Source organism: Acanthochromis polyacanthus, chromosome 4, assembly GCF_021347895.1.
Source record: "Acanthochromis polyacanthus isolate Apoly-LR-REF ecotype Palm Island chromosome 4, KAUST_Apoly_ChrSc, whole genome shotgun sequence".
Lineage (NCBI taxonomy): Eukaryota > Metazoa > Chordata > Actinopteri > Pomacentridae > Acanthochromis > Acanthochromis polyacanthus.
The window spans coordinates 33610553-33735136 of record NC_067116.1 but is presented as its reverse complement, the minus strand read 5'-3'; the positions used below and the strand labels follow the sequence as shown (position 1 = coordinate 33735136).

The following is a 124584-nucleotide window of genomic DNA, read 5'->3' as shown; positions in this document are numbered from 1 at the left end:
GAGGAGGAATCCCATCAGCTCGCATGGTGACATAAATGTCTTGACAACATTCGGAAGAGGAGTTATTCTATCTCAATCAGATTTTTAGAACTATTTCTGCTCAACCATCTTTGATTTCCTACATTTTTATAGAATAAAATGTGGATATTTATAAGGCGTCTGTGAAATTTTAGCTTCATACATCAAGCTAAAAACTGCCAATTGGCCCACTTTAAAAACATTTTCACAAATTGAAGTTTAAGAAATGTTTGATCAGCAGTATCAGAGGAACTGTTGAAAAATGACTGAAATTTTTGCCGTCATTATCGATCATGCCATTGATTCAGAATCTGCAATATTGGACAAGTAGTTATAACAGTTTCTGATTACTTGTGAGTTGAAATGTGAAAAAAATGACCCCTCTTTTAGCACATGTTACCAAAAAACTGCTAACATGATAACAAGGAAAACATGCAAACTCCATGCAGAAAGATCCCAGGAAGGCCAGGACACGAACCAGGGATCTTTTCTCAAAATGTGGCTTTTTAAATAGGGTTTGTTTTTGTTATGTTTTGTTCTGTTTTTTAATCTCGGAAAGTATCTGATCTATTAAGCTAAAATTTCACAGATACAAACACAAATCGGAGATGGTAGAGCATAAGGCCAGTGATGATTTGAGATGTTATAACCCAGAAAGATACATGTTTCCTTGAGGACAAATGTTAGCATAGTAGCACAATTACTGCAAATCAATAATAAATATTACTCCTAATACACATTAAACCTGTTTAATATGAGAATGCAGTCATGTTGACATTAGCATTTAGCTGAAATTATTGTTGATTTCTTGTTGAAACCTTAATTATCTACTTAAAATCATTGATAACTGTATTGATTGCTACTTTTAACATCCATCCATCCATTCTCTATACACCGCTTCATCCTCACTAGGGTCACTGGAGCCTATCCCAGCTGACTCGGGCGAAGGCAGGTGACACCCTGGACAGGTCGGCAGCCTGTCACAGGGCTACATATACAGACAAACAATCACACTCACATTCACACCCACAGGCAATTTAGAGTTATCAATTAACCTCAGCATGTTTTTTGGACTGTGGGAGTGCCCGGAGAAAACCCACACATGCACAGGGAGAACATGCAAACTCCATGCAGAAAGATCCCAGGCCCATTTGAACAGGGGATCTTCTTGCTGCAAGGCGAAAGTGCTAACCACTACGACACTGTGCAGCCTACTTTTAACATTTTAACTGTTATTTTAGAATCCCTGCAAACACCATGCGCAGTATAACTGGCAACACTGTATGCCACGACTGTGTTTTCTGAAAAAATATGTATCCATTTCATTGCTTCTTACAACATTCAGGGACTGCATTGTTTTGATTTTATGGTAAAATTATTAAAACCGTATAAACAGGGTGAAAGCTGCTTCATATCCGTATCTGAAGAAATTCACAGGAGGCATAAAACAGGAAAACAATTATACTTCTTGAGGAGTTTGTTGTCAAGTTTTTACCTTAGAAATACTAGAAACAAGTCAAATTTGAAGGCTTAGAAAAAAAAATCTGTTGCAAGCTGTTTACTGTGAAGGCACCACATTTCAAAAAGACTTTGTCTCGCTGAGAAATGCTGCTCCAAGGCAGAAAACACTGTGTGGAAAAAGAGCAGCATTTGACTGCATTTCAGGATGTTAAGCATCCTCCAAGATTAAAATGAGCTCAGCAGAGAACCCACATTTTTTAATAAAGAGCAACGTGAAACCCATTCTTAATTGAGGGAAAGCTGATGAGGGTGTTTGTGCCTGTCTGAAGGCCTTCTGCTGCTGCCACATCTGAGAGAACAAACAGAGAAAAATGAATGAGCCACACTGTGAATGAGTTCAGGCTGGGAAACAGACGCGGGATGCCAGACAACAACAAGGCGCTTGTAATTCCTCAGTGCCATAACCGATATTTGGCACAGGGCTGCGTGTCACTACCTGCCTCATCAACTTACAGCATCTCCTCCCACACTGTAGGTTTTATTTCATCGTATACATCAGGAGGAGTGTGTGTGTACGCGTTAAATCAGACAGCTTAACAGCCATTCTCACTGAACTATAAATACCACTTAAAAGTGTTTGGTTTGCATTTCAAGATGACAGCTGCACGTGATCAGGAAACTATATGTGTCAGCCATGTGTTGCCTCTAAGTATACGCCTGTTTGATATAATTGCCATCTAGCTATCTCCCTCTTAGCAACTGGCTTATTATTATGGACACGGCCATTACTATTAATGATTCATGTCACCAGAGAGTGATATTTAGTGCTTGAAGACAGAAATCCGGCAGTGACATATCAGTTCTTGTCATTAAAACCACACGGAAATGACCAAATCTAGAAAGAAGCAACTCAGACATGATTAAATGAAGTGAACTATATACAGAATGCAACAGACATAAGGGCAAAGTCTCTTAAATGTCAAATGACTCCAACGGTCAATAATTGCAGAATGTCTAAGTGGACAGGTAGAGCATTCCTTGTTATGAACAATCAAAAACAATTATTTAAAAAGATGATATTGTAAATTCAGAAGCACAGAAAGAAGTGAATACACCTGTGATCACTCACACACAAATTGGAAACTTTGTGGTAATTCAAGCAAAAACGAGAACGCCTGGTATTTCAAAGTAGCACAATTGTAAGAACTTGGTTAAAAAATGACCTGAGAACACCAGGTCTTTCTCGAATTGGTCAAAAGACATCTACAGCAGTAATCAACAGGTAAAAAAATGAGCCATTAATACCACCGATCAGAGCTCCAGTGGCCAAGCTCCTAAAAATGATGCCATGGAAGGTGCACTACTTTCACCATCAGCTTCTGAAAAACAGATGGATAAATGCTTCAGATTTTATATTTGCAGTTATCAAGCAGTTTAGACATTGTGAAGGACACTGCATAATGTTGACCTCTTTTAATGACATCCATGACTAAAACCCCTGCGTTTTCTTAGGCGTAAAACTGAACGATTAAGCTTTGCCAAAGACATCAAAAGATGCCTGATGGATATTAGGACCACATGCTCTGGTCGAATGAGACCGCGTTAAATTTGTTCGGCTCAGATGCAGTCCAGCATGTTTGGCATGAAGCTGATTATCACAGTGAATGCATAGACCTGAAGCATGTGGTGGGAATGAATGGAAAAGATGGTGGTGTGATGACCAATATAGATGGTATCATGGATGCCTGAGGATATACCAAAAATACTGGCTGACAAGACGACTTCCAGTCTGCAGAAGCTTTGCAGAAGAGGAATATTCCAGCATGACGTCAATTCAAAACAAAAAATCACACAGAGTTTCTGAAGAGGGAAAAGGTGAGAACTGTGGCATGGCCTGACTTGAAACCAATAAAACAGCTGAAAAAATGACTCTAAATAATTGAAGGACGTCTCTCCAGATATGTAAGCACCACTGGTGTCCCGCATGCAGAGGAGAATGGAGTCTGTCATCAAAAATAAAAAAGTGACCGTATAAAGTATTGAAAAAATATTCACTAATGAATGGTGCACTGATTTTTGTTATAGTGAGTTTCTACTGTGAGATTATTATTATAGTAAATCTAAACTTTCAGTTTTTTAAATTTTTTATAAGAGAAATTACCCCGCTGTCCAGCTTAGAAGTACTGCAGTTACTGTAAGGTGATACTGTTTGGTGGAACGAGTTGTCAAATTCTATTAGATCTGCAGTCTCTCTCAGTCTTTAACCCTCCTGTTGTCCTCATTTACGAGCACCAAAAAAATATTGTTTCCTTGTCTGAAAAAATCCAAACATTTAGCAAAAAAAATTCCCCCAAATTTCTGAAAATTTGCAAAACTTTCAGGAAGAAAATTCTAATAATTCCTTAAAAGTTTCCCTTAATAGTTTTATCTTTTTTTTAAAAAAAAAAAATCCCCCAAATTTGGCAAGAAAATTCTTGGGAATATTTTCAAAAAAATGAGCAAAAATCTTCTAAAAAAATCCTAAAAATATCTAAAGTGATTACATGTATATCAGTAAAACTGCTAATATTTTCTTTGAGAACATTCACAAAAAAAATCAACCAAAATCCAGCAAATGTCGCTGGATTTTGGTTGGTTTTTTGTGTGAATGTTCTTAAGAAACATTTTTAACATTTCTTTTTTTACACCAAAAAATGTCCAAAGATTTCCCTAAAATGTTGAAAATGTGGACATCAGAAGTTTCACTGTGAAAATATGTATGTTTTTCCCACATTTTCAAACTTTAAAACGGGTCAATTTTGACCTGCAGGGTTAAGACAATACAAAAAACCCAGCTCTTCAGCGAACACCTTTGCACTTGACAGACTGCAAATAATAATTTAAAAAAAAATCCTACTGCCTGTAGACACCACAGTCCTGTTATGATTTTATGTCACTTATCCAGGCTGTTTTCTCCTGACTAGATCCTTGTTTGTTTTTATATCTACTCTCAGATGTACGTCGCTTTGGATAAAAGTGTCTGCTAAATGAAATTGTAGAATTATAGAACTGTAATACAGTTCTGAATTATTTGGCATTTAGTTGAAGTAGCACGTGATGTTATATATCATGTTGACTGCAAAAGTCACAGAGCACTTATTTTAAGTTCCATGTAAACAAACTGTTTCCATATCACCCCTGGTGGCAGCAAGTTAAAGCTGACTCTTCTCACAACAAAGATTACCAGCTTTTGTCCGTTCAAGTTAGCCCTTTTGTTCCGACATCATTACTCAAAGATGACGACATACGCCGCTGCTCTCGTCCCTCCTTTGTCTGAAGCCGGGCTTTGCAAAGGTTGCACTTCTGGTGTGGACATTAGTTAGGCCACAGGAAGGGCTCTGAGGCTGTCACCTCTGTCGATTCTGGCCCCGTCAGCTGCTGGGATTTAGCTAAACACTCATTCAGCAAATGTGAATGAAGCTGGGTCCGGCCTGTCAGGTCCACACACTGAGGTGAAAGCAAAGATTAACATACACAGGGATGTGAAAAAGTAAAAGAGGAATTCTTGTAGTTTCAAGAAAATGCTGAATGTATGTGTTGGACGTACGTTTTTAGTGATATGGTTGTGGTTATTTGGACTTCCTCATACCTCATGTTGTACTGCAGAAGTAGTTCAAACTTTTTTGAGTGTTCTGCACTGGGTCAAGAATATTAAAGATGGACGTTTAAAAGTGAAGAAAAAACACCAGGTGCTCTTCCAGGATGGAGCCAGTACTCAGTAAAGATGAAAAAATAATGACTGTCCCATTTCTTATTGATGGAAGTCCTAAGCGTTGGTCCACAGTCCAAAGAGTATCTGAGGCTTCCTAATTTTAAATATAAAACCTCTTTATTAATACATAAACCAACGTGTTTCCACTCTGACAGTCGTCATCAGGAGTTTTATATTTTCATCAGAAAGCCTCGGACACTCTGAACAGTCTACTGACGACTAGTGCAAAAGACTTCCATTCATAAGAAATGGGACGGTCATTACTTTTTCAGCTTTCTTTTATTCTTTACTTAGATCTGCATTTGCTGCCACTGAGGTAGGAGATGCTCTTCCTGGGACAGAACAAACATACAAATCAATACATACAACGCATCTAATCACAGCAGGGTCAAGAGCCAAGCAAAAAACTCAACATCACAACAGATCAAACTGCGTTCCACCGTAGATATTTCAGTAGGTTTTTAGTTTCAAACTGATCTTACTTGGTTCTCCAGTGATCATAGTTGGTAAGTTCTTCTACACTGTGATAACTGCAACATTTACAGATGTGCACACTGCATCTGTCCTGGGTTTCTTTAGATAGATAACTCCTAGTAACCTGCTTGTTCATGTGACAGTGTTGATCTTTTACATAATTAATTTGTGAGTGCAGACAGTTTGGTTTGTTCCACTCATTAGAAATGTAACATTCCTTATTAGTGACAAACAATTGTCACCTTCAAAACAAAGCAAATTTTAAACTTTTTAACCGAGAAAATGTGAGACTTGTATACAATAAAACTGTCTCTGTTGCCATCCCTGAATATAAATTTAATGTTAAAATCTGGACCATGACAGCATTATTTTCATTATTGATACACATTTAGTCAATTGATTCATCTTATGTCAGACAATAGTGATGATAGCGTAACAGTATAACTTCTTTTAACTTCAGTTCTTCAAACTTTTACATTTATCATCGTGAAATGCAAAGAAAATCTGAATATCTTCACATTTTAAGCAGAAAGCAGAGAATTTCTGGACAAAAAATGACTTTAAAATAGTTGCAGATTAATACTTTGTCATCTATTAATCAGCTAATTGTTTGAATTCCAGTTAAGAGTGATAAAGAAATTGAGGAAAATACACTGAATGATGTGCCAGTGTGTATACAGCAAGCTGCAATAAGCAGTCAGCAAATAAGTAAAGAATCCTACTTTATGCACACATGGGCACAGTAGGATGTTTTCATGCTTGAACTAAACGGGGGAAAAACTAAAAAGCGATTAAAAAATTATCAGAATAATATTTTTTTACCCTTTGATTTGAGGCCATTTTTAATAATTAATGGTCCCCTCTTTGTGTTCTGTGGTGTATAAAGCGTGTTGTGTTTACAGTCTCATCTCATCATCATTGGTTTCTGTCATTTCCTCCTGCTGACTGTGGAGCCTGAGAATCCTCATCCACAGATCCTTCAGACTCCACTCCAGATTTTGCCGCCGCCTCTTTTTTTAAAAACCACCTCGAGTTGGGAGCAGTGAAAAACACACCAGCGCTGGGGCAGCAGATGACCCGGCGCAGCAGCGAGGAGCACAACAGTCCTCAGTGACAAATGAAAGGATGGGGGGCATCAGCAGCAGCAGCAGCTGAGTTTACACCGACCGGATCAGGGGCCGAGGCCAGAGCACCGCTTTCTGCTCGCTCTTGGGTGACTTTTGTCGGATTTATTCAGCGGTCCACAACAACATGCCATTTGCCAAAAGAGTCGTGGAACCTCAGTTACTGTGCAGGTATCAAATCCCCAACGAGGAGGGTTTGGTTTTCGAGGATCTGGTCTCCATCAGTAATGTGGCTCTGTCTCGGACCCTGCGGCAGCTGTCGGACCTGGCCAAACATGCCTGCTCCATATTCCAGGAGCTGGAAAACGACCTCACGTCCACCAACCAGCGGGTCAGAGGGCTGCAGACTAAGATCAGCCAACTCCAGCAGACCTGCTCCGAGCTGGACCCCAAACAGGAGGCAGTGCGTAAGTATCAGTCCGTTTTATTCTGGAGCTGCGTCTCCTGCGTGCGTCCTGGAGGGAAAACTGCATGAGGAGGAAAAGTTTTCCATCAGTGGCTTTATACGCAGATAGATTGATATAAAGTTAGCAGCTCGTTGTGAAATCGCTACAGAAATGCGCTTCAAAAACACTTAAGTGGCAGTAAAGCCACGTTTGTGCGCCACCGAGGTTTGGTAATCCATTTTTCAAGGTCCGACACTTTCTATTTCATTTTTCATATTTTCTGTCTCATTACCTAAGTTAACTTTAGTCGTAAATTCGTATTTTCTTCGCAGTTTTGGTGCACATGAGTCAGTGCTGGAAGACTTGCGCTCATGTTTCCATGTCTTCCCACGCTGAGGGGCGTGTGACAGTCTGGCTGTCCCGACCTTATGCCAGCACCCACTTAACGCCACCTAGTACTTCACTACAACTCACCCAGGGACAGTCTTTCACCATGTAGTAGCTCTAACGTTAAAGGTTTAGAAACTGCAGTGAAGTTTGACATAACTTACGCACGGATTCTTCCACTGGGCAGGCTGCCTATTCGAGTATTTCTCCCCGTAATTTTGCCAAAACAGACTTTTTGACACGTTTAAACTGCAATGAGCGCCCTTATGTTGGTATTTGTAAAAGCACACGGACCTCTGCTGGGGGCTGATGCTCACTAATCTGACTTTGGAGTGTCTCTGGAACGTTTGAAAGTTGTATTGAACTTTTCTTAACCACCATAAGAATTCATTACCCTGGTAACACAGCATGCAGCCATCCCCTGGTTCTTTTAATCTGACACCCTCTCCCCACCACGAACACACACACACAGGCACACACATACACACACACACGCATATCTCCACTAAGCACTCAGGAAAACTTCTCCTCCCCACCTCCCAGAATTATCCATCTCCGGAACAAGTTTGTGCCACAGCGTGGACATTTACTCCCCTGTTTTTTTTAGTTGAGGTTCAGCAAGTCTTTGCATGTCCCCCAGACCCTTTGCTTCCTGTGGTCTGTGAATGGGTTACATTGCCTTGAGGTATTTATGTGTGAGGATTGATAGCTCCAGACCCTTCTTAAGCCCAATTTAAACCTGGAGACGTCTGCAGAGATTTGTTTTTCATCTGCAAATGCCTGTCTCAGCTGTTGTTTGGAGCAGAACTGGTGGCTTGTTTTTGCTGCCGTGCGTGGTGGTAAATGCAGTGGAATAAGATGCAAAATGATCAATATGTCTGTTGTGAGTGATCCTGGTTGTTGGTTGTCGTGAAGCTGTAAATGAAAGGCAGGTAAATGTGCAGTTTTGTCTTTAAGACACTTCATGTTATCAGTTCCACTTTGAACTAGAGTGGATGAATGTATGTGATCCACTGATTGTCCAACTCTTTCAGTTTAACAAAACTCCATTAAAGTTTTAGACAAAATTAGAATTACACTGTTGCTGTGATCAAAGCAACTCTTTTAAATGAATTCCTCATAGGTAAGTTTGTCATTTGAGCTTCTTGTGTGGATTTTACCCCGAACAGCCGCATTACATTAAAATGTTTCAGCTTCTCGTTCATCAATGGAGACTGTAATATTACAAGATGAAAGGATATCAAATCCCTTCGTACCACATGTTGCTGTGCAGTAGATCTAGCGTGCTGGGTTTCCAGATAACCCCTTTTTTTTTGCCTGAAAAAGCCTAATTACTCTTAATTGTGCTTTTCATATTAATGGTGTCAGGGGTAGCCTTAAACAACAGTGACCCCCCCCCCCCCCCTCTCATCTGAATGACAATAAGTGTAAATGGAGCAGGTCAGGGCAGGGGGAGCTCAGGGGGGTGGGCCTTCATGATGTGGCTGCTGGAGGAGCCCACAGCTGCAGATTCATATTGAATTATGTGTCCGATGACGAGAATCAGATGTGGGGAAGGTGTCGCTCGTGCTGTCTGCCATTAACACCCTGCTGGTTACGAGGAGTTCATCTGGTGGTGATTCAGATAAACATCATTTGAGTTGTTGTTCAGCGTTGCGACTCCCTCTGTGTTATTATTCTGCATGCAGGCAGGCTTTCATATGCCGGGTGAGACACATTTGGGTCAAAGGACTTGCAAGGAGTGCAGCATTTCTCTTTCGCTTTTGCTTCGTCTCGTGTCGAGCTCTTTACTCGCCATCAGCCACAGAGGTCTGCCTTGTGCTCTCGGAAGTCTTAAGTGATTTATCGACACGACTATTTATACAAGAGAATCCTGCTAAACAATTCAAGATACACTCAAAAATAGCTCAGCGAAGATGAAAACTAAAAGCCAGCTCTTTCTCTTAGGTAACCTAATGATCCAAATCCATGCCAAAATATTCCTTCTTCCTCTTTTATCCTCCGTCTCACAAACACACCAGGCGCCTGGCATATATCCCTCAGCCCGGTGTTTGGACAGCTCTCCTGTGACACCCCATCAATGTCTGCGTTGGACTACCATCAGAGCTCCTCGGGCAGGCCAGTCGCTGCAGTGCCGTCCCATGTTAGAGCACTCTGCTGGGTTTTAAGTTACACAGAGCGGAGGGGGAGCTGTAATACTTGTGGCGGCAAGTGGCCCTCTGGCTTTTCTGGTACACGAGCACATGGCTGGCAGTTTACCACATTCCTCGTACAGACCGAGCCAGAGACGGCCTCACAATACCAAATAGAGGAAAACAGTAGTCGCACAGCACCACAGAGCAAATCTGAGTAGAACTAAACACAGTGAGGATTCTGTGTGTCTCTGTATGGATACCAGAGCAGGATGTCATTGAATCTGCGGTGCTGCAAACTTGTTTTCGATGCACATTTTACATGTTTCTTTTTCTCACATTCTGCTTCTTTTGTGTCAACATGTTCAAAATCTCCTCACAACAAGTTTTGCTGAAGATTTGGATTTGTTTTTTCCTGTTAAGCCAATTTTGAAACTACTAAGACAAATCCCCCCCATCACTATTATTAGGGGAACTGTTGCTGCATCCTGGGCTTAGCACAACACAAGACATTATGATTGGTTTAAAGAAAAGCGTTTTCTTTCATCCCAGAATGATGATTAGGTACAGCCAGACGTTATTACGCACAGTGCTGTAGAGATAAGTCTGACAATGTGAGGCTAGGAAGTGATAAGATACGTTATCGGTTGTGGTCGTACAACATCAACCTTCAGTAAACAGTGAAATGATGAAGAAGTGCAGCTAAAGAGGGGTGGGGTTTATTTTACACTCATGCATAGTTAGTGTTGTGATGTGCAGGAAATTTGCTTTATTTCAAAGCAATTTACCCATAAAAATAGTTTGCCAGTAAGTCACCAAACTTACAAGAGCAGCCAGTATCGGTATCTTATCTTTCAGATAAGCGCACTGCATTGATACGGCCGCTAGCAAGTATTCACAATTATGCCGCACACTGGGGAATTTCCTCTGAAATAATAAATTAATTAACCTGATTCTTCTGAAATTACTCATGACTGCATTTCTCTCGAACGCAGTCATCTAGAATGTCTGAACTCGAAGAAATCAGGTCATGCAGCACCTTGATTCATCCACAGTTCATGTTATACAACTTGTAAGACAGCAGCCTGCAGTAGATACAGTTTCTCACTCGTGATTGGAGCTGCTTCAGGCTTTAATCTGTGCTGTTTTTCCTTCTGCTTTAACAGCTCACAGCTAAACATCGTGCATTTATACTCCGCAGCTACCGTCCCCCCCGTCTCTTAATTTCACTCCAGTCTTCTTTCGCTTCATGCAGCTTCTGGAATTAAGAATTTCAGAGGACGGCAGCGGCAGCTCCTTTAAACTCCACTGGAGCAGCGTAGAGCAGGAAGCCACATTAGCCGGCTGACAGCTCTTCGCTTCTGCATTTCATTGACCCACTCTGGCCATTATTGCGACTTTGATTCGCTAAGTGAGGCTGCATCGACGAGTCAATGCTCACTCCGTCCGAGGTCGTTACTGGTCAATGCTGGGGTTCACGACTGAGCTTCAGATAATGCAGGAATGAAAATGTTTTGTCAGTGAGTGAAATCAGATTCTATGAGTAATTTCCTCACTTTTATTTGAGTTAAATATATGTTTTAGAACAGAAGGGCCCAGAGAAAGGACAAATGTCAGTGCATCTTGAATCAGGAGTATCTGCTTTTCTTTTCTCTTTCATTAACAGAGCTATAAGCATATTTGTGCAGGTCCAGACAACCTGCCATTGATGTAATACTCCTGCTAATTATAGAGCAGGTTTCAAAGACTTTGCTCACTCATTCCTGCACCAACCCCCTCTTTCTTCCTGCTCCTCCTCCTCCTCCTCGTACTCCGCCCCCCAGGCAGACAAAGCCTGGACAGCCTTGATGCTGAGGCTTGTTGTTATCATTCAACTGTCATATAGCTGATGTCATTACTTTCTGCTTCCTTGTGGCTCATATCCAGCACTCTGAGTCTGCATTTTTTAGGACCAGAGCATGAAGGCAGTATCAAGCTACAAGCAAACCAAGATTGAGGTTTTTCTCAGACTTCTGCATTAGCCGGGTCTCCATTATGCATTTTTGAGAATCGCACCAGAGAAAGTTTGTGAATAAGGCAGAATGCAAAGTAAATGTCCTCCCTTAAGGTAGTTTTTGACTTTTTGAAAAGTGTTAATACATTTAATGTGATATTTTTAGCTTTTTTGAATAATTTCTGACAGAGAGAACATTTAACACTGAACTGATTCTGCTTTGTTTGTCGTTCTCTGTTTATTCCAGCCATGTACCTTCTGAAGCTTTCACTAGTTTCTTTCAAATTAACTTGTCACATATGGAAACCCATCTATTGACAACCAACCTGAAGGTCTTCCATCCACCAGGCTCCATTAACTCGTGTGCACCTCCGCCCCCCGGCCTGCGATTGAAGTGGTTTTCTGCTGAACCGTTCTGTCAAGTCAAGCATTCCAAAAAGCCAGTGACCAGGAAACCACGGTGCTCGCCTGCACTTCTGGGACCTCACACCCCCACCACCACACACACTTCCTAAAATTGACTTGGTGTCATTAGGGGGGTCTGGAGGGAAAAACCAGAGGCTGAGTTTGTTTATGAACGGAGACGTTTTGTTAAAATTGGGCTTTCTCATTGCTTTGCTAGAGGGAAATGTGTGAGTTATTACACTTGGCATTCCTGCGGTGGGACCCTCCACGAGAGCAAGTGCTCCTGAGTCAGTCGCCTGAAACTCCTTCGCTGGTCTTTTTGTATATTTTCAGGTGTAAAGGCTAACATTTGTGCTAAGGGCCTCTCTAGCGGAGCTGGAAAAACTCCTGTTTGTGTAATGTCAGGTTCCTCGTGAGGAAGTTGAGCTTTAGTTTGTTGTTGGCAAGAGTTGATTGTTTTTCTCCTGCAGAAATCAGGAGCTGTGATAAGATACAGTATCTCCCTGCTCACACAAGCACATTTATTAAATTCCCCCGCAGTCATTCCTCTTTATGGACTTCTGACAATGGTGTCGAGGGCCACAATTCAAGCAAGAAGTAGAGGTGGGGGGGCAAAGTCCTCTACCCCTCTGACCTCCAAAAGCCTGCTGACCTCCCAACCAGCCCCCTCTACACACCCCATCAAAACACAAAAGAACAAACACAGCCGCCTCCATCTTGCTTATCACTTGCCCTCTAAAGACTTGACCGGCCAATTAGAGCGGATTTAACGTTTGACATGATACTGAATAGCCACAGGTCAGCAGAGCAGTAAAAGCCGGTGCAGGGCCACGTCTGATTAAAGTGTCAGAGCCGACTCAATAAGGTAAACAAAGACTTTCAACCTGGTTGTCACTCTTGGCCACAGACGGACTGAGCCATGAACAGCTGCATGGCTACTTTTGATCTTTACTTCCTCTAGTTTCTGTGAGTTGAGTCATTTACATTTTTAAAAATTTAACTTCTGCTGTGCTGTTAATTAGACTTTTAATTATTGTTAGACTATTAGTCAAGGGTCCACACCACTACGCTCCCTAAAACTGAGACTTTTGGAAACACCGCTGACCCCGTTTTAGTTTGAAAACCTTAGAGTTGCATTTCAGTCTGGATGAGCAGAAACAGAAATTTGGGAAACAGTTACACAGGATGTAATGCTTGCTTTGATTAGGTTTTATGTGTCACTGTGTTTCATGTCCTGACTGATGAACCAAAGTCATCACCCCTGACCACCAGTGATTAATTCATTGCTCACATTGTCATCTAGCAGTTAGATCTGCGCAATGTAACATCGACACTACAATGTGAACCTGAAACACATTGTGCTACAGCTTTTCTTGCTGCTTGATGCATAGACAAAGCTCACACTATTCTCATTTCCCATGACTGATCTACAGAAGAAGTTTGACAGCACATGTTTGGTTTCCTGATTCCAGAGTTATTTGTTAAGAAAATTTTGTACACAAAAGTTTGTTGATGTGCTGGCTCCACACGTGCACATCAAAATCTGACTGCCAAATAAAAGCACAAGGTCAGTTGTATGGGTATATTTTGGCTACAGAAAGGATGACGCAGACCAAGAACGGGAACTCTGTCAGCAGTGTGTTGGCACCACATGAAGCAACACAGCTAATTTGTTTGACCATTAAATCAACACCACAAAGCTACGTGTGATGACTGCAAAGACAGATCTGAAGATCTGAATGCTAGCCAAAGTAAATAACTATTTTTGGATGGCTTTGCTGCTGTTATACCTTGTAAGAAGGTTTCCAAATGGCTTTTTCCAGTATTATTTCTATTTAATGCAGATACACTCCTCTATGTATTATCCTAGTTGTTTTACATTTGTTTCCAAATCAAGTTATTCAAGTCTGGCAACGATTCTTGTATTTTTTAATATTGGGATACAGTTATTGCTGAATTTTCCAATATGGTGCAGCCCTACTAGCAGCTGTTGAGTTACAATCTCTGGTTGTATTTTTCATCCTTTTTTTCTACAACTAAGCAGCTGATCCTCTGTTTCCTGTTTCCATCCACAAGCGCATTCCCAGATTACATGAATAATTATGTAATTAGTGTTTACAGTCAGGTCACTATGCACTGAGATTATTTCTGAAATCATGCTAAACGCTCATCTGGACAGAGATTGTGTTCGTGTGAATGTAGCCTCACATTTAAACCATCCTTTGAGCTGCACCAACACTAACTCATGGAAAATGCCTGTTGTTTTGTGCTAAGTATCACCTGTGGAAGGTGTGTCAATCACCAAGAAAGCAGCTCTCTTTTCTCTCTTGGTTCTTTTAACATCTGTCCAACCTTCTGTCTGAACACACGTCTCTGTAACTCTGTACTGCAGCTGAAACTACACAGATCAAGTAAATACACGTCTGACTTCAGATTAAACTAACTTTACTGCAGCATGCGATTTACAACGCTTCACTGCATTCTTTTCCGTGGCGACCTGGAGAAATATTGACAGCTCAGAGGGCTATAAAACCATTGTCGGCTGGTCTTTGTCTCGCTGTTAGCCTCCAGCCCGGAGCGTTTCATGCCACCTGTGTTGGTTTCCTCTCCTCACTCATTGTGCCTTTAAATGATGATATCCCACCCAGCTTTTGTGCTCCTTTCTCCCAGACCACCTGCGTCACAAAGACCTATTTAAATATTATGCAACGGAATTACTCGCAAGACGCATCTCTGAATCTGTGCAAGAAGAGAAGATAAGTTCCCACAAACTGTCCTGTTAGTCCATGTGAATAGCTGGCTCGCTATCTGGTGAGAGAGATTAGTAGGAAGCAGGAGATAAAGGATCTTAGAGGCCGATGGTGAGTCACAGCTGTAAAAAAAAAAAAAAAAAGGAGCTTTATATTAAATAAATCCCCTCATGCTATTTGAAAGACTTTTCCTTTATCAATAAAAAGCTTTATGCTGCAGTGAACTACAGAATATCACTGACCTGTGTCTGCTGTATAAATGTCATGATGCAAGTTTGGAAACAACAGTCTCATGCGATGTTACCTGAAGTCTGAAAAGCTTGGATTATGGAGAAAATGTGTGAGAAAATCGAGCTGATGTTTTAACAGGAAGGAAACACGTGAATTTGCAGTGGTTGAATGCAGGTGTTTAGACTGGGATCTGACTGGAATGTGAACTCTCGTCTGCATGCGAGCGCACGGATCAGCCAGGTTGAGTCTTTAAAGTTGAAAGAGCCTTTTCATCCGTCATCTTACCATCACACGACCGATGCATAAATAGAAAGCACCTGTTGGATATGCAGGTGTGTGTGAATGGAAACCTCGTCGGTTAAATCTAAGACCATTTTATCTGCTTGATTTGTCTTTACATGCAGAACCTGTGGTGTTTTTTTTTCAGCTCAAATTGACCGTTCACTAAAACGAAATGATAGCTGAGCAATAACAACCAGCACAGCAGGTCTATCCAGCTTTTCTCCATATGTTGAGCTGCAGTAAAGAGTTATACTCAGCATTTACAATGTGTGGAGGGTGATGCATTTTTATAGCTATTCCAAATTAAAAATGCAACCAAAACATTCGTCGGTGCATTTATCTGCTCCAGTGTAAGCTGCTACCCAGATTACTGCCTTCAGAATTAACAAGCAATACGTGCAAAGCCAAGGATTGCATCATTAACTGCCTCTGTTTGTGAGGCGAAAGCTAAAAGTTTAAAAAAGACCAGAACATGTAATGTGAAGTATTTTCCCACAGTGTGCAAAGAAGTCCTGGATGCTCCTGAAATTGAGCCTGTGATATTGTGTCTGTTGCAGTCATGTGTACATTTAAGGCCTTGTCCACTCTAATATAGGTACTTTTTTTAGATAGGCATGTTCTGATGTGACATGATCTGTTTTTGAAAGAATTCTATCCATATTACCAACATTTTACAAAATATTTCCACTAATGGGAATGGAAAAATGTGCTCAAACACTCTATCAAGCTTGCCAGACCAGTCTGCATCAAGAATACATCAGAAACCAGTGAAGAAAATTCTCTTTTCATTGTTTGAGATGGACTTTAAACCACTGGTGCTGTGGCCCAGCAGACACAGAGGCCTTTGGTTGTTGTTGAAGTGGTGCAGCAATGGCAAGTTAAGTTGTAAACTTGTACCTGCTAGGTAAAGAAGATATAAAAAATGGTATATATCTGCCATTGTTGATGTTTTTCAGGCACGTGGTCATTTCACAAGGCAACAATGGGCATGTGTGAATTGAGAAGTTTTGCCATTTTGAACATCCACATGGTTGCACATGAGCCTGAGTTTTAGCAAATCCTTACGCTTTGATACACAGTTTGCATTTAGATAAAAGGCCAAAACTTTTTGGAAAATGTTCACTTTGCAAAATATGTGTATTAGTGTGGACAAGCCCTAAAACCTCCTTTGCAAGACAGAAAGAAACCACATTAATGGAGCTTATGTTGGCTTAACTAAATGTCTGGCTACAACAGGTTTGATAGTCTGTCATGTCCCTGTTGTCTCATGTAACTTGACTGATTAGTAATTACATGAACAATAAACTCCTCCACCAACAGAGCAGACGTTACTATTGAGGAAGCCTCATTCAGAAAGAATCTTGTGCCATTTTAAAACCGTCTTTTCCCTGACAAACGGTCTTCTAATCTCCACGTCCTTCCTCTGCTCACTTCTGTCACTGCAGGCCCTTTTCATGGAATTATCTGCTCCCTGCTGTGTTTGTAGCCTCCTTTTCTCTCATTTGCACTTTTACTGCCAGTGGTAGAAGACTAGTGGATGTTGGTGAATGAGCATCGCTGACCTGGATGCAGAGGTTTTGACACAGAAAGTTTCTTTTAGTATTACTTGTCTTGAGAGCCAGGAAAATAAGTGTTTGATAGTGAAGATTTAATGTACTTTAATGCCTCAGATCACACTATCTGAGGATGACCTCCACGCAGGTTTTTCCTGGACAGGTCAGCGTTTGAGGTCAACTCTTTCTCTGAAACATGCGCTTCAAGTTCACCCTCCTTTGGCTTTTGTTCGTCCCTCCTTTGCATCCTCCTCCTCTGGGACTTTTCCTCACCATCCGGATTCATCGTTTATTCTTGCCAGTAATTTCTGTGCCTTGCCGCTCCCCCAGGCTTCTCTATCTCTCTCACTCATCTCACTATCCCAGTTTCTTATTTTGGGCTTCAGCCAGTCCCGCTCCCAGCAGCCCCACTGGGGAGAGACCATCCTGCTATAGCAGCAAAAAAAGTGCTGTACCATAAAAATGGATGACCTGCTCTCCATTATGTTCTGCTTTTCAGCTCGCAGCTCTGAATTAAACATTCACTGGCCACCAATCAACCCTTAGAAACTAATCATTTTTACGCTGAGTAAATCTTTTGGTTTAATATTTGATCCAGTTTCTAAGCGCTCTAGTATAAATCACTACAGAGGGAGTTTTTCTAAATGTGAGCACAGATTTTGTAAAACAGGCTCAGTGTTGTGTGAGTTTGCAGAACTTTACTGCAGTTAAATTAGTAATCAGATGTCCTCGTGGCTCAGAGTTCATTTGATTTCTCAGTTAATCCTTTCGGTTTCATTTTGACCACTGTTACTGATCTCATGACAAATCAAACTTCCTCAGCAGCTTTTACTGTAGGGCTTTTAATTGGTAGACGACAGGAAAATTCTGTCATCGTCGGTCGATAAAACATGTTTCCAAGAAATGAATTCTCACCCTGAACAAAGATCCGGTTACTAATGTAAAGGTCACACCCTCAGTGCACACTTGGGAGTTGTGACTTGAGGGAACTTCCACTGACATCTGAGTACTGAAAACATGTATTGAATGAGACGGCGTATTGTTGCTTCTTCACAATGTGAGCACAGAAATAGTTAAATTCTCAGATTCCACCTGTTTAGATTCGAACATACTGTGTCATTATGCCTCTCCAGAGCTGCTCTACGGTGAGAGTGGTGTAATCCCACCATAACAAACTGCAGCCGTGTTTACTGTACACTGGAGAAGCCAAGGAATAGTACAGTTCATTAATAGTGAAGTGGGGGATAATACTCATGTGTTGAGTAGCTTTGTATTGCTGGGAATAAGGCTGGAGGAATGGAGTGAAAATGATATTTGGGACAAACCCACTTTATGTCCTCCATCAAAGCTGCTGTAGGCTTTTGTGATGATTTGCCCAGTCTGTGTTGGCAGGAACTCTACAACCAGCCACTTACTGTAAGAGTTAATGTTTAATTTTTAGCTATACAAAGTTAGATAAATCAAAATTTCCTCTGGTTTTCTACTCTTGCTGAAAGAGTAACAATAACAAAAAAAAACTACTGGCATGCTTTTTAAAAATCTCATTAGCTTTGTGCTCTGTGGAGGATAAAGTGATCACACTGAAGGGACTGTCCTTTAAAAAGCAGCGTAACGAATGGAATCAGCAGTACGAGATGGAAAGAAAGCTGCCTGGAAAGCCACACGAATGTGGTGGTCATTAGTGAAAAGAGTACACTGTAAAAAATATAGTTTAAAAAAATAGTTTTGATCTTAATTTACAAATGTTCCTTGTTTTGTTTAATTATTTATTATATCTAGTAAAATCAAAGAAAAAAAACCATTAATTTACATTTTAACTGTAAAAAAACCTGTCAAACGTAAAAGAAAAATAAATCATGTAAAAATGATGTAAATTAAATAGGATGGCAAATGATAGGATCATTTATTATGTTATGTTGAATAATGTATTATATGTTTAGAATATTAATTTACACATTAGACAGATTGTCAATTTTCTTAAAATGCAGAAAAATAAAATCACGGAAAGATGTTTAAAGATAGATGTCAAATGATATTAATTTACAAGGTAACTGTAAAAAAAATCAACAATAATAAAAGCAGGAAAATGAGGCCAAAGCTTTACATGTTGTTCACCTCAAAATTCAGTGTTTTCCGTTTTTTTTCTATATTTTTTCAACATTTGGCCATAAAATGACTCACTTCTTACCAGCTATGTTAAAGACAAAAAAAAAGTTGTTAGTTATTTTTAACTGCTGTTCTTTTTTGTTGAATTGCAGATAATATAAAGTAAAAGAAATTGGAAAAGGCATTCATTTACATGTACATTACCAAAAGTGAGGCCAAAATGTTACATGTTGTCATCAAAGTCAGTGGCTATAAAATTACACATTTTTATTGTATTTTAAATCAGCTGAACAAATCAGTATTTTGTTGATATATATTTATATGTATATATATATATAAATTACCATTTTTCCAGTTTTTGAAAATTACAGTAGTTGATCCTTCTAAACATGTCTTTTCTTTTTCACCCAGGCAGCCTGATTTTCATTAGTTTTTTTACATGATTATTTTTTACAGTGTATTCAATAGAGAATAAAATCTGAATGCAGCCAAAACCAACAAAGGTAACTTAAAGCAGGTGGCAGGATTTGAATAGTCTTTTGATGCCAGTGTGACAGGTGTATAACAATGATGCCAGCGGTCATCAGAGCTCACAAAGAGTTCAGGTTTGTTTCTATATGAAACATGACTCTTCATGAATAATTCTGCTGACTTTTGTTACCTCGTACAAGTAGATGAATAACATTTTTGATTGGCTGAAACAAGATTTCAGTCACTACAGTTGTGGTTTTGGCTTGTTTTTGCCGTCCGACCCTGGAGAAAAGTTCCTGGAAATAGCTTTTAATGGCGAGTCATTTATGGGAAATGCGAGGGCTGGTGACCGCTGTTGCATCACAGGACTAATGGAGGGTCAGTGCGCTCCGGATTGTCGCTGTATCTGAAGACAGAGTATTTTCTGCCTCAGGCTAAATCTGAATTGGTGCGCTGGGGGAAAGTGCCTAAAGGTGCTGCTGTGTTGTTGCCGGCTGAAAAGCCCCATCTGTTGGCCGGCAGCCCGGCGCTCAGAGCCCCATGGAAGGTGTCTTTCATTAGAAGCACGGACTTTCATTTCTACTCCATCCTCCTCCAGGAATACTGCTAAACTGTAACCAGACATCAGGGTTTGTTTGTGGGTTTCTGTGTGTTTGTAATATTTTCCTTTTATTGTGTGGGAAACTGAGATACTTTGTGAGAGGCGTTCGCTTTCCAGCTCACCAACGTTATTGCTTGGCCAAACGTCTCCAAACAGTTCCCCACAGTGCGAAGTTTGTTTCTTTTTACAAGACTGATTATATGCATCTTATAATAAAAGTGATGTGTGGCAAACCCTGCCTCTGAGGGAGGACTTTGACTGTCAGCGTGGTTGCATGGCTGCTTCACAGAAAATTTGATCAAGCTTATCTGTGGGAAGAAGCTGCATTATAAAGATGTTTACGTTTTCTCTCAGTCATATTATTAGAGAGGTGGATTTATGAGGTACTTTTAGCTCAGGTAGAAGTTTCAAAACCATTTCTGAATATTTAAATCTACAACTTGGCCCCATCCATCATGTTTCAGAGGTTTGTCCTGCTATTTGCACTCTACAAATTTCCCTAGGTCGTATTTCAAAGCAGCCCTGAATACATTTGCATTCAAACTATGCTACATTTGTGATCTAATGTATCTGTGACTGTGTCTGAATGCACGTTTACCTTTGATGGGTTACTGCTCCAGGGCTTCTGTTTGAAGTCATGCTTCACATTTCTCGATGACAAGTCAATCACAACAACCACATAGTGATGAAGAATAACTCAAAACAGCTACAAAAAGTAGCAAAACTACAACAAAAAGAGGCAAACAACTATAAAGGGAATCAAAAAGACCAGAAAGAGAACAATTCAGTGAAAAACAGATGCCAGATGGACACAAATGAAAGTGAAATAACTGCAAAGACAAACAAAATGACCAGAAATAGGTCAAGATTTACTAATAAAGATGCAAAATGAACACGTACAGATGCATAGCCAATGTAAATGCAAATAGAAACAATTATAAAGCGTGACAAAACGGTAACAAAAAAGGCAAACGACTACAAAGAAAACCAAAAAGAACCGGAAATGATGTAAACCAATAAAAAAGACATGCAAAGTCAACACAAATAGATTCTAATTCAGTGAAAACAGATATGAAAAAAATGACCAAATTACATGCAAAATGTCTGCAAAGAGACTCCAAATGACTACAGAGACCCAAGCAATGCAAAATTAACTGCAAATACACACAAACTGACCAGAAAAAAGCTAAAACTGAATAAAAGAACCACAAAGAGATACAAAACCAGTGTAGACACAGTCAAAATAAACAGCAGAGGCAGAAAAGCCTCAAATAGAGGTTAGAATTTATTTAAAAAGATGCATAATTAGCACAAACAGATGCAAAACAACTGCAAAATTGCCCAAAATAACAAGAAAAAGGTTAACATCGTGTAGAGAAAGAGGCAAAATGAACACAAATAAATGTAAAATCACCGCACACACAAAAAATGACCCAAAACAGATACATTAACTGAAAGAGATGAAAATGAACACTAACAGAAGGTAAACCAATGTAAATAGACACAAAGAGATGCAAAAGAGCCACAAAGACTCAAAACACATCAACTTTTATTGTCATTTTGTGTTCCTTTCAGTTTGGGTAGGGGGCCTTTCAAAGCTCGTGCCCAGAGGCCCTTTATTTGCTGATCTTTCTTTGAGCTTGACTATCCGCATCTCAGTGCATCGTCAATGTATTTACAGCTGTATATTTGTACCACACAGGTTGGCATGAAGGAAACCCACTCCTCAGAGTCCCCGACAGCTGGTACATGACTTGTGTTAAATGATCCCTCTACAGACAGATAAAGACACATAGAAACACATCTGACTGAGATGCGGACATAAAAGCAGCCGTGCAAAAGAAATGGAAAGCAGGTCTTGACTGGCTGCCATCCTGAAACAGAGCGGCATTGGGGCAAAGGCCTACCCTCGCTGGTCTCTTTGTGCAGGAGAGCTGCATGCCAGCTGGCCGGCTGCTGGGGAGTTTTGTGTGACTCATTACCTCTCCTTGGAGGGACACAAAGACGAAGCGCACTCGCCCATCGGAGGTTGGAGTCTCCCCAGCCTCCCGTCTTCACCTCAACGTGGGGTCAAGGTCAGGGCTCCCATGCTGAGACGATGCCTGGCAACTTCTTCGGCCAGCAGCCAATCAGATGCGGAGATCTTGGTCGCGTGATTAGTTTGAATGAGGCTTTCAGTTGGGAGTCCCTCCATTCACTTAATGTCTGGACTGTTACCTTGGCAGCGTGTTGTCTAAAGAAAGAAATGTCCCTTTGGGCAGGACCCAGTGATGACCATTGATTCGAATTCTTTCACTACATGTGTCCAAAGAGTGTGCCCTTGTCTGTTTTATTGCCCCGCTGTTTGTTCGCTACCTGACTAAATTGCCACGATGGCACCAGGCTGTGACACAAATGCCTCATTTACCTCCTTGATGATGTCTGTCCTCTCCTGTCATAAAACTGTTGTTTTTTCAATGTTTAGCCAATGAGCCTTCTAGTTAGTTTGAGCAGGGTGGAGGAGCTGCTCTTTGTGTGTTTTCAGAGGTGTAGCAAGAAAAGGGAGTGGATCAAAGACAGCTTCACTCTGACAGAATAACACGCTGTAATCAAAAGCATATGCTGCGTGTTTCAGGAGATCCGTGTTATAGACGGAGAGCCGGGATGAAGGCGCAGGTACGGTGTGAAAAATCACTGCCGTGTTATCCTGAGCTTAAAAACATAATAAATACCCAACTGCATACCCGGGCAGATTAGGACAACTTACCAAAAGCAACAACAGTTTCTCTGTTGTTCTTTGCCCTCATTCACTCTCTCTGTGTGTGTGAGCGTGGGGTTGGTTGTGTGGATTTTTCATTTCAGTAAACCAGCTCATATCAGGTTAACCCTGGCTCTGAATGTGGGAACCTGTAAGACACTGCCAGAGCCATCTGTGACTCTGCAGATGGCCCTGCTTGTTAAAGTGGGCCACGGTAGGACCCTGTCGTCTATCCTGGACGGGACAATGGAGATTATGGGTGTCTGATCTCTTGGTTTAAACGCAGTCTGAGGACTGCAGGACACGGGGAGGGGCTCAGTGCACTGATCTTTGAATCAGATTTTTATCCACGTCAAGGAATTAGAAGACAGAAAGTCACTGAGAGGCACCGAACACAAGCTACCTGACATTTAAGAGTTGGAGGCCAGTTGTTTCTCAGTGACACTTGTGCTGCCTTTTGTTGTCCTGGTCTTTTTATGGAGCCTTTTTGTTTGTGTGTATTCAAGAAGATAGTAATCATTTACAGAGGCCAAACCTGGAAAACAGAGGTCAAAGAATCTTCTTTTCTTGCATCAAGCAATGCTCTTGTCTATACTCCATGAAGCACATTCCCACACCCTATTTGGTTCTGTGTTTCTTGATTGTTGTTGATGTTGGTCTTCTGCCAGAGAATGATCTGTGTGCTCAACCTGTAGCGGTGCCAGACTGAAACATAGTACTCAGGCAAATGGGAAAGTGTGCAGAAGATCCAGTGCCGTCTTGGCAGAGGAAGGAAGGGATTACCTTTGCTTCACACCGAGAAAATACAATTTCTTTCTTACTTGGTGGGCTTCTGGCACCGTGACAATCAATCTACATTCCATTCTACTGTTTCTTGCTACTACAGGGATTTGATCCAAATATTTTTTAATAACGAAGAAGAGATGCAAAATGAACTCAAATACACAACAGAAAAAAGCTGTCAAAGTACTACAAAGAGATGCAAAACAGCATTAGCATTTCTTCTTTCAACCACCAAGACGGAAAATGACCAGTAAGAGGTGCAAACCAGAGAACCAAAGGCAGAATGAACACAAATGAATACTAATCCAGTGTCAAAATGTCTGTAAAAATTCCAAAACAACCACTTAGAGACGTAGAATGACTGCAGAGACCCCAACAAATTCAAACAACATGCAGAATGACCACAAGCAAATGCAAAATAACTGCTGACTTCAAATGACCAAAAAAAAATTTGAACCCAGAAATTTAGATGCAGATTAAACACAAAGACAGAGTCTCCTCCAAGGATCGCTACTGGATGCAAAATGTCTTTCACATTGCTGCAAATAGACCCAAACCAACAAAAAAGAGATTCAAAATGCACCCAAGTAAATGCAAAATGCACACAAAGATAGAGAAAATGACCAGAAAGGGGTTAAAGCTGAATAAAGGAGACCAAAATGAACACAGACAGATGGAAAACAAGAAGCAGGGATGCAAACACACAATGTTTTGTCTTTTTGCACTTGTAACTATAACAAGACAACCAAAAGGACCAGATGCAAAACAACAGCAAAGAGTCAAAAAATGACTAGAGAGATATGGAAGCCAATGTAAGAGTTGCAGAAAGCACACAAATGGCTGCTAATTTAACGCAAAGAGAGATGAAGCTGCCTTTAAGGACCACTGCTAGATGCAAAGGGTCTGCAAAAAGATGCAAAACAACCATGTAAAGACTAAGCAGCTACAAAAAGATTCAAAACAATAAAAACAAGGTGCAAAATGAACACAAGTACCTGCATAATAACTGCAAGAGCACAAAAATAACCAGAAAGGGGTTCAAACTAAATAAAAAGGAACACATGCAAATGTAAACACAGTCAAAACAACAGCAGTGAGACACAGAAGGACCACAAAGAGACGCAAAACAACCATAAAGACTCAAAACACACCAGTTTGGGTGTTGCTTCTCAGTTTGACAATTTGAAGTTGTTACAAGTGCCAAGGGGCCTGTTGTCTTTTAACCTGGAATCATAACGGAAGACTTGATGTAGTGCTTGTTTCATTCTGAAAGTAACACCAGTGGTTGCACAACCAATGAGAATTTGATCAGATGAGAGCGAATCGACCAGCCAGTCTACCCTTTGACCTTGTAACTGCAGCCCTATTAGTGACATATGTAGACATGAACATACAGACAATATTCACCTCCTTTTCTTGATCCCTGAGGGTCTGTTGGTTGAAAGAGCTGATCCTGATCTTATTAGGAAAGTGTAGTGAGAGTTTAAAGTCACAAGTTGACTCTTGTTTGACTCATTCAACATGAATATCAGATGTGCAGGGCTTCGTATCAGGTTTATTATCAGCTTGGAATGATAAAACAATATTAGTCCGTCAGATGAATCTCTGTTAATATGATCACAAAGTGCAGACGCAGTTTTTTTGAACTGTGTGTCTTGGAGTTACTCTGAGTTATTGCACAACAATCACTTGACTGGTTCTTCTTCCCACCGCTTTTGTTTTCATGACCTTTGCCATAAGAATACCTAAGAAATAGGAGACGTTGGGAAGGATCCCAGGCTGAGGTATCCTGAGTGATTTACTCCTCTGTTCGAACCCTCCTCATCTGTGAAACACCTTGTAATTTATGACTTCATCTGAGGGAGTGAAACGGCTCCGGAAAATGTGCTGAGTGACTTCTGAATCCAGACGATAGAGGCTACTTCACATAAATGCTGTATACCGTAAATCTTATGCTATTATTGTCGCATTTTACCTAATTTTGCACCAGCTTGAGTCGCTGATTTATGACATTCCTGTTTCTGATCTACGTTTTCGCCCACAGAACAAGATCTTTGTAATAACAACCAATGAAGATTTAACTGTAAAATATGGTTGGATGTAATTTTTCCAATATGTTGTGAGATACTTTAAATACTTGCCTGAAGCATTTAATGCCTTTTGGTCGTATCATATTGCACCACATGCAAAGCCAAATCAGATTTCATGCAGTGTAATTGTGACAGTGAAAGACCACTCGAACATAATTCACACTTTAACAGCCAGTAACACTTCAGAGTTAATTCAGGGTTCAGTCCGTCATTCATCGTTCCAGACAAATACAACTTCCATGTCAGTGGCTCCATTATGTTTCAGGCTCGAGGCATCACACTCTTCGCTACAAACAACAGTACACTTCCAATGGCAAAACACAGGAATACATGCCTTTCCAGTGATGTCATGTGCACCCAGTCGTGCCAATAAGTAGGAACTATGCCGAGCTTCTTGTCTGAAAGGCGCCGGGCAGCTGCTTCGTCGTTCTCCATCTGTGAAATGTATATGCTGAACGCAGGCCTTTGTTGCTCAGCGGCGATGGCACTGACCCGAGGTCAGGGGTGCGAATCCCACTGTGGCTACCCATTGTGAAAAAAAAAAATCACATTTGTGGTATTTTAATGCAGTTTAATTTGCACCAGGTGTCATTGTCTTTCAGCAGCGTCGGTAGAGATTTAAAGGGAAATAGAGATTTGAGGTGCAAGCGGAAATATGCAGAGAATAAGAAGTTGTATCAACACAGCCATCTGTCTGTTTGAGTTTGGGCAGAGAGAATGTGAGGCAGGCTGTCTGTGTTTTCACCCTGTCTGTCATCCTCTGTCACAACAGTGTGTTGGTTATTTTCCACCCTCAAGGACAAGTTGTTGTTTGCAGCCTGTAGAGCAGATTGTTATTTGCTTTGTGAGAACTACCTGTGGTCCCGCCAGAACTTTTGATCGAAGCAAACCGAAGCCGACTGAGCGAGTTGGAATATGCAGTGATGACTAATTTACAGCTGAAAAAACATAGAAGTCTCAATATGCAAAGCAGAAATCGATGTGGTTTATCAACCCTCTGAAACTCTAAACAGTTTCTGGGACTTTTGTTTGCTCTTGTCACATGTTTAATCATCCATCCATCCATCCATTCTCTATACACCACTTTATCCTCACTAGGGTCGTGGGGGGTGCTGGAGCCTATCCCAGCTGACTCGGGAGAAGGCAGGGGACACCCTGGACAGGTCACCAGTCTGTCACAGGGCTACATATACAGACAGACAATCACACTCACATTCACACCTACGGACAATTTAGAGTAATCAATTAACCTCAGCATATTTTTGGACTGTGGGAGGAAGCCGGAGTACCCGGAGAAAACCCACGCATGCACAGGGAGAACATGCAAACTCCATGCAGAAAGATCCCAGGCTCAGGCCGGAACTCGAACCAGGGATCTTCTTGCTGCAAGGCGAAAGTGCTAACCACTACGTCACTGTGCAGTCCCATTTTTAATTCAATTCAATTCAATTTTATTTGTATAGCGTCAATTACAGTCAAATTGTCTCAAGACGCTTTACAGAACCCATATGCCTGACCCCCAGAGCAAGCCCAAAGGCGACAGTGGCAAGAAAAACACCCTTTTAACAGGGAAGAAACCTCGAGCAGAACCCGGCTCTATATAGGGGGGACCCATCTGCCTGCTGGCCGGGCGGGTTGAGAAGGACAGAGGAGGGCAAGGGGGAGGGATGGGAGAAGAGGGAGGGGTGGGAAAGCAAGGAAAACACATCACGTTTGGATACATGCATGACAGGATATGTGACACAGACAAGGTATAAGCTAACAATGAAAACTGACTCATAGTTTACTCTTATGATGTACGGCTCTGACATTAAACATACTCCATATATAGCTAGCCGTAAAATTCAAACAGTATGTAAGTTAGCATAACAGGTATAGTGAAGGCGATGCAGAGTTGACTGGTGGAAAAGGGGAGTTGGAAGCGGAGGGCTGGAGGAAGGTCAGCAGCAGCATCCCACAGTGGACATGGTGGAGACTGGACCAGTTAATCACTTGATTACTGTGGGCTAATTTTTCACTGCAATATGAACTCCTAGACCTCTGTAGAAACAATCCCAACCACAGCCAGAAGTACAGTGAACTCAAAAAATGTGTTTTGAGCACTATACCAAAGTGATAATAATATAATAATAATGTTCTAATTATTTTTTTCCAGACTTGAAAAAACCTGAAATCAAAATGTATGATATTTCTCCAAGTCGCAACAGGTTGTTTTTATCAATAAACTGGGAAAAAATGATGCCTGTAGATACTTTAGAGATTTTACTACTCACATTTTTATCTTATTTCCTGTTTGCTTTGTGTGAACACTGCCTGCAGTTCAACTTAGAAGTCTTATAGCTGCCGCAAGCAACACAGAAGATTTTGTTTTTTACAGAATCGAGTGCACATGATTTATTTTCATAATTTTTTTAACATCATACATGTAGAATAAAGTAATTTTTACGAGATAGCATAATTCTAAAGTTTGAACTTTTATTAAATTGTGCGATAAAACAGAATGTCACAGGTGCTTAGTTCGCCAACCATCAGAAAGTTGAAAGTCCAACAACTCTTTCTGATTTTACAGTTTCTACCTCTCATCAATGGAGTAAATTTTGGTTGTTTTGTTCTGTTTTTTTTTTAAAGTTAAAATGCCTTTCAAACCCACTCAGGTTTTGGGATTTGGATGGTTAAGTGGCTTGTTGCTGATTTATGATTCTTAGAAACAGTTTTAGCCAAATATTCAAGCTAAATGGAGACAGCCTGTTTGTGTCTACACATATCAGGTGCTTCCATGTGCAGAGTTTCTACTCCCATCACAAGTTTACGGATATGTTTGAAAGCAGAGCTGAGCAAAAGACTCCTTGGCTTGGTATGATTGTTACCATGGCAGAAATAATCTCACACATAAAAGTCGGATGCCTGGACTATGTGAATCCATTGATTATCCCGACTCGCATGTCTTCACCCATGTCCAGATTTGTGGAGGCGCTGAAGATAAATTTCTCTGTGTAATGTTAATGTTTTTACTGCATGTTTTACAGCCTCATTTGCTGCATCACAAAGTGGACAAATACACCCTTTTAAAAACTCATGTCCAAACTGCTCTGTTGCAGTGTGATTCATGCTGTCAAACTTCTATTTTTTCCGCTTGTTGACTCATGCTTGCTGACGTGTTTTGATGGCTGTGTAAGTGGAACGAAATGAGGGCACTTTATGCTGTTGTTTTTGTTACATTAGTTGCGGTGTCTTAGTAGATTTAATTTGCAAATGTTGACAGCGTGGATTGTTGGTTGGGCCTCGTGTTGTAATCATGTTGCTTATGTTGACATGGAGGGATGTTGGTGGGAGGAGCGCCGATCGCTGACACAAAGAACCTTTTCAAGATCGGACAGAAAGTTTATGATAAGATGTGAAAGAGGAGGCCAGACTTTAGTCACTGGAATTTCACATCTAAGTTTGAAAGTATGAGGATGGTGAAATAAACGTCCATATGGTGTGAATCCTTACTTCAGATTCTGGGTTTTTTTTTAGATAGTAGAGCTTCTGGACAACAAATGAGTCACTGCAGTTAATTTGCATATTCCCCTGATCCCCTGGATTATGATGTTTCATTTAATCTCTTCTTTTATTATGTGGTGGGCTTCATCCAAATAAGTAGCTTGAGGCTTGTTAGTTTTAGGGTCGGTGTATTTTTTCCCCTCTAATCTCTGCAGTGTTGTTTTTGTTGTCGCGCCTTATCGTACCACATGGCTCACGTTGGATACGGTCATCAGTGCAAGACTAGAAAATCACACAGAGGAGGAGAAGGAAGAGAGAGACTAACCTGACAATCCTGACATTCCCAGAGCCCTCAGGGTGAAGGAGTTAAAGGTTTGACGGCAGAGACATTCCTCTGAGCACAGATGTCACCTGCCCATCTGGACTTCTACTTTCAGGCAAGGTCACAGATAGCTGAGAAAGTAGAAGAGGAAACTAGAAGTGTGATTCTGTCATTCCGCTCATGTTTCTTGTCAGATATCGCACCATAAATACGACATTTTCGCACCAAAGAGAGCGACAAGCCTAAACCACAATCCACCGAGACCTCATTTCCTTCCACAAACAAACTGTAGAGGGTCTCCGGAGAGGCCCGCCATTACTCATTGATCGTAAATGCACTTGAAGTTCAGCACACAAACATACACATGCACATTAAATTAGGGGTTCGGCATCGTCCTCATGTCAGGGGTTATACTAGGTAAACCTCACTGTGACCTTACTGTTGTTTTCTGAGTGCCCCAGCAGGCTGTACTCTGACAGATGCAGAGAAAAAAGGGAAACATGATGGATTAGACATCCAACACTCAACACATTTGAAGATTATTGTTTTGTTTTCATTGGCGCTAGTTGGATGCTGTCATGTGTGGCTGTAGCATCAATCTTCTAGAACTTCAAAAACACCAGCGGGCTTGGAAGTTATGTTATATTTTTTAATATTGAACTCTGAAAACAATAAAACTGAAAAAATTGTCAGATTTTCAGCTTTACGATGATTCATAAACTATTGATCTGTAATGTGGTGTTCCAGTAGTAAAATACCCAAATCGAACCCTAAAATTTCGAAATTTCATTAAAATGATTTTATTCTAAACGTCACAATTTAAACATTTAAAAAAAAAAACTTGTTTGCACAAGATCATGAAAAGACAGAAAGTTCTGTATCCCTCAGCACACCTGTGAAGTCATTTGTGACAACAGCTACATGGCAAAACTTCAGAGATTATTCGGTTCAACTGCAGGTTGTGTTTACACAGAGGAGAAACAAGACACGTGGAAAATGTAAGTAGTAAAAATTTGTATAGCACATAGAGGAAATCACCTTTGGTTTCCTGTTTTTCTGTTTTATGATATTCGAATTTCACCACACTGCACAAAAAACATGTTTGAGTTCTCTCTACTTCTAGCCATCATTGTACTGTTTCCATAGAGGTGCTGGACTTTATACTGCAATAAAAAATGAGCCCACAGTGAGCAAACAAAAGTGTGACAGGAGCAGAAAACACCCAGAAACTGCTTGAAGTTCAGAGGGTTAAACACTTCATATGACCTGAACAGATGAGAGCAACAGCGTCCTTCATACTCGCTGGAGGCAGCAGCAATGCCAACAGCATCTGCAGACCTTCATTTAACCTCTCTGATACAGACTCCTGATGCTCACCGCTGCCATCCATCCTGTTGCTCATGTTTTGGCTCGCGTTTATTTGGACTTGGAACGAGTTGTTGATCTGTTGATCGTTTCCTATGAGGATCTTTGTATTTGAACAAAGGTCATGTCTTCAAACTGGTGCTTACTGGTCACATGCTACAGCTGCTTCCAATACGATGTGCAGATAGGTCATATTAGGATTATTTAGACAGATACTGTGATTGCAATATGATGGTTATGGTTGTATTTGCAGTTCTTTTCTACTGAGAAAAATAGGAAAAATGATGGTGTGATTTTTGTTCGACACCAAAGATTTATGTTAGTTTACATTTGGAGAATGTGATTTATACTCTGAGGCGTGTCTTAGGACCACAATGTTTCATCTGTAATGCTCTGTTGTGACACATTTGACCTTTATCAAATTAATGCCACTCCTGTGATTTGAATATATCACTTGGCCATATTGGGATAATATTTCAATTAATTGCTCAGCTCTTGCTTGAAATATTCTATTTTATACCAAACTAATTCATATACACAGAACATTGTTTTTTCAATTTTATTACAAATCTTTATACAATGAAGGGCGACAAAAACAGGAACTATCCTCACAGACTGAGCTACAATGTCCATAACAATTTCTGAACATATCTAAACTGCAGCAGTGTTTATGCTCTTTCTGAACATAAGTCAATAAGAAAACATGTGGTTTATGTAGCTGACCTCAAACTGATCTGTTTAATCTGGGCCACTGGCCGCCCCTAATCTGCTGTTTGAAGGGATCCCGTGTGAGGTGGCACACTTCTGTCCCTGCAAAGTTTGGTGTCACTGCTGGTGACCCCTCCAAAGACAAAGCATGTGGAAAAGCCTGCTTTCTCCTCATTAATATTCAATCTCATCACAGGCTCCACCCACGCAGGCGTTGGTGACATCTGGTGGGCTGACATCACCGAGCCAAGCCTCCTTTTAATCAGCTGTGTTTTTATTCAAATATCTGCCAACTCAGTCTCAGCCCATTTTAATTTATTCCAAATATTTATGGCTAATTTAAGTACTTTCCATGTTAGAAGTTGTAAATCACGGTACAGATCACCAGCAAAACCCTAATAGGCCCCGTTTGGACAGAAATCATGAAAATTTGGTCACTTTCTTGCCAGTAGAAGAGAAAATTGATCCCACTTTGATGTCTGTACAGCCAGTGTGACGCTACACTGAGCAGCTGTTGACTTGGTTTGGTGTTAAGATCTGAGAGAAGAGGAAATACCAAATGTGACTCAGTCTAAAGAAATAAATCCACCCACCAGCAACTGTAAAGCTCACTTATTAATATATTAAATGTCTCAACTTCCTGGAGCATTTGCTGGTTATTGAACAAACTCAAAGTGACAACTAGACTTCAGGACTCCTTCAGTAAAACCACCTATTTTTACAGATTAAACAACCCAGATAAATAGTGCTAAAGAGCCCATATTATACTACAGGGGCTTTCCTCTTACATTTAGTTTGTTGTTGCTTTATTAGCATGTGGAAGGACTGCAGACTTAAAAAGCCCACTATAATAACCAAAGGAATTGATTATCTTCCACAGAAATCTTTGCACCTTACAAGCCTTAAACACCCTCTTTGAAGGCTTTTCTTCCATTACTTATCTACATCATCATGTAACACATTAACATAATACCCCCCTAGCAGCTAGTTGGGCTTTCAAACTAAAACATAAGCAGCTTCCTGAAAGTTTATTTTCCTATTAGACCTGCTTGTGCCAGGGCTGCATCTTTCTGCCGAAACACAGATATCCGGGTTACAGTAACATTGCCTCACAGAGCAGACTGGGCTTTTCAAGAAGTCGGCCTTGAAGAGACAGGAACTAAAGCAAAGTATTTCAGGTTGAAGGTGAGAGGATGTGGTGCAGCAATGTCGAAAAATATAGTATTTTTTGAACACAAAAGCATGTAGACATATTACTATTTTACCTATTTTACACCTGTAAATGTGCATGATATGGGCTCTTTAAATGGCAAGCTTTAGAAGTGCAGATAGATTAAACTAATGGGCAATTCATGCCTTCCACTAAGGTTGGAGTGACTTACATTTCACATCCATCCAAGTCAGTGAGGACACACGAAGGTCCCCTCTGCAGTCGTCCACTAGCCGCCCAAAATACGTCATCAGACTGTCCTTAGTGCAAGCTGCACATGCACCAGGAAAACAAATGGTGCTCAATGCAAGCGTTTGCTATGAGGAGAGACTACACCAGGAAATTCTCAATCATCTGCACCTCTTATAATTCACCGTTAAAAGAATTAAAGTAGTCGATGCAGGACTTGGAAGGTGCTTTGATCAGTTAATGCTTTCTGTGTTCTTGTACAGAATGAATCAAAACTACATGCCCATCAGCTTCCAAAGTCTGCATTGCTCATGCAGAAACTATGAATTAACGTTCATGCTCTCCACCTCTATATGTAGTGATATCAGTCTTCCTATCTAACTGTTGGAGGGAAAGCAAAGATGCCAAAATGTGGAACTCTGTCTTTAGTGTTGAAGGAGCTTATTCCTGATGCGCATGAACATGAAACCCGACATTGTGAAGGAAAAACTTAAGTTCTTAAAAACCTGGAATGGTGTTCTGATCTGTAGCGAGCTGCTTTTTAACGCCTTCAGCGTCTTACTGCATATCTCACAATCCTCTTGTTCATGATTAGAGGGTCTGCAGAGCTGCAGTGAAGCTTGGACCCACAGACTTGCTGGATTTCCATCGGGGTCTGCCAGGGCGGGATAAACTCACAGTGATGTCACTCTGCCTCAGCTACAAAGTTGATGTGATTACCATCTTAGAAATCACTGTCAGACTGCGGAGACCAAATTACCGGGCTTGTTCCCTCGGCTTCTCTCGCTCACATGAACAACCCTTCCTCTCTCTCTCTTCCTCGTCTCTCAGCGAGTGTTCCTGTGGAGCCAGGTTCACCCTGCTGCGATATCATGCCCACTGGAGCCAAACTAATCACAGTCACTTCCCAGGATCATTCCCACACTGTGAGTCCTTCATTCAGACGTGGGACTGTCTCCTCTGCTTAAGTCAGAAAAGTGGGGAAAAAAAGATACATTTTCCTGAAGTCTCCTGAAGTTTTTTTTTTCACTCCTTCTTGCAGTCCAATCTTTTCTTTTTCTATTTTGCTCTGTCTCGTGAAGGCCCGTGTGCCAATTAAAATCCCCTTATCTTCCCGTGCCTCCTCTTCAAAGGGAGCTTATTCTGCACACACAGAACCGCAGGAGCTATACAAGTGGCTTGTGTACGAGATTTCGGTGGCTCTAAAAGCATTGTTGGCTTTCCTATGCGCTCGCATTCCTGCAGCTCTCTCGGAACAGCCTCCTGACCACACAAGAAGAGCTCGCGGAGAAGAGACGCAGGAGTTTGCCAGTTATCAAATATTTACTATTTGCTCAGTTATTCTGGTGCTTGTGTGTTGGCACAGCGTGAAGATCTGAGGCATCAGGAAGCAGATTAATGAACCTCCTGACGATGTTTTGGCTCTCGGAAGTCCAGGAGTTAGAGTTTAATTTACAGTTACTGATTAGCAAAGCCTGGAGATATTGTTTGGGGGCTTGAAGACAAAACCGAGCACACAAACAATTCCAATGAGTCCCTTCCCCAAAGATAAAAGCTCATTTAATGGGAGGGGTCAGTGGTCACGCATAACTGAGTGGCGGCTGCTGAGTCTGGGGTCTTTCACATGTGGAGAAAGGACATCTTTTGGTCCCTCGTCCCCACCCCCGCACGCTCTGAATTACATATATACACATTTCTTCCTCTGCTTCATCTGAAAGGAGCCTAATTCTGGGGTTTGGTGGAGCCTCCCCCCACTTTTTTAAATCATGCTTTCCCCACGAGTGAATGTAGCTGCCACTTTTTGGCCCCAAAACTGGAGATTGAATGGAAAATTTTAAGTCATTTGGCTTCATTTTGTCGTGTATGGAGAAAGTGTTTCATTTTAAGATTTGTTTGTTGATTGAAGGAAACCTTGAGAACGATGCAAATATGTAACTTTCTTCGTTCCAAGGAGTAAGACGAGCGTGCAACACATTTCCAATAGCTTTTTGGATTGTTTCAGTGTATAAACTGACTGAAAATGGTGAAAAAAACAAAGATGTTCAGTTTGTAGTTACATGAAACAAGGAAAAACATGAAATTCTTACAATGAAGAAGCTGAAATAAGCAGACTGTGGTATTGTGCTTGAAAAAATCCTCTTGGATTCATGATTTTTCAGTCTGCTAACTGAACAACCATTTTAGCTTTTATCTTTTGCATTTCGAAGAATTGCACTTCAGTAATCTGAACTTAATTATCAAAATGTAACATTAAGTCATCATTTCCAGGAATTTGAAGTACTTGCAGCTAATTTTTAAGAACTTTTCAATTAATATGTGAATGACTTGGTGTAGAAAATGGTGAAAAAACTCAAAGATGTTCAGTTTATCGTTATTTAAAACCAAGAAAGGCAGCAAATCCTCACATTGAAGTAGCCAAAACAAGGAAATTTTGCATTTTGTTTGAAAGACACTGGAATTGGATTTATGCTTTTCAAAATATATGTCCTTTTTCTGTCAGTCAGCTAACTGATTACTCATTTCAGCTCTAATCTTTTGCATTTTGAAGAATCACACGTAAGTAGTTTGAACTTGATTATTAAAATGTAACAGCAAGTCATCATTTCCCGGAATTTGAAACGCTTCCAACTAATTTTGAAAAGCTTTGGGATTAATATGCAAATGGTTTGGTGTAGAAAATGACAGAAAGTGATGAAAACCCACGGAAATGTTCAGTTTATAGTTACATAAAAATAAGAAAGGCAGCAAATTCTTATACTTAAGATGCTAAAGCAAGGAAACTATTGTATTTTGCTTTAAAAAAAGATCTCGGATCCGTGCTTTTTCAAAATAAATGATGTTCAGTTTATAGTTGCAAAAAGCAACGACATATAGATCACATTGAAGAAGCAAAATAAATATCCTTTCTCTGTCAGTCAGCTAAGTGATCAGTCATTTCAGTTCTAGTCTCTTGCATTTTAAAGAATTACACAACAGCAGATGCACTTAGACTGACTGTATATCATCCAGTGTCGTTCTGTACGGCTGCCAGTTATCCATTATGTCAGTTTTGGGTTTCACAGTGAGTTTGTGTTGCAGTTTTTGATATATTTGGTGACTAATAAACATGATTTAAATCACAGGGCGTGCAGCATGGTGCAGGGAAACTGGGACAGAGCTGAAATGCGATACATCTAGATGGATTCAAACACTAGATTTTTACAGTGGGTAAACACTCCAGCAAGATCCAAGCAGACGTCCGTAATCATATCAAGATGGAAGGTCCGTCAAAATTACATCTGTCCTTTAAAAAAACCACTCATTATGAAATTAAAGTGGGTGTAATTGTGCCCAGATTGTCCTGAGCTGCTACTTTGGAGAACCTGCCTGTAGTTTAGTCTGTAGGGTTGCTCTCTCTCAGACAAGTTACTGGAGATTTCATGAGGCAGAAGGAGACGAGGAAACTCCGGGAAGGATTCCTGCAGTTCGGATGGGAGCTGATAAACCTCCAGAGCTGCTGTGTTGCCGGGCAGGGCGAGCTAAAGCTGCCTGCTTGTATTTATACTGGCCCAGTGTTTGTGCTGAGGGAGACAGATAATCATGCTGTAACTACACATGGAGTGAAATATGAACTCCAATGCTGTCTTTGCGGAGTGGTTTCCTCTAGAATGAGATGGAGGAAAATGTGCTGATTTGCTGTGTTTTCATATGTTTGTAGTGCGGACAGATGGACAGTTTAGCAGTGAAAGTGCTCACGCTACGGGGGCTGTTTACTTAACAAATTATGTCCGTAAATGGGGAAGGGTGATGAAAAGGGGGGAAGACAATGAAATCATCTTGCTCAGACGGCTTCAGTATTGAGGTCGGGCCTGTTTTGAGCCGCCCTCCTCTCTCCCCTGCTGCTCCCCCACAGCAGAGGGACGAGCAGGACTCATCACAGTAACAATGCAGAGCGGCTCCATTGGCCCACAGACCACGCACTTCTGGCCAATGGCAGCACGTGCAGATTATACCGTATTTAGTTCCCCCAGCGAGCGCCAGCACCTATTCAGTGTTTTATTTGAACTCGTGTAAAGCAGCTCAGGCCTCAACTGAAAACGTGCAGCTGCAATCTTATCTTGCTCAAATGCAATCATTGTGGTTTCCTTAAAATAACCAATCAAACATGCTTTTTAAGTGCAGGGAAATGTAATCTCTGCTGTAGGTGATCAATCAGCTGATAATGAACTGTCAGCTCGTTATTGATAACCTGCTGACATTTCACAGTGAGATCAGAGGAAGCCGTTCGGATGTTTAAACTCATCCACACTGATGTCATGTGAGTTTTTTTCACTCTGGCTTTCGGTTACATAATGTTGAGCATGTCAGGCAGGGCTGGGCCCGTGGTGACTTCATCGTCTCTTGGCAGAGCAGTTTCCACTTCTGAGGTATTTTCTGGGGAATTGTGTGTGTTTTTGAAACACGAGAGCTGCTGGGAAAGGCCAGCTTGTAAAGAAAATAGCCTCTAATTGATGAACATAGCGCTGATCTGTTGCTTTAGTAACCTTATAGTGTTGAAGACTTCAGATAATCCTTTAGAAAGAAAAGCGAGGTGCAGCCTAAGGGTAAAATAAATGTACATGACTCCATGTGAGCATCAGAAGATCACTTGAAAATGACCAAATACTAGTCAAGACTATGTGTTAGTCATTTTTTGAAGGCATAATATATTATGTCAGTGAGAATCTGTGTAATCTGGTTGAACAGCAGCTGTAATATAGAAAACAAGGATTTCCATGATAAAAAAAAAACCCAAAGTAATCTAGTGTTTTTATCACCAAAGTACTTGAATTCCACTCCGGTTTGGAACAAGAACTTCCACCCATCTTTGATAAAGCAACTGGCTGAACTCCCTGCTTTATCTTTGTTCGCATATTTTACACTTGACTATGTTAAAACTTGTTAGGCAACAACTTTCACCACAGTTTACCACACAAATGGAATGTAAGCTTCCATTTTATCATAAAAAAAATCAGAAGAAACCCGGAGGCGAAAGGTTGGTCCATAATAACAGCCTTTCGGTGTGGAAAAGGTGTTTTTCATGCGATATGCTTCATTATATGAGCACACAGTTGCACCCAGACACCTAAATGCACATGTTGCGTATCCCCTCCGGTGGTTTTTTAGGTGCAGACTTTGGCTGGAATTCTCAGAAGTACTTGGATCTGAATTCCCAGCATTGAAGCTGAAAGCACAGAGCGTATATGAAAACTGTGGATTGCGTCATAAGAGGCTGGCATATTGAGTTTCATTCCTGCTCTTTATGGGTTCAATCTGTGAGCACCCCCGTTTTCATAGACTTTGTTCGCTGCTTCCTGAGCATCTTTTCACCCTGATGCAAACCCTCAACCTTTTTCTCTGCAAACAAAAGAGTTCTGGGCCATGAAGCAGCTTGTACTTTGGTGAGGAAAAAAGTAGAGGAAGCGCAGATTTTTCCAGACCTTAAACAACTACTTTCCTCTGCGGTTTTCACCCGGCATTAAACAGCTGTGATTCCTCTGGATATGGAAATGTTTCATATGTAATGATGCTGGTTCAGATGAATGGAAAAGTCAGTGTGTGAACTTTTCTAATGCTGCTAAGCTGCACACTGCGTTGTGAGTTGCCTGCACAGACGGAGTGTAAAATCTCACAGTAAAATGATGTAGGAGAGTGTTGACAGATGGACATAAAGCAACGGCACAAACAGATCGTGCTGGTTCCGGGCCACAGCGCGGTCCCAGTGTTTTCTCTGCTCAAATAACAACTGGAATACTCTGCGATCAAAGAGATCAATGGGGAGAGGTCAGATCTTTGTTTCCCTGTCCGGACTAGTGTGCACAAAACAGAACCATCTGGGAAACGGCTTGCGTCAACACAGTACAACCTGAACCACAACCCACTCGGAGGACTCATCCTTGCTTCACAGAGTTTCCTGCTTTGTGGTCCCTCTTGCTGTTTCGACTTAAGTCTGCTCCGAGCTGAACATCTTGAACAATGTTGAAACTAAGAATATTCCCCAGTATTGTGACATGCAGCCAGAGTTTGCCCTTTGGCTCGGCTTGTGCTGCAGAAATCTGCGGTAAGCCTGCTGCTGAGTGATGCAGTCGCTGCCCAGTTGGCGTTAAAATCCTGAGCCAAGGGATTCATTATAACGCAGTGTGTGTTTTACGAGAATTCAGCTGTTAGTCAACAGAATGTCGTGTGGGTGAGAGATGTAAATTTGCAGTGCCCTAAGTGGTGGTTTACACATTTGGGCTAATGTGTGAACGGCACACAAGCAGCCACACATTGAGCTGCAAGAAAAAAAGTTAGCGAGGTCCAGCAGGACTTTCTTTGAGCACAGAGATAATGCAGAGCAGAGCTTTAGAAGTTGGAGAAAGTAATGAAGAAATTCCTCTCTCCCTGCTGATCCCCTTCACAACTCTGCCTTTTGTAAATGCCCTCCTCTCCCTTTTCTGGGAGTGCCTTGGTTTGTCCTAATGCCTGTGTTATGGGAAGGGACAGGCAGTATTCCTGGGAGCGTCCTGCAGGCCCATGGGAAGGCCAGCTCCCCGTGTTATCTATATAAGGTAAAAAATCCTCAGGTCATAGAGAGAGAGAGAGAGAGAGAGAGGCAGCGACTGATCGGCAGATAGAAGAAAAATGAAACACAAACAGGAGTTGTGAGGCCCAGCTTTGATGTGCACACACACAGATCCTCTCCTGTTCACCACGGATCAGCTGCATCGGCTGACGTGCAGAGAGGAATCAATCTAAAAGCCTTTCTCAAACTGAAACAGAGGCGCTTTTTTTGCACTTTTTCTCTGTTATCATTCCATTTTAAATCTAGCTGACTCTCTAAGATAACATCTCCACAGTGATTAGTTCACCTAATGAGAAGTCAACTTGACCTTTTCATCCTCTTTTCCTTTACAGTTGTCACTTACTCCATTGCTGATCATATCTGCAGCTGTTCTCTGTCTTGAGTAATTCCTTAACAAACTTGTTAATTTTCTCCTTTTACCTAACTTTATACATATCAACTTTAACTTTTTATGTTGCATCAAAGCTGCACTAATCACTATTTTTAGCTTAAGATGAATCAGCTACATGTAATGTGAAAAAGTGTTGCTTTCAGAGACAAATTCACAGGAATCTCCAGTGCACTTCTGTCAGCTCTACAGAGCATTTTGACTTCTTTAAGCTCATTGTTTTGGTTCACAAAGCACTGATGTATGTTTATTAGAGCATTTAGTAGCTCAAAAAGCCAGATGCTTCCCTCAGGAGATGGTGGAGAACAAAATGAAGGTGAAAGAGCAGAAATATTGGGCTCACTTTTATCAAGAGGCCAGAAGGTGATATAATTTTGCTTCCTGCCTACTGGAGACGTAAATCAGCATATGTCTGCCAGTGAGTTTGCCATATAAACAAATGCAATGATAGGCATGTATCCAATATATATATCAATTTGGTCAAAATGTTTTTTAAGCTCATTTCTTTTGGGTTTTTTGTCTTTAGACAGAATGAAACTTGTCCAATACCAGCTAACAGGGAAGAATAATTACAGCTTTTCTGAATAAATGTGATTTCTGAAGACTTCCCATCATTAATGGCCAAAGTTGTGTTTGTTCCATCTCCAAAGTTTTTTATTGCTTGGACAACAACTGGTTTTGTTTCTGCTTCTTTTACTCCATTTATTACAGCCATGCAAAACACAGCTACACCACCACTTTCTGATGGCACAACACAGCCCAGTTTATTCACCCCAGAGCAGTTACTGGGAACAAGTCTAACCAACATTTGCTTTTTTTGAGTTTTCTGCAACATTCAAAAAAATTACTTCAAATTGGTGGTAACAGTTGTATGGAAACACTTCTACTGTTGTGTGTAAAGCCAATTCCATTTCCACCAAGTGGAGATATCAGTTACTGCTGCTTTAAATCATCAAGCTTCACTTGATTACCACTTAACCTACCATCATCTTTATTTGAATGAAATGAGACATGAGGTGGATCAGAGAGAAGTTTTTTCATTGAAGCAAAGGATTTAGATATTGATCCTGCCTGTCACTGAGCAAATACTGCTTGATCATTCTGAAGTAAATGAGGAAAGCTGGCATTTTCATCAAACATTCTCTGGATTAGGTGGAGTCCAGTTTGCCAGAACTGTAAACAAAAGGCACGAGAACGTCAGACTCCAAATGAAATACTACACCTCTGGGAATACCAACCTCAGGAAACTCTATATGCTCTCTCTATAAAATACAATGCAGCTGCTCAGATTGGTTTCACCGCTCCAGGAGGACTTGAATCTCATGCCTCTGGCTGACTTCTGATATTTAGGCAGGCAGGGCGGCCATAATGCCAGAGGGCCGCGTTAAAAGGATACCCAGTTGCTCGTGGGGAGATTCAGTTACCCCGTATGACAGTCAGGATTGACAGCATCACTCTCAAACACCAGAGGCCTTCATGGAACCAGAGACACTGACTCAGCAGCTTCATGAAAACGCCTTCAGCTTAAACATGTAACTGCAGCAGAGTAACGCCGCTTTCCTTGCTCATATGATCTGTAAATCTGATGACAGTCAACTGTACAGCATTCATGACTCTAAACCCACCTCTGATACTTTGAGAAGTGCATGAAAAGCTGTCAGGTGGATCCTCACAGGTTCCACAAGGGTGAGGATTAGTATTTCATTCACCTTTTCACTTTACTCATACAATCAGTCAGCGGGACTCCAGTTATTCATAAATATACAGTAGTTTCATTTTCTTTACCTGCATAATATTGGCAAAATGCTCCTGTCAGTTCAAATGATTCATCCGCATGAAGAATTTTCACTGGTTTTAATTGCTTTTTATTGTTTATATGTGAAACATTATTAATTTTGGCACTAAATATTTGCTGTTTATGTTTGATGGAGTCTGTTTCTTTTCAGTTTCTTTTCTTCACGTCAACGGAACTATGAAAACCAAAACCAAGAAAGTATTGATCCACTAACAAGTTATATGATTGTATCTGAAGTGAATTCAGTGCCAGAGAGCTCAGTTGATTAAAAACACATGTTCACTGAGGTGCCAAATGCGAAAACAGAAAACAGTGGAAAGTAGAAAATAGTCCCCAACACGTGCAGGATTTACTTGTTTCAGTACGATTTGTGAAACAGAACCTATGAGTTGTAAAAAGAAACACATCCATTGTAAAACATTTAGATCCAGGGTCTGGCATGTGACATGTATGAGTTAATCCTGTGAAACCCTAACCTCACTGGCAGCTTTGAAAGGCATGTTCTCATAGAATAAATCACCAAAATCACACCATTCATCAGACCCAGAAACATGAGATTGTTGGTTTTTTAACTTTCTGACTCATCTGTATCCTGCAGTTTATAAGCCTAAAATCATAACATTTCATCAAACTCGCTTTATTCTACATGTATAAATCTGTTAAAATAAATAACTCCAGCGAACTGAGACGCCAGCAGTGAGTCAGCGTTTAACATGACAAAAATTTAGGAACTGTTTTGACTAGACTGGGTTGAACTGCAGGCAGTGTTTACACCAAGTAGAGAAGAGATACATATAGAAACAAATTAAAATGTAAGTAATGGAATATCTGCTGTTTTTTCCCACTATCAGAGACATATTTGGGTACTTTAAAAAATAGTATACATGCCAGTTGTTTGTTTTTTTCATTTTTTGTATCATAAAAAATAAAAGCAAATCGTAGTTATTTTGTTTTAAAGATTAATTTAAAGGATTTATAGCATTTTAACTTTGCTCTACTACACCAGAGATGTGTTTGAGTTGTCTCTACTTCTAGCCATGGTTTTTTCTGTTTCCATAGAGGTGCAGAACTTTGTTTTCAGACAGATTGGTGTTAATGGAAGCAAGGAATTAGGCCACTGAAACAGATTTTTATGTTGAAGTATATTATGCACTGTTAATGTTATTATATTCACAAACATGGCTATGTGGCTACATGTGTGACTATTTATTATTACTACACCCGTATATGTATACATATGTGGGTACACATATAGAGCACATGTATTAGCAAACATGCTGAGCTGACTTGTACGTGGATAATTATAATAGATCTCTGCCTGCCGTATATTACAGAGTGCATGACCTTAATGTCCTGCATGGCAGCCTGTCCATGTGCAGATTTAGTGCGTCTGTCTGTTTCTGTTTCATAGTTGCGTGTTATCAGTGGTGCTGAAATGCAGAAGGTCAGGATGAGGCTCACCTCCGTGCTCACATATCCACACACTCTTGCAGACACACCCACCCAAACCGCTATATGCTGCAAGAGCTGTTTGTTCAGCTGGATCAGGGGATCCTCCTCTTCTTTCAGCAGAGGAGTAGGGAAGTTAAATTCCATCCTTTCACAGGAACCTCTCCGGGGTCCGGGGCATCGATGGCAGCAGCGTACAGCAAGCAGATGTTGTATTTTTCAGCCCTGATTTGCTCTCTGGGGGCTGCAACCTCGAGAGCGATTCAGAGCAGATTTAAGGGCTTGTGTGTTTTTATTACTTGGCTGCAGCTCCCACAGGTGCTTTAAGGGGGGAAAGAGCCCAGCTAGCTTGTTATGATTACAACCCTACTCTTCCTGAAATGAGCGTGTTTTTCTTTTTCTTTTTTCTTGTTTTGCTTGTGTTTTTGGTCAAGCTGAGACTGTGCGTAAAATTACAGGAAATAAACCAAAGTGTTTCCACTGAGGGACTCCAGAATCAGTGATAACAGCTCGGCCTCTTTCAGGGTCATTTATTATCTTTGCTGCGTGCACTTCGCTTCATAGCCTAGTCTTTAGTTTGGATTTCTGTGCTGTTGCTGGAAAATGTAACCGTATAGCTCGGCATTGGTGCTGACTTCGCAGGACCGTGAGTGGAATTGAGGTAGATACGAGCCGTGTTGAGACTTAGGTTGAAATTTGTTCAGGGATTTTAGCCTTTAGACTCGTCCTGTGGTCTGCCTCCGACTGCCATCTGTTGAGAAAAGCCATCTGGTGGAATTTTGGACACCATTAAAAACAGCTTGACTGGATGAAGATAACTTTTCCCTCCACCACCTCTGCTGTACGCTGGTGGTCTTGTACAGGCAACCACCCAAACAGACTTTCGAGAACACACCCAGAACTCCGAGCAGAAAAGAAAAACAGCCTTCAGGCCGCATACTACATTCACAGAAGATATATTTATAAATAAATAAAGGTGGCAGTTTATGTCAGAAGAATCCAGCTTTTTAAAGTTTGGTTAAAACCTGGGCCGCTATGGTTATGCTCACAGCAACAATCCTGTGTAAAGCGGTCTGCTGAGTATTTCACCGTTTTGCTTGAAGGCAGAATGATTGATGTACTTCTGTATGTGCAGCGTATTTAATTTCCTCCACCGGTGTTGTCAGGTGAGCAGCTTGTAGGTTTTATAAGGTTCTTTTGAATTATTTGCTTTGGTAAGCTGTCTGCTTTCTCATTTCACTCAACTTTACTTTGACATTCTGTAGTTATTTTCATTTGCATCAGTCTTCATTGTTTGTTTTTTATGACAAGAATGAAGTGAAACGCCTCGATTGTTTCTGCTAAACCTCTGCCCTGTATATTTGGAGGTCTGGTTTGCTGACGTTGAGCATACTTGTGGCCATAAGTGCCTTGAACTGATTAGATTGTTAGATGGGTCAGGCAGGTTAAGCCTCAATGTTTAGTGAAATGTTCAGGTATAAAGTGTGTATTTAAAGTCCCTCTCTGGTCATGATATAAACTCTAGGTGCCCTAAAAACTCACCTCTCTGTATCTCACTAACATATTTACATGTTTTTCCCACTTAAAAAATCCCTTCTTGACTTTATGAACATTTACTTAGCAAACAAGCAAACTGTCATAATTTGAAATCAAGGACTAAAGCTACTACAAATTTTAAGTGGTAAATCTGCCACTTTATACTGCAGGTACTTTTTCCTGACTAATACCCGTATCATTAGTTACACGCACATAATTGATTTCAAGTCAAAATCACACTTTGAAACCATTTCCAAAGACTGCAACTAATGATATACTGGAGTTAAGCTGACTTGTCTGTTTTTTAAGTTATTTTTTTGACCTTTTATTGGATTTCTTAGACAAATTAATTGAGAAGCAGACAGGAAAGTAGGGAGAAGAATAGAGGGAAGAACTGCAGCAAAGGGGCCGTGAGATGGAATCAAACCCTGTTCATGGGTCGCCCGCTCAACCCGTTGAGCTACCTGGGAACTCCTAAACTGTCATGTTAATGCTTTCACAAATTCATCCTTCTTGTCTTACAGTTACGCTTTTGATAAAGTCCCACATGTAATGCTTTATCACACTTTAATTCTAGGCTACTGTGAATATTGTACCGTAGGTTGACTTTGAAAAATTATAGGGCAAATCCAATTACAGTATCTGTCAGAAAACTTGCAATGACATATTCATCCCAAATCTTTAATCTCTTGTCCAGATTACTGTATATACTCCTGCTCCTGCTGGAAGTGTCTCCATGTGTCTGAGAAAAAGAAAAGATGAGTGGCTTGTATTCTCAAGGGCTCTGACTTGCGTAAAACTGTCACCACATACCCAGCAGAGTGTGTCACGGGTGCCATGTCGTTGGCTGCACCCACTAATTTGGCATCGTGACATAACAGCAAACCCATCATTACCAAACTGCTGCTTCTGCAGTTCAGTGGTGGCTGCAGTTCAGTTCGGCACGAGGCAGAGAATAAGAGGTGAAAGAGATGCAGGTCCTAAGAAAAGATGCAAACAGCGTGAAGGAAAACACAAAAAGCCCCTCACAAAATAGCAAATCCAGAAGGCATATCTGCTCTTCAGCCGCTGCTTTATAGCCAAAAAGAATATTTGCTCTTTCAGCTTGATGGCACCTGTCCCTCGCAGCACAATAACCACAATGATTTCAGTGCTTATTGGCATACTCTGGCCCTGCCATTCATGGAGCACTTGCATGAGCGAGCCCTCCAGGGGCAGCAGGCTATTCAAGAGTCAGGCCTACTTTCTTTTCCCAGCCTCTACCCAGGACCATTTCTTTATTTTTCTCAGCCAACTCCCTAGGGACAGAGGCGTATTCAGAGCGAGGCCGCCGACACGTGAGCGGTGCCCCGACGGAGGCCCGAGTCTGGCATCTGTAATGTCATGTCAGAAAGAAACACTCCAGGGAGCGTGCATGCAGAGATTAGGGGGAGGTGAAGATGTTTGGTTCCTGCTCGGGACAATCTCACAGATAAGACTGTCTCAGAGGAACAGTAAAGCAAAAATTGTCCTGAATGTAATGAAAACTAACCCAGCTACTTTCTAACTCCCTGGAGATTAATCTGAGCTCAGTGTGTAATTAAAACAAGATGTTTTCCTTGATATGTTGCCGCCATCAACTAATAATATGTTTTCTTTCTTTTTTTCATGTCTCTATGGACTTCGTTCTCATGATCCATAGGTAAGTACCAATAAAATTTCCACTACATCTGGAACCAATCTGTGTCTGTTTTTAAATAACCATTTTTTTAAACATATTTCGTACATTGTGTTGCTAGTTTTCCCAGTGCTGCTCAAACACACAGCTGCAGAGGAGTCATGGTTCACTACAGGGCTGTACTTGAGTTTACTTTCCACAGCTGAGGTATGATGAACTGTGAAGGAGCACGCCCTCACTCCGCGCATATGTGACCATTTCCATAGAGACACAACGCTCGCAATAATACACACAATGCCATCCTTTTTGTAGTCTGTTGGCGTGAGCTGCGATGAGGTGTCAGTGTGGCGCTAACAGGCCCGCTGTGATTTCCTCAGCGTAGACACTCCAGCTCATTGATGCTCTCTGCACTGCTGTGCTAATGAGTGGACACACACCTCTCTGTTTCAGGCCGTGGACATGCTACACACACGTACACATTAGAGGTCACACAGCAGGTCACCACTTTAGCACAATCGTCTCCAGCAGCGTATGTCGGCATATTGTGTTGTAGCAATCCGCTGCTATTGTTAGAGGCTAACAATAGGAGAACACTTCTGGTCTAATCCCAGTGCGGTAGAGGTGACACACTGGTTTTGAGAATCTGTGTTCCCATTACATGCTCCTCATCAACAGTTACATTTAATGTTTTCTTTAAGCTCAATTTGTACAGGACTAGTATTACCTGAATGTTTCCATCCATCCATTTTCTTCCACTTATCAGAGTTTGCTCACAGTTGCAGGAGACTAAACTGAGCGTTCCAGACATCCTCTACCCAGCAACAGTTTTCAGCTTCTCCTGGGAGATCCTAAGGCGCTCCCAGGCCAGATGAGATATATAATCCCTCCAGCAATTTTTGGGTCTGTTCTGAGGTCTTCTCCCAGCTGGAGGTGGTTGGAAATCCTCCAAAGGAAGACTGCCAGGAGGCATCGTAATCGCATGCCCAAACTACCTCAGGTGGCTCATTTCGATGCAGTGAGCAGCAACTCTACTCCAAATGTCCAAGCTCTTCGTCCCATCATTAAGGAGGAACCCAGCTGCCCTAAGGAGGAAAATAATTTCCTTTAACCCACAATTTCATTTTTATTTCCCAGAACTCTTGACTATAGGTGAGGTTTGAAACTTAGATCAACTGGAAACTCAAGAAACAGCACAGTATTGCACCAGCATTATGACCGCTAGTAGTTCATAGTAATTGCTGAGGTAATCTGAAGACTTAAATCTTGTGCAAATTTGCCATATTTGATAAAAAAAAAAAAATTCCACCAAAAACTGCCAAACACAGACTCCATCTAATAATGTTAGTGCCATGCAAATGTGCGCCTTTTTAAAATGGTGCACATCAATGCTTTAGCATGTGTAGGTGCCTGGGATGGATCCGTCAATCTTGTGTTTAGTAGACAACCCGCTCTACCACCTGACACAGTCACCGAAGTAGCTTCTCATTTTGTTTTTTGCAAGGTTTTTTCTTTTTACTGTGCCTTTCTTCTGCCACTTTCTTGCTCGAGAACTATGGAGGCTGTGCTGGTATTTATAATTGAAAGTTTTGACAGTATTTCAGTGCAAAATCAGAAGTTTCTTTCAAGGAAATAGCAGCTTAAATCCATCAAAAAGGCAAAGTCTAAAAGGATGGTGAGATGAATGGCATGTATAATATCAGGGAACATTTTGAAGGGTTTCAAGAGGCTCAACAGTGTAGTGTGGTAGCTTATTAACATCACATCTGTCAGTAAATTAGAGTAAAACGCAGAATTCGTTATTCCGTACGAATATAGTGCAAAGAAATAAAGATACGTGTGTGGGAGGGGCCATTCCTAAATCATACAAGGTCCCCAGGTAACACTGGTCCCACACAAATGAGGCTTTAGTGATGTATTTTCTTCCTAAAAGATGCCAACTCACACTGCTCATGAACAGCTTGTGTGTTTGGGAGCTGCCTGGGTGTGGCGTTGGAAGCCACCAGGAACTGGCCTGATCCTCTCCATTGTTTCCATTCAACGGGCTGCTGGGCTTGCTCTCTGCATATCCATCCTCCTGCCAACTGTTGGTTTGGGTTGAACCAGCAAGGCCTCCAGTTTATTCTCTTTCTGAGTCTGAACTGAATCCTAGCAGGCAGAGATGTGTGAGGGACGCCTCAGCTCAGCCCTGCCAGCTCAGCCTAATGCCACTCCCTCCTAATGACTTTCCCACAGACACGCACAGGTCACTCGCCTACAAAGCTGACCTCAGTCTGACCATATTTCTCAGTTAAACAGAGGTTTCCATTGCAATTGTCCGACGCAAATTCTGCCCTCGTTGTCTCTCTCCAAACCACACCTTCCCTCGTGTCTGCTTTCAGGGTTTCCTATTTTCCCTTCGTTGTGCGTCTCTCCCTTCACAGTCTGTCTGTTCTGCTTATTGTGCTCCATGTGAGCGCTGAGTGATGCCAGTAAACTGGTGAAACCAGAGTCTGAGGCTCGCACAGCTCAGTGTTTACACAGGAAACTGTGGAGAAAACCTTCTGCGATTAAGCTGCTCAGACACTTACATAACAGTCTGCATATTCCCATGTACCTTCAGCCAGGTTACAAATGTGTGAGGTTACTCATCGCAGTGATACTGTCCCACTGTGTACAGACACCTGAACACACACATACGTTCACATATACACATGTATGTATGTTTGCTATCAGTTCACACTTTCCTTAACCTCTGCGGCTCTGTCTGTGACCGGAGGCTGTCGTGTCATACAGACTTGTACCCTCTGACCCTTCAGCTTGTCACTCACTGATTAACAAGCTGATGAACGAGCAGCTGAACAAAACACTGGAAGTGCTTCTGTTGTTGAGAGCTACTTGTTGTTTAAAAGCTGTGTACAGTCCCTCAGTCAAAGTTGAGGGCCAAGGCTGCTGTTGTGACTATGAACCAAACCAACTGCACAAATAGCACCAGTCAGCCAACAGTGTGCAGACAAGCCTTTTATTAGTAGCTCTGTCTTGTACTACTGTGTGAGTCTTTGTTTATTGTGGCACGTTAAAAAATTATTTGCTGAAAAAACATTCAAACCACCTGCCTAATATTGTGTAGATCCCTGTCTATTGACACAAGACCTCTGGGGGCATCCTGTGGTGTCTGGCACCGGGAGGTGGAGATCTGTTGTGGGTCGGACTTGTTCCGGCACATCTGGTGGATGCTTCATTAGAATGTGATCTGAGGAGTTTGGAGGCAGGATTATTAAGACTTTAGGCTGTTGAGCAGTTTTAGCAGCGTAGCAGCTGTTCTACTGGGGGAAGTTCCATACAGAACATTGTATTGTAACTAGATGATAATTGTTTTATTTTTCAAGTGTCAGTGCTTTTAATGATGAGGCTGTTTGGCCGTGGCTGTTATTATTAGGATTTCTACAAGTGTATTGCTGGGAAAAATTGCTTTATTATAAATGATGATTCATTTTCTCTAGGGCAGCAGATAGATGGCTGCAACTAGGAGTGCACACATTATCAGCCTGAGCAAATATGAAATCTGATATTTAGTCAATTATCAATATAGTGTTCTTAAAAAAAATGTCCATAAGAGAATTTGATTAATTTTAAAAATGCTCTGACTTGGCTCTGATGCAGCTGCTTCTGTCTACCTTACTTATCTCAACTCTCTAGAGCACATTTAAATTAGTTTAAATGTACATATTAAAGTATATATCTGATAATAAACAAGCATGAAATAAAATTGATATGTTTTCTTTTAAATCGATATCAGTGCATGACTTCAGTGTTGTGAAGTCAAGCACATGGAGCTGTGACCTTACATAACGTCTGCAGTACAGAGGCACCATGATGCAGGTTTTTTATATGAGTGGCGTGCGGGAACAAAAGGCTCGGTGAAGCATGCTGTTTTCACAGAGAAACAGGCTGATGAAAGATTAATCTCTTCTGCTATTCTTTTCTTATTTTTCTTGGCTGTGTGCTAATGGAAAGGTAAATTCACCCCTCCGCTGCTCATCCTGTCTGGCCACAGTGAAAACACCTTTTTAAATGCAGCCGTATTCCCGTAAGCGCTCGGTCTCGTGTTGACAGACCCGAAGCTGCTCATATTACTTTTCCCCTTGTTCTGACTTTATCATTATCCTCTGCCTCGTGGTTAACACTACCTTTATTTCCAGTAAAGCCAGGCACTCTTTCTTTACTCTCCTACCAAGAATTCCCGCATTTCCGAAGGTGCCTGCGAGACGGGAGTGAAGACTGAACAAAAGCGGGAGGTCAAAGGTTGAACATTTTCATTTGTGAGACTAATAGGCCAGGTGTACCTGGACAGGACGGAAACCCAGAGAGCTTTTATTTTTTCTTTTGGGACCAGCCCAGACACACCCCTTCCTCTTATGCTGAGGCTGGGCGTCGGAGTGTGAGCACTTCAAAGGTCTACCGAAAGCAGGGACCCGGGCCAAGCACAGCGGGGAAGCCATTACAGCCCAATAGGAGTCAGCTGTGACCTCAAAGACCGTTAAATGATGTGATATGAGAGGGTGTGCTGCAGCCTCGCAGAGGCCTCTGTAGCAAATCAGGAGAGAGCTGTAAAATGAATTTCGTGCTGATTTAAGGGGTGAAGGAATTTTAAGTGTGCTTTAGTGTATAGGCTGTTCATTTTTTTCTTGCCGTTTTCTTTTTTTTTTTTATGTTTCCTATATGTGATGCATTAACGCCCCAAAGAACAGGTTTACAACTCATTTCTTGCCTCAGACTGTAGTAAAGAGCTCAATATCTACACACGGTGTCAGCTGCTGTTTTATGGAATTAACTTTAAAAATGAAAGAATGTGTACTTTTATCATGAAGCGTCAGTAGACTCAGTACCTAGAGCATTGACCAGAATACAAAAGAAGCCAAGTGGAATGAATGAGTGGCCAATGAGCTGTTGATTTACTTCAGTGTTTACTGATTTGAGTTGACCTCCCAGTCTGTATACAGACCTAATAATGAGGTGTCTAAAGGTCAAGAGGGAAAGGTTTCCGAATGCAGACCTGACCCTCGCTGACCTTGCTGAGTGAGCACACAGAGGACAGGAAAATGAAAAAAACCCTCCTCTGTTCAGTGGGAGTTTCTCTCTCATTCACAGTTTTTGTCATACCGTAGGTTTTTGGTTCAAATGTGAGTCAAAGAGCACGACGGAAGTAAACAAGAGGTCAGACTGTACGGAGACGACACGGTAACAAAATGTACAGATGAGCAGAGAGCCATTCAGAAGTGAGCTGGGTGTGAATGATTTGTGTTGTTTCTAAGATTCTAATCTGGGAACATCTGCTTAGGGTGAATTCCAGATGATTTCGTCATTGTTTTCACTCCGGCTCATAAGTGTAAATCGTGATTTAATTACAGCAAACTGGAAATTACAGTAGAAACTCCCACTGTTCCTGTTTGAGCTGTTCAGCATGATTTACAATTGATTGTAGTGCATAACTGCAGGAACTTCTCCCTTGAGCAACATGTTGTTTATAATTTATTCATTTGAAGTGCAGACTGTATATAAATGATAGATATAATTCCCCACATCTGAAAAGTGAAGCCAGTGAAACTTAAACCTGGATTATTGCTAACAGCCAGCAGAGGGCGACTTCTACAGTTGTAAATGAAGTCAGATTATACAGAAGTCTATGAGAAAATGACCCTGATAATAACTTGGTTTGCTACCTTAGTAAAGACTTTCATAATGGATTTATGGTCTCTCATGGTACTTTTGTCTCTCCTTCAATACAACGTGATGTCAGTTTGTAAATTATGGTCCCGTTTAGAGCAAAACAGACACGAAACCAGATTGTGCTTTAGGACATGGTTAGTTTGTAATTCACAAGTCACTACTGTGTCAGAGGATTTCAAAAAAGCAAGATGCAGATGGCTCTAATGCGTTGGCTATGTACATATTGTACAATTTTTGTTCTTATGTAATAATAATAATAATAATAATAATAATATCTGTTGATATGAATAAGTTGTTGGCAAATATGTTCAGAACATTATGAATCGTTTTTACTAACAGTCAGGGTTTTGTTGGAATGGCCAATTATCAGATCCAATATTTAGCATTTCAATAATTATTGGTATCATTATTTTTTTAAAATTCAATTCAATTTTATTTATATAACACCAATTACAGGTCAAATTGTCTCAAGACGCTTTACAGAACCTCTATGGCTGAATCCCCAGAGCAAGCCCTAAGGCTTTTAATCTGAAACCAATTTTAGATTAAATAAATCCATTTAAAAATGTGATACTGGCTTTCTGAATGGTTACATGTCGTGAGTAGTAGCCTATCAACACAGAAGGATGAATGTTGAAAGATTTTCTTTTTATCAAACATCTTTGTCATAAATGCTGGTTGACCCATAAACAGGGGCTATAGTCCCTGATGCAGTGGTCATGAGTTTGAAATCCAGCCCATAGTCACCAACTCCTGAGTGAAATGTCCTGCTTGTAGCTGCTAAATGTTCTGTTGTGTTCACCAGCTAAATGGTATTTTTTTCCCTGATTGTTCTAGTATACAATGAATCTAAAACAGCTGCTTGCTGTCGCTGTGAGCGCTGCTAATGGTAGCGCTGAGAGTGAACCGCAACGTTACAGCTGCAACTGGTGAGACCAAAACAATGAGCTGAAAGATGATAAAACCCTCAGCAGCACTACGAATGGTTTACAGTGTTGTGTAAAATATACATATGAGTAACAGCACACTACACGTAGCCATTCAATCTAATTATCAAAGCATATTGATTAGTGCATCTCTAAATATACTGGTGGATCTGATTGTTGCCAGATCATCCCTTTGGTTCATTCCTATCTGAAAACCTCTGTCTGAATTCATTCGTAGTGTCACATAAATGCTGTTATGACACTCCAACAAAATAGCCTGCTCATTACTGTACTATAAAACACACCACACAATCTCATGAACATTACGCAGGCTGGAAAAGTTTTACAAAGGAAATGTTTCTGAGGACGTCAGAAATTTTTAAACCTTTGCTCAACACATCCTCCTCCTTTCCGAAAAATCCGCTCTCCCTGCTCAGAGTGAGAAATCTTCTCGTTGGCATTGTGCCCTCCCTGCGATATGCTCCACTCTGGAGGGTTCAAAATGGAAAGTATTTCAAAGTCACCGCAGCCTGCTGTCAGACTTTGTAGTGGTAATCTGAAGCAGCTGAGAAAACAGGCCTCAGTCACACACCGCTCCTCCTCTGCTGCTGCTCTGAGCGCTGGCCCATCTTCAGGAAGATTTCACTGAAAGCAACACGGTCTCAGATATTATCCGAAATAATTCTCAGTCGGAGCAGTTTAAACTCCATCTGTGTGTGTGTTTGGGAAATGGATAAACATTAGAAATTTCATAGCTTTGTGGAGGAGTGTGTCACAGGAGGGAAGCTTTGAGCAGTTTTTTTTTCCTGTCGCTGCAGCTCGTATGAAGGTCTGCCTGTTGATACACCTCACTGATTATTTATAGTAGAACATCTGTCTCATCTGTTGCCATCAGCAGAACGTTGTGTTGATTGTGAGGTAATGCATTTTTGTGTCTGTTATAATAAGGACTGTTATATCTGATGGGATTCCCCCACTCCTTCATTCCAGTCCTTGCTGTACCTCCCAGCACACATATACGGTTTAATCCAGGCTCTTTTCCAATATCTGCGCACAAAGCAGCGTCTCCTGAAAGCACACTTGTGATTTCATCTCACCACCAGACGGGGTTTCATGTGCGGACCTGCGGCTCTGCCAACGCATGCATTCTGACCTCAAGTCAGGAAGTACAAGTAGACTTTAGTGGGCTGCAATTAAACCTTTCACAAACCTGCGTGCTGATGTCATCGTCACACATAAAAACCTCACTATGTTAAATAATGACTCACACAGAATGAAAATCAGTTTTGTGAGACTATAAATAGAATTGCCTGTCATGATGGGTTCATTCTTCATTCCTCAGTAGTATTGAGGGACAGTAAGACGCTTCAGGAAGCCGACCAGAGCTTTGATTACAGATCAGGAGCAGTTTGCGGTGGAACCTGCGAACAGCTGACAGCAGCATCAGGATGATCATTAGCCCCCCTGTAGGCCTCCTGGTTCCCAGCATCGCATTCCAAGCAGAGGTCGAGGGCTCAGTCGCTGTCCCACATCAAAGCTCCAGGTGAGGCGAGGTGGAGACCATTTAAATAGGTGTGGTAGGAAGAGTAAGAGAGAGAAGGCGAGACTTGAGGTTTCCCGAACTAAAATTACAATTAGTCTTGGCTGTGACTGGCCTGTGCAAGCTGAAAATGTTTGTAAGTGATCACACTTTCCTGCATCACTTGCGCTCATAAAGTGAACATAATAAGTGCTTTTCAATATTAATAAATAATGGAGGGAATTAATATTTAATCCTCAATCAATCTGCTCAAAATGTGAAAAATCTGCAAAATGATTTGTGCCGAAACTATAGGTTGATTGTGATTGTCAACATTCATTTTTTAAGTCATCTGTTAAACCTAGATATGAAATACCTGTTGATTTCTAAAATATTTTATGCTATAACAAATTTAATGTACCACAAAATTATAGGATAATATACAAATATGTGAATAAAATAAACTGTTTCAGGAAAAAATTATGCACTTTGGTTTGAATCTATTATGAAACTTTTCCAACTGAGCCATATTTATGAATATATGCAAAATATCTGACAGATTGTTTTTCCTCTTTATGATGCCCTTTAAAAAAATCTAATGATTCTAATTGGTACTTTAAGCTGACAAGCAAAGTCTAAGCCATGCATAATCTACAGCTGCAGTCAACCAAAGAAAATCCCACTATTCATCCAATTGGCTGAGGGAAACAATCTGCACATTATCTCCAGATGAACTAAATCATCCACAGTCCACTAAGTGCACTCTACCTGGTAGCCTTAACCTAAATTGATAATAATTAACACAAAAAGAGTATTAAAAACTTGTATTTGCAGCACATTAAATCATTTTAATCTGGTTATTTTATACTGCAATGACAGCATGAAGGGCAGACCAGCATGCACCTGATTTATGGAAACAGAACTACTGAATGCAGACACGTTAGCCTGCCGTTTTTACTGAATATACGTGATGGTTGTTGAGGTGTAATTTACAAACTGCTATTTAAAAAGTTCCTGCTTCACTTTTTGGCCGTTCGTTTTAACAAAATGCAGCCACATCGACAACTTCTTCATAACGGTGTCAGTTTGTTTGGAGTCGAATTCGAATAAACATGACACAAGTTAGACGTAGCGGTTTCCATGTCCTGATGGCAGATATAGTGGATTGATCCTGGAGGGTTATTGATGTAGCGCTTTTCTCATCATGAGGAGATTTTCTGACAATGAGATTTGGATCGGATGAGTATATCGACCAACCATTGACCTGGAGGCCACAGTCCTGTATAATCCACCTTATGGACAGCAGATAGTGAAGATAAACTAGTAACTGTGTCAGTAAAGAAGCATGCTATCTTTCTGTGTGCTAGTGTAGAAATGCAAAATAACATTGACTTCTTATACATACAGTATGTTTTGTACAGCAGTATATGTGGTTACACAAGCTCCCAGTCATCACTGCTACTATCATGTCTGCATTAAGCAACTCACATCTCAAACTAAGTCGCTGCAAACGTTCCACTCTGGGTTTTTCTCAGCAGAGTATCTCAGCAGGAGTTTGGGCTTTAACCTCATCTCCTTAATGAGTGTAAACAGTCTTGCTCCACCTGCTGCAGTGGGTCAGCAGCAGCAGCAGCAGCAGCAGCAGCATCAGCTGGGTGGATGTGGGCTCAGAGCGGATTACCGGGGAGACGGCTGTTATTGTGTGTCTGCTGGCATCAGGACTCTGGTCTTTGTGCTTTACTAATCAGACCTCAGAGGGACTTTCTCCAGCAGCCGACACACAGCGAGCAGCAGCGGCGATGTTTCCTTTAATGACAGCAGAGTCAGTGTGGAGCTTTTTGTTGGTGGCAACAGAAAAAATGCGAATCTCAGCAGTTTGATTAGTGTCTGTTTACATTTTCCTGCTTCAGGTGAGTACGTTTTTAGATTCATTGTGTCACTGCAGTGTACATGTAGCTGTAGGTGCTTTAGTTATGTTGCATGATTGCATGAGTGGAACAGTTTGTTTTATTTTATAGCTGCTCTGTTTTCTATCATGTTCACAGCAATGCTAGATTTGAATCGTTCAGAACATAATAATGATTCATTCAGACAATGAATCACAGTGACACTTTAATGTTTTAACCGCACAGTGTTTAAGTGAATGACAACAGTGTCCTCCATCCTGCGCATCCGTTGGCATTCCTCTACACCCTCCATGTTCGCCCATTGTGGGCTACACGGCCAGTGTTGTTTCAGCAGTTTGGATTAACACTCCGCTCCTCCTGCAGCGCACCATAAACAGATTAGCGGTTGTCCAAGTTGGGGCCTGGCTGGGCCATCTGTACCCATCGCTGCTGGGTGGGGAAGGGGGACACTGGGGGAGGAGTGTGAGCAGATGTTGCATGGGAGCTGTAGGTCAGTATGGCAGTGGAGCAGAGGCTGCAAAGACATGGGGGACACGCTAAGGTGACTGAGGGAAGAGACTGATTTCATGTTTCACTCTGATGCGCAGAGTTAAAAACCGCACCTCTCTGTCATGGCTCTCGGATGCTGCCTTAGGCTCACATCCCAAGGTACTGTGTAATTTACTGGGGCCTTAATTGAGCTGCATGTACCTCCCATTTCTTTCTATACTGCATGCATGACCTCAACCACAGCGGTTGCACAAACATGTCTGCGCTTTGTTCGGACGTCGTCACGTGATCTAAGAGATGATGATATGGATGCTTTCCTCTTCTCGGCTCGTGCTGTTTGGCTGCTAAATTAGTTTAACCTGAGTTGCAGAGTGTGAACAAAACCCTTTGGCAGGGAAGTCCTACACACTCTGGCGCTCACCCCAGGTTTCATGCATTGTTTATTTTTTTCTTTCCAATCTTTAATTTAACTGTATTTAACCATGAAATGTCTAATTGAGATTAGGAATTGCTTTTATAAGACTGTCCTGGCCAAAAGCTCAAATTAACCCTCTAAGCCTCAAGCAGCTGTCACATGTTTACTCACTTTGCGCTCAGTTTTCACAGTAAGTAAAATCCAGCATATCCATGGAAACGGCTAAATCATGACAAGAAGCAAAGAGACTTCAAAAATATATTTTGGATGGTATAGCAAATGTATAATGCCATAAAACATTTTTTAAAAAACTAAAGTTGAATTGATTGTTTTTTAATATTGGGAAAAGTGAAATGACTATTTTCCTGAGTCCTGCAACTCAGATGTTTCATTACTTACATTTTAAATTTTATTCCATTCTTTTTTTCCTCTCTGCTCTGTGTAAGCACTTCCTGCAGTTCAGTCGATATATTCCTGCATTTTTGTCACGTGACTGCTGGTTGCAGTGGAATCACTAATAGCTTCACAGTTGCAACAAGGAGTGCAGAATTATTTGTTCCTAACAGAACTTAGTTAAAACAAACTGTAAGTTTCTGGAGAATTTTCAAATGTGACGTGAATAATAAAATGATTTTAATTAATACTAAGGACAGTTGGACAGATGAAATTCCAGTGATTCTTTCTGTTTTTACAGCTACTATCTCTGATAAATAGTGCAAATTCTTGTGATTAAAAAAAACACAGATTTAAAAAAAAAAGATAACTTGTCTTTTTAAACCTGCCAGCTGGTTCAGAAAGTTAACAGGTTACAGATATACAAACATAAACCAATTTGGACTTACGTATGATTAACAGTGCCTTGCAATATCATAAAATCACTAAAAAACTTAATGATGCATAATCATAGAGGCCCCATGTGAGTCCGTCAAAACCAAATGTGTTGCATAAATTCAAGTTAAATTTATTTAGTGAGATCAGCTCTTTAAGATTTAAGCAATTTTACAACTGATTACAAGAACAGCTGCAGTGAACTTAAACACTCAAACTTAAAAACAATCTTTCTCCCAGTTTAGGACTGGCTCTGGGAACAGATAATATCGAGTCCTGGTAGCCAAGACAGCAGGTTCCCACAGCTTTTTTGTTGTTGACATATATACATAGTTATTATAGATATTAATAAAGCAGACTAAGAACAGCTTCAGAAACAAGAACATGCCAAATATTGAATCTACAAGTGCTCAAGGCAGATCTGTGTTCCCTGATGAAGCTCCAAACTTCTGATCTTCCTTAAAACAAGCATATTTTTGCATCTTTGAACAGACGTCGCCTCTTCACTCCTTCAGTAGTAATTAACTCATCTCACTTGCACAGATCTGAATGAAAGCAGTGAAGCCGGGTTGTCTCCCTGCTGCATGTAGTTCAGGCAAAAAAAAAAGTTTTAATCTAAGTGTGACCTAATGACTGACATCTGCGGCTGTGTTTTCCCAGGCCGCTGGCAAATTGTAGGTGTGTGAGAGTGTGAGTGGAGGTGTAAGGGGTTTTTGACTTGGCTCCTGTCTGGGCCAATACTGACTAAATTACAAGGCAGCAGCAGTCTGAGGATGCAGGCTTTCATCCCCACTTCTCCCGGCCTGCAGGGCTGCTGGCAGCACTGACTGGGGGGATGATCCTGCTGGAGATGAAGAGGAGGAGGAGGAGGAGAGATTGATGGGTTGTGTCAAGGAGCAGATAATGGAGTGTGTGATATCACCTCATTAGGAAAATTCACAGCTGGATGCTAAATGGGAACAAGTAGGGAAGAAGAAGATAGAGGTGCGGTGCTTGTTTAAAACTTTAAAAAGGGCCAGAAAGCTTCATTTTTTTGGTCATAAGTCTTATTTTTCTTCTCACCTGAGGCCACGTGGCTTATTTGGCTCAGTAAAACCATGTTGAAGATTACTCAGCCTGACTGTGAAAGTAAGAGAAAGCTGCCAAGAGGTCAATGAAATGACTGAAGGCTGATGTGTTTTCTTTGGCCTCATTTGGGGCAACAGCTGACCACTAAATTACCATTAAAGGCTTTCCCCATATGGACTCCTGTCTCCACGAAAACCTCTCTTAAAGGCCTCTTAGGAAGTCGAGCTTTGTTGCACAAGCGCAGAGTCACTTAACTGAGAGTCAGAGATTTGACTGAGCAAGGTGAAAGGAAGTACTGATGTGTTTTTTAGCCGGGGGAAGATTAAAGCAGCGAAAGTTTAATGGAGCCGGGTGGAGAGAGCAGTCTGTGTCCCGGTTGTTGTTGTTATTGTTGTTGTTGTCAAATGGGTTTTTAGTGTGCTGCAGACATTGATGGTGTCACAACAGGGCCAGCAGTTCATATCACAGCAGGGAGGCTGACAGACAGTGTCAGAGGGCTAATATCTCCAAATAAATTCAAGGAAGCATAACAAATGCAGATGTGTCTGTGCAGCAGACAAGGGGTCAATGAATGCTTTGATCAGTATAAAAATAATGTCAAAGCTGCAAGTGGCAATGAGGGGGGCCAAGCCTTTCAGCAGGGAACAGTCCCCACGGCAATTTGATTATCATAGGAAAAAACAAACAAAAAACTGCAAGCCTTAAAGAGAACATTTATTTATTGCACTGCTGCCCAGCGGTACAACACAGTGTGTGTTTTGCAGCTTCACCTCCAGATTCAACTGGCTGTAATGTACAGATGGTTCTACATATCTAAAATCCATCTGGGAACATTTGTGTTTGGTCTGAAAATCCTCTGTGCCAGTTTAGGTGAAGATTGGTAGAATTTCAAACTCAAACATTGAAATAATAGAATTTAAGCATAAAACTGCCATCATAGAGTGCTTTAAATTCACTTTGATTTAAGAAATTCAGTGATAACACAGTTTTAAAAAGTAGACAAATTAGGTGCAATCAAAAGGTATTGAGACTTTATTAATAAAAATCAAACACCATAGCTACCTTTAACCTTGGTTAAAGTAGTCTCCTTGTGCAATGAAGCAGTGCTTTAGCAACTCCCGTTATATAGATGTGTCACTGTATGCAATTACTGCTAGATCTCTTAAAATGTGTCCAAGTGGTGACTCTTTAACTTAATTTTAAAGTTACAGGGAGTCCAATCTGATGAGCTGAACAGCTGGGAAGCAATGATTGTGTTGTTGTGGTCACAAACTCCATGCATATTTGCTGGATTATGATCAGGCACACTGTGCATTGGAGTATTTTTGCCAAATGCTCTCCTTTAGACCCCTGAAGACATTACAGTAGAACTCTGCCTCCACAATGCGACACTGGGGGATGATTTTCTGTGCATAACTACATAAATGTTGAAGAAAACAACGAGCATGTTCCAGGTGCTCTTGACCTGAAATTCCTTCACCAAGCTCAGTCTGCAGCTCCTCCTCTGGTCCTCCTCATGCTGCTGATTCACACGAAATGTGATGTTTTCCTCACTGCTCCAGTTTGAGGTCCATGGAGAAATCACATTTGCCACATGTTGCTGGAGTGTGATACACTCTATGCACGCACACCACCCGGAACTTTTTGATCAACCCTGTTAGGCTCAGAGCATGTCACTCCTTCAACTTGTGCTCTTCAATGAGTACTACAGTTGCAGACAAGAAACTTGGCGAAAAAAAATGGACAAGTCTCTCGAATCTGTGTGCAAATTTCCAAACTTTTTAGAGGCTGCATTAGACTCGACTGGCAGAAAAAGAGAGAAGATAAAGAAGTAAAAGAAATCTTCTAACTGCTATGGATCTTTGAGGAGCACATATTGGGTTTAGAAAACAAAATGAAATTTTAAGAATAGTTTAAGATTTTGGGAATATGCGTAATTGTGTTCTTGCTGACAATTGAATAAGAAGATTGATTTAATCTCCCATGCCTGTGTAGGGATTCTGCAAGATTCTGGCAGAAATGAAGGGGAGACCGTACCTACAAGCACTTCAGAAACAAACTTTATCTCCTTTGATTAGCTCCTCCGTTGTTCATATCTGTGCACAGATAAGAGAGCGATCAATCTTGAAATTTAACTCTTATCAAATAAGCAAAAATATAGATTTCCCCAAACTATTTCATGAATAAAAATGATTTATTCTGACTTAAAGTTGCTCTCAGGTTATTCATTACCTCCTAACACATCATATCTGTGGGTCAGAGCAACATATTTACATTTTTTCAGATAAAATAATCCCACCCTGCCTTCAAATGCTTTAAATGTAACTACACCATTTTTTGCAAAGTTTCAAAGTGGAAATAAACAGAAATGGTATTGACCGTTTGTTTTTCTCATGATGTAAACGCACACTAACAAATCCATTTGAACATGTTAACAAGGTAAAAATGTTGATTTTTACCAAAGCTGGTCTTTAACTTTCAATCACAATTTCCCTTAAATCAATCATCTGGACCACATTATTTTGTAAAATTACAGTAATATGTGATGACACCATTCCACTGGAAGTCAATAACAACTCTAAGCCAGGAAATATTTCCATATTCACAGCAAAAATGAAAAATCAAACATGGCACTCAGAGAGAAACATCTGGTGGGAGTAAAACATTTTCATTCAGCTCTGCTCCACCGGCGTAAATCTGCTCTTTGCTGAGTTCACATTTAGCATCTCCAGCTGAGCAGGAGACACAGCACAGATCGTGCTTTCAGGTCAGCAGGGTCACAGTGGAGGCCTTTTAGATCACTCTAGGCTGTTTTATGGAAAACGTCAGGTCGCCTCGGAGTAACAGATAAACACACGACCTCTCCAGGGGATCTCATGCACGGCACCATGTTTCTTGGAAAAGACCTGTCAGAGAAATCACCGCAGTAGCAGCGCTGCGAGAAAATCACATGCAGCAGCTAGATGTGCAGCCGCAGCCTGAGGTTTAGTTCAGTCTCCCTGACCTTTGGTAGCTGCAATCAGGAGCTGAACTATGTATTTTGTGAGTGAAAGAGACTAAAGTTAGCTTCTGGCTGCAGTACAAAGCAAACTTGGAGCGTGCTCAGCCAAAGCTGGCTCTCATCACACATGGAGGTCAGACGGAGTGTGTTTCGGTAAAGCTGTCAGGTCAAGGACAAGCCTGGGAATGTCGGCCAGGTAGAGGAAGACTGACGGGAATGTTTGTCTGCTAAAGCAAGAGGCTCAGCAGTTAATCCTTGAGGTTTTTCTTGGATTTTACTACAGATGTGTAAAATGCAATCTCAAGCCAAACGCTGAGTGATGCTTTTTTATGCAGCTTAATATCTGACTGCTGTTATTTCAATGCAGTTGTGTCCATTTTTTACAACTGTTGTGTTTGATTTGCTTGTTTTCCAGAGTCTGACTTTAACATTTGTGCAAAGAGGAAGCTAAAATGTGTTTGCTCATTTATCTACACAGTATTACAGCATGAAATACTTCTGTGGCATTTTAAGGAGTCAGCATTTGAACAAGTTACAGCACAAAGACCCAACAACTCCTTTTAACTTTTTAACTACATGCAGCCCCTTCACGCATTATGTGTAATTTGAACTCTGTAACTCGAGGAGGTGAGACGAGGGGAGTAGTGGGATTAGTCCAGGTACTGGTCAGTGTTTAGAGGATGAAAGCCACACTATCAGGTTACATTAATACCTTCTGTGAGGCTGCAGGTAATGGCATTGCATTAGTAAACAGCCTATTGTCCTGTTATCAGTGAGTCTGATTGTGTTTCTTTGTCAGGCTTTAATGACGCTGTTATTTCATCTCCACCTTAGATCCCAAAGCATTTTTTGACTCTCTGCTGGTGGAAATGTTCATATGTGGAGGAATATCGGCTTCACGGCTCATTTGTCTGAAGCTGTGGAGTTCACCTTAACCAGTGTGTCGCCCCAAGAATGCTTGAGTGGAAATTTAAAGGTTTTCTTACCCGTGGAGCTCAGCAGGCTCCTTGTGATGAAAGCTGCCTTTCCATTACATCTGCTGGCATACGGTGCACTTACAACAGATCCCGTGACATGCATTGTACCTCATTTATTAGGAAACATATTAAAGAGTGCTTAAAGTGGTTGGTTTGTGACTGTTTCTCCTCGCTAAGCTGAAACTGGGCTGTTCCTTTATATTGGCAACAAGCTTAACACAGTATTTTAAGGACAGAAGGATTAAATGTGGCTGGAACAAGATGTTTTAGTATTTAACAGTTGCCCCTGAGGGTTTAAAAGGCCGTATAGTACAAATACTGCTGTGGGATGTTGATTTCCACACTCTTGTATGCGGTTCTTGTAGCTTTCCTGACCCGGTCCGTCTCTCTCTCTCTGACAGCGGTGTCCAACCTGGATGTGGAGAGTAAGCTGACAGCACATTACCAAGCTCCCTGGCACCAGCAGAGGAACGTTTTCCACCCCTCCACACGGCCAGCATGTGTAGAAGAGCTCCACAGGCAAGCCAACTTCAACCTGTGGGTCCTGCACCGAGGTGAGGGCTTCAGCACCACTCAGCCCCTCCAACCACAACATGGGAGGGAAGCCATAGAGGCTGCCCTGTACCTGTCAGTCCCAATATTTTTAGTCTGTGCCACATGCAGTCCACCATGTTTTTGGAAATCTGTGATTCTGGTGTCGTTCTGCCCTCTTGTGGAGTCATTTTGCAACTGCATTCTGGATGTAAGCGCAGTAGAGGTTTGGATGAGTGGACAAATTAACAGAAAGGCTTCAGATTTTACCATCTTTTTAAGTCAGTAACTAATAATTATTAATTAGTATTTCAAAGGCGGTATTCATGGAAGGCATGCTGTATTGATTTCATTGTAACATGTGCATCCTTTTTTGTTTTTGTGCTGGAGTTCCTTCTTCCTTTGATATGCGGTTTTGAAATTACCTTAACAACAGAGTCCATTCAGTGTTTTGCACATTTTCTGCTGCAGATCACCAGAGGAGACGATCAGGCAGCAGGGAACGAAGAGTCACCATCTCCATCTCTGCTTTGCCCCCCATGCCCTTGTACCCCTCCCCTCAGGACGTCCAGAGAGGGGCAAATTTAGCAACGGTGAGAAGAATATCTTTTGCTTGAGCTTTAAAAAAATTCTTGATTATGTTAATGTTAAAGTGAATATATCATATTGAGATTTGTTGCTCAGCAGCTGAAATAAAGAAGTAAAATGCGGTTATCTCTGTAATGTCAAATTCTATGACTTAATCTGAGCAACTGGTAAAAACAAGAATCTTCTTGCATATTTAAGTGTGTAAAGATGTGACTTCATTTTCACTCTTGATATAATATTTGAAAGGCCTTCACTCACTTTATTTTTTTTTCATTTGAACATAGGAATGTACATTAGCTTTACATATGCATGGTAGTTCCCAGCAGACTCCAAAAAACATGCATATATTTGCTACATTTTAGTGCTAGACCTTCACCAGGCAAATGGTTTGGAGTGTCTGTACCTTAATCAATCACTTTCCCCTTGTACTCATCACCTTTCTGCTCTGTGTAAACGCAGTGTGCAGTTCAGGTGCTTAGTCTTTGAATTTTTAATCACATCAGCTGGTTTCATCTGAGCCACTTGTGGTTTCTAGGTTGCACCAAGAAGTGTGGATTTTTTGTTTGTTTGTTTGTTTTTACAGGATTGAATGCAGAATTTAAAAAAAAAAAAATGAGACATGCAAAACAAAGTGATTAATTTGAGAAAGCACATTTTTCATATTAGAATTGTTTGTTTTCCAGCAGAACAACACATCACAGATGAGTAGGTCAAGGACCTTCAGAATGTTAAAAATCCAATTACTCTTTCTGTTTTTACAGTTTCCATTCTGATATTTGGTGTAATTGTGGCACATTTTTAAATGATAAATGAGAAGAATGCTGGTATGTGAATGCCTTTAACCTCTAAGAACAAAAATTCTACACATCCAAAATCTTGCAGGTGTCATTTGTAGATGAAGCAGCTGGAATATATTGACATGACAAGTGAAAAAGAGCATTGAGTAATGAATAGAATCCTTCGCAATTAATACTGCAAGGTCTCATAAAGCCATACTCTCCTCTTGATGCATGCTTATATTAAAAGTAATCATCAGCCTGTAGGAACCCTTTTGATATGCCGATAAAATAGATTTTCAAAAAGTTCCTTTGTCTTAAATCATGGTGATGTTTTACCTTCTGAAATCAGATTTCACATGTTTTTGAAGTGACGTTTCCATTTCTCCCTTTTAAGCAGCCAGAGAAGCATTTTAGAGATGCTACAACACAGTTAGCTCAGGTAAAGAGGAAAGTGGACTGTGTCTATAGTGTTTTGTGGTCTGTGCACAGAATGAATGCTTGTTCATTCATTCATTCATTGTTTCATCATCTTCAGAGTAAATGTAGCATTAACTGTTCAGGATTTTGTTTTCAGCTCATGGTCCTGCCCTGACTCAAATATCTTTAGATGTTCCTCAACAAGTTTACCCCGCTGTTGTTGTCTTTTTTTGTCTGCGTGTGTGTTCATGTTGACTATCACCATGTTCATTTCCTATCATTTGTTTTTGTTGTCCTTTTTGTTTTGTGTGTTTTTCCCTCCGTGGTTCAGTTCGAATCCACCCGATCCTCCTCCCCTACCGAATGTTGCCGCTTCTCTCCCTGGAGCAGAAAGGTATTGATCCTCCCTCCCTCATTTTTAGCTCCTGAGCACTCCTTCTAACCCCTTTTATTCCACCTGTCCTCTGCCTGTTTGTCTTCTTCTAATCTGCATAGTGAATCTCCTTTTAAATGCATGCTCTCTAAATGCAGCCTTTTCTCTGGCAGTGGCTGCGTCCTGCTCCACCCAGTTTGGAGAAGTTTCCTCTCTACGTCACACATTTGCTCAGACAGTAGTTGTTGGGTTTCATGTGAAGGGTATCGAGTCTGCAGAATGTGAGGAATGTGTGCATGAGGGCCGCAATCACAGCCGCCCAGCAGCCGGGGTTTCTCTTAATGATAGGGTCGACTCCTCGCAGCTTGCGTCTGTGATTACCCATGATCCCTCACTGCACAGCTGACAGCCTCATGTTTCTGTCTTTGTGCTGTTTTTTTCCGGCAAATATATGATGCCCGCATTGAAAAACACCAAACACTGCCACTCCTTTTTTTTAAAATTTATCCTGCATGTGTCCACTCTGCCGCCTTTCCCTCTCACCATCTTCGTCATCCTCTTCTTCCTCTCAGATGCTCCTAAAAACTCTGTTCTCAAAACAAATCAGCTGTATGGTGTCCCCTTTGATTGTTTTTCTCCCTACAAGTTGGGCAGAAGTTTCCAAGGAAACCGGTTTCTTTTGTGGCTGTTTTTTTTTTTTTTTTGTCAGGGTCTCATTGGTCTGCTGGGAACAGAGAGCACAAAGGCTGGAGAGCTGCCTTTAAATGGGGGGTGGGAGGTTGTCGGGTTGTGGAGGTGGGAAGCAGCTAAAGCCTGAGAATCACTCCCAGTTTCACATGTGTCTCTCTGTTGGAATCTCGAGGTAAGAAATTAAATTCATTTAGCACGGCAGCGTATGTAAGTACCAGTGGGGGATTTAATCTGCAGAGTAGCGAGGGGGGATCCTGTGAGGACGGATCAGAAGTTGTGGGGAAGTCTGGAGTTGTGTGGTGACTGATACTGAAGTCAAGTATTTCCTCTCAGAATATTTCCGGAGACTTGTTATTATTCTGGGGACTCGCAAAGGTGCCACGGATTGTCAGAGCATGAGCTAAGAGTTTCCTGAGCAGCGTGTCGTGACTGGAAATGACTGTTTACGCCGTTTGTCACATTTCTGTCCTGCTTGGTAGCTGCTGAGTGAAGCCTCTTTACCATGACATGTGCAGTCAGGCTTTGAATTCTAGAGTTCTTCTTGGTGTTTTTTTCTTTTTCCCAGAGTAGATTCTTTAAATGTTTCTTGTGCCTTCCATTCATTCTCGCATGCTTCCTCTACTTCTTGGAACTCAGCTGCTTTAAGGGCATGTGTATTGATTTACGCCAGCCTGCTGTTTGCCGCAGATTAATAAGACACTAATCTCTACATCTAGTCTTCGGCTCCTCGACAATGCCAGCATAATCCCTGACTTTAATCACCCAACTCTGCACATTCCCCCTTTCTGAAGCTGAGTTTTTTCATATTTTTTTTCTAACTTCTCACGTAATTCCGGCCAACCTTAACAATCTAACCATGCAAATATCCATCTGTTGCAGGCTGCGCCCTCTGACCCCGACACTGACGGGGTGGCTCTAGGTCACCGATCTAAGTTCCCCATCCCTAACATCCCCTCCACCTTGGACAAGCAGACTAACTGGTCTAAAGCTCTGCCGCTGCCCACCCCAGAGGAGAGAATGAAATGCAGTTCCCAAGTCATCACCTCATGTGTCATCCCCATTAATGTGACTGGTAAATTTCAATCACTTCATGTTTTTCACACTGAACCTGTTTACTGTGGTAGGACTGAGCTGTGGGGGATATTATTCAAACTGACTTGTTTGCTATTACTCAGAGGAGCGAGCCCTCTTTACTTCTTCTGTAAAGGAATGGTTGGACATGTTGGGAAATACATTTATTAGCTTTTTTGCTTAGTATTAGATCAGAATATCGACACTACCAGTGGCTTTGTGACACCTGCCCGAGTATATAGGCCCGGATGTTTGTTTGTCCTACAAAGAAGTAGAAATAGCTATTTAACTGTCACTCTGATCATGCGTTAAATCCCTTGAAAACAATGTTATATACCTAATAGAAAATGTTGAGATATGATTTTGCTGTTCATCAAAGTCTGATTTGATTGCTAAATTGTAAATTCACAGAAATTGAGGTTTTTCAGTTTAGGTTAATTTAAGTTTCCTCGTAACTATATATAGAATGTGGCCTCTTTAATTTTTAAGTAACCAACAAACAGCATAACAGTAAACGTAGCAAGGAAATAACATTTTAATGTTTTATTGTAAGATGTTGTAATTAGGTGAGTTATCATTCAGCTATGGATGTTTTGGGTTATATGTCAGCAACACAGATTGCACATCCAGTCTGACTATTCTTAGTTATATGGGATGCTGTGTATAGAACTTTTTCAGTGAACTTTTTTCCTCACCAGCACCTGCGTCTCTTTTGCTGGTCTATTTAAAGGGCAATTTCAAACCCTTTGTGCCTTTTAATAATTCTGAAAGTTACAAGGCACACATTATATATGTTTAAAACTGTAAATCGTCATAAATAATATGGATTCTAAAACACACTGTTAAGAACAGGAGTAGCTGCTTATATTCACTGTGATATTAATATGATACACGGGCTGAATATAGAAAGAAAGTGCCAAGGACACAGTTTGTCACAATGTCACAATTTTTATTCAGTTTGCGCTGAAATAACTTGAAAATGGTGCAATTATCTGGTTAAAATTCAAAGACTGGTGAACTGGGCTAAGCTCCCAATGTGTCAAAATCCCAACAACACTTCTAGATGTCAACCTCATGTTTGTTAAAAACTTCAACCAGGAAACAGTTAGCTTAGCTTAGCTTAGCAATAAGACCTGAAGCAGAGAAACAGGTAGACTAATTTTAAACCATTTATATTCATTTTTACAAATAAGAAAATACAAGATAATGTTTTAATTGGTGAGCTTTAGAGTTGATAGTAGTTGGATTTTGTTCATTTTAAGCTAGCTAAGTTAAGCTAATCATCTCATTATGCTAGCTAAATGAGAGCGATGTCAATTGCTAAGCACGTTTTCCCTAGTCAAACTATGAATACTAGCAACTCCTAAGCTCTTTGCTTAACTTCTGTGTGTACAATATTAAACAAGACATAATGTGTTCTTTAGTGACCTTTAGAGGAGAAGATAGGTGGATTTCTTTTTTATTTAACAAGCAAAAGACACGAATGAGGACATAAAAGGAAACCATGCCTATATGTGTTAACACGAGTGCATATTAGATAAGAAAAGTTGCTCTAGGGGAGACTAATTTATATTGATAGTCTATTATATTTTGAACTGTCACCCGAATCCTGAATTTTGTAGGTTTTTTATGTGAATAAACATCTTCTTCGTAAATTAATGCAAAAGAGGCACAAATTTGTGCATAAAAAGTCACCGGAATGCAGAAATTAAGTGTTGGATGGTTAACATTTCTTGGGGAACACACCCAGTCCCCTGCTTATTATTCATGCAAAATTATCAGTTGATCAATATCCTCTTCTGGCTCTTAGCAATAAAGCAAATAAGCATTTTTTAAAAATGTCACACTATTCTTTTTACAGTTAACATGGTTGTTTACACTCAGTATGAAAAGGAGTCACACAGTCACTCCTCTCTGCATTCTTGGGTTTTGACACTCTTCTATGCCACAACAGTTTTTGTGTAGAGTTTAATTTCCCTGATAAAATGAAACATTTGGAAGGAAATCAGGAAACTCTGCAGCTGTCAGTGAAACAAGTCATTATTAATGGACATTAACGCTGCTACAGAGACCCGCTCTCAATGTGCAAGTCATGCTTTATGCCCTGTTAACTTTGTTTCTCATGCTTTGACGCTTTGTGCTGCGATTGCAAAGAGGCGAGATGCTGTGACATGAATACCAATTAGTTGTGTCCAAATTGTTGAAAAGGCCTGCCTGATGTTAATTTACTCTTGCTCACATTGACTCAAAAGGAGAGGTGTAGGCCAGCACCGGCTGAGTCAGACAGTTTGGGATAAAAAATGCACATTGCAAGCAAAGTCCAGCAAATCGCTGTGGTGCTGAAAGGCCTGACTTGTTATCACATGATAGTCATAATGTATGGTGAGGGAGCGACAGGAGGCTTGAAAACAAAAACAGGAAGAGAAACGATCACAGCAGGATGTTTATTCTGGTTTTTCTTCAGGGACAAATACTGTTTACTATTTCTATTTGTTACAACCAAGTCATTGAATTTAGCAGCAAGTAACTCCATGCTCTGACTCCAGTCCATCTTCTGTAGATTGTCACGTTGTGGCTTTAAGTTCCATCAGATCTCTGCCCTCCATTCCTAACTGCTATTTTTGTAGAACACCTAATTTAGTTCAGCCATTTAATTATTTTTTACGAGACAGCGTGAGAGTTAAAGAAGAAGCCTCTGCAGTCGAGGCTGAACAAAGATTCCTCAGATGTCCTGTCTCCGTTGCAGGGATTGGCTTTGACAGAGATGCTAGTGTGCGCTGCTCGCTCGTTCACTCGCAGTCTGTGCTTCAGAGGAGACGGAAGCTGAGGAGACGGAGGACGGTTGCCGGCGTTCCCAGACAGGTGCAGCAGGATTTAGGTACGTTACTTCATCTCACTCTGTATGTCAGAAACACACGCAAAGACGTAAATTTACTTAAAACTTATGCTTATTTAGGAAATGTGTTCTGTAGCTGTTTTACATGCTGTCTTGTGTCCCTTAAGCAAAAAATGTTCAATGTTCAGAGGCTAAATTATAGTAAGTTGAATTCTTTCAACGCAATGACAAGAGTGCTAATCGTAATTGAGTGCCGTTATGTGTATATAGTTTTTAAACACACACATCAACTACTAATAGAAAGCATATTTTCAGTGTGTCTTTGTTACAGTTTTGGGTTTTTTGGGGGATATTTCATGATCTGCATGTCAGAAAAAGGTGAAGATAAGATAACAAATGACTTAATGATTATTAAGTGTTTGTTTTTTTGCAACAAAGAAACTTTAATGTATAAATCTAAACTTATACCTATTAACCCCAATTTATTTCTGGCTGTTTCTGGCCATTTATTGCTTACTCACTGCAAGCTCATTTTTAACTGCAATGTAAAGTCCTGCACCTGTATGAAAACAACACAAGCATGACTAGAGTACAAAGACCACAAAAATGTCTTCTATGTAGTATGACAGAGTTAAATTCTATGAATCATTAAAAAATAGGAAAAAAAAGTTCAGTTTCTGTGATTGTTGGAGAACGGCTGCATTAAACATGTTTACAAATATTCCAGATACTCAAAGGTGTTAACAGTATTACAAAAGCAAATGATAATTCTGCATATTGTAGATATTTTACTACTACATTTTTAAGCCCTTGACGCCCATTGTCGTGAATTTGTAACATATCACTTTCATTCAGACTGCAGCTGAGACAGCGTATCCATTCCCACAATGCCGTTTTGTGCATGTTCAATTCAAAACTTGGAACCTTTTGCAAGCATTGGTTTCTCATAGGACCGGTCGAGGTGGGACCTAATTATTAGATATCTGTTGTTATTATTATATATCTATGTATTTGTGTTCTATGTGTATTAGATAGATTAACAATCTCCACTTATTTTTGCATCAGCTGGAAAGCAAAAATACACAAATATTTTTTTTATTTAACTGTAAATAAATTCAGGCATCAATTCCGATCTGCACTGTACAAGCACAGCCTGCAGTTCAACTGAATAGTCCTTGAATTTTTGTCACATGATTGTCGATTGCAGCGTAGTCACTAATGGTTCCTTGGTTGCACTGAGGACCATAGAATTTTTTTTTTTTTTTACAGGGTCTGTTGCAAAATTTGGTGCAAAGGGTTTATATTTGCCAAAATTTTTATTGAGACCTGTTCGGGGAAAAGATACAATTTTGATAATAGATCACAATTCTAAGCTTACATTTTGTCTACTTTTCTGATGGAACTGATGACTGGTTAAAGTCTCTAAGAACATGGAGAATCCATGAATTCTCTCTGCTATGTGTTAAAAAAATTAAAGATAGCATGCCTTTCATACCGTCTGGTAGATTTTGAGGTTCAGAGAGTTAAACCCCTAAAAAATCCAGTAAACCCACCCAAATACACAATTGCAAGTCTTCAAAGCACTGCATAGGTTGGTACATTTGTCCTGAGTAGCAGATCACCAGCTCGATTCCATCCAGCCAGACTGTTTGCTGGATGTCATTCCCCTACTCTCTCTCTCAGTTCCCTGCCTTTCTTCACTGTCCTTTCAAATAAAGACTCAAATAAAAAATCCAAAAATAAATCTCACAGAAAGAAGCACTGTATAAAGCACATCAAAGTGTGCTCATTTCAGGTTTCGTGTGTAAACTGCATTTGCTTTGGCTTACACTCCTTGTGCTTCTTTCTTCTTTACAGACTCTGATGACTCTCCTGGTTCCAGAGAGCGAACAGTGATAGTTCATGCCAGTCCAGATATCACTCCTTCCAACGAGGAGCTGGCCAGCCATCTCAGCACCAGAGACTCTGGTTGCCAGACAGAAGAGTTTTTGATCTCAGGAGCACCGTCTCGGAGGAGGATCAGGGCCCAGAGAGGACAGGGAGTCTCCCTCTCCCTCTCCCATTCTGCAGGCAACATCTCCTCACTGCCAGACAGTGCCGACGCCATGTTCTCTGCCTCTATTGGAGCTCGCCTGCGTTCCCGTAGTCTGCCCCGAGACGGCAGCCGGATGTTGGACAACGGACACAATGACAGCGACGATGAGGAGGAGCTTTCCCCCTTCAATGCTGAGAGCTTCCTGCCTGGACCCAGAGAGCTAATTCTGAAGGATGAAGGAGAGAGCACCGATGACCAGGCCATGCCCGAACACCAGCGGGGGAGTCTGAAGTACAGCCAGCTGTCAGACAGTCCAGAGCGCAGCTGGATGGAGCGGACCAGATCTCAGCTGCCCAGGAAGGCTGACATGGGCAGCTGTGAGATCTCGTCTAGTTCCGACACCTTCAGCAGCCCCGTCCATTCTGTCTCAGCTGCAGGGGTGCTGGGTGGCCAGATGGACCATAAGGACGACCACCAGTCATCCAGTGGGAACTGGAGCGGCAGCAGCTCCACCTGCCCATCCCAAACATCGGAAACAATCCCCCCTGCAGCATCTCCGCCACTCACCGGCTCCTCGCACTGTGACTCTGAGCTCTCCCTCAACGCTGCCACTCACACTAATGATGACCAGACCAGCTTCATGCTGGACCCTTATCAGGGCCTGAGGACCCAGCGGGCCGGCTCCTTCTCCTCCACAGCTATGGACATATTAGAGGAAGTAGAGGTCAGCACTCCCATTGAGGGGGAGTGGGGTTACTCCCACTCGGAGCCTCCTTGTCCTCAGGACTTCAGCCCTGAGCCAAGCAGGGAGGCCGAGAGCAGCCTGGGCTGTCCCAGCTTCACCAGCATGGCGACCTGCGAGAGCAGCTACTCTGACAAACCTCCATCAGAGAAAGCAGACACCGTCTCACACTACTCTGTAGACACTGAAGGTTACTACACTTCCATGCACTTTGACTGCGGTCTGAAAGGTAGCAAAAGCTTCACTTATAACTATGCACCCTCTGGCTCTGACTGTGGCCTGTTTGACTTAAGTGGTCACATGACTCTGGGGAGACGCTGCCTCTCTTTAAAGAAACCAAAGGTGAAGCCGTCTCCGCCTAAAAGGAGTTCTTCCTTAAGAAAAATATGCAGTGAGGGAAACATCCCTGACAAGAAAGAACCAAAGATTACATGCGGGCAGCAGCTTCCTCTGATTTCCAAAGAGAGGAAGATGCAGCTGGTTTTGTCCGGCTCTCCAGGTCACATGGAAAACTCTTCACTGGTCAGAGAGCCTCTTGTGATTTGGGGGGTTGAAGGCTCAGCTGATCTCCCTGATTTAGGCATTTTAAGCTCCACAGATGCACATTCATTTAAGGATGAGGGTATTGTACAGTCAGACTACGCAGACCTCTGGCTCCTGAATGATTTAAAATCCAGTGATCCCTATCGATCCTTGTCCAACTCGAGCACAGCAACAGGTACGACTGTTATTGAATGCATCAAGTCACAGGAAAGCTCGGAGTCCCAGACGTCCCAGTCGGGCTCCAGAGCCACCACCCCATCACTCCCATCAGTGGAGGGAGACTTCAAGCTGACATCCCCGGAGAAACTGGCAGGCCTGGCCAGCCCGTCCAGCGGCTACTCCAGTCAGTCAGAAACACCCACCTCCTCATTTCCCTCCACCTTCTTTCCTGGCCCGATGTCGCCATCAAGCGGCAAAAGGAAGCCCAAAGTCCCAGAGAGGAAGTCCTCTCTTTCATCACTGTCACTGCAGTCGCCGTCTTGCAGGGAGGGAGCAACCTCGAAGAGAGATCTAGAGCTGCCGGTCATCCCTCCCTCCCACCTCGACTTAAGTGCCCTTCAGAGCGTCAGCAACAAGGCCTCAGCTTACAGGACCCAGATACAAATCCTTCAGCAAAACAAACAAAGAGCTGCAGCGTCAACCAAACCTGTAGCAGCTCCAAGCTCAGATGTATTCAGCACCCACCCCCTGGCCATTACACCGACAGTACTACACTCAGTACAGCTCCGACCCATTAGCAAGGAACTGGCAGGAAATCATGATGACAAAGCAGTTTCCAGACTCCAGTACCCCTCTGTGAACTTACAGAGCACACTTTCAAGTGGTAAATCTTTAGAGCTCAAGAGTCCCTTAATGTACAACTCACATCATAATCATCTCACATCCTCAAAAAATTCGTGTGAATCGTTGTTTATCTCAAACGAAGAGCTTGTAAGTGGAGAAGCAGCATGTCAGAGTGAAATGAGGAGCAAGCAGGACAAAAAGGCTTCTTTCGAAAGACTGCAGTCAAACCCAAGTTTAGAGCAGAAGGGTGAGGATGTCCTTGAAGAAGGAGAAACATTTAGAGAGGCAGTAGAAACATCCGTCTGCTCTGGAGACTTCGGCTCACTATCAGAGCTTTTACAACAGAACGAACTGTGTGAACAAGAAACATGTCCTCCTGCCTCTGTTCTGCACAGTTCACCCAGCAGTTCCAACAGTCTTGATAAAGTGCCTGCTACTGACAGCCAGTTGGAAACTTTGCTAGTAGGTCCAGTCAGTGATGAAGACAGCAGAGAAGCGGAGAATGATTCATCAGGTGTTTCAGCCGAAAGTGCCTCGCAGGACGGCAAGGAGGATTCCACACCAGAGACGGAGGATTATTTCAGTAAAGGTACATAGTTAATGTCTTCATCACTAATGTATGTTGTACTTCTGACTCCCCCGGTTCTGGGTTCAGCTTCATTTTGCTCAGCTACACTCTTCCTTGTGCAAACTTTCTCTTGCTTTTTGTTGTCAGTTTTGCCAGTTTAAAGTGATGCTGTTTTATAAACTGCAACCTTACTGATTGACAGAGGCAAATAACAACAAGGCAAAATTCCAGTTAATCTTTTTTCTTGCCTATTTTCCATCAGGCTACTGAAAATATTCACATTTGACAATCTGAGAATGGAAATCATTCGTTGATTGAACTCGTGCAACATGTGATTAAGGCTCACAGCTAATTCTGAAACAATGCCAGGTTTAATTATATAATACTTAGTCACACTCTTTCTCGTGCCCTTTTTCTTTTGCTTTTTGCGCTTATTCCTGAAATTTTCTAACACAATATTAAGGCTGACTTTGTGTGTGGTTATCCAGTCAGCAAAGACAATAGCGTTCATGGTAACAAGGTGCTGATTGCTGATGCACAGGATTACAGATTTTGTCAACTGTGTAGAACAATTGTTTCTAGCCTGTCAACAGGAAAAATCTCTATTTTTATGCCTCATCATGGATCCGATATCTGGAAGGGAGTTTCTTTAAATTTCATACACGAGTGAAACAACGAACTGATAAGATTTTGGTTATCAAAGGTCACTGTTTTTAGACACAAGGTTAGGTTTCAGGTCACGAACTCAAGAACTAATACATCACTTGTGACCACATTTCAAACAGTACCTAGTAGGATGAAATAGTGAAATTATGTTGTTCTATACTCAAAATGACAAAAGTCAAGTCTGGACAAATATGCATGTAAATTGCAATTTGACTGGTTGGTGGAGGCATATAACCACAAAGCAATAATGCTAGTTTATCTGCTATTTCCAATCAGTTCACTGACATGATTCAAATTTCACAGCGTGTGAATGGAAATCATTCTTTTAGCTGAACTCAAACACAGAGATATGCCACATAAAAAGTCACAAGCGGTTTTAAAACAGATGGCCAATTCAACATTTTTATAGTAGATAAATCATTTTTTTAGTTAAGTAAAAATATCAAATATTGGGTGGTTCTTAAACCTTCTATTCTTTGTTTGATATCCTTGTAATGTCTGTTGGTTGTACAAAAAAAGCTCATTTAAGATTTTTTTTTGGGCTCTTGGAATTCAGTTTAAGCCAGTTCACAAGTATATGACCTTTTAAGCCAAAACAATTAATGATGGGTAACATGGTACACTAGCTGGGGCTGAATATACAACATGTAGCGTAATAGAACGTGCTTCCGTTAACAGACTCCACACCCAGTGACAGTGCAGTGTCTCCGCTGAATGATGAGTCGAGGTCAGAGGATGACGGCGTGTTTCTGTCACCCACCAAAGCTCGCACCACTGAGGATCTGTTCGCTATGATACACAGGTGAGTGCTTTTTAGAGCAGCATCTTTGCGTTCGCTCTGAGTTTACAAAGATTCTTTAATAAACTTTATCATCCTCAGATCCAAAAGGAAAGTGTTGGGGAGGAAGGACTCCGCTGAGGTGGTTGTGAGGAACCGACTCGGTGCTGCGTCAGGAAACACACCACCCAGCAGCACTGTGAGCTCCCCGGTGTCGCTGTCATCACCCTCCACTGCCACCGTCACCCCACCAGGCCTGCAGAGAGTCTCCGGCCCCATCTACAGGAACGCAAAGAAGTCCAGCACCTCCAACGAGGAGTTCAAGCTGCTGCTTCTTAAAAAGGGAAGCCGCTCGGACTCCAGCTACCGCATGTCGGCTACAGAGATCCTCAAGAGCCCCGTCACTCCTAAAACACCCGGAGAGTCTCTGACGGAGTCGCCCAGACATCCTGAAGAGTCTGCCTCCCCCCAGCAGCAGCAGCAGCAGCAGTCAGGATCAGAGCAGCTGTCCAGCCCTTACCCCAAAGCCAACTCTGAGAGTTTCTCCCCGAAATCCTTCCTCACATCTTCTTCCTCCAGGCAGGGACGCTCCAGAATCCCCCCACCAGCCAACAGCAGCCGCTACGGCATGCGCAGCCGGTTGTACTCGGCGCCCATGCAGGCCATCTCCGAGGGTGAGACGGAGAACTCAGATGGAAGCCCTCATGACGACCGCTCGTCGCAGGGCTCCACGTAGAACAGAGCAGAACTGAAATAAGCTTATTAGTTTACAGTAAAAACAAATGGACCAGAATGAAATATAATATATATGATGAGGTGAAGGCAGGAGAACTGATGAGGTGAATTTAGATAAAACATTTTGGTAAACGTTAAGTCATAAATTCAGTGATTGTGGATGAATTTTAAAACTGTTTTCTTTCTGATTACTCTGTGGCAGCAGTTTTACCTGTTTTATATGACATGTATTTCTAAAAAATATATATCTTTATGAAATTAACAGTTGGAATTAGAAACAAGATTATTTATCATCTGCACACTGTAGTAAAGGGGCTGCACAGTGACGTAGTGGTTAGCACTTTCACCTTGCAGCAAGAAGATCCCTGGTTTGAATCCCGGGGTGGGCCTGGAATCTTTCTGCATGGAGTTTGCATGTTCTCCCTGTGCATGCGTGGGTTTTCTCCGGGCACTCCGGCTTCCTCCCACAGTCAAAAAATATGCTGAGGTTAATTGACTACTCTAAATTGTCCTTAAGTGTGAATGTGAGTGTGATTGTTTGTCTGTATATGTAGCCCTGTGACAGACTGGCGACCTGTCCAGGGTGTCCCCTGCCTTCTCCCGAGTCAGCTGGAATAGGCTCCAGCACCCCCGTGACCCTAGTGAGGATAAAGTAGTGTTTAGAGGATGGATGGAAACAAATCCAGTTTATTTCCACAACGGAAGCGCATTAGTTAAGAAAACATTTTTTAAATGTTAGTTTAAGGCACATTTTCCCAAAACCATGTAACCCAGCTGGTTGCCTTCCTTCAGCCCTACATACTCATGTTTGATTCTCTCTGTTCTGCTGTCAGATTTTACTCCAGAATTTAAAAAAAAAAACTTGTACAAGATTTTTAGTATCTTATGAAAAAGAACTGTATGTATTCTGTGAATACCTATGCAATTAGACACACATGTTGTACATTTCTTCAAGCCAGTTATACTGAATTATTTTTGATTCCCCTCCCCAACTAGACATCAGGACTAACTATAAAATGTGAACCTTTGGTCCTTCTATTCATATGACTTGTAAACAGCATTTGATATGATGTGTTTGTATCTTTTAATCTCTCCTTTTTGAAGCATATAGTAAATAATATCAAAGAAAGCTTACTACAACATTTTAAAACTGTCATGCAATAAATAAGACAAGTAATTTAGAGGCAGGAAATGTCAAAGCCAAGAACTAACTTCGACAATCTCTGGAGATGAGAAGGGAGCAGGTGTTAACAGGGGAGATGAAAAAGTGATCAAAAAAGTTGGAGGCAGTGAAATCTGAGAGCGAATAAGGAGGTTTAAAGAGAAATTAAACAAGGTTCATTTCTGGTTTGCTGACTTGGTGTGTTTATGAATTGTTGAAAGAGGCAAGTGGAAAGTGCTCAGGAGGATCAAATATGCCTTATTTTACTCAACGGGAGACAATAAGCGACGAAGCAGCTCGGGCCTCAGCAAGTTGAGCGTTTTCTTTGTGAGATTTTTCCAGTTTTGATGGCGGATGTTCTTTTAAATATGGAGTCAGGTTTGATGAAAAGAGGAAGCTCTGGATTTTGGCATTTGCTGCTATTTTGTACCAAACGCTCCTCAGTCTTTATTCCCCCCCCATCAAAAATACGACTTTCATATTTTCTGTCGCAAAGCAATCTAAATGTATTTATTTTTATAACCGACACAGAAAAATCCCCCACCTGATCTGGATACACCTTTATAATAATGAAAACCTCAACATGAAGGTTTGCAATGAATTGCTGATATTTTTAATAACATAGTTTATTCAGATGCTTATTTTGTTTATAAGAGGCAAATTTTAGATCGTATTCGAGACACTGAGACAAATAGGAAAGCAAATCATAAATGGCTTGAAACAGTGGCATGGACAGACATAAGCTACACACGAGGTTTTAGCTGTAACTCTTAGGCACTCTGAGACAGATTTTCTTGTCCCACATATTTACAATAATTTTATATATACATGGTTTTTATTGGAGTGATGGTACTCAACCATTATGCAAAGTTGACACAATCTATGTAACCATATTGCTTTGTGGAAGAGTCTTCTTCCCTGTAGGTACTCTGTCAACACCAACGTAATTTTGGCCTTAATGACACTCCGTACAAATGCAATGACATCCAGTAAAACAGGGTACACATTGAGTTAAGTCTGTGAACCTTCATTCCAACTTTTTTGTTTGTTTTTTTGCACTGATACAGTGATGTTTGTGAAGTTTCATTTGTCTCTTGCTGTACCTGGAGATATTTATAGATCCTTACGTGGAGCTGTTCAGCTTTTCCTTGAGTAATATTCTCACACTCGCTTTAGAAGGAAACTACATACGGTAGATGCTTCTGCCCAAGGCTAGAACATGTACGTCTTAGTGGCATTGAATTGTTTTTCTCCTCTCGTTCGTTTACTTAACTGAAACATTCTTGAAAACACGAACCAACACTCGAGAAGACTCGTGGTACTAGATGCATTTCATTCAGTCTTCAGATCAACCTCTACATACTGTACTGTAGCTATCAGATTTTCTTTTTGTACACATTTGTAAATACAAAAACTTTTTTGGAATTGTCCCAAATGTTAAATTGTTTCTTATGTAAAAAAAAAAAAATAATACATGTTTTCAAAGTTTACATTAATTTCCAACCTTTGTATATTTTTGAGCTGTGGAACACTTTGTCTTGTATTTATTTTTTAGTAAGCGTTGTGGAAATCCCATAGTAAATCCTATCGAAGCCAACTGCTAGCACAACAGGCTGCTTAGCACATGTGTATAAAAAAGACAAATAAATGTGACTGCTTTGAAAATCACTCTCTGGGTCTGTGATTATGTTAAATCCTGTCATGTAAAAACTGTTATTTTGAAGAAAAATTTCGTTTGCTGCATTTCAAAGAGAAGCATTGCACTTTTTATAGTTGCTTAGCATATTAACCCACTGAACTACAAATTAACCACATTTTAAAGGAATGTTTCTTTAAAAAATAAAAGCACCAAAATTACACCTTTCATCAGAGCCAGGAACTGTGAGGTCAACTGTCAACCTCCAAAGCATGTTCAAGTTTTGTGTTTGGTTCTGTCAGTAAAATAGCCAAATCTAAGCTTAATATTTTATCAAAATTGTTCAAAAAATTGTTTAAAATATACTTTTTGCACCAGATGCTGTAAAAAACCTGAAAGTTCTATGCTCTGCAGTGCAACTGAGAAGCCATGCATGGCTCAACTGCAACAATCAGTCATGACAAAAATTCTGTGATTCGTCTCCTGAACTGCAGGCTGTGTTTATACAGAGCAGCCTGAGGACAACGACATCGATTAAAAGCAGAAAAAAATAAAGTCCACCAATAAAATAAATACGACATCGTTCAAAAATCATATACAGATCAGCAAATTGTCAGTGAGTTGCTGGAAGATACATACAGCATGGTGAAAGATCTTTCAAGAGTTGGTGTGCAGTGGTATAAAATAAGATCCTAACAGTATCTTTTTTCTGGACACATAGGATTGTGCAATTTTTGTAGAGCAGTCAAAGTAATCAAAGTAGTTCAACTTTCATGTATGAGTTCTCTCCTTGCCGATATTGGTACTGTCTCCATAGAGGTGCAGGATTTTGTACTGCATTGAAAAATGAGACCACACTGGGTAAAAATGGGACAGGAGCAGAAAAATGTCCAGAAACTGTTTGAGGTTAAGAAGATTTTACATACCAAACATATGATCAATGTATAAAATATGGTGCATTGTTATTGTTGAAATCAGGGGTGGATCCAGATTAATTTTAATGGGGGGCACAGGGGGGTACAACAGATATTTTGGGGGGGGCACCGAAAAGTTGTAAGAAAAAATGAAAGCTGCAACTGACCTCTCGCTTTTACAAAGTATTTTTCATGTTTTTTTTTTTTTTTTGGCTCTTTAGCCCAATAGGAAAGCTGTATATGACCTTTTCATGTTGGACTGTTAACATTCAAATTATGATGGACTTGTTTCCTTGTTTATGTGAATTACAGCATCATCAGCTGCAGCATCTGCCTGTTATGTAAAACGAGTAAGCTCAACGACAGTATCCTGAGGGCAATTAAGTGACAAATAATGTGCATGAACAGCACTACGTATATACAAATCTTCCAATTTCCACTTCTTAGAATGTTTACTGACAATTATCACACCTACAATAAGAAACAATATTCTTTACTTTTAGCCACTAATTCTCAGCTGTATACCAGAAACATCACAGGGTTCTGTATACTAATCAGTCTAAATCAAAATGAGTGCTACCCAATACACAGTGAACAACAACAATCTGTACCCTTGATCTGTGGTAAAATAGTCTTAAATATTCTGTTCAGTAACGTAAATTTTAAAATACAGTAAGTAGCACTCTATACATTTAGTAGTAAACCTGAGAACAATAATAAAAAGCAACAATACTCCATGTTCTTGAATCAAATACAATAAAATACAGTAAGTAGCACTCTATACACACGTGGACAAAATTGTTGGTACCCCTCAGTTAAAGAATGAAAAACCCACAATTCTCACTGAAATCACTTGAAACTCACAAAAGTAACAATAAATAAAAATTTATTGAAAATTAAATAATCAAAATCAGCCATCACTTTTGAATTGTTGATTAACATAATTATTTAAAAAAACAAACTAATGAAATAGGGCTGGACAAAAATGATGGTACCCATAACTTAATATTTTGTTGCACAACCTTTTGAGGCAATCACTGCAATTAAACGATTTCTGTATTTGTCAATGAGCGTTCTGCAGCTGTCAACAGGTATTTTGGCCCACTCCTCATGAGCAAACAGCTCCAGTTGTCTCAGGTTTGATGGGTGTCTTCTCCAAATGGCATGTTTCAGCTCCTTCCACATATGTTCAATGGGATTCAGATCTGGGCTCATAGAAGGCCACTTTAGAATAGTCCAACGCTTTTCTCTCAGCCATTCTTGGGTGTTTTTGGCTGTGTGTTTTGAATCGTTGTCCTGTTGGAAGACCCATGACCTGCGACTGAGACCAAGCTTTCTGACACTAGGCAGCACATTTCTCTCCAGAATGCCTTGATAGTCTTCAGATTTCATCGTACCTTGCACACTTTCAAGACACCCTGTGCCAGATGCAGCAAAGCAGCCCCAAAACATTACTGAGCCTCCTCCATGTTTCACCGTAGGGACAGTGTTCTTTTCTTCGTATGCTTGGTTTTTGAGTCTATGAACACAGAGTTGATGTGCCTTACCAAAAAGCTCCAGTTTGGTCTCATCTGTCCAAAGGACATTCTCCCAGAAGCTTTGTGGCTTGTCAACATGCATTTTTGCAAATTCCAGTCTGGCTTTTTTATGAGTTTTTTTCAGCAGTGGTGTCCTCCTTGGTCGTCTCCCATGAAGTCCACTTTGGCTCAAACAACGACGAATGGTGCGATCTGACACTGATGTACCTTGGCCTTGGAGTTCACCTTTAATTTCTTTGGAGGTTGCTCTGGGCTCTTTGGATACAATTCCAACGATCCGTCTCTTCAATTTGTCATCAATTTTCCTCTTGCAGCCACGTCCAGGGAGGTTGGCTACTGTCCCGTGGGTCTTGAACTTCTGAATAATATGAGCCACTGTTGTCACAGAAACTTCAAGCTGTTTAGAGATGGTCTTATAGCCTTTACCTTTAAGATGTTTGTCTATAATTTTTTTTCGGATGTCCTGGGACAATTCTCTCCTTCGCTTTCTGTTGTCCATGTTCAGTGTGGTACACACCTTTTCACCAAACAGCAGGGTGACTACTTGTCTCCCTTTAAATAGGCAGACTGACTGATTATGAGTTTGGAAACACCTGTGATGTCAATTAAATGACACACCTGAGTTAATCATGTCACTCTGGTCAAATAGTTTTCAATCTTTTATAGAGGTACCATCATTTTTGTCCAGGCCTGTTTCATTAGTTTGTTTTTTTAAATAATTATGTTAATCAACAATTCAAAAGTAATGGCTGTTTTTGATTATTTAATTTTCAATAAATTTTTATTTATTGTTACTTTTGTGAGTTTCAAGTGATTTCAGTGAGAATTGTGGGTTTTTCCTTCTTTAACTGAGGGGTACCAACAATTTTGTCCAAGTGTGTAGATCGTACTCATCATGGCGTCCATGTCCAGAGCAGTGATGGCATCGTACTGCTTAAAGCCATCTTCACCAACTTCAATTTGATCTTGGGGCTTGAAGAAGTCATCCTGATGGACCACACAGCAGTTGGGCAGGTTCTTGATCAGGCGGTTGGTGAGGCTGGTTTTCCCTCCACTGGTTACGCTGCCGATGGCGATGATGTACTTCATGTTCTCGGATTGGTCAAAACTCAGAAAAAGGGTCAAAAACGTCAACAACAACCGGGTCTGGAGTGATCGAATGTGGAAGAAACCTGAAAAAGAGAAGGTTGCAGCAGGAAACGTCAACTACTCGAGTCCTCCGTGGCACTTGAGTTTAGGGAGTAAGGTAAGAGCAGAAAAGGAGCTGCCACTCGGACGTGGTTCTTCCACCCAGAGAGGACCTCTTTCGGTTGTCGCTGCTACACATACTGCCCTAGTTGAGATTTTAGGGGGAATATTCCTTGTAACCAGCCCCTCAGGTCTCTTTGAGGATTTTGGATGGATTACTCAGTTAAACCAACATTTTAGGTGCATGTCCAGGGATTTTTGGTGGAATGTTCCTTTAAATGGAGCAAATTTTTCCCCAGCCATGACTTGATGTCATTTATGCAGTTTGTGAGGGATTGAAGGGCACCACTTTTGTTAGGGAACACCGGTAAATACAACTGTAAATCATCAGCGTAACAGTCAAATGTTAAATTATGCCTTGCTATAATTGACCCTAGTGGCAACATATAAAGGGAAAATAGCGAAGGGCCCAAAATGGAGCCCTGGGGAACTCCACAAAACAAAGAGGAAACAGAGGAAGAAAAGTTGCCAATCATAACAGAAAAAGTCCTGTTGGTCAGGTAAGACTCAAACCACTTGAGTGCAGTACCACGGATGCCAACATAATTATTTAAGCGAGACAAAAGAATAGAATGATCGACTGTATCAAATGCTGCTGCTAAGTCAAGCAGCACCAGGAATACAGGACGCTTGGCATCAACAGACAGCTATATCATTGCGTACTTTAACTGGAAAGCACTTTGGTCACCATGAGTGATGTAAAGTGCTCTATAAATAAATTTTGATTGATTGATTGATTGATTGATTGATAAATTTCATGTTTTGATCATTATCAAGTGAGAAACCTCAATCCAGACTCCTCATAATGACGTTTGAGATTTCTGCTGCTGTTATTTGTTTGGTCCAGACTAAATGACAGAAATCAACAACTGCAATTTTATTTCAGGACTCGGTTATTAAATATCAAAACAATCCATGAGACTCTAAAAACACAACAGCTTTAAAGATTAAAGAAGTAGTTAGCAGAATTACGGACAAGCAACGTTTCCAGGGTTCTCTGACAAAATAAAAGCCGTGATTTGTTTTACAGAAAAATTACATGATTTCAAAAATGTGACTTTGAAAATGTAAATTAAACTGTAATAAGCATTAGCTAGCTGCTCCACTTGCTCTGAATATTTTTGTTCTCGTCTTTGTCAAGCCCAAATGAAATATTAATCCATATTTTGGCTACATTACCGACAACAGCATCCCTGGAGAGAACGGAAGTTAGCCGACCTAGCATAAGTGCTAATGAGGTCTGCTCTGGCACGGATTATTACGGTCACACATGTACCTTTGAAAATAAATCTTCCACAAACAAGACACAGAGCTGTAGCTCCGTTTCAGTTTGACTGTGTCAGACTTCCTCTAATAAAATCCTCCTGTACACTGAGAGCTGCAGCCATAGATGTGTATCTATCTACTGATTCATATCTATGCACACTCGTCTGGTCCGATGCAGCCTCCATGATGATGTTGCATGAGAACTTGAGAAAACAAGTATGGACAGCTACATATTGAGAAACGGCCATAGTCTTCTTACGCAAAGGTACAAAGCTGCTCGTCTTCTCCTCCGGCATCAGGAAAGGTCTTCAAAGGTTCTTCAAATCCAAACGAAATACAAGCAAAAGATCAAACTAACTTCATTGGTGCATTCAGGTGCAGTCGGACAACGAAGTTGCGTTCAGGAGCGTCGGAATCAGAGTATCAGTAATGTAAATTTCCCCCGTGTCTACTTGGAAGATCTACTGTTTGAAACTCCCTTGCAGTGCAAAAAATGGTTAGAATTAGTTGTGTCCCAACAAACTGTAGCAGCAAAACAGTAAATGCTCTTCACTTTCATAGCAAGTTTCAACCTTAGTAGTACTCAAAGCACTTCATTATATGTTTCCCATTCACAAACCAATGGCATTGGTGTCTTGCCCAAGGACACTTTCACATGTGGAGGGGATGGGTTATTGAACCACCAACCTTGCAATCAGGTAACAACCCACTCTACCACCTGAGCCACAAGGTTCATTCTTCCACATCATGTATATTTGCTTTCTATGCCTAATGTACATTTGCTTATAATAGGTGGTTCCTTTAACACAAGTGCCACTTTTAATGCAGAAGTAAAGTATTTTGGCAGACTTGTACTGCAAGTTGTACTTCAGTAAAGTATCTAAAGATTTTGTCTTCCACTTTATGCTTCTCATGACATCAGCATAGGATCAACACGACACTTTAATCTTGTTACAATCGAGACAAATTATCACCATATTTTGTCACAAAACCAAAAGCAGTGTGTGCTTTAGCTTTACACCATTAGATGGGGCCATTTCCTACAACAGCCTGGCTGAAAGATTTAGGCTTTGCTTTCATAGTGGCAAAATTAGAAAAATATATCTATATATCCAACATTTTGTGCATGAACTAATTGCAAATTCAAGTTTATATACCAAGGGATTAGACTTCACATCCAAAACACACTGATATTGTCTTTTAAACCAAATGCATGATTATAAGCTGACATATGTTAATGGTTTGTTGTTTTCTAGCCATCCTTAGAGATTTGGAGCATTATTCTGACTTACAAATAGCTGCAGCCTTGTATAGCTCAATCACTGCTGTGCTTGAAGATTCTTGTGATTATGTGGTTTAATGTTGACCCTGAGCCGGGCAGTACAGGGTCAGGCAGCAAGGTGGGCTGTGAGGGTCTCCCTGCAAAATGTATGAGAGCTGTTGAACACTAGAGGGTGTCCTTCAGCTGAATCCATAGCAGAATGTCCAGTGGGTAATTCAATGCAAATTGAGTATAAATTTAAAGTAGGCCTCTTTGTATTATGACTGTGATATTTTTTTAAACATCTGAATTAGTCAGAACATGTTCCTCTTTGTATAACAGCTCTTAGCCACAGCTGCTAATATGTCATTTCTTCCTGTGTTTTGTCATTTTCATGGTCAGGCTCCAGCTCCACAGTCAGTTCCCTTTGTTGCTCTGGCTAATGTCAAACGGGCCCATGACAAAAACGCCTTGTTCTCCGTCAGTGCATGTCAGCTGAGTTCAGACTGTGAGTGAAGATTTTTTTTTTTTTTTTTTTTTTTTTAAAGGTAAACAAAGCCTTGGACTCTTTGGCATCCCAAGTGGGTACGCATTAAAGGGCAGAATGAGCGTGAACCCTGACCTCGATTAACATGGGAGACAGCATGGCTTGGCATGAGTGGTAGTGGGTGGAGAAATCCAGTATTTTCGTTCTCAAGAGAAATGTGTGGGATGCATCACAAATGTAATGTGTGTACTGAACCCAGTTTGAGAATAAAATATCTAAGGCCAGCTCCACCACATCCCACCATGATGGATTGCCCTCCAAGCTTTGATGGTGGTTAACTTCAGATATCTCTTGCTGTCTTTGTGCTGTATAGCCGACTTTGTGTCACTGTTTGCCCTGTGGCTCTGCAGACAGTACAGTAGATACTACAGAGGACTTAAAAGAAAATGCCAGCCCAACATGACTTTTATCTTTGTTTGAATATGAAGAATGAGGACAAAGGGAGTAAAGACATCCAAATGACCACACGCAGCTTCTCAGCACTGACTCACAGCAGATGTTAGGGACTGTGTGGAAATTGCTGAACAGATCGAAGAATGGGGGTCAGAAAAGGGAGGCTTTATTTGTTAGAGCAGAGGGGGATCTTTCTTTTTTTTTTTTAACTCATAGCCCTTTTAGATTTTATTTTAAACATATTTCTAAAATGTTGGCTATTTAGGAAAAATGGGCTGCACAGTGATGTAGTGGTTAGCACTTTCGCCTTGTATCAAGAAGATCCCCGGTTCAAATCCCGGGGTGGGCCTGGGATCTTTCTGCATGGAGTTTGCATGTTCTCCCTGTGCATGCGTGGGTTTTCTCCGGGCACTCCGGCTTCCTCCCTCAGTCCAAAAATATGCTGAGGTTAATTGGTTACTCTAAATTGCCCGTAGGTGTGAGTGTGAGTGTGATTGTCTGTCTGTATATGTAGCCCTGCGACAGACTGGCGACCTGTCCAGAGTGTCCCCTGCCTTCGCCCGAGTCAGCTGGGATAGGCTCCAGCACCCCCGCGACCCTAGTGAGGATAAAGCAGTGTATAGAGAATGGATGGATGGATAGGAAAAATGGGTTTTGACTGTTGAAAAGACCAACACATTCATCTCTGTAAAGGTGTGGTTGGAGAGAAAGCACAGCCGATTCAAATAAATTCCTCACTGACTGCATGTAAAAATTGACAAACTCTTGCATCATGCATAGGTTTCCTGGAGAGCAGTTTAGAAGCTCAGTGTAGTCAATCCAACCCATAAACTGTGGGCAGCAACCTACCACACTGACAATTTCAAGTTTAAGGATGGATTTGCATCATACACTAAGGCATCTTGTCTATTTTATTTTTTTGGTAGATTGTCCTTTTTACTCACACTGCTTGTCTACCTGCAGCAAAATTTCCATTCAAACAATTCCACCCATCACTATTTTGAGGATACACAGACGTCCCATCCTTCACTTTCCCCCACTCAACATGACCTTGATTGGTTTAAATGTATACAAACAAGCCAGAGTGATTTTGTCTCCTTGTAGCAGAATAATAATGAAGTGAGTTTGCTAAACAAGACAATTCCAAGCTAATCCAAAAATGAGCAGAGGTAAGCCATGGACTATCCTGAAGGCAGCCATGAGCTTAATTATACATAACTTTAAGTTTAATACAATACAAGGGCGTGAGTTATATCTAAATTAACCCTCATTAGAGCCGTCACGAACAAAGAAATTAGCTACAACAAACAATTTTGCTGTGAAGCTGGACATTTTAACATGGGGGTCTATGGGAACAATCTGTCTGAACATACATAGGACTTAATTTTTGGTATCAGCTGTTGTCCTTAATGCAAAACACAGCACACATGCAGCTAATTAGTGACTACTTCCTGAACGTCTCCAGCAAGGGTTTTTCTCTCTTTTCATACTGAATCATGACAAAAAGCAAGACTACAGAGAGGTTAAATGTCACAATCAAACTTTCTTTTTCTTCTTTTTCAGATTATATAGCTACCTTACAATATAATTCAGGCTCAGTATCATATTTTATTACTTTCTGTTTATTTTAATACAGTGTGAAGTAAAAATTCTGCAATTTCGAAGCTCTCCACAAAACTACTTTGTGTTTTCTTTTTAATAGCAATTTGTTTCGTTTTTTAAAAATACAAAACTCCTGTATTTTCACCTCTTAGTGACATTAGTGATTAATATGTCACTAAGAAATATTAGAGGAAAATGGCATCTTAGTGTTTTTATGTCAAGATAGTTCACAGAAACATATACATACTGGCAACAGTAAGAAGTGTCTTGTTATGTTTTTAAGATTGTCAATCTCAATCATTTTCATACTATCTCTGAATGCAGAGAGAACTTATTTCTGAGAATAAAATATTGACTGGAGACTACTGAATCCAATTTATATAGTATGAGTGTCAGATATTTTTAATTATATTCTGGATTTGTAATGTTTTTGCAGAATATTTGGAATAAAAGTCACACACAAAAATTGGTTTTGACAATCAAGATAAGAAGACCTGCGAGGGGTTTACATCTACACTCAGATGAAAAACTGTCTAATATTCATCACTGGATCTTTGGTTGCTGATGGTAGAGATGCAGCATGTGAACAACACATTGAAGTGAGCTGTACACACTTCCTCCTGTGAGTAATCCTGAGTGCAGCCAGAGCAGGGGGAGGTATACTGAGGAGGTAACCACACCAAAGTCACCATCGAGCCACCAGGGTATATTGTGAGGCTCATTATAGTGCATTAAACAGCCTCCCAGCGGAACAATGAGAGGCCCCGGGGCCCCGAGGCAGAGCCTGAGGCTGGCTGGGACTGATATGGAGACCCAGGGGATCCGGCTCACCAGGCCCTATCCCCACCAGACTCTCATCCACAGCTGCCAAACTCCATTCTCCACCTCTGCTGTCATCAGCCGAGTCACCAGGATGAAGCTGTCGGGATCACCGTCAGAAAAGAGAGAATATTTCAGTATGCCGAAAACATACTACTCCTAAATTACAGGAGTTTAGATAATACAACCTTTTTTTTCATTCCAGTATATGTTAGGTTTGTAATTAATCCTCCTCAGAATTAGTCCCACCCATGCTTCCTTTCTCATTTCTGTTTCAGAGCATTTTTGGTGGTTATTTGAGGCGGTTTTGGCTGGTTAAAAACCCTTTGATGGTTTCTTAATGTACAGTTTAGGAACTACTGTCTAGACTGTACTAGCAATTGGTAGATTTAAGTTATTGAATCAAGTATCACATTTTCAACAAAATATATAAAATCGCATACCTTGTTCTGTGAAACTTAATGCCATTTAGCAAAAGTACAGTCTGAACGAAACAATATTAACCTGTTAAAAACTCCTCTGGTTGTCAGGGACCTCACCTGTAGTTTGGGTAAAACACCTTTTTTTCCTGATGAAACTTAATCCAAATTATTCTTAACCTGTCTTTGTAGTACTATATCAGCATCAGAAAACATGTTAGACAAATGTTGCTTCTAAAGTCTATCTAGAGGGGACAAGACAGCACCTTATTTTCTTGGGTGATGATTAAGCCTCCACACATTCAGTCCCACCCATGTCAGCCGTCTTTACCATTGTGTTTTTCAGTAATATTTTAGTCAACTAATAGTTCCTTAAAGTTAAATTTAATTAAGATAATAGTAAAATTGTCTTGATATGAAAAGTGGAAAACCAGGCCACAGCTCACAGCTCACAGCTTCTGGTTATTTTCATAGTCCATGAGGTTGTACAGGAATCATTGGGGTTCAGTCCAAATGAACTTGTATTCAGGCACAGAGTTCCAGATCCCATGGATTTACTCAGAGGAATTATTGGAATAGGAGTCTAGCTCTTTGGAAACTTTGCTCATCATGTCTCTGTGTTTCGTTACCGATTGCACAGAGCTTGTGAGATTGCATGTGAGAAACCGAAGAGGTCCCAGACTAAAATGAAACTTTGGTATGACCAAAAATCCTGTTCTCGTGCTGTGGTGAGCTCTGATTCATCACACAGTAATGAGTCCAGGTCTGTTGGCCACCTTGGTAATGCCGAGATTTCTGAGAATCTCAATGGTTACCTATCTCATTTGAGTTCAGATGAGAAGACAGACCTGAAGTCTGTACTGAATAAGTTCAAGTGTATATCTGATGTGCTTTCTGAAACAAATGTTCTTGAGCATGATATTGATGTTGGCGATATTAAGCCCATTAAACAGCATACATACAGTGTAAGCCCCGAAAAACATGTGTTACTGAGAAATAAGGTGAACTATGATAGAGCGCAGCATTGCAGAACTAAGGCAAACGCCACCAACCTACGATTTTGCTCAGACTTTCATAGACTCAGCAGTGTAACTAACCCTGTTTCCTACCTTATCCCAAGGATCAATGACTGCGTTGATTGAGTGGGCTCAGCTCAGTATGTCAGCAAATTTGTTTACGGAAAGATTATTGGTAAATTCCACTGACCCAATGGGGATCCCCACACTTTCAGTCCCATCCATGTTAACTGCCTTTGTTGAGACCATTGTGTTCAATTTATTTTAGTCAGTTAATGGTTGATGGTTGCTTTCAGTTAAATTCAGTCAAAATAATATTTAAAATTGCACAATTGGAAACAGTATTCTTATGCAGGGCTTACAGATTAATGGCACATTTTCTGACCTAGTAAGAACCTCAGGGCTCCTCAGGAAATAAATCCTTGCTGGTGGATTTAATTCAGTGGGATTGGGTTTAATAATGTCTCAATTTTCCTCAAATACTGTACTATTTTTCTAGGAAACCTAACTAGAACCATTTGGAAATTAAATCCCCTACAATAATGGTTTCCCCACATTTCTGGACAGACATCCAAAGGACACATCGTATAAAATAAAACACAATAATATAGGCTTTTCAAAATTATGGCTGATTTACATATATGTATGTTTTATTTTCTATTACATATTATTTTTATCATTTCACATTTTTTTCATCTGCTGTTTTTCTGTCCCCGTGTGAGGAGGAGGAGGAGGAGGAGGAGGAGGAGGGAGGACCCGCTGACGATGCTGCGTGCGCAGCTTCAGTCTGGAGTCGCTTCGACTGAACCGCAATGAAGAGATAAATAGCGACCTTACCTATTTATTTCCAACTATTCCGGCTCTCATTCATTGTTAGCTGAGAGAGCTGGTCGTTGAGGAAGCTGCTGCTGCTCGTCTGCTTGAAAGGTGAGTAAACGTCGCTGTTTGTAGCCCGAAGTGGCATTTTTTATGGCAGAATCACATTAAAGCAGCGGAGAGGCTGAGCCGAGGCTCTTCTCATTTTTTATTCTTTTTTTGGCGTCGCTGAAACATTAATTCGTCTTAACGTTATCACGTGGATTATCTGGGAATTATTCCGGCACTGCCATGGAGTCTCTTCTAAAAGGAATTAAAGCCCCTTCCTTTCCTATTTCACAGGCGATGTGCGCAGCTAGCTCGGAATAACGCGTAGTGTCTGAGCTGGCTTGCTTTATTAAATGTGCGCCAGCTGAGCGTGAAGGGGAAATAACAGGTTATTATTTAACGCCAGGACGTCTATCTGCGCCCTGCTGCTGTCAGCGGAGCCTCATGTGCCCTCACAGCTTCGTATTATTGCGTGAGATGTGCGGAGATGTGCGCAAACACGGCGCACAGTCCTCTTGAAAGCCTTTCATGGCGAATCGTCGGCTGGCTGCGGGGACCAGACACATCAGGGACCCACCGGCCTCAGAATGAGCAGATCTGTCACGGTGAGGCTGGATGCCTGTGTGAGAGCAAGGGAACCGGAGTGAAGGAAGGAAAATATCCTCACATGAACCCGGCAGTGGCACACAGACAGACAGACAGACAGACTGTGTTGCAACAGCTCTGGCGTTCATAGCCTTAAGTTGGTGTCCTGTCATATGTGCGCTGACCAGACTGGAGAGAAACGGTTCGTTGAACAGCCTAGGATTTCTGATTTCTAATAGAATTTCTTTTTTCTAAATTCCAGCTTGTATTAATCAACCCTAACCCCTAACTATAAACTTTCACCATCAGCGTGTCTTGTGCAATCATTTAATTACTAATGAGTGCAATACTGCCTTCTTTATGATGCACATCCTGGTCGACTGGTGTGTTTTCCTTCAAGGATACGATTATTGGTAGTCAAGGAGACCGATAACAGATATTTGGAACCACAAAATCTGAATGTCAAAATTTAGAATAACATCAACTCCTCAACAAAACCTTTAAACATGTTTAATTAAAAGATAACCTTCCAATATTTACCCTTCAGTGCTGATTGGCTGTTTGTTTTGATGTGCAACCAATCAGACGGTCCTGTGGGCGGGACATTATATGACACCACAGAGGGACTACAGACAAAGATGACATCAGAGCCACAGTAGAGCATCTTTATTGTCATTTGTATTATCAGGAAACTATTATCAATGTCAGTAATCGAAAAACGTGCTGATTATTGGATCTGATAGTCATACAGGCCGATAATCAGTCAATTCCTTGCTTGCATAAAGGGGAAAATATCTTACTGTTCTCACACTTGTGCAACCACTTAATTGCTAATTTGTACAATAATACCAACCCTGTCTCTCCACAAAATTACGTTCCTATCCAACTAAACTGCTTTCTCAATTATGTTTTTAGGGGAACTTTGAAACAAATGGGATTTGTGAGCGACCAAGTTCAACTTAGGAGAGGATGGAGATGACTTTACTTTAACCCAGAGGACCAGATTTCATGTCCCATCATGGATTAAAGGCCATCAGTCTTGTTTCTTGTTTATTTGAGTTTTGTTTTCTGTTGTTTACTTTCACTTTTCATTCACTGTCTGGTAAAGTTGAGACGCCAAAATTACGTGGTTGGATTTAGGAAAATATCACATCTTGTTGGACATATTTACGTGGCATAGTTAGGAAATATGTCATAGTTTATGCTAAAATATGGCCCTTGTCTATATGTTTGAAGCATCTCCTTCATTTTCTGAGTTGCCAGGGTGATAAGTCCCATCTCATTGAATATTTGATTGGTTGGCTAACAAGGACCAACTATGAAGCAGTAAAATAATTGGCAAAGATGGCAAAAATGTTGATTCGATATGTATTTATGATGCATTACAATCAAACAGAATCCATTACAAGATTCCTCAAAATATAAGAAAAGGAAGTTTAGGCGTTTAGGATCATAATTTTGTAGAGGCAGAGTCGATAATGCTTCATGTTGTGGTGCAGGTCCTTGGTGTAAATGTATTTTAACGTGGTTAAATTTGCTACCACTTCACCTGATTTCTAAAAGGCAAACTGGGTAAAATGGTGACTAGCTCTTGCTCAGTGGTTATAATGAATGAATGATAACTCCAAGTATATTTATGAGACCCTTTCTAGTGAAAATCAAGTTGTGGTTTTCAGAATGAGACTTCTGTTGTTTTATATGTAACAAATCTAAGGAATCAATCCTGTCAAGTTGTTCTATGGGGCTTTCTGTGTCATCATTATTCTTCAGAATTGATTTTCCGATCAAACGTGTGGATGAGTTATCCCTGTTTTGGAGCACAGAGTAGTTCTAGCGTTTGGACGGAGTCTTAGGTGAGCTGGTGTGCTTGAGCAGCAGATAGAGGGCAGAGACTTCATATATATCATAGATCTGCATGTTTTAGATGATCAACAGTGTGGAGGCATAGCTAAGAGATTCATTTCATAAAAATAAACTTTTAATAAGTATTGGTATGTGGCGTTTTAGGTGTTTAACAAATGACCTGAGAGAGACTGTAAATATTCGAAGGGTTAAATTTTAATTTTCTGTAATGGATTTGCTGGATAAAACAGAGACAAGATGTCGCACAACAGTCCTCGTGATGACTATTTCAGTTGTTTTAATGAGTATGGAATTGCTATCATGACATCTGTTTTTAGGGGATCAGCTGGAAGACAACCAGCTGAATAAAAGATAATCTGCACTGATGTGAAAGCGCTGTGCATCATGATGAGGCTCCCGGTGCTTCTCTAATGAGATGTAATTGGCTATTGGAGCGGAGGGGTGTCAAGGGCGATGACCTTTAGATCATCAGCCGTGCTCCATCCATCCCCCGTGTTTTTGTTTCCTCTGGTCTGAATCAAACCCAGAACAAAGAGGAGCTACACAGGAAAAGAGTGAGAGTAGTCCTATGTAATGTATTTGGACTGCAGTGCAGCTTAATGCAATTGCAGTTAAGGCGTTGTTGTTTTCTCTCTGCCATTGACTTACTATGGCGTACATTCCATCAATGAGGCAAGGGGGGGGGGAAAGAGGAAATGTGGAAATCATTACAGTAACGGGGACAGGGGAGGGTTCTCATTTGGCTCTCTGTGGGTCTGTTCTAGCCTATTTACTCAATTAGCTGTTTCTGGCTAGTGAACATGGACCTCGTACAGATGACGTGTGAGATTTACGAACTGCATGAGAAGTGCTGCTGGTTTTATCAGTGTACATCCATTCAAACACATGATTGTGAGTTTGTTTGTGTTGCATGTTTCCTCCATTAGCTCATATTTCATGAAAATTGCATTATGGCAGAGCTATTTTTAATATCCCCAACTCGATTATCATGTGGAAATGAGGAACACCAACTCTGTTAGTGAGCTGGATTTAGAAAGATTAACAAATTTAACCTGAAGCTATTTATGGAAATAAAGTGAGGTTCAATTTTCTTGCTATTCTCAGACCATCCATCATTGATTGTGTGCAGCTTTACGCTGGTGTGTCCAGTGTATTATGAGGTGTTAGATGTAGCCGGAGGAGCTGCTAGCATTTCATCTTTTCCATTTGATCACAAGGACATGGACTCTGTACGCTGAATTTAAAGCAGAATTTAAAGAGGAACAACTGAAGACATGGATTTAGCTGTGCAAAAAAGGGGAATAAGCGCCTGTCTTGTTTGAGGAAGTTGTCCTATTTCCACAGTTACAAAACCATTAGGATTTTATTTGGTCTGGCTTTTTCAAAATCAGTTTCTTCTGCGTTTTTTTTTTATCTTTTAAAGAACAGATGCTCACTAAATCAAATCGTTCAACACTGTAGTAGTCTGATTGGTGAGTCACAGTTTAACACAGTTACACTGGCTGACTGCCTCTATTTTAACCAACAACTTGCACCTTTTGCACAAAGTGTTGTAGCTCAAAACTGCTCAGAGAATATAAAATTATCTTTGTCCCAGCTGCAGATGACATAGAAGCATGTTTCTTTTTTTTCAGGGATGATATGAAACGTGAGAAATCTGCACTATGTTGTCTATTATCTTTGTTATTTGTCGAATGTGTCATCTTTTATGTGACATTTATCTTTGACCTTCCCTATCTGTGATAACACAGAGACAAAGCAAAGTCACTGCGTCAGATAATCTAACAGGAAATAAACCAGAGACTGTCTCTGTGTACTTTGGTTCACTCTGGCTGAGCTTCCTCCTCCTGCTCATCTGCAGAGTTTGACGTTGCTCTCACATGATTCAGCTGAAGACGAGGTGGAGCAGTGACCTGTGAACTGCTGAGCCGACTGTGGGGGGAGCCGACCGACAACATGTCACCTACCCGAGTGGCAATTACTGCTGAGGTCACCTGATCTGAAGGGCTCAGAGTAATGCCTGCTAATTCAGTTTTTATTTCCACACACATAAGCTCATGCGTAAAAAGCAATTTTACCCCAAGGTTAAAAAAGGCAGAATAAGTGAGTTCATTATCTGGGTTATTTCCTCACTTTGTGAACAGTCGGGTTGAATCAGTGGACAGTTCAGGGCGTCTCAAACCAAGAAAGACTTCTTTCATATTGGTCAGGGAGGCATTATCGTATCACGGACCGCATGACCGTGTTATCAAGCAGGAAATGTCTTGCCTCAAACTTCCTGGAATGCAAGTGGGACTCCAGCATCCAAACTATAGAAAAATAGAATTTCCTAGTCTTTAATTAGAATATTAGGCCTGTCAAAAAAGAAAAGCGAGGCACTGAGGATGTTTGGAGAAAAAAATCTGTTAGTTTTGCTGATGCGTTTGTACAGTATATATGTGTCCAGACAATATGTATAGACTGGAATCCAACTATATGTCAGTTGGCCAATATTTTTGTTCAATATTGGCCTGCAACAGATATGTTGTTACTGGTCTATACCAAAGGGCTGTGACAGTGACACTATAAAACTTGTAAAACTGGTTATTAAAACAAAATACAATAACGTAAAATATTAAAACAGGCAAAAAGAGGTTACCAACTTGAAACAACAATTTCTAAAATAAAAACGTGACATCTTAGGATTGTCATTATGTTGTTCGATTTGCCTCAATATGAAAACTTGAAAACATAATGCACACAAAAGATACACGGGGTAATTTATAAATTGCATCAAGACATAGTTTCTGCAGCAGAGGAGCTCTGACTCCTTAGTTTGTAATATTTTTAGCACATGTAGCAGAGTGAGCATGGAGCAGACGGTGGTGCCAAGCTTTGTGAGTCAAACGCTGTCGTCACTGTAAGCAGGTAGCTAGTTCATGAAATACACTGCTGGAGAGAGATTTAGGTCTATCACACACATACAGTAGGCCACAACCTGACTGATATATCAATTTACCGATATTTTTTTTTGGCCTGTCACAGATGTATTGTTATGCTGTCTGATATACGTCAATATCAAAACTTCATTTACGGAACATATACAGAAAAGGCTCCTTGGAATAGTTTTCATAATATTATGGGCCAATATTTGCCTGTCGCAGATATATTATGTTGTCTAATATACACAGGTATTAAACTTACTTTCACAGAACATCATACAGGAAAAAACGCATGGGGTACTTTGATAATTGTGTCATAACATAGTTTGTGCAGCAGAGGAGACTCCTAAGTTGATAATACTCAGCGGTGTCTGCACCACATGTAGCAGAGTCAGCATCACACCTGAGCAGATGGCGAGGTCAAGCTTTGTTAGCCCAGCTTTGTCTTCATGCTTAGCTGCTAAATGATTTGTGAAATAGCTTGCTATAACACACAAATACAGTAGACTACAACCTGACCCAAATATCAATTTACCGATATTTTTTTGGGACATATTGGATTGTCATAGATATATTGTCATGTTGGCCAATATACACTGCTATGAAAACTTTCTTTTACAGAATTTCATTCAGATAAAGTTAATTTCTTATTAGACTTTCTGCACTGTTTGCAGCACATGTAGTAGAGTAGGCATCACAGCTGAGGAGATGGAGTTTGTCTTCATGGTAAGCTGCTGACTAGTTTGCGAAATACATCACTGAGAAGAAATAGAACTCTAACACAGAGATAAACATCGCCCGATATGTTGAAACTAGAATTTCTGGCTCATTAAAATCAGTATGCGCTCCAAAAATCTAGCACTGGTTGGACTCTTATGTAGACTGCCATGACCTGTCAGCTCATCATCCACAGAATTTACACCTTATTTATTTTAAAACTCCAGTCTCTTCTGGTGTATGTTGGGTAATAAGCACAGGGGCTTCAAACTAGAAAGCTTTTATTGGGTTCTTAGAGAGTATCTTTAGGCATGTTTTCCTATTCACAAGGTGCACACCACACTTTCCAGACCTTTCCCATGCACGAACCGGCGACAAGATTATCAGCCAAGCGCCTGGCTGTAGAGTCCTCCATGTAATCCATCAGAGCCCCATTACAATGTCTCATCTATGCTACAGAACAATCTAAAACCAGCCTGGGGGGATAGAGGGCTCCTCCTCGCTGCTGACTGAGGCAACCCAACACCACATGAAAGCTGCTCAGAGGAGAAAAAAAAATGTCACGCTTTTGGTAGAAAATTGGAACTGCATGCGTGCATTTAATTGAGTTTTTCACTTTAAAGATACAGCAGACTTTGTTTTCAGGGTATTTAAAGTTTCTCCCTTTTCCGAGACCTGAACTGTATCCTCGTCGCTCCCATCAGTACTGTATGAATAATTGACCTCGCTGACATTGGGCGCATTGTTTCTCCAGGCACCCGAGGGACATTTTATCACCAGGCGTGGATGGGGGGTTGACAGCCAGTGCAGCAGAGAAGTGTGTTGTGTGGAAGTGTCATGTAGTGAAGAGCAACACACAGCAGCAGGTTTACAAAAGCAAAAACAGCAACGGCAATGCTGTCTCAGTTGATGGATAAATAGTTGATCAAAACTGGGCCACGTCTTCCTGTCTGACCTTTTCTATGTAGATTTTCTAGCTGGGGGGTCCAAGTCTCGCTAATAAAAAGCTTCACTCCCTCTAATTTGCACACGGCTTATTACCCCAGGCTTAACCTCTGCGACCGAACCAGAGGAGATGAGTGGAGGAGGGGAGGGATGGATAGATGGGCATTTAAATAAAGGAAACTCTCTACAGTATGTCTGTAATCAGGAAACACAAGCAGCAGAATAGAGAGGAATGTGAATCACTCTACGAGAAAGACTGCAACTCACTGATAAGTCTGTTAAATTTCCTTGATTAATCGATGAATAACAACTCTTCATGTCACCTACCTTTGTCAAATAGCTCAAAATCCCTCTGAGATGTGTTCTAAGTAGGCTGACTATCAACCTGAAAATATATCTGAACTGATATTTAGTATTTTATAAGTATTAAATGGTAATATTTTCTCCATAAAAAATGTGCTATCCTGGCTCTAATGTTGCCACCTCTCTTCATCTGATTGGTTACTTGTCACCAATCACAGCTCAGTGCTGTGTTCGAGTTTTTCTACATTTTAGCATTAAGATTTTCATTCTTTAATGTGGATCAGTTTCAAATTTCTTCTTGATTGCTAGTAGTCAATATCAATAAATGTATAGATTTTTAGTGTCATTGTGTATGTACAGCAAAACTGAAAAATTTAGTCCTGATCTGTGCAAAACGGGAGTAAAAACAGCTTATCAGTATCTGTATTGGTCCTGAAAAAAAGAACAATGGTTGACCTCAAGATTAAAGACTCCATGCACTCTATCTCTCTCATTAAAAAATAATATGTAGTAATATGTAATTTCCAACTCACATATAGAATTTTCCTTCGGGGATTAATAAAGTTATTGTATTGAATACGTGTATCTCTGGACCATGGCTGATCCTCGTATTAAAGAGTTGTAATAGAATATTTGCCCCTTTTTGCTTCAAAAACTCACTTTATCCCCATTTCCATTTTTTTAAATTCGTATCCTGCTTGATGATGACACGACCCTTCTACTGACATCATCAGAACATATTAAAACAGTTTCCATACAAATTTGCATTCCTAATCTCAGTGTTTGTTTACACCGAGGCAATTTAATGAGTTGTTCTATTATTATCTTTGTGTTGGGTCATTCTCTGTTTACATTTTCATTTTTAATCCCAGTTACAACTGAGGATAACTGAGCTCTGGGTCATACAATAGATATCCAGTCATATTCACAGTTTTAATTTCCTGTGCTGGTTTGGTTACTTGTGATGATATTTGATATGAATTATTAATGGAGTGTAAAATTCTGCTCCAGTGAGCAGCTAAAGCATTTCAATTTTTATAGCAGCGGGAGTGATTTTCCATCAATGAGCAGCTACTGCCGCTGAGGAAATGTTGTGAGCCTGGTGCTGTTTCTTTGGGCTTTATTTAAAGGGATAATCCACCAGTTTTACTTGTCATCTTGTGTGGCTCTGGAGGAGCTTTGTCTGAGAACATGTCATCAAAGTTAGAACACATTTATACCAGAACGTACCAGCTGGAGGTGTGGAGTTTCAAAGACATGGGTATTTGCCAGGCAGACTGGTTTCATTATGGGGCGTGTAGGAACCAGTGATTTGAACTTATATCCACACAAGATACTGTAACTCACAATATCTCTGCTGCCTCAGTTCTTCTATAATCTCTTTTTAATGACTTGCCTTCTTTTATGGTTGTGCAGTATGCTGTAATTTAACTCTAAGTCTTACTTCAACAGAATATTTTTCTGTAATTATTGTGTGGAAAATCTATTTATAATGCTGAATGTAAAAAAAAAACATACAGAATTTTCCCAGCAGCAGTCCCTACTGAGCTCTGTAGGACACAACACACAGCGAGTGCCCTTCAAATGTGATCATATAAAGGACAAATTCTGGAGAATTCTATGAAACTCTGTGCAGTTTTGAGTGCAGATGTCAGATTCTTTGCATTCTAGCAGTTTTTTTGAAAGTGCTGCTCATGAGACAACATTCTCTTTCTTGTGTTTCAGGGCTACAAAGAAGAATAATGGATGAGACCTGTCACTAACACTTGATGAGGATTTTTATTGACTCTTCAGGCTGAATCATGGAGGGTAACGATGATGTGACCGTGACACAGCCGCAGACTGATGTGTGCAGCACTGAGGTGGGAGGAGGAGATGTCACCAGCAAAGTGGAAGATGGAGCAAATCCACTCGTTGCTGCCGATTCCTGCGACGGCGCCACGACCGGACTGAGCAAAAGAGCTAACCTGACAGAGACTCCTGCACCGTCAGTGTTGAGTCCCACCGCTGAATCTCCAGGAGGCGTAGCGCTTAAAGTAGCTACGACCGTGCTCCACCCGGTGTGTCTGGGGGAGAGTCCGCTGATGCTGCCCATCCACCTCCAAATGGCCGGAGCTGCCGGGCCTCAGCTCGGCCAAATGGGGGCAGCACCGTACTTGATAACGAGCCAAAGCCCAGTGTCACTCCCTCTGGTTTTAGACCAGCAGGTCCTCCAGCATATGAGCCCCTCCGTTCTTCCTCAGAGCACTAACTGCACACAGTTGCCGCTCCAGAACAATGTCTTGTGTCAGAACCCTTTGACGTTTGGTTTACCTCCAGCTGCTGACCAGAAGGCGGCAGGACAGACGCAGGAAGCTAACCTGCTCTCTCTTCTCCAGAACCCAGCTTTTGCAGCCATCTTGCAGGACCTTTTCCCCTCCCAGGCAGGTTCTTCTACCTGTCAGTCACCAGGTTCTGCCTTTTTCCCCCTTCCTCCCCTCACGCCTCCCTACAGCTCCCCTCTGGCCCCTCTGGTTCCTCCTGCCACCCTTCTAGTGCCCTACCCGGTCATCATCCCCCTGCCAGTGCCTCTACCGGTTCCACTTCCCATCCCCATCCCTGTCCCTCAGACTGAGGACACCAAGGGAAACATGCCAAAACCAGTTTGCACTGTGAGTAAAAGCACTCAGACGTCGCCAAAAGATACTACCTCTCCCTCGCTGTCTTCAAGGAAATGCATGCCGCCATTCCGGCCACAAAATGTGTCCTTGTCCTCGATTCCTCCAGAGGAAGGACAGGCTCTGGACCTTTCTGTCAGGGCTTGTCCAGTTGAACCAAAACAGGAATATCCCAGTCCGCAGCAGGACAGCGTGCTCGACCTATCAGTGCCTGGTGTGAGGAAAAAGTGTGTTCAGTCCGACAGAGAAGCAGCTTTACCGTCCAGTCAAGATCCAGGCGGCACTGCTCTGTCTCTGGGTGTTGAATGCACTCAGAGTTTAGATTCCAAACTCCTGGGCAGCCTGGCTTCACTGGAGTTCAGCCGGCAGCACAAGTGGCTGGTTGACAGTAGTGCTGCCGGGTCGAGCTCTCTGGGTCAAGAGGCGTCTCTGAGCGGAGCTGGAAACCTGGAGATAGTCAGCGCCTCGCAGACGGCCAAGGTCATTGTCTCGGTGAAAGACGCGATCCCGGCCATCTTCTGCGGGAAGATTAAAGGCCTGTCAGGAGTCTCCACCAAGAACTTCTCCATCAAACGGGACGGCAGCCAGGGGGCGTCTCTGCAGCAGCTCTACGGAGTGCCGTCGGCGTCGCACGGGGAACAGCACGACCCCAACGACCCGCTGAAGAAGGTCTCTAAAAGCAGAGCAATCAAACTGAAGAAAGTCAGCTCACAGGAGATCCACTTCCTTCCCATTAAGAAGCAGAGACTTGCGGCGCTGCTGCCCAGGAAGTGAGAGCGCTGACTGGAGGGGGATTAATCGCTGAACCGCTCTCTGCTAATCCTTCCAGAACGAATAACATAAAACACATGTGGGGATGTTCTGTAATCAAAGTCCAGTCCAAGCTCCAGAAGTAAGACTCTTGAATGTGTGACAGTGTGACCCAGTAGTTACAGAAACGCTTTCCGTTAGATTTTTCTAAATTGCTGTGTGTATTTGGGGTTTTATTTGTAATGCACTAGCCTACAGTGTTATGGAAGACCAGAAACGTTACTGTGTTTGGCAGCTCACTGGGCTCTCTGTGTGTCTTTGGAGATAAATCAGAGATGCTAAAGAACATGTTTGACTTGCAAAGACACATGGGTTCCATTCTTCCATTTTGGTTCATGGTTTGTTTCCATGTGTAATTTTTATATAAGTGCACTGACGAGCTGAAAAAAGAAAAGGACAAAAAAAGAAAGAGGCAGGACGCGACTGTTTAAATACATCCCATCATTGGAAACTCACGCAGGGCTTTGCTGGAGCAACTCGCTCTTCTTTGATTGGTTGGGGTTTAGCATGACAGGCTAATAATGACTTGGAAAGGCCGGAGCCACATTTCCATTAAATGAATGTTGGCAAAAAAAACCATCAGTTGCAACAAAATGCAATCTTATTTTGTTTAACAGCAGGGGGAAAAAAGGGACTTCTTAATTGTTTTCACATTTAAAGACATCTTTCCTGTAGGCCAATCTGAATATAAAGAAAGTGTTGCTACAGAAGAGTTATTTTTGCTGCTGGCTGAGTTAGCTGAAGCTTGCAGCAACATTATAAAACACTGTAACTCCCTGCTGTTTTTATGGAAAGACTTAAGTGACTCTAGTCAGAAGCTTAGATATTGATCTCAATTTTAATCGGCTGAGATGAAATTGAAGAAGAAAACATTTTAATGGCTTCAGTGAGACAAAATACTGTTTGTGTATTTGTGTGTGTGATTAGTCTGTTATTAGAATCAGTATTGATCAGGCTCTGACCCCCCTTTTTGATCAGATATGTCTGTGTAAAACATTCGTTCCAAGTGGTTTGGTGTCATTTTTCCCGTTTTGCAGAGCATGGTATTTTTCTGTCCTTTGCTTGTGACCAGAGTTGTGAATGTGGAGCATATTGTTGAGTGTGTACGTGTGTGTGTGTGTGTGTGTGTGTGTGTGTGTGTGTGTGTGTGTGTGTGTGTGTGTGTGTGTGTGTGTGTGTGTGTGTGTGTGTGTGTGTGTGTGTGTTTATTTATCCTATTGAGTGCACTTTGTCATAGTTTAGTTTTGAGAAGTTACAGGGTGTCTGAATCTATTCTGGTGAAACTGCATTGCCCCACTTTAAGCAGTTATGTAAATCTGTGAATTACAGGCCAAGAACTAATAACAGCCATATGCAGACTGTCTTGATGAACTGAGATGGAAAATGTGTAGAAGCTTTTTTTTTGTACCACTTCTTTATTTATGTCTGTGTATTTTAGCTGAACATCTTCCTCTTAACTTGTGCCTGCAGTCCTTTCAGCAGAGAGCTCTTTGGCTTAGTAGTTGGAACTGATCACTTTAGTTGTACAGGATCTCACCCTAATTTATTATTTGTACAACTCTTATTTATACAGTGTGTTTGTATACTGATTGATCAGTTGGGAGACAAAAGCTCAGCTTCCTTTGCAACGGTCAGTCTGCTGAAGCACTTTTTTGCTTTCAGCAGCAGTTTTGATCAGTTGAAATGTGCTGGCAGTTAAATGTTTGCTTACTGTACAGTATGTGTGCTTTTTATATGGAAGTGAACTAAAAATCTCTGAGGTCTAAATCTGCTTGTCTGGCTTTTATTGATCTTTTTTTTCCCCTAAACTTTGACTTTCTTTTAGGGCTGAACAATGCATTGATTTTCAATCGCAATGTGAAACAAAGCAATTAGCAAATCGCTAAGGCTGCAGTTTGGGATATACATTATGCACTACGTCTGACACGAGGTTTAAACTGTTTTGTCACCAGTTTTACAGATTCAGGATGTCCTCTTTAAGTTACAGTCATCATTTGATGGGATTTCCTCTGGTAGTGCTTCATCTAATGTTTTCATTGTATTGCACAGAGAATATTGAACTGAAGCTTGACTTTAGAAAACAACTTCATTGCAAATCAGTTGCAGTACGTGTCAAAATAGGCAAATGAATGATTTCCCAAATGTAGTTCAAAGGCTACACTTGAACAAATGGTCTGGCTTTAAGAGGCTAATATGTATGAATATTACTGTGATTGCATCGATCACTCACAACATTAAAACCACCTGATTAATATTGTGTAGGCCCCCTTATGGCATCAAAACAGCCCTGACTTGTTGATGAATTAACACAGGGCCTCTGCAGGTGTCCTGTTGTGTCTGATACCCAGACTCCAAAAATACACTATATCGCCAAAAGTATTCACTCACCTGCCTTGACTCGCATATGAACGTAAGTGACATCCCATTCCTAATCCATAGGGTTCAATATGATGTCGGTCCACCCTTTGCAGCTAGAACAGCCTCAACTCTTCTGGGAAGGCTGTCCACAAGGTTTAGGAGTGTGTTTATGGGAATTTTTGACCATTCTTCCAGAAGCTATTTGTGAGGTCACACACTGATGTTGGATGAGAAGGCCTGGCTCTCAGTCTCTGCTCTAATTCATCCCAAAGGTGTTCGGTTTGAGGTCAGGACTCTGTGCAGGCCAGTCAAGTTCATCCACACCAGACTGTCATCCATGTCTTTATGGACCTTGCTTTATGCACTGGTGCACAGTCATGTTGGAAGAGGAAGGGGCCAGCTCCAAACTGTTCCCACAAAGTTGGGAGCATGGAAATGTCCAAAATGTCTTGGTATGCTGAAGCATTCAGAGTTCCTTTCACTGGAACTAAGGGGCCAAGCCCAGCTCCTGAAAAACAACCCCACACCATAATCCCCCTCCAACAAACTTTACACTTGGCACAGTGCAGCCCGACAAGTATAGTTCTCCTGGCAACCGCCAAACCCAGACTGGTCCATCAGATTGCCAGATGGAGAAGCACGATTGGCCACTCCAGAGAAGGCGTCTCCACTGCTCTAGAGTCCAGTGGCAGCGTGCTTTACATCACTGCATCCAAAGCTTTGCATTGCGCTTGGTGATGTATGGCTTGGATCAGCTGCTCGGCCATGGAAACCCATTCCATGAAGCTCTCTGCTGAAGCTCTGTTCTTGAGCTAATCTGAAGGCCACATGAAGTTTGCAGGTCTGTAGCAATTGACTCTACAGAAAGTTGGCGACCTCTTGGCACTATGCGCCTCAGCATCCGCTGACCCCACTCCGTCAGTTTAGGTGGCCGACCACTTGGTGGCCGAGTTGCTGTCGTTCCCACACACTTCCACTTTCTTATAATACACCTGACAGTTGACTGTGGAATATTTAGGAGCTAGGAAATATCATGACTGGATTTGTTGCACAGGTGGCATCCTATCACAGTTCCACGCTGGAATTCACTGAGCTCCTGAGAGCGAGCCATTCTTTCACAAATGTTTGTCAAAGCAGTCTGCATGCCTAGGTGCTTGATTTGATACACCTGTGGCCATGGAAGTGATTGGAACACCTGATTCTGATTATTTGGACGGGTGAGCAAATACTTTTAGCAATATAGTGTAAGTGCCCAAGCTGGAGTTCCTTCCATGGCCACTTCAGGCTGTCTCTAAAAACAAGTCAATTCCCACAGACCCCCATGATAAAATGTTCAGTTATACTACAGAAAAAAAGATGTTTACAGCCTGGTACAAAAACAGTTTGGACCTCAATAGCTAACTTCCCTAGTCATGATAAGTGTACAGAGAGTGAATTTGTATATATTTCGCCCATTTAGATTGTATTGAGTCTTACATTTATGTGTATTTTATAAGGGTGTGGCTGCTTTTAGTGTCAGCTAGATATTGCCATGATCCAGCTTGTTGCTCATTTAGCCAGGAGTTAACATGAGAGAGAAACTGCCAAGATAGCAACAACTAAAACTATCCGACTGAGCTTCAAAACACCTCTCTAGAAACCTCACAGTGGCATCATGAAATTCGTCCGTCTTTGTGGGTGGGACATGAAAGCAACATCTGCATAAATGCCAAAATCTGAGGTTTCCCAGCATAACATTGCTTTGTAACGCCATGATCGGTGTTATTTCCATTAGCTGTCTGTGATTTTAATGCAGTGGCTGATTGGTTTATATTGTACTCATCTCTGCTGAGTATTTCAATCATTTCTCCTCTCAGCACTGCACCAGCTGTCAGCTTCCACAGTCCAACTTCAACAGCAGTGTTAAGTTGTGTTGATTGTGAAAAATCAGTCCTGAAGGATTTAAACTCAGAACATTGACGTGTCCTTTGTGTTAATCTTAAAATTTATGCCTAGTTTGGTTTGCCTTCATGGAATTGCTGAGTGAGAATGTTTGTGAACTTTTAAGACCCAGCCTGAGAACACGATCTTGACATATGTGATCGATTCGAATATTTTTACAAAGTTGGTGAAGCGTTCTCAAATTGTTTTGGCAGCTATTGTCTTACATTTCATGGCATAAACAAACATAAGCAGGCTGAGCTTTTCTCTTGCACTTGAAGAGGGAAAATTTGAAAACAAACATCACAGAGGCTCATGTTGGGAATTTAAAGATGGACTTTGAAGGGATTCTTACACAGAACACAACTATTATTGTGCTACGCTCTCGTTTTCTATAAATTCTTCCCGTTTCCTGAATTACTCTATAAATCAGCCAGTTCATGACATGTTTTTGTAAGCGATGCTAGTCAGAATAGCTGAGAAACAGTCCTCTGTAAAAATGCACAAGTGATGAATAAGGAAGACCACGTGTACATCATGTTTTTGGTAGCTTTATAGAAAAAAAGGAAAATACACAACATCATAAACACATTGTTTATCTGGTGTGACTTAATGGACAAGTGACGTTTTGCAACACATATTATTCAAGTACTTTAAAGAAGATGCAAGAGGGAAATCAACAGCAGTTTGATCCTGTGTTGAATATCATATGGCACAAGTCTTTTAAAGTGAAGGGGGGGGGGAGGGGACAACAAGAAAATTCTTAAGTATATTATAAACGGTATGCTACAAAAGCTTGTACTAACAAAGACCACATAAACCTGAGAGATGTCGTAGGTAAAGCAAGGCAGAGTCTAGTACTGGGAGTATCTGAAACTAAAAGCACTGCGTTAAGTATTAAAAAGAAGAATGGAATCCACTGTGAAATATTCACCCCAATCCCCTTTAGCTTCACATTTCTAACTTAATGTATATGATTTCCTTAAAATATTAAGTTTCTACAAAATGTACATTCTGTTGCTGATATTCATGGTTAAACCCATAAAACTGTACACATCTGTTTTCATCGCTAACAGTGATTGTAAAAGTCAAAAGTGACAACACTGAGGTCGTGGGCGGACCGACGAGCTTAAATGATACATGACTGGTAAAAATGTTACATCAAAACCAAACACAGAAAGCCCTTGCACTTTCTAAACATTCTCTCCATTGAAATTAATCCAAACTAAGAAGTTGTGTGAACTCGAGTTACAAACGGTTTGAACTGCATGAAGACCAGTAGGAGGCAACTTAGGGCCCGCTAAGACACAATAATACATGATGTGGTGATTTTGCAGGATGTCTTGTGGAAAACGTGAGGTTTCATTTAAAATCACGATCCCTATCATGACACTGATTATGTTCACACAAAGGGAAACGTCTTTCTAGCATTGTGGAAAAGAAGTGGAATGCGTTGATATTGGCATTCTTCGGGCAGGCAGATATACCTATACTTTAGGCATACGTGTGGAAAGTGAAAACAGCTATACAACAGCACGGACGAGAGAGCATCCAAATTCTCTTCAAGAGCATGGGGAAGAACATCTGACTTTTTTTTTTTTTTCAGCATACCAACGCTTCCTTATTAACTGGAAATTCAACAATATTAAAAACATTATATAAGAAGAAACATTCTCCATCTTTGGGGATCCAAAACCAGGATCAAAAGATTTCATCTCCGTAAAAAAAATGTGTCCACGTGTGCACATGTGCTATGCAATGTAAACACTACAGGGATTATTTTCCTTTGGGATTTCATAGAGTCAGTGGAGTCTGAGACTTGAACAGCTTTTTGTTCACTGATGAGGGGATGAGGTAATGTGTCAGCAATGCACGGCACACTTTCTCCGCTCTGGAAGTTGGGGTGAAGCTGTAACATCGATTCTGTCCCTCCAGGTGGAGTCTTGAGTAACATATGACCCCTGCATGCCCCATGAGTCAGTATCCAAACGCTGGCTCCTTCAGGGCTTATTGCTCATGGGTCTGGCAGGGTCGGGGCTTCCCTGGCTGTTGTTACAGTTTGCCTTGTTTCAGCCTCTCTATGTGATGGCATAACTTCAGCGCAGGTCCCAGCTTCAGACCCATGTACTTCATGATCATGTCGCTCCGTAGCAGCATCAGGGCTTTTCCATCAATCTCCTGTGGAAACAAAAAGTAGGATTCAGTAGATTTAAAAAAAAAAAAAAAATAAATAAAAAAAATATATATATATATATATATATAATATGTATGTGGTGCGATCATACATTTCTGTGACTGTTTGAGCAGTCATGCAGTAGTCATTAGACTGTGTGACACTACGCTGTCAGCATAAGGACCAGTGTTACACGTTTTAGTGGCTTCTGGTAGCAACTGAAGCAGAGACGAAAATGTCACAGTCTGTGTCAACAGTCAACAGCCAGCATGAGCCAACCTTCATGTCAAGGTTCATCACTGGTAATGAGATGTGGCTCTGTGGCTAACAGCACTTTTCACTGTGGAAGAGCTGCAGTTTTCAAGACCAGAGACGTGCGATCGGGTCTGGAGTGCAGCAGCATGGTTGTTGTTTTCTTTGACAGTCAAGTGATTGTGCATCAGGAATCCGCCCTCAAGGGTCTGACTGTCTACACAGATTTCATTATAACATCCTTCACTGTCGAAGGAAGAACATTTGGCGCAAAAGGCCTGTTCTGGAACGCTTTGACATGCAGATGCTGCAACGTGTGTGCGTGGTCACAGTGAGGTGACTGTTCACAGGGTTTTTGGCTATAGCAACTCAGGATTTGGCCATCACTAAATTTGGCTTCCGTTAAATTCTTTGACCTACTCAACCTAAAATTCAACTTGAAGGGACACCATTTTGACACACTGTATTGCTGCACAAGAAGGCAATTCAATTCAATTTTATTTATATAGCGTCAATTACAGTCAAATCGTCTCAAGACGCTTTACAGAACCCATATGCCTGACCCCCAGAGCAAGCCCAAAGGCGACAGTGGCAAGGAAAACACCCTTTTAACAGGGGAGAAACCTCGAGTAGAACCCGGCTCTATATAGGGGGGACCCATCTGCCTGCTGGCCGGGCGGGTTGAGAAGGACAGAGGAGGGCAAGGGGGAGGGATGGGAGAAGAGGGAGGGGTGGGAAAGCAAGGAAAACACAACACACATTTGGATACATGCATGACAGAATATGTGACGCAAGGTATAAGCTAACAATGAAAACTGACTCATAGTTTACTCTTATGATGTACGGCTCTGACATTAAACGTACTTGCTGTACGTATTTGCGATTTGCAACAAGGATACCTGCAGACAAGGGTAGACATTCTTCACACACAGACCTAAACCATAAACCTTGTGGTTCTTTATAGTTAACTTACATGTTTTCTGAACAGTTCAGCATGAGGTGCTAATGCTGTGGGGTCAGCATCCCTGACAAACTGCATCACCTCCTCAATGGACCAGGAGGAGGGGTTTTTACTGGGCAGCTGAAGACTCTCCCGGTCAGACACCAGAGCCTCAGGACCTGTGGTGGAGCTGGCTGCTGTAAAAGCAGGCAGATTGAACATATGAAGCATCTGTTCACGATTCTGTCTGTAATGGTCTCCCTGGAGTATTTGCACAAATTCAACTAGTAATAATCTACTCCCACAGATTTTTTTCTGTACCTTCCACTCGTCTGTGAGACTGCGTAGAGCTGAGTTCTGCAGGATGAGAGGAAAGGCGACGCACTGGTGTGCTGCTGCTGCTGTGGTGGTAAAGGCTGCTGGCCTGGGAGTGGTAGCTGGATGAACTGCGCACTGTCTGAGGTCGAGGGGTCATGGAGTTGGAGGCAGAATCCATGTAGCGCTGCTCCTTTATTAGGCCGTTCTCTTCATGGGGCAGAGTCTCTGCTGGAGAGAGGAAAACACAAGTGGCATTAACATGTTATTCTTTAAAATTCTATTTAATCTGCCTTCGAGACAAACATCCTAACATGAACTGTGCAGACACATCCTAGTGTAGCAACAAAAAACTTCATACTGAAGTACTGGTGTCTAGAATGTACAGTAGATTCCTCCTTAGAACCAGACAGCACAGACACAACTCGTCATAGTACCACAACTCCATTTAGTGCTGACAACAACACTGTGCAATCAGTTAGGTTGAATTATACACACAGGGAATGCAGAAACACAAAAGCTACATGTGTTTTTGATATTAATTGCAATTTACCCTGGCACAAACTATACACAAATAAATTCTGGGAAGCAGATCCAAAGGTAGAAGTAGAGTGATGAGCTAGTGATGCAAAAAAAACCCAAAGCAAAACATGATGACAGGTCTGTTAGAGGACAACATCAGAGTCTGCTTTGGTGTGCATCATCACCACGCTGCTGCATGATTACAGTTTCTCAGCTTTGCCTTTCTGCTACAATAGTCTGAGTAAGCTCAAGCCTCTTGTTGCCTCACAGAAAAAAAAATCTGGAAAAAAAAAATCAAAAAGATTTGACAACCCTAAACTTAAGTCCTCATTTAGGGGATTTTTAATTTATGACTCTTCCCACATTCAAGGTATCAAATGTAAGCTAAATAATTACCATGCAAAAGCACAAGGCCAAATGTGACAATTAAGAGCATAGCACCTCCTACTCAACATGGTTAGTCTTGTAAACTGTTCAGTTAAGTGTGCAATGTTTGTGCAGTTCATCCTCTGTGAATATATCTAAAAAAGCATATTTTACTGATTACAACATGTGAGGATGTATTTTTCCTGAGGTAAAGGAGTTTCTGAGTTATTTCACCTTATGTATTTCCTACCAAACAAGAAGAAATAAGAAATGTTGTTGCAGTGTAAAGTGTTCCACAGGAATAGAAAACCAGCAAGGTCAGTGGTACCTTCTGAAGGATGAGCTTCAGCACGTAAATGTTTAGGAGACAGAGGTGCTGCATACGGTGGAGAGACTCCAGAGAGACTCCGTTTACTGCCTCGTGCCAGAGAGGGAGTGTCCAACGCCTCCTCTTTCACTGGAAAACAACCAAAGAAAAAGTCACTTTTAGCCGAAGGTCAATAGCTACTTCAGGTACGTATGAACCACAGGAGAAAACAACTTTATAATGATACTAAGAAGTCCTACATTTTACATAGATATATGAAACAGAAGTAGTAAAAAAACAACAAAAAACAAAACTATATATCTGTCGCAGGCAGTCTATTGGTGATGCTCATCCTGGTGCTGCATGAGGAGTTTATGACAGCGACACTTGTTAGTTTTGTTTCAGATTTACTTTCTCTGATCCTTTAGATACCTTTACCCTGATGAAGGAGTGGCGTTTCTGAAATACCAAGGGAATGCAGTGTTTACCTGACTTGTTCCTGTCGTAAGTAGTGTAGTGGCTGAACGGCTGGCTGCTGAACAGGTTGTCACACTGCAGATGACGACACATGGTCTCCAAAAATCGCAGCACAAAGGAAGCACTAGAGGCTGATGGTAGTCTGACAACACGAACTCCACCATCTGTTCTCACTGGGATAACACGGACAACACGTCTTATTGTTCCATCAGTCATCTTAAAGCAGCCATCTAATGTGACAGCTTTTCAATTCCAGTAACTCAACAACTTTAAACAACTGGTATCGTGTGTCTGTACCTTTGACAACCTCTCCTCCCCCTGAATCGTTCTGCAGAGCGCTGAGCAGGACTTTAGGCTGGTATGCACAGTCTATACACGACTGGACCACCTGCTGGAGCACAGCATTCACTGGTCCCGGGCCAAAGTGGTCTGGCAGATGCTGCATCTGTTTCCTGTCCAGGTGGGGACCACAGTTTCCATGCTTATTCACGTACACGCACACTGAAACAACAAGAAACACAGTGAGCAAAAAATTAGACGTTCTAATGATACCTTTAATTCAGTGCAGCTGCTGACTGTGGGATCAAACCACTGTTCACTCTCACCTGTTGAAACCACTGAGTTGAGGCTGGGAGGGCTTTCTTGTGAAACCTGGATGCTGGGCAGCTGTGTTGAACTTTGGAGAATCTTGGACTTCTTCTGAAAAATACACAATAATTTGCAGACACACTATAGCATAACAACTGTGGATGTGTTTTAGTATCACTCATGGTCTGCGTTTGTTCAGCCGAGTCTTACCTTGCCTCCACGTTTGGGCCCTCTCTTCTTGTGGACTCGGGGAACAAGCTCTGTGTCCTCGGGAACGGCTCCATTCTGGGCAGCTGCTGCTTCTGCAACAGCTTTGAGGAGAGCGATGGTCTCACTCTTAGGCCGACGGCCTCTTACCCCCTTCCTGACAGGCAAAGGGGGCAGAGGGTTGGGGAGTCTGTAGGGGGACTGCATGGAACGCCTGCTGGGCTTGGAGGGCGATGCCGGGAGAATCTGCAGGTTTTTTGGCAGAGTAACTGTAACAACAACATCAATGGAGTAGATTAAAAAAATGTCCTTGACAAAAGCACAAATACTGACTTCATATTGATTATGACAGTCCTGAGTGTACTAAAAATTTATATAAATGTTCCCCAAACTAAAAGGAAAACCAGACATGGATACAATACAAACAAAAAAGAAACAGGGCCTCGGCAAGCAATGCACAGCCGCCTTCTCTTGGACAGTAAATGCAAGCATGTAGTCTCTCTGTCCGAGGAGAGGATAATAAAAATGAAGAATGGTTTACAACTTCCATCACTGTGGAGTCTTTCTTGGGTGATTAGGGAGACAAACTGTGTGTCATCATGTCTGATCAATGCAGAGAGCAGTGCTTTTATTGGTGGCAGATACTGAAGTCAAATTACAGAGTACGTCTGGTGCCGATCTGGGTTTGGACGTGGTACCTCATTACTGGAAATGACATGGGACGAGCTCCAAATCATGTCATACAGCGTCATTCACTTATTCATTAAGATTTTTTTTATTTTACTTTCTGCATGAACATGCATTTAACTGACCATGTAAAGCAGCATTGTTAACATAATAACCATCTTACAACACAAACTGGAGGCTTTTGAAACACACAAAATCTCCTCTAAAAATAATATCTAATTTGAAATAAAACTAACAGCTATTACAACTAATCTTCCTGGTATTAACGCAAAGCTGCACGTAACATATTCTGACAAAAACAAGACATTGTCATAGAAACTTGACATTCAGTGGGCAAAATAATGACAGTAATCTTTATAAAAAGAAAAGATTACTGGTTCCATCTTCTCGAATGTGACAATATACTGTTTTTTTTCTCTGCTGTCTACAATTTTAAATATCTTTGGTTTTTCCAACTACTGATCCAAGAAAACACTTATAAGGTGACACTCAAAGAGCCAGTGTCTTTTTTTTTTTTTTAATCAACTAACCAAGAAGATAATTAGCAGATTAATCAATGACAGTAATTAGTTGTAATGCTAGACTGTAATATTGATCATTCTCCTTATTTTATACACAAAATGAAAGGTAAACGCAAAACAGAAACACTGAACATACATCAATTCTTCTAAATGAGGACAATCCAAGCATTAAGTCTCTACAATGTCACTAAAAAAGAGGGAACTAGTTCATCTTTATTTTTGGCGGCTGCTCATATTTGTTGTGAATGTTGCTTCCTATAAAGTACCAAAAAGGTTTGCCAAAAACAGATTAAAAAAAAAATGTCAACATGCTACGAGAAAAATAAGCAGAAACCCTCAGAAAGGAAGAGCTCGTTCATCTAGCTGTCTGTTTCTGTGTGTACTCGTGATTACCTAAAAATACCAACACATAGTGAGCCAAGTAATAAAACAAATCTCCTGGGATGAGGAGATTAAAATGTGTGGTAGGAAAAGGGTATGTGTGCTTTACTAGAGGTCATACATGAGCAGGTAAAAGTACATGTAAAAGAAAGCAGTAGTAGGGCTGTAAGTCTCTCGTGTTTCACGGCTGATAATATTATCCTCTCCATGCAGACTCTCAGACACAGATGTGGTGCAGCAGACAGTGAACTGAGCCTTTATGTAAACATATTTTTTTCCATGTAAACAGGTATGATGTGAAGAGCATAAATCCTCCTCCTGCACCTCATCCTCCCACTTCTAATCCTGCCTGTTCCATCCTGCCCACCCAAACAGAGACACGCAAACACGAAGACCCGACTCCGCACTCTGTCTGCAGTTCACGTTATAAACAACTGATGGCTCCGTGCTTCTGACACGCCTGTTTCTGAATGTCGCCATAGTCTACCACGATGAAAACACCACAATTAACTTGTTACTAAGCAACCCTATTTAGGAATGAAGCCACTGCAGAGACTGATGTTGAAAAGAGATCATCCAGAGTGAGCATGTTGTGTGTGAAAGCATATTAAAGACAACACAGAGAAGAACTTTGTATCTAATCAGGGAAATCCAGATTTCAGAAACTTGAGCAGTTGACTGCCCTGTTGCTGAGCTCTGGTAACTTTCCCTAATTTAATTCCATGTAGAATTTTTTTATTGTCATCTGAAAGCTGACCCTTCTCAACCCCAAACCCTCCATATTTGAAAGGTATGTTAACTTTAAAAAATACAGAAACTAAATTACATTGTGTAGCAAAACCTGTATACAACGAAAGAATGATCTGTTTTTATCTTTCCTGCATTCGTGGAGCTATTCATGGGTGACATGCATCAAAATCTTTATTCTTCATTCAAGCATTTCTTTTTAGAAATTAAGATTTTAAATGAGTCTGTAAAAACGAAAGGTTTGCACAACCGAAACGCCATGAGTGAAGCAGCTGCGACCAAAACTTTAGGGACTATTGAGCTGTACTGCAGGTTGTGTTCACACCGGAGCTGATAGGAGGCATGAATGGAAGCTAATTACAGCACTGAAGGCAAAATAAAACTTAATAGGGAAATTCTCCATGGCTCAGAAATGTTCTGTAGAGGAGCAGGTTGTCAGTAATATTTTGGAAGCATGGTGAAATATCTTCTAGAGTATATTTGCAGAGTAGTGTGAAATTTGGAGCCATAAATGAGGGCACATGTTGAAACCTTTTTTTTTTAATTTTGGCAAAAATAAATTTAGTTTCCATTTTATAAATAATTGTTTCTGACACTTTGTTACTCTGCACAAAAGACATTGAGTCCTCTGTACTTCTAGTTGTGGTTGTGTTGTACTCACAAATGTGCAGGATCTTATACTGCAGTGAAAAATGAGCCCACAGTAAGTAAACAGACAGTTGCAGGACGGGGAAAAAAAGGCCCTGAAACTGCTTAAGGCTCCGATGGTTAATCCCATGTGGAGTCATTCATAAATTTTCCTGGGAGTTAAGTACAAAGACTACCTGCTACCTTTGTTTACCACCCACTTGGACAACTACCAAAACCACTCACCCAGCTGCAGAATCATCACAGACCTCGATAAAACCTATTCATTCAAATGTAAACATCTTTCTCTTTAGATCTTCCTCAAAAGATGTGCAAATATTTTTTTAGAAATCACACACAGATCCAGAAGCAAAAGTCGGGCTTTCTTTTACTGCATGTCCAGCACCTGTTAAAAATTAGGCAATGTATATTTCACTCTGTCAGGGCAAGCAAAAAGGCGAGATGATTAATGATAATTGTGTTTATATTTGTCTAGCTGTGGGTGCAATTTCCTTGCTGTGGGGAGGAGGAGGGCGCATTGCAGCTAAATGAGCGTGAAGGAAACACTGATTGCAAACAATAGCATCTGCCTCAAACCTCATTGTTCGCTTCACTGAGACACAAGCGGACATCTGCTGCCACCTAGAGTCCAACACTCACCACTGTTGCCCGGTGGCTGGAGGCTGTGCTTCGTCAGGGAGCACCAGCCCACAGGGAAGATGTCCCGGGAGTCGTACTTGCACCAGTAGTCGAAGGCACCCCGCCAGCCGTCGAACATGATGAAGACTTCATCGCCCTTTACTTCTCCAATGGTGGCGGGACAGATGAGGTACGGGTTCTTCTTGTCTACAGCCTCCAGCTTCATGCCCGGCTTAAAGTTATTCTGGGGGGGCCTCGGAGGTTCCTGGAAGTAAGCGCGAGATCCCTACTGTAATAACTTTTAAATATTTCAACTGACAGTCTGATGGTGCTATACAGCCTGCATAAGACACTTTATAAAGGTAATACAAACCTTTTTAAAGGCTGTTATTGGTGCCATCTCTGCTCCATTCAAGGTTCTCAACAGGAACATGGGCCAAGAGGAGGCGTTCATCCGAAATCCTTGAAGAGGGAATTTTCAAGACAAAACTAAGATTTAATTCATTGAGAAATAAATAGTTTTTAACAGACAATGTTAATTATTGGGGAATATCCAGTACTCCCAAGGTTTTTTCCTGATTAGAGGGATTTTTGAGGCCCCCACACAAGAGTTTCAGCACTGAGGACATCTTTTTTTAAGCTGCTTTGTCAAATAGGGTTTCATTTACTCATGCATAATAGGCATTCTAGTTTAAAAAATGGTTGGAAGTACCAGGCAAAAAAAAACAAAACAAAACAAAACATAGATTCCTGTCAAATAAGGCAGCACAAACCAATCATGTTTACTGTTGTGGATAGTCACCTATTCTGAGTCAACTGTGACTGCTCAGGCGAAATTTTTCCAGCCAGGAAGCATGTTTGTCACATAAATAGAATGCTCACTGGAATAAAGGACCTTTTTTTTTAACAGACAATATCTTGCTTTTTTTGATTCCTAATGCCACTATCCCTGCTTAAGGGAATTAATTTAGCTGGGTACAATTTAATGAAAAGATAAAATAGACTTTATTAATCTCACAAAGGAGAAATTTAACATTACAGGGCTGTATGTTTAACCATTGTAACTCTATGAGCACACATCTGTATTTTCTTGCTAAAAATATAAATATACACTACCGTTTAAAAGTTTGGGGTCACTTAAAAATATCCCTATTTTTGAAAGAAAAGCTTTTTTTTCAATGAAGATAACATTAAATTCAACAGAAATATAGTCCAGACATTGTTAATGTGGTAAATGACTATTCTAGCTGGAAACAGCTGACTTTAATAGAATATCTCCATAGGGGTACAGAGGAACATTTCCAGCAACCATCACTCCTGTGTTCTAATGCTACACTGTGTTAGCTAATGGTGCTGAAAGGCTCATCGATGATTAGAAAACCCTTGTGCAGTTATGTTAGCACATGAATAAAAGTGTGAGTTTTCACGGGAAACATTTTTGAACGGTGATATACAAAGGCAAAAAAAAAATTTCTAAAAATCACTCCTGTCAAATCAGTTATCTTCATGAGTCTGCTAGTATTAAATTTTATTCCTAGTAATTTTCATTTTTAGTATAGTATTAAATTCTATTGCTCTTCTTGTGTTTTTACTGCTAGTGAATATTTATAACCCTCCAATAGCAGTTCTGCAGAGAAATGTACAGATAGAATACAGCAATGGAGAAAATATTCCTTTAAATAAATACTTTGGAAGGGTAGATTATCTGTTATAGATTGATGAGTATAAAAAAATAAGTAGTGAGGCAGGACATTTTTCCTTATATAATTACAAATGACATCACTAATGTGCTTGTCTCACCAAGTGGTGGCTGCAGCATGTCTCCATTCTTCTCACAGGTGCCAATAGGCTGGATGTCAGAGGAGTCCACCAGTCTCCAGAAGTCATTGCTGTTGTCGCTCCCATCCAGACGAAGACGAAGACGAACCCCAGTTAAACCCATCACTGTGGCAATACAGACTGAGGTGGAATTGCGTGGGTCGTGGGCTTCAAGCTTCATTCCCACCTTGAAGTCGTTTGAGGGTGGGACTCTGTCCTGCAGATATTAGGAAAATGCAACAAGTCAGTGTTGTAAACACAGCTCCAATACACTTTGAACAAATTGTTAATAAATCAACCCATAGCTCAAGCCAAGTTTAGATAATATCATATTAAAGTTAAACATGTGTCACAGCATTTGGGAAGAGAAGTAGTTTGTTTCTATGTGACAGTAAACAACGAGGGTTGTGTTGTAAGCCATGAAGACAGGATTTTTAAACAAATCCAGGTGGTACTACATAATCTATAGGACCATGGATATGCCCCAGTAATGCCTGTAAAGGGTGTTCAATACACAAATGCACAAATGCTCATCAAATTTTCCAAAGGAAGGCACCATACTGAATCACTGTTATCACTGTCTGAAGCAGAATGCATTAGTAGCGGTGCTCCACACACTGGCGACCAAGAGAATTGTTGTTTGCTGAGATTCACAGTACACTTCCTCGTTAAAACCACATTAATAGACACTAAAACCACAATCAATCACTGTCTGGCATGACTTGTAAATTACAGGTTGCTGAAACATTAGCATAATTCAAAGTGCTTGTAGAGATTAGTTAAGTAATAAAATGAATCTAACAGTTTGGAATAGCAACAGACTGAATATACTTTTGAAAGACACAGTCTGAATCTGCGCTCAGTGGAGTGTAGTCCATTTAATGTTGTTTGTATTAAAGTGCCTTTGAATGATGATGCATTCACCTGCTGACATACGTACTGCAGTGCATTAAAGTGGTGATCTACCTGCTTAGCTTAGGTAAAGACATGAAACAAACTACATAGCCAGTGACTCCAAAGCTTTAAACGTTCTAGCAAAGCAGAGTTCTCGACAGAAAGGAAAAAACAGACAAGCACTCTTTTATCCAAGACTGAAGTTTTGCAAATTCTTTCCAAATGTATTAATATACACCATTTACATGCAAATTTCCCCTTGTAAATATAGAATAAATTCAGAACATACCTGACGAAAACAGCTTGATGGAGCCGGTATGGATGATGTTTCTTTTAGATATTCTTCCCAACTGAAAGCATCTATAAGGAAACCAAAACAAATGTATGTTTTGACTGTAAAAACTAATGGAAAACTGCAACTGGTAAATTTTGTGCTTACAAAATAACTTTAAAAATTCTATCAGTGTTTGCAAGCTGCATGTCACAATATTACCAGTTAACTGTCTCTAACTCTAAGCTTAGTCACCTTCTGTCTCAAGTACATTTACACCAACCAGACAATTTTCTCACAGCTTTAAAGAAAATGTAATCATGTCTTAACTTTTCAGAAAGACGCCCAAGCTAAAAGAAAATCTGGAGTCAAATTGATACTGGTAATATGTGGAACAAACCTCCCTCTGTTGCAACAACATGCCTCAAAATAAAGCACTTCAACACGATTTTAATGATGTAAACACTAATTACAGCTCTTCTTGTGTGTAACCAAGGTAATACATGAGAGTAAGACTACAAAAATCCAAGGGCAGTCTATCACAAACTACTAAATAAAAAAAATGCACCTTTCGCCGTTGCAGGAGTTGTACCTGTTGGTGGAATTGTCCTTCCTGGTTTCTCTTTTTTGCCATCTTTCTGGTCTATGAATAATAAAAACAAAATGAAAAGAATTGAACAAATATTGTAAAATATTCACAAATTTGCACTATAAATCTGTCAACAGAAGTAAATAATGACTTTAAAGCAGTTACAATAGCTGTGCATTTCAATCTTCTCAAATGACTACATCTTGCTGCTTTAGGCAAAGTAGACCCCTTTTAGGAATTTTTTTTTCTAAAACTTTAGAACTTTCTTTACATCTATGAGCCACACATTACAGTCTTAACATAAAGAACCCATAAACATGCTTTAAATGTACAAACATAAATACTTAATGACAAATTTTAACCAGTTTTATTGATTGGGGTCTCATTTAGTCAACCATAATAAACATTTTTGTTCATCGGATCATCAAATATTCCAGTAAAATATAATGATCTCTGTAACATAAGGCAACACAGAATTATTCCCTTTACTGAATGCCAACCGAACCTGCTTACTGTCGCACATAATCCCTAAAAGGCCCATTCTAACCCTGGAAAAATCACTGTAAAAGGGTTAAGAATACATTTTTAATGTCTCTAACAAACAGCTTCAAATGATAAAATAATCTGCTTTTTTCACATCCAAAGTGCACTGTTTTCATCAGAGCCAAATGACAACTCCTTGCCTTTTAGTGGAGTTTTTCCCATGGTGGCAGATGACCAAGGGTGATGCTTTTATGGCAACAAACAAGGAGCAGGATGTCCGTCCAGATTGTTCCCGTGCCTGTGTAGTCTTGTCCTGAAAATATCAGAGGCGGAAAACATTCCATAAAAATTAAGAAAACAAACAGACAAATAATCTGCTCAAAAATATCTTTAATAAACAATTACTCCCCTGTTGATGCATTCACAAACTAAGTGTTTTGGCATTAGCAGCTAAGAGTACAGCAAAAAAATCTAATAAACAATTTCAAAATACAGTTATGAAAAAACTATTAATGCTATGTGGCCTCTGTGGTGTATTTATAAGGACTACAAAGGCATTAAATCAGGTGATAATTTAGATAAATTTGGAAGCAAAAAGAGAAACACCACTAAAAACAACCCACAGCAAGGAGCCACATGAAACCTGAAGGGCTGCTGTTAGCGAAAGGAACTTTTCTGTTACAGTGAAACATATCAGAACCTCTTTCATGTACAGTAGTGTGGTTTTCCCAATCACAGACACTCCCACTGAGACAGGAAGCCTGTGACAGGGTGGGTTTTCATATGAGGTTCAACTGCAGGCCTGTGGTGTACCGGGACAGCACATATGACACCGTATTTAACTTTGTGTACATTCCCTCCGCATTTCCAAAAACCAGCGAAATGCTAACACGAACTTCACCTGCAAATCAGAGAGTTTGACAGGAAGAACCTAAACCAGAATATATGCATGGGTGTAAGACGAATAAAAAGTGACAGCGTGTTCTCAACTCCAACCACCGTTTTACAGTAAAAACACAGGCTGATTCATTAACGGTAAAATTAGCCACGTTGGATGACTGTTATGATGAAGCTAGCTTTGCTATTCTGCGAGCTAATTCAACGTTACATTCATGGACTTGGTTGTTTCCTGCTACACCTAACGTAACAACTTCTAATAATTTTTGCCTTATATCGAGACAAATATTAAATGATTTACATTTTCTAATGTTTTTTTCCTCCAACTTCAACGTTTCCTGTGGATGTTAGCTAGTTATGTCACCTCACCCATCAGCCTATTTATGTTAACTTCGTTGGGAACAGCTAGCGAGGCTAAATGCCGAGAAAGGTAGCTATAATTTACTTCATACATAATGTTACGTTAAAAGCTGGTGCTCGTCACATTAAATATTGCACCTTTACTATCTGGCTTGTAATATTAACGCTATACGGTTGCAGGTAATAGTCTGGGCCCAATGTTGACAACTGGAACTGCTTGATTTGCTAGCTACCGCTGCTGGCTAATAACTAGGTTGGCTAACCCTAGCGTTAACCCTCTGAGAACAGTTTCTTTCATATTATCAGGGAGAATTACACGTAACTAGGGTCGAGTAGCTTCCGCTGCCTATTTTCCGAAACTCTATTTCATTAATTCTGAAGAATAAACTTACAAGTGTCCCGTTTTTTCGAGTGAAGATCCACTTTTTTCTATTCGTCAGCTGCCATTTTTTTCACGAATGTAGTGTATGCTTACACGCATGTAATTTATGCCAAAGATAGGAAATACGACGAGCGAACGTAACGGGACAAACTGGGTGTGCTGGATTCAGAAGGTGTAGCTCAGTGGGCCAATCAACACTTGTGCTACTCACACATACAGCCAATCAAACACAGGCTTTCTGGATTTAGCCAATCAACGTCCAGACTGCTCGGGTTGTAGTTTGGGATTCCAGAAAGGGATCAACGTTATCCATCTTACTTTTGTTGAATCTTTACAAGGTCTTTCTCATGCATCTACTGCTGTGGTTCAAAATTGATCAAAATTGTAAACATGTTTTCTGAATTGCAAAAAATGAATAATAAACAACATACAAATATACAAAAGTCTGCTCTGAAAAACAAAAACTTGACGAGGTAAGAACCCTTCTCTGAATTACATAACCTACATTAACAAATATTAAGAAGATCCTTGAAACGAGATAACTTGAAGTCAAAACAGATAATGAGGTATTGTTGCTGAACTGATTTTATTGTTTAGATAATTCAGATTGCCATATGATAATCAAAAAAGAACAAGGAAAATTAAATGGAAAATGAAAACAAAACCATAGTCTCCATAAACACACAACCGATTTCTATGAAATGCTCTTTTATTTAACATTAAACAAATAAATGAAAACATAAATGCAAAACTATTCTCCTGAAATAAGCAAATATGGCTATGTAATAAATCCTGAAATAAATTCATGAGTAAATAAATGCAATCAAAACAAAGTTTTCATTTTTTATAAAAGATACACTTCAAAGAACTACTTTTACTTGTTTTAGGGATTTTTATTTAATACTGCCACATCTACTTGTTTCGTAGGAATGATTAATATTCTTTTTAATAAACAGCATTCCATAAACTTCAAGGAAAGAAATGTCTCTGTCGACTAATGGTAAAAGGGTTATAGCGTGTTCTCAATCTACAGAGTCGTGCATGACTCACAATCACTGTCCCATTTCAGTTTCATGTGTTTTCCCCCACCCACAATTTTTCCACAATCTCGAGATTATTCTGCCATATTAATCAAAAGTCCCAATGATCACACGCACATGTGGTTGATCATTGGTTTTTGATGGAAGAAAACAGGATGCTAACATCTGTTTATATTTTCAAAAGAAAGAGTTTGCAGTTATGATTGGTAGTTCTCTTAAAGTAGTTTTTGTGATAGAAGTCTGATTTAACAAAGAAAATTTCCCAAGTGCTGTAATTACGTACACAAAATCTTTTGATCAAATCTGATATAATATTGTCAGAGATTAAACAAAACTGCCAAACTAAAACCGACAAACTATGTAAATTAGTTCTGATTAGCTCCATTCTGACCTGCTGAAAGGATCATACACATAAAAGCAGCAATAATAATGTTTTGTTGATACAGGACTGTGCTTTAATGGTCACAGTCACATGTAATTACAGTATAATAGCTATAACAGGGAGATTTCAAATTCTGGTACTGTTACTCCTTCTACAGTAGATAAAGTACATAATGCACCTCCCCCACCACTACCAAGGTTGTGGTTGTTCATTTTCACTGGCTCTGCATTTTCCATTGTTTCTTCTCCATTAGGTTACAGGAAGTTTGCAGTTCTTGTACAGCTGCTCTACTTTCACTGCTTTCATGAGTCACATCATTTTGAAAAATTCTAGGTAATTTGAATATTTCAGAATGTACATTTAGTGATCTAAAAATGCACAAATTTCAGCAGTTTTTTTGGATATAGTGTGAACATTCTGAAATTGTCAATTACTATTTTTAATACATTAAACATAAGAAGCGGATTCTCAATCATTTAAAAATTGGTTTGTATAGCGGCTGTCATACTCCATTTACTCAATAATGATGTCAAGACTAAGTGTGACTTCTTTGTTTGGCAAAAA

General features: G+C 40.9%; 3 protein-coding genes across 8 annotated transcripts; 2 read left to right on the top strand and 1 right to left on the bottom strand.

Annotated features, from left to right (window-relative positions):
• Positions 1-6734: 6734 nt before the first annotated feature.
• On the top strand, positions 6735-80221 carry nhsa (Nance-Horan syndrome a (congenital cataracts and dental anomalies)). Of its 4 annotated transcripts, none has more exons than XM_022200284.2 (9): positions 6735-7235; positions 63658-63810; positions 64259-64380; positions 65903-65965; positions 67514-67706; positions 70452-70583; positions 72399-75233; positions 76557-76680; positions 76759-80221. In XM_022200284.2, the coding sequence occupies exons 1-9, from the start codon at positions 6956-6958 to the stop codon at positions 77390-77392; spliced, it is 4536 nt and encodes a 1511-aa protein (XP_022055976.2). In that variant the 5' UTR covers positions 6735-6955; the 3' UTR covers positions 77393-80221. The 4 variants fall into 4 exon arrangements, with proteins under 4 accessions (XP_022055976.2, XP_051802998.1, XP_051802997.1 ...); XM_051947038.1 differs by lacking the exon at positions 65903-65965 and adding an exon at positions 65552-65593; XM_051947037.1 differs by lacking the exon at positions 65903-65965 and adding an exon at positions 65549-65593.
• An 11751-nt stretch (positions 80222-91972) lies between these two features.
• On the top strand, positions 91973-104644 carry zmp:0000001174 (retinoic acid-induced protein 2). Of its 2 annotated transcripts, none has more exons than XM_022200287.2 (2): positions 91973-92139; positions 101136-104644. In XM_022200287.2, exon 2 carries the CDS (start codon positions 101213-101215, stop codon positions 102839-102841), a length of 1629 nt encoding a protein of 542 aa, XP_022055979.1. In that variant the 5' UTR covers positions 91973-92139; positions 101136-101212; the 3' UTR covers positions 102842-104644. The 2 variants fall into 2 exon arrangements, with proteins under 2 accessions (XP_022055979.1, XP_051803109.1); XM_051947149.1 differs by lacking the exon at positions 91973-92139 and adding an exon at positions 96298-96537.
• Positions 104645-107690: 3046 nt separating this feature from the next.
• LOC110955346 (sex comb on midleg-like protein 2) lies at positions 107691-122707 on the bottom strand. 2 transcript variants are annotated; one of them, XM_022200288.2, is made up of 15 exons: positions 122609-122707; positions 121160-121272; positions 120456-120530; positions 119906-119976; positions 118705-118939; positions 117278-117366; positions 116926-117169; positions 113306-113571; positions 113113-113206; positions 112805-113008; positions 112519-112680; positions 112052-112180; positions 110842-111066; positions 110554-110717; positions 107691-109333 (listed from the first exon to the last, which is right to left on the bottom strand). In XM_022200288.2, the coding sequence occupies exons 2-15, from the start codon at positions 121179-121181 to the stop codon at positions 109208-109210; spliced, it is 2106 nt and encodes a 701-aa protein (XP_022055980.1). In that variant the 5' UTR covers positions 121182-121272; positions 122609-122707; the 3' UTR covers positions 107691-109207. The 2 variants fall into 2 exon arrangements, with proteins under 2 accessions (XP_022055980.1, XP_022055981.1); XM_022200289.2 differs by having other exon boundaries at positions 113113-113203.
• Between the last annotated feature and the right edge of the window lie 1877 nt (positions 122708-124584).

Coding starts and splice junctions, on each gene's coding strand:
- nhsa (XM_022200284.2), top strand. CDS start 6,956: ATGCCATTTGCCAAAAGAGTCGTGGAACCTCAGTTACTGTGCAGGTAT. Junction 64,381..65,902: donor GAGGGGCAAATTTAGCAACG/GTGAGAAGAATA, acceptor TCCGTGGTTCAG/TTCGAATCCACCCGATCCTC. Junction 67,707..70,451: donor CATCCCCATTAATGTGACTG/GTAAATTTCAAT, acceptor TCTCCGTTGCAG/GGATTGGCTTTGACAGAGAT.
- zmp:0000001174 (XM_022200287.2), top strand. CDS start 101,213: ATGGAGGGTAACGATGATGTGACCGTGACACAGCCGCAGACTGATGTG.
- LOC110955346 (XM_022200288.2), bottom strand. CDS start 121,181: ATGGGAAAAACTCCACTAAAAG. Junction 117,170..117,277: donor CAATAACAGCCTTTAAAAAG/GTTTGTATTACC, acceptor GCTTACTTCCAG/GAACCTCCGAGGCCCCCCCA. Junction 113,207..113,305: donor GGCCCAAACGTGGAGGCAAG/GTAAGACTCGGC, acceptor TGTATTTTTCAG/AAGAAGTCCAAGATTCTCCA.